This window comes from Neomonachus schauinslandi, chromosome 2 (genome assembly GCF_002201575.2).
Source record: "Neomonachus schauinslandi chromosome 2, ASM220157v2, whole genome shotgun sequence".
Lineage (NCBI taxonomy): Eukaryota > Metazoa > Chordata > Mammalia > Carnivora > Phocidae > Neomonachus > Neomonachus schauinslandi.
Genome location: NC_058404.1, coordinates 143,421,445 through 143,565,623, shown reverse-complemented (window position 1 = coordinate 143,565,623; position 144,179 = coordinate 143,421,445). Strand labels below are relative to the sequence as shown.

General features: G+C 39.8%; 3 protein-coding genes, 2 non-coding genes and 1 pseudogene across 6 annotated transcripts; 2 read left to right on the top strand and 4 right to left on the bottom strand.

Annotated features, from left to right (window-relative positions):
* Window positions 1–14,369: 14,369 nt before the first annotated feature.
* Window positions 14,370–20,761, top strand: ODAPH (odontogenesis associated phosphoprotein). Its single transcript, XM_021702287.1, has 3 exons — window positions 14,370–14,436; window positions 20,424–20,559; window positions 20,704–20,761. The coding sequence occupies exons 1-3, from the start codon at window positions 14,370–14,372 to the stop codon at window positions 20,759–20,761; spliced, it is 261 nt and encodes an 86-aa protein (XP_021557962.1).
* A 3,607-nt stretch (window positions 20,762–24,368) lies between these two features.
* TRNAQ-CUG lies at window positions 24,369–24,441 on the top strand. Its single transcript has one exon. It is a non-coding gene; the product is annotated as a tRNA-Gln (tRNA).
* Window positions 24,442–36,852: 12,411 nt separating this feature from the next.
* CDKL2 (cyclin dependent kinase like 2) lies at window positions 36,853–78,069 on the bottom strand. Its single transcript, XM_021702345.1, has 14 exons — window positions 77,974–78,069; window positions 74,502–74,697; window positions 59,650–59,844; window positions 58,950–59,128; window positions 57,311–57,423; window positions 55,956–56,095; window positions 53,424–53,512; window positions 51,288–51,423; window positions 49,529–49,827; window positions 48,833–48,926; window positions 46,652–46,775; window positions 46,303–46,409; window positions 40,267–40,355; window positions 36,853–38,965 (listed from the first exon to the last, which is right to left on the bottom strand). Exons 2-13 carry the CDS (start codon window positions 74,667–74,669, stop codon window positions 40,290–40,292), a joined length of 1,710 nt encoding a protein of 569 aa, XP_021558020.1. The 5' UTR covers window positions 74,670–74,697; window positions 77,974–78,069; the 3' UTR covers window positions 36,853–38,965; window positions 40,267–40,289.
* On the bottom strand, window positions 75,356–75,462 carry LOC123324129. Its single transcript, XR_006539622.1, has one exon. It is a non-coding gene; the product is annotated as a U6 spliceosomal RNA (small nuclear RNA).
* Window positions 78,070–91,645: 13,576 nt separating the features above from the next.
* On the bottom strand, window positions 91,646–126,443 carry G3BP2 (G3BP stress granule assembly factor 2). Of its 2 annotated transcripts, XM_021702479.2 has the most exons (12): window positions 126,240–126,402; window positions 109,852–109,970; window positions 107,349–107,430; window positions 106,390–106,563; window positions 105,432–105,522; window positions 103,841–103,943; window positions 103,089–103,269; window positions 102,011–102,109; window positions 97,646–97,748; window positions 96,158–96,286; window positions 95,000–95,118; window positions 91,646–94,582 (listed from the first exon to the last, which is right to left on the bottom strand). In XM_021702479.2, exons 2-12 carry the CDS (start codon window positions 109,944–109,946, stop codon window positions 94,310–94,312), a joined length of 1,449 nt encoding a protein of 482 aa, XP_021558154.1. In that variant the 5' UTR covers window positions 109,947–109,970; window positions 126,240–126,402; the 3' UTR covers window positions 91,646–94,309. The 2 variants fall into 2 exon arrangements, with proteins under 2 accessions (XP_021558154.1, XP_021558155.1); XM_021702480.2 differs by lacking the exon at window positions 102,011–102,109 and having other exon boundaries at window positions 126,240–126,443.
* Window positions 117,491–117,897, bottom strand: LOC110591378 (annotated as a pseudogene).
* Window positions 126,444–144,179: the final 17,736 nt, after the last annotated feature.

Below are 144,179 nucleotides of genomic sequence, written 5' to 3'. Positions count from 1 at the left end.
TCCAAGTCTTGAATTACTACCACTTCCTGTGCCACCTGGATATTTCAAAGAACTCTCTCAAACCCCTACCAGCTTAACTATTGAGATGTACAGAAACCACTGTCTGGGTAGGTGTGGTTACAAGATTGTAGTTAGCTTGCCTGTGATTGGTCACCTAGCAGAACCCTAGGGAAAAAAAACAAAAAACAAAAACAATGTCTTCATCCCCTGTTAAGAAACTTCCAATGAAGGGGCGCCTGGGTGGCTCAGTCAGTTAAGCGTCTGTCCTCGGCTCAGGTCATGATCTCCCTGCTAAGCAGAGAGCCTGCTTCTCCGTCTCATTCTCCCTCTGTGCTCGCTCTCTGTCTTTTCAAATAAATAAAATCTTTTTAAAAAAACTTCCAGTCAAGCTTTCCAACTGACTGAACACCTCAGAAAACTGAAACACATGACTTCAAAGTCTTATACCTGAGAAGTGTTGCACACTCTCACAGAGTATTTCACAATTTTCATAAATCCTCATATTTTTGCCTTTTCTTTGTCTTGTTTCAGATATCCAGGTTCTAGAGGAAATACCTGTCTGAGGCAGAAAATTATTATTTTTCAGTAATAATGATAGTTAACATTTACAAGGTGCCAATTTCTATTCAAAGTCCTTAAAGGTAATAACTTATTTAACCTCACAACAACCCTATGAGGTAGGTACTATTATTATTCTCATTTTATAAAAGGCTGAGGGAATTAAACAGAAAAGTTCAGTAACTTGCCCAAGGTCTCACAGTATAATGGTATAATGATACATATTCTCATCATTATACAAAGAGACACATTGTCAACCCTGATCTATAACACCAAGCCCAGAGATTTGGATTCACTAAATGTGAATTACTATTGAACATTCCTAGGACCCACAGGCTAGGCTTCAATCATTCCATTCAGATGCTCTGTTTGGGGCATTTAGAGTCTGAAAGATAAAATGTGACCTCATCCTGTGTCTGAAGCGGGGGGAAAGCCCAGAGTTACTCATCACCACAATCTGGATCTGTCTGATGCCACCACCAAGCATAAACCAGGCAGCCGAGCACTCAGGGTGAAGTCACCTTCCCACACACAGGGGCAAGACATTCAAGCATCCTTGGGTTTCACCTGCTCAGGAGTCTGTCTAGTCACCTGGTTGCCCTCAGTGCTTGGGAAGAATGCATGGAATGATAAATACATTGATCCTCATCTCTGTCAGTGCCTTATCTAACCACTGGAATGGAGACAATTTTCTACTCTGTCTACACCTATAGTTTATAAATAAATACAAGAGAATAAAAGTTAATGGTTCTTTCCTAGCAACACTAGGCTTAAAATAGAATCTTCATTCCGTATGTGCTTTGCTACTATGAGAATGTGTAGGTTATATTTCAGAGTTTTAGCAAACCACATGCAGTCCACTGTATGGCTTCAGGTACAGCTGGACCCAGGGGTTCAAATTGCTGTCCTCATAATCTGATATCTCTCCACTCTCCTTTATCAGGGAGGCCCTCCCTTCAGGTAGGCATAGCTCTTCCCAACTTCAAGTTCAAAGGCAAGGTATGTGTCTCTTTTCCAGTCACTCATAACGAAAGTCCCAGGATTCATTTTTACTGGGCCTGATTGACTTGGCGTCAAATGCCCATCCTGAAACAATTGCTGTGGCCATAGGAATGCTATGTTAGGACTGGCAGGCACAGGTTACAAATAATCCCGGAGCCAGGCGAGTAATGATGTTGGTTCCTCAGAGGGAACTCCAGGTTAGATAATCAGAAGAATTGGGATGATTCTGGCATGGCACTAGAGCTCAGAGCAGAGCATGGGCTCTGAGAGGTGTGGTGATGGGGACGTCACTCCAGAGTGAAGATTTTTGTGTTAGTAAATCTCTTCGTGTGTGTTTGTCTACCAGAATAAAGGGGAATGGTGGAGGAGTATTTTTAGTCCTTATTATGATTGTAGTAGATAAAGCCTGCCCTTAAGTACACAATTTCATTAAATGGGAAGCATACAGAATCATTTTATCATTATATTTGGCCCCGAAGTTAGATCCTCTTCCTGATCTCAGGACAGAATCGTCCTCTAACTCACTGAACACCAGTCATTCCCATTCATTCATTCATATGCTCATGCATTCATGCAGTCTGGAAGAATCTACTAAGTATCTGCCACATGGACAGCACTGGGGTCATCTTCAAATAAATGACACTCTTCTAAGCAGCGTTCCACCCATTCTCTCCCTATGGACTAGTCCTGTGAAGTAGGTGCTTTCAACATTTCTGAGAGAATATGATAAACACTCAAACAGGGTGATTGTTTTAACTTTTTATAATGGGAAGTTGCAAACCCAAGTAGAGAGTATAATGAGCTCAAATGCAGTCGTCATCCAGCTTCAACTATTGTTAAACATGGGTGATCTTGTTCTATTTATATCCCCACTCACTTCCCGTCCTCTTGATTATTTTGAAGCAAATCTCAGACAGCATATAATCGGTAAATATATCAGCATCTATCTCTCTGAAAGGTAAGCATTCTGTTTTTTTTTTCTTTTGGACAAGGCCATGTATCATTATTACACCTAAAACAACCGCTTAATATTAGGAAAAAATGCAGTTCACATTCCCCTAATTGTCTTTTTTTTAGTTTATTTGAAATAGGACTCAAAGTCCAAACATTATAATTGACTTAAATCTTTTAACCTGTTGATTCTCCTCTTCCTTTTTATTTATTTTGCCTTGAAAAACAGTTGTTTTAAAGAGGGGCAAACCAGAAATCAGACTCCTAACTACAGAGAACAAACTGATGGTTACCAGAGGGGAGGTGGGTTAAATGGGTGATGGGGATTAAGGAAGGCACTTGTGATCAGCACCGGGTGTTCTATGGAAGTGATGAATCACAAAATTCTACACCTGAAACTAATATTACACTAGATGTTAACTAACTGGAATTTAAATAAAAACTTGAAAAAGAAAAAAAAAATTGTTTTAACAAATAAGTCTTTTGTCCTATACCACCTGGATGAATTTTAAGGATACTGTCACACAGCTTTCCCATCAATAAATTGACAACCAGGGTCTCAGGGCACACCTAGCCCAGTGATGAAGAATAAGAGTTCTGGAGCTGAACTGCCTGGGTTTCTATCTTGGCTCTACCACTTATTAGCCACAGGACCACCTCTCTGTGCCTCAGTTTTCTCATCTTTAAAATGGGGTTGAGAGGCGCCTGGGTGGCTCAGTCAGTTAAGTGTCTGACTCTTGATTTCAGCTCAGGTCATGGTCTCAGGGTCGTGAGATCAAGCCCCACATCAGGCTCCACGCTGGGCATGGAGTCTGCTTAGGATTCTCTTTCTCCCTCTCCCTCTGCTCCTTCCCACCCTCCCACCCACTCATGCCCTCTCTCTCTCTCTAAAAAATAAAATGGGGGGGGGGCACCTGGGTGGCTCAGTTGGTTAAGCGACTGCCTTCGGCTCAGGTCATGATCCTGGAGTCCCGGGATCGAGTCCCGCATCGGGCTCCCTGCTCGGCAGGGAGTCTGCTTCTCCCTCTGACCCTCCCCCCTCTCATGTGCTCTCTGTCTCTCTCATTCTCTCTGTCTCAAATAAATAAATAAAATCTTTTAAAAAAAATAAAATAAGTAAAATAAAATAAAAAAAATTAAATGGGGGGATAAATTGTTTTGAAGATTCAATGGCTTGATGTATGTGCAATGATTAGAACAGTGATGCTTAGAATACGGCAAATGATAGATGAGGAAATTGAGGGTCCGTGAGGCAGAGTGGTCCTAGCTGTGGCTGCTAATTGGTGGCAGGGCAGGGACTAGAACACAGATTTATCCCACTGCTTTAACACTGTTTCAAACCATTGACGAATAGGCCCTCTCTGCCCTTGATCAGGATGTTACTGCTATTCTGTTGTCAAATCACTAGGATGACTTTAGGAACCTTCTCCAGGCCTCAGTCTCCTACTCTGCAAAAATGGAGGAACTGGAGATGTGCCTGAAACTCCTTTTAGGAGAAATCCCAGCAGAAGACACCCTAGGCAGGCGTGCAGGGCAGCCAGGCAGGCCCCACGGAGCAGCATCTTCAAATCAGTGCCAAGCACAGAAGCTTTCGATTCCCCACAGGAGCATCTGCCCTGCTCCTGACAGAGAACCCTGAGCCACCCCCAGGCCTCCGGGAGATAGTCCTCACAGCTAGGCCCTCAGCCTGACTCCCCCAGCACCCCTCAGGCTGCCTGACACGCATGAGCCCGTGGCACCGCACCCCTAACGGTGGCCTCCTGGATCCCTCACGGGCCGTGTGAGGGGAATGGCTCCCCACACAGCGTTGGCAGTTCCTGCTGCGGGAGACCAGCCTCACTGGGCATAACTGTAGCTTGCCTTTGCTTCTCCCAGTCTGTGCAACAGACAGGGCCTTTAGCCCGACGGGACTGCAAAGATGAGGGAGACCAGGGGCCGCTGGCCCATCCCTCAGGTAGGCATCCTGCTGGGTCCTTGGCAGTGTGAACGGGGTTCCGCAGAGCAGCCCAAAAAGCCACAGATGGACCAGAACAGTCCGGCCTTCTGAACATCGCTGGTCCAAACTGCTGCTGCTGGTGGTGGTGGTTTGTTTTTTTTCCCTCTCAGACTTCCATTTCAATTAATATAGAAGGCTGGTTTATATTGTCTCCGTTTGAACTCTAAAACCAAAAACCATTTTCGTTGTAGCCAAACCCAGTATCTTCAGAGTTTGAGCTCCTTGAAATTCTAAACACATTTTTAAACCACCAAGAAGGAGGGCAAAGGAGACCGCGGTCGGGGGGGTGGGGGGTGGCAAAGCAGGGAGGTCCCCGCTATGAGAGTCTCCCCAAAATAAAGAGGTTCGACCTAAGTTAAAAGACAGGCTGCCCTGAGCCCAGGAGAGGCTGCTCTCCTCATGGGCATCTTGCTGAAGGATACGCGTGAGAAGCAGTGCAATGCTCACAAACCAGCCAGAAATTCCTCAAGTCATCCCACACGTGTCTGGTCAAGGAGCACTTGGCCGTGCCTTTCATTATCCACCAACACTGAGGTTCTTATTTAGAAGCATTTGGCTTCAGGGGCGCCTGGGTGGCTCAGTCATTAAGCATCTGCCTTCGGCTCAGGTCATGATCCCAGGGTCCTGGGATCGAGCCCCACATCGGGCTCCCTGCTCCGCGGGAAGCCTGCTTCTCCCTCTCCCATTCCCCCTGCTTGTGTTCCCTCTCTCGCTGTGTCTCTCTCTGTCAAATAAATAAATAAAATCTTTAAAAAAAAAAAAAAAGAAGAAGCATTTGGCTTCAGTCTCTTCACCTGTACTTGTCCCCTCAACCCTCAGGGCCGCAGGAATACATGTGAACGTGCGAGAGAGAGAGAGAATACGGTGGGTATTCATCAGGGTCCTCTGAAGAAACAGAATAGGATGTGTATGTAGAGAGGGGAAGATTTATTTTGAGGAACCGGCTCAGGTAATTACAGAGGCAAGACCAGAATCTGCAGGCTGGGCGGGCAGGCTGGACCCCTAGGGAAGAGCCCATGTTGCCGCTCAAGTCCCCAGGCCATCTGCTGCAGGACCCCCTCTTGCTCCCGCTCAGGGGAAGTCAGTCTTTTGTGCTATTCAGGCCTCCAGCCGATTGGAAGAGGCCCACTCCCAGTATGCCCGGCAACCTGCTTTACTCAACATCCACCAATTTAAGCGTTAATCTCATCCAAAAAACATCCTCACAGAATCATTATTTGACTAAACATCCAGGCACCACGTCCCGGCCAGGTTGGCAGGTAAAAGTAAGCCTCACAGGGTGCAAGTGGGAAGAAAAAGGAGATTAAACCCCCGCTGAGGTCAGATCCGAAAAGCAGGGCATGGCAGAGAGCTGAGACCCTGGGCAAAGCCACCTTCCTGCCCTCGCACCCCTTTCCCTGAGCAGGACTTACCAGACAACGAGGTGCTCGAACACCTGTACACCAGCAGACCCCCTTGTCCCGCTCCCTCCCAGGCATCTGTCTATGGTTTATTCTGGAACAGTTTACTGAGTGCTCACTATGTGCCAGGCACTGTGGCTCCAAGTGTAATCACGGCTCAGGTCTTCTGTATCCCTAAAAATAGTTAAAATGGTAATCTTTATGTTGTCCATTTTATCATAATTAAAAAAAAAAAAAAAAGACGGAGTCCTTGCCATCAAGGGTCTCAAAGTCCAGAGAGAGAGGACAGACAGAAAGCACAGTTTCAGCATAGGCGTTACCCATGGTGAGAGAAAGCATCCAGAGAACCCAGACCCACATCGGTACAGAAACTGCCCCTCCCTCATCTGCTCATCCTGTCCTTTCCCTCCACTTTGGGCAGAGCTGCTCTGGACATAATTATCTCCTGGCCACCACCACCAGTCGGGCTCCAAGCAGATCCTTCTTACTACCTAAATATGAAAAGCTCACTTCTCCAGTCCTGCAGCTTCGAGGTAGCACTCCACAGACTAATAACTTGGTACCAATTTTTACTGTCCCAATTTTTCTTTATGGAAGAAGCAATATTATAATAACTTTTTAAAACTCACTATAGGGGCGCCTGGGTGGCTCAGTCGTTAAGCGGCTGCCTTCGGCTCAGGTCATGATCCCAGGGTCCTGGGATCGAGCCCCGCATCGGGCTCCCTGCTCGGCGGAGAGCCTGCTTCTCCCTATCCCTCTGTCTGCTGCTCTGCCTACTTGTGCTCTCTCTCTCTGTGTTAAACAAATAAATAAAAATCTTAAAAAAAAAAAAAAACCTCACTATAATCTCACCAGCTGATCATCCCCAATCTCACAGTCAAACGCTCAGACCAAAGGTGTGGTGTTGTCTGGGACTTCAGTGCCACTCATAACCTCCTTCCAATTCACCAGGAAATCCTATCAAGTCTACCTTCAAAATTTGTCCAGAATCTCCGTATTTTGTTCACCTCCACTGCTGCCTCCCCAACCCATGTCACCATCATCTCCTCCCTATACTACTGGTATTTTAAGTTCTCCCCTTGCCCCGCAACAGTCTATTCTCTACAGAGTGGCCAGACTCATCCTTTCAAAATGTACGTAAGATCGTGTCATGCCTCTCCTTACAATCTTCCAATGGCTTCCCATTTCCCTCAGGGTAATGATCTGGCCTCCATTTCTCCTTGACCTCATCCCCTAGTCTGCTCCGGCAATCATGGCCTCCTTGCTGTTGTAGGTTACACACCATGCCTACTTCTGTCTCAGGGCCTTTGCACTGGCTGTACCCTCTGCCTGATACACTCTTCTCCAGATAGCCACATGGATAACTTCCCTAGCTCCCTCAAGCCCTTGGTCAAACATCATCTTCTACTTAAATATGCAACACCGTCCAACATTTCTTACCCTGATTATCTTTTTATTTTTCTATACCATGTATTACAGAATCTTTTAACATTCTAACGTATTCTAACATGTTATATAATTTACTCCTTTTTTTTTTGTTTGTTGTTTATGCTCTGTCTCCATCCTAGTAAAATGTGAACTCAAGTAGGGCAGGTATTTTTGTCTGTTCTGCTCACAGATGTACCCCAAGCCCCTGGAATGGTATCTGGCACATACTGGGCGCCCAAGACATAGTTGTCAAGTGAATGATGAGGGCAAAGTGCACCTCCCAAAGCAACACTCCCCAGTCCCAAATGCCCTGCTTCTCTGGGCTCCAAACCAGGGAGGGGGAAGACATGAGGAACTTCCCTCTAAAAATGTCACAAAGCCTTCTTAGACTAGTGCTCCTTCTGTGACAACACATGTCACTACTGTATATTGGAAATTTTTTATCAGGGCAACCTGAGCCCAGACAGTGGACAGAATGAGACATGCAAGTAATTCCATCTTGGTTGACATGTGGTGGGGACAAGTTCACGTGCCAAGATGCAACTGAACCATACGACCCTTCAGGCACCAACAACTATTTCCTGACAAAAAAAAAAAAAAAGGCATTATAAATATTACTATCTTTGTCGTAGTCTCAGGCATTTAGTAATAGAAAGTTGTTCTTTTATTTTTCACAGGAACATCGATTAGCTTCCGTCTGGTTTGTTGGGGGTTTTTTTTTAAGATTTTATGTATTTATTTGACAGAGAGAGACACAGCGAGAGAGGGAACACAAGCAGGGGGAGCGGGAGAGGGAGAAGCAGGCTTCCCGCGGAGCAGGGAACCTGATGCGGGTTCGATCCCAGGACCCCGGGATCATGACCTGAGCCCAAGGCAGACGCTTAACAACCGAGCCACCCAGGCGCCCCCAAACCTCCGTCTGTTAACAGACATTCTGTTTAAGTGACACATGGGAGATTGACTGTGGGGCGGGAAGGTCATGTGGCACCACAGGAGTAACAGACACAAATGAAGGTAGTAACATCTCCAGTGGCCCAGGCCCCATGACCCCCCACCTCTCCTTCTAGTAACTGTGCCCACCTGCCCTTCCCCAGCCAGCTGACCCACAGGCTGGGCCACCAGAGTTCTTCCCTGGGTTGTTTCTAAGTGGGGCTATCAGGGAAGAGCCTCTTTCCTCACAGACTGTTAAACCAGAAGGATATAAAACAAAAGATGCCATTAAAAGAAGAACATAAATGCACTAATGAGTTAGTGAGTAAACGAATGAATTTTTGAAGCAATGTAAATACACTGAATTAGAAGAAAGAACATGAATTTTGAAGTCGGGAAAGTCCCGGTTCTGAATCTCTACCTTACCACTTAATATTTTTGAGTCTATGAGAAAGAAACGTAACTCCTCTTGAGTCCTACATCACCTCCTCATAAAATTATTGGCAGGGGGAACACCACCTAACACAAACCAGCTACATGGGCCCTTCCCCTTAAGTCAGTGCATTATGGAACCCTGAAATCAGACTCGTGTTCCCAAAACGCAGTGAGCCAATCTCTGAGTCAGCAGGTCTGATCCGCAGAAAGCTTTATTACCAGAAGGGCAGCCCAACGGGAAGGCAGGGAATCAGTCCCAAGTCTGCCGTGCCCTGTTGGGCCTAGGAACAGTTTATGTATGATTAGCAAAGTATGCAGTGGTTAGGGCAGGAACCGAATGGGCCTGGAAACTTCTTGAGGAGGTGGTTGAAACTTCTCCAGGTTACACGCCCCTCCACATCCCGGCACCAACCAGGGGTCCTAGTTCCTTACCTGTTAACCTCATGTCTGATATCGGTTCTGCAAGACGGACGTTATCAACCTGCATCCCTCCCCTGGTCCCTGTAATTTACTTCAGAAAAAAAGGACAAAAATGGGGCGCCTGAGTGGCTCAGTCGTTAAGTGTCTGCCTTCAGCTCAGGTCATGATCCCAGGGCTCTGGGATCGAGCCCCGCATCAGGCTCCCTGCTCAGCGGAGAGCCTGCTTCTCCCTCTGCCTGCCGCTCTGCCTACCTGTGTTCTCTCTCTATCTCTCTGTCAAATAAATAAATAAAATCTTTAAAAAAAAAAAAAAGAGCAGTGACCCAGAGCCCTGAGAGCTTTCCTGATGTTGAGAATATGGACATTAGAATCTCACTGATTAGCCTTCAACTAAATGAAAAAGTGATGATTTGTAGATTTTTTGAAGTATATGACTGCAAAGATTTTTACCAAAATCACCGCGTTTGAAATAAGTTTTCAGAAATATTTCCTTTTTTTAAGGTAAATAAAGGCTTTTTGCAAATTAAGCTAACCTCACAACAGCTTCACTGATTTTACGTGTTGTTGAACACTTGGTTCCACTCAGTATATAGGATCCAAATAAAATATGGCAAGACTTAGTAACTATATACATCACCAATAAAGAAGTAAGTTAGAATTTTGTCATGGGACACCTGGGTGGCTCAGTCGGTTAAGCGTCTGCCTTCGGCTCAGGTCATGATCTCAGGGTCCTGGGGTCGAGCCCCACATGGGGCTCCCTGCTTCTCCCTCTGACCCTCCCCCTGCTCGTGCTCTCTCACTCACTCTCTCTCAAATAAATAAAATCTTTAAAAAAAATCCTGTCAAATAAGAATACTATGAAATTTTTTAAAAATTCTGTTCCTTTTGATCTATCAGCTATTGGGTGCTACCGGAGATCTTAAGGTCCCTAATTTGGTCTTCTGACCCTGTAGTTTTGGTCTTGAAACAACAGGACTGGAGGTTTGGCCCATCCTCCTAGGTCTCCATCAAGGCATTTCTATGTTAGTACTGGCTCGAGAAGCTTGAAAAATTAAACTGGTGAGGAGAGGCAGAGCAGATGCCTTTCAACCCTACTTCAGCTACCTGTGCTTCAGGATGAGAGCAGTCTTACTTGTGTCGAGCAGAGGTTGGGACCCGGCTCCTTGTGAATATACTCATCCCTACTTCTCGAACTCACTTTGACCGAAGGGAGGAAATTGGCTTTGCAGGTTGGCAAGATTTTGAAACTGATTTGATCACCCATGGTGGGCAAAAAGTCTTTCTCTTAATAAATCTGTTTCCATTGTGGTGTTCTTTTTAACTGAAACTTTGTCCTCCTCTGTAGCAGTTTTCTAAAGGCTCAAAGAAATGATCAACCCGCTTCAGATGAGGTTGCGCTATACGTTATTTTTTTTAACAGCAACACTCTTGGCTCTTGGGGCCAGAGATGACTTTGTCGTGGGGCACTGTGACAACAAAAAAATGTCTCTAAACATTGCCCGATGTCCTCCATGAGAGGAGGGAGCAAAATCCCCTCCAGCTGAGAACCACTGACCTATACAGATATTTTCATTCATTCCTTGGAAGAGCAAGACAAGGTTGAGGATTAGAAGCAGAGAGATATGGTTGTGGTTGGGATCTAAGTTAGGGACTGATGGAAGATAGAGTAAAGCCATTGATGAAAATAAATCAGTAATACAATTTTGGATATTCACCTAAGGAATTTGGATTTTGTTTTTTAGGCAACAGAGTATCATGAAAGGATTTTTAGAAAGAGAGTGATATCATCGGATTTTTGTGTAAAGAACATTTTCTTGATCTTAGAATGAGAGAGGATTGAAACGACAGTGGCTATCACAAAACTCTGACATGGTAACCATGTGAAATCCAGCCTCAGAGGTGGAAAGGAAGTGACAGCCCCGCCTGCTGATGGAGCTGACAGGGAGGCTCTCAGGACGCGTCATGCCCACCTCTTCTGTATGCTTTGAGTAGTTCTTTGGTTTCCATATCAACATCACCATGTGTGGCTTCCTTTGCAGGTTACCTTTTCAGGGTATTTTCACTTTATATATCCTGAGTTTGTTTGGTTTTTAGTCTTATTTGCCACAGGCTCTAGCACACACCACACCCTTCTTTGCCTGTTTCCTCTTCACATGGGTTTACGCGTTCAAAGGAACATCAGGGAATCTGATCCGCCAGCTCCAGGGCAGACCTAGCAGGGGAGCTTAGCCCCATTTGCATGAGTATCTTTTAAGTCTCCCAGAAAAATAATAGAACAAATTTAGGGTCTGGTGGTTAGATGCCATGCATTCAGAATTAATATTTTTTCAAAGAGAAGGGGGCAGAGTCAGCAGCCTAGGTCCACCTCTCCATAGCTTGTTCCTGGTGGGCAGGAAATTCATCCAAACAGAAGAATAATCTATAGTGTAGAGCACTACCTGAGACACTGGTTGATTATGTGATAGACAAATCTACCTGTCGGCTCTTCTCTCACTCCACTTCTCTCTCGTTCCTTTTGATATTATCAACAGAACAAAGGTTTTGTTATATACTTGAAAAAAAATTTGTTCCTTTTGAAGCTTCATTACTTTATAAATTTTAGGACAATAGATGCAAACAGGGGGAAAAAACTACACCATTTTGCTTTTGTTATTTATTTTCATGAACATTTAAGTGGAAAGCTCATCAGACATCCAATACAGAAAAGAAAGAGGATCAGAAGAAATAACACAAATCTCCAACAACTAAAAGTTTGGTTAGTGGCGCCTGGGAGGCTCAGTCAGTTAAACGTCTGCCTTCAACTCAGGTCATGATCCCAGGGCCCTGGATCAAGCCCCACATCGGGCTCCCTGCTTCTCCCTCTCCCTCTGCTCCCCAAACCATGTTCATGCTCTCTCTCACTCTGTCTCTCTCTCTCAAATAAAAATATTTTTTAAAATAAATAAAAGTTTGATCAAATAATTTACAATAAATCCATAAAACGGAACACTAGGCAGTAGGTAAAGAGATTACATGGATCTAATTTGATTGGCAAGGCAATGTGTTTCCAATACAGGGGGCAAAGTAGCATATGACATGGGGCTATGAGCAAACGCCAAAAAAGATTTCTTGAGACGTTTTCGGTGCAGACAGGTGGTTTTATTTTAGCACGGGGACAGGACCCAGGGGCAGGAAGAGGTGCACTTTTGCTGTGTGAAGCTGGTGGTTATATGCTTCATGCTCAAGGGGGAGGGAAATTGCAGGGAGTATTAGATCATAGATGTCTTCGTCGAGTTTCTACTTGTAAAACTACTTTCGCAAGATTTCTCTGGAGTTTATCATTCAGCTGGGTATTAGCTATCAGTGAGATGTGCAGACAGTCATGAGACCCTTTAAGAATGTAGCAGCCAGCAATATTTGATCCTTATCAGAACAATGCAGGCTATAGGTCAGCTTTCTGGGCTAAAGGTGAACATTTTTCTGCCTCTGTCCCTCATCAATATATGTAATACTCACTCACGTAAAATTATAGATGTTTCTCTGCTTCATAACCTCCAGTACTTCCTCTCCCTTAAACCTCAAAACCCCTTATTGTTATTCCCTAGTTAATATTTGATGTCCCTGCCAGACCATAAGCTCCATGAGAGCAGAACCCCATCTTTTAGCCCTGGCACCGAGACCAGTGTCTGGGATGTGATGAATGCCTTGAGCTAAGGAACTGAGCTTGTTCTCCATGATCCCTGCTTCCTTTCCAAACTGCTGACGAACGGTCCATCTGTCCTAGAATTTTGCCTAGGATCATTATCAGGCCTGTACGATTTACCACTTTCTAGTTTGTGATTCTTTGCATTCTTACTCATTTTGGTCCTCAGTTTGCATGGTCTCCCCCGTTAGATTGTTAGCCCTTCGGAGCCAGGGACTGGGTTCTGTTTTGCTCTTCCTGCAATGCCCAGGAAAATGTTCTGCTCAAAGTGAGGCCTTTTGAGTGACTGAATGATTGGACAAGTATAACCTCCTAAGAGAACAAATTAAGAATTGGAGTCACTATAATTTAATCACAGCCATAACCTCTCCCTTCCATGGGCCAGGCACTGTGGTTGGAGCTGTAGGTCAATCACTTCTTTTATTCAGCACAACAATCCTCTGAGGGAAATACCCATTTTACAGATGAGGCACCTGCGGCTTCAAGTCTCAGAGACTCACTCTTGGTCACGCACATAGGAAGAAAAGGCATCAAGATTGGAGCCAGTTATGGGGCACCTGGGTGGCTCAGTCATTAAGCGTCTGCCTTCAGCTCAGGTCATGATCCCAGGGTCCTGGGATCGAGCCCCACATCGGACTCCCTGCTTGGCGGGAAGCCTGCTTCTCCCTCTCCCACTCCCCCTGCTTGTGTTCCCTCTCTCGCTGTGTCTCTCTCTGTCAAATAAATAAATAAAATCTTTTAAAAAAAGAAAAAAGAAAAAAGACTTCTTAAAAAAAAAAAAAGATTGGAGCCAATTTTTCCAACTCCAAGATCCATGCTCTTACTCACCTGTGGCCATCCCCTCCCATTCCCTCCAGACAGACAAGAGTTCTTCTCTCAAGAAACAAACCAGGCACAGATGTATCACGTCCATCATAGGGGCAATATGATGAATCAGAAGGAGCCCTGAAAGGACAACTCAGTTAATCTCCCAAATGATTCCTGTTTGTGTAGACAGTGACCATGGCGGCTGCTCGACAAGATAGCTTTCTGACACCGCTGCCCTTGGTTCCTCGACAAAAGCAGAGAAGAGAAGAAACAGCCGTAAGCTCTGATCCGAAGCCTGAGAACAGCGTCTTCAAGCCACCCGGGGCCGGAAGCCTTTGGATAATGTCCTCCCCATCCTGTTCAGCTTTTTTTGAGTAAGTAAACTACACAGAGGGAAGCACTGTTGAGTATTTCCTAGAGAGACACTTTCTCTTGCAGAGGGAGGCCCATAGAGCAAGTAAAGAGAAGACGCTAACGGGAGAGAAGATTTGAGGGGATTAAAAGGATAGTGAGGGCGCGGTTCTCCACAATCTGACTCCAAGGACAGAGGAATGATGTTTGGCTGTCATTGCAAGAAGCTTCTGGTTGATAAATACTGCCTGGAATTTCCTTGCTGATTTCTCACCCTCACACCGCAGGCCCCGATCCCTGTGGTCCACTATGCAGATGCAAATTACCTGAATCAGGCTGCGGGTGACTCACCGACCCCCCCTTTAAAGCAACCTTGGGTCCGGGGCAGAGACTGTGCAGGGTGGAAGTCATGGCTCGCAGACTCTGCTTCTCCTACTGGCTGTTGGTCTGCTGGGTGGTGGTAACTGTGGCAGAAGGTAAGGGTTTTGTGTTTATGATCCTGTGGGTCCCTAATTAATAAGTTGTGCGAAAAGACAAGATTTGGCTCCATGACTATATCCATATCCATAAATTGGAAATCATTTTGTCAGCTTCCATTAGCTTGTGTGATTAAAGGAGAAAGAAGCTAAAATTTATCATCTGAAGACCTTGATCCTACTCTCAGCCCTAACTATGTGACGTTAGACGTACTTAACCTTTCTGGTATCAGTCCCCTTGTATGTGAAGTGACGGATAAGGATAATCATTATGGGGGTTATGAGGACCAAATGAGCTGTCATGCCAGAAAAGCTCTTCAAGCTTAAAACACTATACTAGTTATTACTGTTGTAGAGGTAACAATTTCCACCCTGAATTACAGCAACATCCTTCTTGTTATCCCCAGCAGCACAGTAATTTGCATATGGTGGCTGTTCAGTCTCTGTTAAGTGATTTAATTAATCGCAACTAGTCAGCTGAATCTTGGTGCTACTAAAGTGAGCATAGATTTCTTTCTCTAAGATTATATTAGATTCTATCTCTTCACTGCTCCTATTCTCTTTCCTTTCCCCCATGACAAAAATTCCCAGGTGTCCTGAACTTTAAAATTGGTCTGCAAACCCCTGGGGGAAGGAGAGAAAAGGCTAGGGAGGAGAGGATAACGAGGAAGGAGGGGAAAAAATGCTGGGGGACCTGGGTCTAATGTTGTTTCACAGTTCACCTTAGTTCCAGAACTAGATACTGTTCAGGGAGGCGAGACCCAGGATCAAACCAAGTCCCTGAGGGCTCTGCAGGGGCTCAGCCAAACCCTACTCATCCCCCAACACGTTCTTTGCTCCCCTCCCCCAAGGCTGGGGGTGAGACCACCAGAGATCACCTTGCCCAACCTCTGCCCGAACTCTGGCAATCAGAGGGCGATCACACCGCCCTGTTCCCAAGACCAGACCCCCAACCACCTGCGGAATGTCACATCTAAAAGAGGCTTTGTAAAATAGAACTAGCCACCTGACATCTTTCCAGAAAGTGAAGCACTCTTCAGGAACCTTTGTAAATATACAGCTGAACAAGTTCTAATGGGATTATAGGTTTATTCACATCTAAAAAGCACCAATTAAAAGGTGAGATTTGACTTCTGGATTTGGCTCATGCTTCCCCACCATCCGGCAGACTGGCATGGGAATCCTTCAAATGTAGCTTCGCTCTATCCAAGCAGCCTCGGTGCCAGTTCGCCGCTCACTTACCCGGGCTGCGGCGCCGCCCGGTCGGGCCGTGTGCGGGTGTCCAGACTCGCCCTGTCGTCCTCTCCCTCCTCCACGGCGGCTGTGGCCGCTCCCTCTTGCCGCTCTCACCTGTTCATTGCAATTCGGCTTCGTGTGCTGGCGTTTAAACGTCACGATGGTGTTGCCCTCGCAAAGACTTTCTTAAGCCACATAAACGAAACCTTGCAATCTCTCTCCCTCTCTCTGTGACATCTGGGAATTCTTACAGCCGCTTGTACATCATCCGTGACCCGTACCGCATTCTGCTCTGTATCACAGACCCGTGTATCCGCCGCGTCTGCGCGCTTCTCGAGTGCGGGCCTGGGTCTTTACCTACCATCTCTGCATTTGCCATAGCACCTAGCACAGTAGCCTGCACGCTGGAGGAATGAGATGTGAGCACGGAATTGAAATAGTTCTTTCTCTGTAGAATTAGAGATTTGACCAAAATAGCTAATCATTCTGTGAGTCTACAAAAGGAACTCAGTTGCAGTTATTGTGAGTAAATTCATCATAGGACCTATATTCCTTTCCGGTTCAACGCTGAAAGCCCATGAGAATTTTTCTACGATTCCATGAGCCATATAAAGGAAGAACTGCATACTCGAACATCATGTATAAAGATTACTTCTCTTAAAAATCAGTACTGTTCATTACAAACCATTTATTGTCTGCCCAAATAACCACAGACTACAGGTAATTGTGTTTTTTTTTTAAAGAAAAGGAACTTCTCATCCTTACTTAAAAGAAAAAAAAAAGTATTAGCTATTGGTATGCTATGCATTTCATGTCTAGACTATAATAAACCCACTTAAAATTGATTTCCAAACTTCAAGCAATATTTTGGCTTGATTTTTTATTAAACTCTAAGTTTAAATGTAAGTTATTATTGAAAATTTTCTGGGACTGGAATTAAGTACTCACTGAGCTTCACAAAAATCTACAGAGAGGAACCCTCAACATCTGCCTGCCCATTCATTCAATTTCTTGACTATGTCCTGAGCACCACTCTAAGCCAGGGACTGCTGTGGGTGCTAGGGACAGAGCCGTGACCAACAGAATCAACAGTCTCTGCTCTCATGCAGGTCCTGTTCTAATAACATCTGTAGGCTTTAGTCCTATCAGTAGTGTACAGATTTTATATATAAAGTGTAACAAGATGGGCCCAAGAAAATGGGGCTTGTATTGATAGAATCTTTCCATAACATTCAAGATGAATAATAACACTAGGAAACACCTACTAAATGCACACCGTGAGTCAGACATGTTCTGAGCACTTTACATATCTTATTTCAGATAACACAAAAAGCCAATGAGATAGGGAGTATTATTTTCTTCATTTTATAAATAAGGATAAGGAAACTCAGAAAAGTTGAGGAACCTGTCAATGGTCACAGTTACTAAACGGCAGAGCTCAGGGAGCCCAGTTCTAGAGTCCATGCTTTTAAACACTATGCTCTTCTGCCGCTCAAAGTGTTTTCAATCTGCATGGAAATATTTGACCTACTTTGGTCTGATCAAGGTCGCAGAAGGGTTCTCATCTTTGGCGGCATGTCAGTATGCTACATATTGAAAAGCATTTATTTATAATGATCACATTATCCCTGAGAGGTGGAAAGACGGTAACTTTTGCAATTATAGAAACAGAGATTTCTCCCAATCAATTCAATTCCGCTGCAGGCCCTAGAGATGAGGAGACAGCGGTCTACAGGATGGTCATGTGGATGTTTCAGTGGAGGAGGAATATAACCATGAATAGTAATGACATGACTGATGAGTATTCCAAAAGTGGACCCCCAGGGTGGTATGGAAATATACTGCCAAGGGCCTTAAGCCAGCCTCAGGGTAGGAAAGGCTCCCTGAGGAAATGAGGCATGAAATCTGTGTAGGAGTTAGCCAGGCAAAAAAGACAGGAAATGGCCCTTAGGCTTCTGGAACCAACTTGGTAAAAGCTCAGGACCATTGATGACTTTGCCAAGGTAGTTTTTGTGGAGTAGAGAAAGCACAGTCAGATTCCAGTAGATTAAATGTGGGGGGGAGGCGTGAGAATCGAGCTGGAACTGTGTAGACTTCTCTCTGGAGAGAAATAGGAACCAAGGAAGTTCATTAGCAGATCACTGAAGTTTTCTTTCTGAAATATGAAGCTAGGTAGTCTACTTAGAAAGGTAGAGAGACTTTTGAAGAGAATTCTTCAAATGAATGAAGAAGAATGAGAATTTTGAAGAGGCTTTGAGGAGAATGTCAAAGGTTTAGAAGACAGCGGGAATGGAGCAGAACAAGGAGAAACAAAGAATGGATGAGCAGCGTCAACGCAGCCAGAGTTGGAGACCATGAATGGCATCAACCTCCTTACCCAAATGTGTGGCCTTACCCTGTGACAGTTTCCCAAATCAATCCCTGTGGTTCCCACATTTTACAACACTTGTGCTGGCCAATCAGTGACCTGAAATAGTCATCATGTGTCTAGTTCACCGGAAGAATGTAGTTTTATGTGGTCCTGCCCACATTCTTGGGTTGGTTACTGGGACAAGCTTGTATCTTGATCTGGAGACCTTGGAAATTCCCAGAAGAGAGCGCTGAACACTGCAGGACATCCCAGAATTAGAGAAAAGCTGCCTAGCAGGTTCTAACACCCCATAGTCAGCAGGAGGATTTGGTGAGTAGCCTCAGGTTTAAGAAATGAGATGAGCACAAGGGGTGGGTAGTTGGTTTGTTTTTAACATCTGGAATACAGCCTGAGTAGCAGAGCTCAGGCCTAGCTAAGTCTGATCTGATAACAAAAATGTCAAGATGGAGCTTAAGAATAAAGCTAGTTTCTCCGCTAAGGACTGGATTCTCATCTTACAGAAAGTTTTCATGTTACAAAGGTTCAGAACTGATCTGTGTAGGAGGAAAGAATGAGTGATGTGGGATTTAATCATCTTCTGTGGTTTGAAACGTCTTAATCTAGTTTTAATCATAGGATTTCAATACTCAGTAGCCTGGGTGGGTATGGAAGAAAGGGTCAGTATTTCATTCAGAGTAGACACCCATTCAACTAACTTAAGAAAAGAGTAGAGTAGAGCTGGAGGTAGAGTGATTACTAAAAGGATATCTCCATGAACCTTGAGCACACCCAGGCTTCAGAGGGATCAGAATATATATATATATATATTTTTATATATATATATATGAAAGAGAGACTATGTTACCACATAGTCTCTTGTCTCTCTTTTTCGGGCCTTCCCATGTTATAGCTTCTTTGGAAAGACTGGCTTCTCTACTTACTCAGCATTCAACTGGCCAAAACCTAATACTCCAGTCCCTGCCCTGCACTTTCTACTAACATCTTCCACCAACTGAGTCTCTGTTGAAATTCTCAAATGAGAATCTGATTGGTCACTGGTCAGCCAATGAATGAGCTGAGTGTCTATCAGCAGGCCAATCAGCCATAGCCAAGGATATGTAGGACCGACCTTTCCAGAGGTTGTGGGTAAAACAGAATCTCCAGAAGGAGCTATGAACACAAGCAGGCAATAGGCATATCCTATACAACCAAGAAATCTGGATTAGGTTGTTCCAAAATTAAAGGGAATCTAGCTCTTTTGAAGCACTTCAGTACTCTCAGCTTCCTGTAGGAGTTTGTTTTTTCATCGTTCACACTCAGCAGCCCATTCCAGGCCTGTATTGTAAGCCTCCAAGAAAATGAAGGAATAAGTTTCTGAAGGGAAGCTTACTATTTCACAGCCAAGTCAATTGCATGATATAGAGAAGGGTCTTCTCTCTAGAGAAGACCTTGAGACCTTGACACTTGAGCTTGATCCAAATTTCTTCTCAGAAACGAATTTCATCCTGGTTCTCAGTGCTTGTTCCCCTTCCTCTTTAGGGAATGATTTCACTGCTAGGTCCAGTGAAGCGCACCTTTGGGATTAACAGCCCTCAGGAAGGGCGGTATATTTTTATTTTCTTAACATTAACTCTTTTTCTCTACTGAATTTTCTTTATTCAGTTATAATTTATGAACAATAACATAGACAAATCTTAAAGGTACAGACTGATCACATTTTACATATACACATATATGTATGTTATATACGTACACATGTGTAAATATAAATATGTGTGTGTGCATGTGAGTGTGTGTGTGTGTACCTCCGTATCCATGTGACAACCCTCTGGATCAAGATCTAAAGAATTCTACTTTTTCCACAAAATAAAACCTACCCTAACTGTAAATTAGTTACTTTTTCTGCAATTTTTTTAACCGTAGATCAGTTTTTTCCTTGAACTTACATAAGTGGGATCTTACAGTCTATACTCTTCTGTGTCTAACTCCTTCTGCTCAGCGGAACACCCATGGATGCCCCCGTGTTGTTGTAGTATCTCTTTCTTCTCGTGGCTTCCTTTTCATTGTGTATACACAATTTGGTTAACCATTCTCCTACTGATGGACACTTGCCCTGTTTCCAAGTTTAAGCTAATATGAATCGGGCTGCTATGAACATTCCTGAAGTAGTCTTTTGTAGATATATGCACCCGTTTCTCTTGGATACATTCCCCAGTGTGGGACTGCTGGGTCATGAGGTGTGTCATGTTTCATTCTGTTGGACCTTGGCGGTTTTTTCAAACACACTTTGAGACTTCTCTAGTTCTCTCTCCTAGTCTTTCTGCCCTGCTACCACCTAAAGGATTTCCCTTCTGCTTCTGTGATCAGGCCTGTTTCCTGACTTGCATGTTTCTCTCCGCAGGACAGAAAGAGGGAGTCACCCCTCCTGGAGGCTCACAAGATAATGGAGGTCCTACAGACTGCCAGATCTTTACGCTCAGCCCTCCACCCCCCAGGAGGAATCCAGTGACAAGGACCCAGCTCGTCACAAGGACACCCAAGTGTCCCTTTCATTTTTTTCCATGGCAAGGGCCTAGAGTCCACTTTCGGTTTCCACACAGACCTTTCCTTCCTCAGAAGTGCAACCACCGGTTTCTGTTTCGTCCATTTTTTTGGCCACACGGTCGCCTTACTCCTCATTATAAATATTTTCTCAGGGGAAGACTCTGGAGAGGAAGCTCATCTGAGGAAAGCAGATAGAAAAGAGATGCCCCAAATATGCTGAAGCAAAAGAAGCCAGTGCCTCAGAGAAGACTATAAACAGATTTCTGCTTTCTTCTTCCAAACTAAAACAACTGGACTTGAAGTACCTTAAACACCACAGACTAGAAATTGTTCTTCTTGTCAGCAGGGAAGATATCGGTTTAGAGGTTATTCAGGTTTGCAAAATGGGAGCAATAACTGCATTACCCTTATCCCCAACTTTTTAAGATCACAGGATATTGATGCAAATAAAATCCTAAAATGGGTAGTTCCAAAAATTCCTCTACATACTGAGATGCCAGAAGAATCAGCTGTCTTCTAAATTCAAGTGAAAAGCATTTAAATAAATTGATATAAACCAATGAAGACAATAATGACACCCTTTTTACTCACTGTAAATGCGCCCTGCTCTGTAAGTTTTCCAAAGTAAACTTTAAAGGAAATTGTAGAAAACTGATAGTTTTATTTTATTCTCTATTTGGCAATGGTGTAGCTGGTGGTTATTCATTTACTGTTTCACTGAGGTGTAACTGACATTACATTATATTAGTTTCAGATGTGCAATGTGATGATTCCACATTTGTATATATTGCAAAATAATCACAATAAGTCCAGGTGGCAACCATTACCATACATAGTTACAATTTTTTTTCATGTGAGAACTTTCTAGATCCACTCAGTTTTCTTTTTTCTAAGATTTTATTTTATTTTTTGACAGAGAGAGACAGCGAGAGAGGGAACACAAGCAGGGGGAGTGGGAAAGGGAGAAGCAGGCTTCCCGCCGAGCGGGGAGCCCGATGCGGGGCTCGATCCCAGGACCCCGGGATCATGACCTGGGCCGAAGGCAGACGCTTAACGACTGAGCCACCCAGGTGCCCCTCCACTCAGTTTTCTAACAACAACAACAACAAAAGAATTATAAACATTAAAGCAAAACAAACTTACAGGGAGTCTGAGAGAATACCTTGAAGATATCATAAACCAAACTACCTACCTTAAAAAACTATTTTTAACGTAATATCTAAAGTTACTTTAATGGTGACTTTTTAAGCAACCCCCTCCTCTCTCACTGTTTCTCCCATTATCATCATATGGATACTAGCTTAGATTACATAGTTCCCCTAAAACTCTCGACACGGGTCTAGGCCCAACAGTCTGATTAGAAGTTTACATGGATGTTCTGGTAAGTCTAGAGCTCCACAGACGTAAGTTCACTCAGCTATAAGAACCCGAGGGTGCAACAGAAAGAAGAAATCCCACTGACTGCATTCGTTGGCTATCACTGTAGCCATTCCGTAAAATGCTGCCTCCTGCTCGTGCCACTCCCCTTGCCTGTAACACAGAAACGGGGCTTTTGCGTATGGGGTCAGTGGTTACAGCTGTCCCTCCCAGGTGCAAAAGTTGCTGCGGTGCAGGTACTTCGACAAAGGGAAAAAGGGGACACAAAGGCGTGAGGGCGCTGGGAGTGTTGCCTGGGGAATGGAGGGACCGAGAAAACCACCATGCTGTTTTGCTATATGAAAAGATAAAAAGGAAGAAAACAAATTATTTCCTTCACTCACTTCATAGCAAACTTGCTTATAAGGACAGATATTTGCTGCAAAATTACAGGCTTAAATAAAACCTGTATTTGAAATCCTTGCTAAAAAACTCGTATTTTGTAATGTATTTGCTCTCTCATTTGCTTTCTTTCTGATTAGTGGGGCATAACCAGAAAAGGACCAATCTAGGGGCGCCTGGGTGGCTCAGTCGGTTGAGCATCCAACTCTTGATTTCGGCTCAGGTCATGATTTCGGGGTTGTGGAGCCCCAGGTCAGGCTCCACACTCAGCATGGAGTCTGCTTAAGATTCTTTCCCTCAGGGGCGCCTGGGTGGCTCAGTTGGTTGGGCGACTGCCTTCGGCTCAGGTCATGATCCTGGAGCCCCGGGATCGAGTCCCGCATCGGGCTCCCTGCTCGGCGAGGAGCCTGCTTCTCCCTCTAACCCTCCACCCTCTCATGTACTCTATCTCTCTCATTCTCGCTCTCTCAAATAAATAAATAAATCTTTAAAAAAAAAAGATTCTTTCCCTCTCCCTCTGCCCCTCCCCCCACTCATGTGCAGGTGTGCTCGTTCTCTCAAATAAATAAATAAAATCTTTAAAAAAGAGAGGGAGGGGGGAGAGAAAGAAAGAAGGAAGGAAGGAAGGATGAAAAGGGCCAACCTTGGGCAAACTTGAAGACAGGGAAAGGTTCGTGTTTGAATCTCACCTCCCTTTCTGGACCCCCTCTATTCCAGCATGCTCCCCGCCTCCACCGCTCGCTGCTCACCTAGGTACTCCATGTGCTCACAGGGCCACCAGCTGCCCAAATGAATTTGCTTGGATGGGGCTTTCTCTCCCCAGACATTAGAACTTCTGCAATCCAAGACTCAACTGCTCTGAAATCTAGTCCATGAAGACCTCACTGGTTGATAATATAAACCTCAGGAAACCAAGACAAACTGAAGCTTAGCAGCTTCAGTCCTTCACTCACTGCATCTGTTACAGAAAGCAGGCTGCTCCTGTAGGGTTTTGTAACAAGGACTGTTTTCAAAATAAGTCTGGGTGTAATTGCATCATTCCTCACCCTTGAACATGCATAGAGTTGCCTATATGAGAAGTAGCCTATACCTGTAATTAAAAACACATGCCTTCATGACTTTAAAAAAAATGCATCCTTCTGCCTAATAAATTGTTCTTTAAAAATACAGTGATGGGGCGCCTGGGTGGCTCAGTTGGTTAAGCATCTGCCTTCAGCTCAGGTCATGATCCCAGGGTCCTGGAATAGAGTCCCTGCTTCAGGCTCCCTGCTCAGTAGGGAGTCTGCTTCTCCCACCCTCACTGACCGTCCCCCCATGCTCTTTCTCTCAAATAAATTAAAAAATCTTAAAAAAATATATATAGTGATGCCGGGGCATGGGCTCTGACCTCCACAGGGAGTATGCTTAGGATTTTCTCTTCCTCTCCCTCTGCCCCTCCTCCCACTCCCCCACTCCTTCCCCACCCCCAACAAATAAATAAATCTTTAAAAAAAAGTGATGCCTAGCAGGTGTATTGACTCAGGGGGAGAATACTCTCCATCACTAATACTTCAAAGTGAATTTATTTATCAGATATGTTCCTCTTCGGGGCGCCTGGGTGGCTCAGTCGGTTAAGCATCTGCCTTCGGCTCAGGTCATGATCCTGGAGTCCTGGGATCGAGTCCCACTTTGGGCTCCCTGTTCAGTGGGGAGCCTGCTTCCCCACCCCCTCTGCTGCTCCCCTTGCTCATGCTTGCTTGCTCTCTCTGTCAAATAAATATATAAAATCTTTAAAAAATATATATGTTCCTCTTAGAATATAGGTGGTATTTGCTGCTTTTGAAGCAGTGGAAGGGTGTGATAACTGTTGCATGCATCTTTGCTTTGTGGTGTGAACAGCTATGCAAGTCTAAAGTTCCAATTATGCTAAAGAGGCATAACCTGAACCTAATCATCAGACAAACCCAGACTGAGGAACATTTACAAAACACCTGCTGTGTAATTGTTAAAAATGTAGATGTCATGGTAGACAAAGTTTAAAGGAGATTCAAGAGATATGAGGGGCACCTGGCTGGCTCAGTTGGCAGAGCATGTGACTCTGGATCTCAAGGTAGTGAGTTCGAGCCCCATGTTGGGTGTAGAGGTTACTTACCTAAAATAAATAAACAAACAAGATTAAAGAGACAAGATAATTATTTAATTATCTTTAATTAAACTTTAATTATTTAATTATTTAATTATCTTTAATTAAACATGTGGTCCTAGAAGTGGGAAGGAGAGGAGAGATTGCCAGAAATTATTGGGACAACTGGCACAATTTTAATGTGGACCATGTGTTAGGTAATAGCCTTTGTCAGTGTTAAATTTTCTGAATTTGACAATTATGTAAGAGAACATTCTTACATAAAAACATGAAGTATTTGAAGGTAAAGGAGTATGATTTCTGCAACTAAATCTCAAATTATTCAGGAGGCAGCCAAACCAGGAGAGGAAGAACACGCAGGCTGCATGGGGTTCGCTACTGAATGACTGGTTTGTGGCACATTAAAACGCTGGGGTTTGCTAAGCTCCTGATTAACAATGGAAAATTTTCTGTTCTCTTTCAGAGAGCTGACTTATTTTATAAATGTTACCTTTTGGCATCCGGAAACTCACTCGAGGAGGCGTGTTAGTTTGCCGGCACCGCTATCACGAAATGCCACCGCCTGGGAGGCTTAAGCAGCGTGAATTTACTTTCTCACCGTTCTGGAGGCTGGAAGGCCGGAATCAAGGTGCCAAGAGGATAGGCTTCCTCTGAGGCCTCTCTCCTCGGCTTGCAGATGGCTGCCCTCTGCTGTCTCTTCACATGGTCTTTCCTCCGGGCATGTGTGCCTCGTGTCTTTCCCGTGTACGCAAATTTTCTCTCATTTTTTTTTTTAAGATTTTATTTGTCAGAGAGAACAAATAAGCAGGGAAAGTGGCAGAGGCAGAGGGAGAAGCAGACTCCCCGCCAAGCGGGGAGCCCAATGTGGGGCTCGATCCCAGGACCCTGGGATCATGACCTGAGCCGAAGGCAGACGCTTAACCGACTGAGTGACCCAGGTGTCCCCAAATTTTCTCTTCTTAATAAGGATACCAATCAGATTGGATTGGGGCCCACTCTAAAGTCCTCATTTTAACTTAAATCACCTCTCTAAAGGCCCTATCTCCAGAGTCACAGTCTGAGGTACTGGGGGTTAGCACTTCAACATATGAATGTCAGGGGATAAATTCAGCCCCTACAGGAGGTATCCAATTTTGATAACAGTTAACTACTAAACTCCCAGAACAGCTGCATGATCTAGAGAAAGCTGGCTTTGATTCTAAAGAGTATTACAATGCTCAAGCCCTTTTAGACATAAAGAAAAAAAGAGAGAGAGAGAATCAGCACTTTCCTGTTTTAAGCACAGAGCATATATTTGACTTATTTTTATGATAAAATGTAAGTAAATATCAGGTTCCTACTAGAACCTCCAACCTTGTTCTAAACAGCAGAGAGACGAAGGAACCCAGGACGGGAGGTCTGTTGCAAGAGGAGACACAGCTGAAGCAATGTACTGGGGCCGTAAGTTGTATAGACCTCAGCAAGTCCTAGGGTCAGCCAAGTAAATCCGCCGAGTCATCGTGAAAGAGCTCTAAACTGGAAGCACAAAGTCCATCCACAGTAGAATGGCTGGATAAATTGTTATTGTATCGTATACCGCACAGCAAGGCAAAACCATGGATTACGGCTTCACACAACAACATAAATGAATCTCACAAGTTCATGTTGAGTGAAAGAAGTCAAAGGTAAGAGGGAGCCTGCTGGGAGCTGGAAATATTCCAGGTCTGTACATTTATGAAGATTCATCAAGCTCTATGCTTAAGGATTATGTATCTTACTATAGGTAAGTTATCAATTAAAAATCTTTAGTGCTGTAGTGTAAAGGAAATCTGTAAATATATGCTAATTATAATTGTAGAGTTATCAAACAAGCACGCAAATATTCTATTGACTGGTAGTTGGCAAGGTTATATAAAATAATACTTAACTGATAAGTCAGACAAAGACAAATACTGGGGCGCCTGGGTGACTCAATCGGTTAAGCGTCTGCCTTCGGCTCAGGTCATGATCCCAGGGTCCTGGGATCGAATCCCACATCGGGCTCCCTGATCAGTGGGGAGCCTGCTTCTCCCTCTCCCTCTGCTGCTCCCCCTACTTGTGCTCTTCCTCTCTCTCTCTCTGTCAAATACATAAATAAAAATCTTCAAAAAAAAGACAAATACTGTATAATATCACTTATATGTGGAATCTAAAAAAGCTAAACTCTGAGACATGGAGAGTAGAGTGGTGGTTACCAGGGGCTGAGGGTAACCTGGGAAATGGGGAAATACTGGTCAAACTTACAGTCATAAGATTAACACGTTCTGAGCATCTAACATGCAGTATGGTGTTTATAGTTAATAATACTGTATTATAGACTTGAAAGTCGCTAAGAGAGTAGATCTTAAATAATCTCATCACGAAAACCGAACTGGTAATTATGTGACAGGATGGAGATGTTAACAAACACGACAGTGGGAATCATACCGCAATATGTAAGTATGTCAAATCACCATGTTGTACACCTTAAACTTACACAGTGATAGATGTCAATTGTTTCTCAATAAATTGGGGGGGAGCAATATTTCACTGGAACATCAGCTCATAACAGTAAGCAGAAGACTGCATAGTATGTACCAATAAGCGTTTGTCTTTCCCAGCTAAGGCAAATTTAAACCAGAGTAGTTTGAATAGCCTCAAATATAACCCTATACTTCATACAGTTGGTGAGCCAAACAACGACACAAAGAGATTAATACACATTCCAAACAGAAAATATCTCTCACAATTTCAACATTGGAAATGTACAACAAGTGGGGCGCCTGGGTGGCTCAGTCGTTAAGCGTCTGCTTTCGGCTCAGGTTGTGATCCCAGGGTCCTGGGATCGAGCCCCGCATCCGGCTCCCTGCTCCGCGGGAAGCCTGCTTCTCCCTCTCCCACTCCCCCTGCTTGTGTTCTCACTCTTGCTGTCTCTCTCCATCAAATAAATAAAAATCTAAAAAAAAAAAGGAAATGTACGATAAGCATTATTACTATGACAGTAGCAGTTCAATGATTTGTACAGAAGGAACCATAACAAAGTGTTAGATCTGAAACCCCCTGACACAGATGTCAGGTCCTTACAGTGACCTACATGACCTGGCCTCCCCCCTCCCCATCCCCAGGCTCTCTCGCTCTGACCTCATCTCCTACTATTCTCTTCCTTTCTCACTCCACTCAGACACACTGCATTCCTCGCCGATCCTCAAACAAACCAAACACACTCCCTCCTCAGGGTTCTACCCTTGCTGGTGCCTCCTTCGGCAATGCCCCAGATATCCGCATTCTCCACCGGGGTCCTTCCCTCACTTCTTTCAGGACATTCATAAAATACCACTTCTCCTTTCCCTGGCAACCCAATCTAAATATGCAGGCACAGATGCTCTTCCTCACCCAGTTCCCAGCTGTGTTTCTATCCCTAGCATGTATCACATTCAATTACTCTAAATGTATTCCTAGTTATCTTTTTATTATGTCTTTCATATCAGGAAATAAGTTCCTTAAAGGCAGTGATTTGTACCTATTGCGTTCACTCCTTTATGTCCAGGACTTAAAACAATACCTGCATATAGTAGGGACGCAATAAATATTTGTTAATGAACTTTTAAACTTCCTGATATTCAACCCCTAATTGCTTCCAAATCAGTTTCCACATATCAGGAGAAACCTCAGGATTTTAAAATCTCCAGAAAAAAGGAATTTCTATTGAGGAGCAGAAAATAAGGCACATACATTCCTCTCAAAAAAAAAAAAAATTACTGCCACCCATGCATATCTTTGACCTTCTTTTAGGAATTTTAACATGAATATTCCTCTGTTTCACTGCATATAACATTTCTCTCTTTTGGTAGTTTGTTCGAGAACAGGTCGGAATGGCAACCAGAGATAGAGAATCCACCAATTTAATTGCTCACTCATTTTGTAATTTTTTTCAGGCTTTTACTAGCAACATCTATATCTTAAAAAAAAAAAAATCTGAGTCCAGTCCTCTTTGTAAAGTTTTCCTCCATGCTAAGGCAAGACATATAGGTTTCCTGGGAGGGCTAATTATCTGAGATGTCTCTTCAAACTGTTATTCTTTAAATCTCTGTTCACCAGGCAAGAGAAACTGATTTTCTGGCAACAAAATTAATAACACATCTTCGTTCATGTTCTAAACAGAAGGCTTATTACATGTTCTGTACATAGTAAATTCTTTAATTTCTTTAGAAAGGTCTTTTAGAAGCGAGGGGGTGGGGGGATGGGTGAGCCCGGTGATGGGTATTAAGGAGGGCACGTTCTGCATGGAGCACCGGGGGTTACACGCAAACAATGAATCATGGAACACTACATCAAAAACTAATGATGTAATGTATGGGGATTAACATAACATAATAAAATAAAAAATAATAAAATTATTATCATAAAAAAAATTTCCTTCACTTGCCAACCTTCATTCAGAATAGAGGTAGAGTTCATACAGTAATTATAATAAAATTGTGTTCAAAATGTGTTTGAAAGTTCTGCTCCCATATTGGCAAAGTATTTCTTGTTTTCTATAGTTCCTTTTCAGTTTTGCTTGGTGATACTTTTCTCAAATCATCATGTTGAGAAGTACATTAAGGGCTTAAATTTTAGAGACAAAATGGATCGCTTATTTCCCCTCAACAACATGCTCGACACTATTTCAAATTCCGAGTTCTAGTGGACTGACGGCCGACGTACACATACCAGCCCGCGGACACCAAGGTCGCGAGTGTCTGGGCTGTACCAGGCAAACGCCCCAGGCCGCACGCCAACAGAAACACCAGTGTCAGCGCAGACCTTCAAACTTCCATTCATCGTGAGCATCGGCTTACATTCTGCTGCTTGTACAGAAACCGCACGCGAGAATCATGCTTCCAGTGACTCACAAAATGTCCCGAGCCCTCTTTGGATTAGCACTCTTGGAAGGGGCCGGATCGGAACCTCCTGCAGCTCTGCTTTTGCTCTTCTGCTCACATTTCATCACCGTGAGGCAAACTTCCTTTCATAATTCTCCAACTGCTTTTTCTTTTACTCGGGATTTTCGGTGAAGTCCACAAGCTTCCCCACCCAAGCCGGACTCCCGCCAGCCTAGCCCTCCTCCAGCCACTGCTTCTGCCTTCTGACCTCTGAGTCACTAGCCACCTGACCTCAAGGCAGAGCGGACGCAATCTCAGAGACCAGGGCCATCTGCGCAGGTCTCTTCTGCTCCCCTGGTGCTTCTTAAACCCCTGGGACGGGATCCACCGCAGTGTTTAACTATCAATGTCCACTAGAGGGCGCCACTCCGCGGGTTGTACGCGGTGATGGACCATGGATCACAGTTCTCCCTTGCCACCCCTTCGGTTCAAATAGATTAAGAACTCATCAACACTGAGCCCTTAAAATGGAAAAAGACCATGGGCAAAAGGAGCGGATCATACCCCTCAGGTAAAGTTCAGCTCTGGTTTTAGTACTTTGGCCCTTGTGGAGGATATGGCTTACAGGGAGTGCTGAGTACAGTGAGTGGGGCTTTACTGCCACCTCCTGGATCATGGCGTGGCAGCACTGGGCTACCCGGGGCAGAGCCAAAGGAGTGGGCTGTCATCTTAGTGACAAGGATTTAAAGCCAACTGTAGCAACCCCCAAGCTCAGAATTTTCACAATTCTTAAATAATTCCTGTCCGCCCAAACAGAACTGACTTCTCCTTCAACCTCTACCCGAGAAGGGAGAAGTGCTTATCTCTTACCGATTTATTTTTTCTCAGAACCCAACAAAAGAATGAGAACATGACCACCTTATTTAAAAAGACAAGTGTATTTAAAAATACTTTCTGGGGCGCCTGGGTGCTCAGTTGGTTGAGCGACTGCCTTCGGCTCAGGTCATGATCCTGGAGTCCCGGGATCGAGTCCCGGATCGGGCTCCCTGCTCAGCAGGGAGTCTGCTTCTCCCTCTGACCCTCCCCCCTCTCATGTGCTCTCTCTCATTCTCTCTCTCAAATAAATAAATAAAATCTTTAAAAAAAATAAATAAAAATAAAAAAATAAAAATACTTTCTGCTGGCTAGCACTGTGGAAGACAAGCATGGCGGTTCCTCAAAAAATTAAAAAGAGAACTACCCTAAGACTCAGTAATTGCACTACTGGATATTTACCCAAAAAATACAAAAACACTAATTCAAAGGGATACATGCACCCCAATGTTTATTGCAAGCATTATTTACAATAGCCAAATTATGGAAGCAACTTAAATGTCCATCAATAAATGAATAGATAAAGAAGATATGGTGTATATATACATAATGGAATATTATTCAGCCATAAAAAGAATGAAATCTTGCCGGGGTGCCTGGGTGACTCAGTCGATGGGCGTCTACCTCCGGCTCAGGTCATGGTCCCAAGCTCCTGGGATCCAGCCCCGTATTGGGCTCCCTGCTTGGTGAGCCTGCTTCTCCCTCTCCCTCTGCTGCTCCCCCCGCTTGTGTGCTCTCTCTCTCTGTCTGTCAAATAAATAAATAAAATCTTTAAAAAAAGAATGAAATCTTGCCGTTTGCAACAACATGGATGGATCTAGAGAGTAGCATTAGCTAAGCGAAATAAGCCAGTCAGAGAAAGACAAATACCATACGCTTTCACTCATATGTGGAATTTAAAAAAAACAAAACAAATGAACGGGGGGGAGAAACAAACCAAAAACCAGACCCTAAAATAGAGAACCAACAGAGGATTGCTAGAAGGGAAGGGGGGGGGTGGATGAAATAGATAAAGGGGATTAAGAGTGCACTTACCTTGATGAGCACTGAGTAATACATAGAAGTGTTGAATCACTATATTGTACACCTGAAATGAATATAACACTGTATGGTAACTACATGGAATTAAAATAACATTTAAAAAATAAACAAATACATTCTGCTGGCTGGGTTGCATTTCCCAGTACAAAATAATTTTGATCTAAAATATAGCTTGAGGGGCATCTGGGTGGCTCAGTCCATTGAGCATCTGACTTGATTTCGGCTTAGGTCATGATCTCGGGGTCCTGGGGATCAAGTCCTGTGTCGGGCTCCCCATTCAGCTCAGAGTCTGCTTGCCCCTGTCCTTCTGCTCCTACCCCTGCTCTCTCTCTCTCAAATAAATAAATATAAAATAGAGCTTGAGCCAAATTATATTATCTAAATCTGGTGCTTGCCTTTGTTTTCAGTAGATAGGAAAAACATTTTTAAAGGAAAATCTCCAAAACTCAAGCTATAATCTACCTTCTTTTAAAGACCTTTAATATCTTTTATTTACAGGAGGAACCCAAATGACTGATAAATATACAAAAAGAAAAAATACATAAAAATACATGTAACTGGGGCGCCTGGGTGGCTCAGTCGGTTAGGCGTCTGCCTTCAGCTCAGGTCATGAACCCAGGGTCCTGGGATCGAGCCCGCATCGGGCTCCCGGCTCAGTGGAGAGTCTGCTTCTCCCTCTGCCCCTCCCCCTGCTTGTGCGCTTGCTTTCTCACTCTCTGTCAAATAAATAAATAAAATCTTAAAAAAAAAAATACATGTAACTTCAGTAGTAAACAAGAAAATGTAAACTAAAGCAAGATAATTTTCACCCATCAGACTGGTCAAAATGGAATTATTAGTAATATCTAATATGGTCTGGGTGTGGGGAAATAGATTTTCTTACACACTATGGGTATAAATATACACTGGTACAGCATTTTTGGAATACAGTTGGGCAGAATCAGTCAAAATCTAAAGTGAAGCATACCTGGGGCACCTGGGTGGCTCAATGGGTTAAGCGTCTGACTCTTGGTTTTGGCTCAGGTCCTGATCTCCGGTCATGAGATCGAGCCCTTTGTTGGGCTCCGTGCGTAGCAGGAGTCTGCTTGGATATTCTCTTCCTCTGCCCCTTCCCCTACTTGTGCTCTCTCTCTAAAATAAATAAATAAATCTTCAAAAAATAAAAATAAAGCATGCCTGGGTGGTTCAGTCAGTTGAGCATGTACCTTTGGCTCAGGTCGTGATCTAGGGGTCCTGGGATGGAGCCCCACGTTGGGCTCCCTGCTCAGTGGGGAGTCTGCTTCTCCCTCTACCCTTCCTCCCTGGTCGTGATCTCTCTCCCTCCCACACTCAAATAAATGAATAAAATCTTTAAAAATAATTTAAATAATTAAAATAAAATGAAGCATAACTTTTGCCACTTCAACTGTCCATCTCTGGTGAGCATTGTGATTTTTTTCTCCAGCATCCTTTCCACATATATTTCCCTAGCTTTGTAGAAGCCAGGTGGTACCACAGGTAAACTTCATTGGCCTAAACCAATCAGCACCATCCTGTTTCCTTTTGCTCCCATTATTAATTCCAACAAAGGAATTTAACAAAGGCCCAAGCCAATAAGTACATACCATTCCCTTGGCTACAGTGCTTGATTCACAGTGAGCAATATCCAAATTCAGCTTAGGATGAAGTGAAGTTTTGTCTGATGGCTAGAGAAACACACGTCCTCCTCCATAAGTGAATGAAGAAGCACGTGGCTCCAGGAGTCAAATCTCCCAAACTGTATATTATCTAAACAAAAATTTAAAAATTCATTCCAGATCTAAAGAATCATACTCCTGTATTTAACAAACACATATGTCTCTACCATTTATTGAGTGACACTGCGCACGTTCCTTAAACCTTCTAGGCCAAGTACCTTGCCTATAAAATATGATTTACATTCTTTCCTTTGTAGGATTATTATTACTACTGTCACAAAGAAATCACTGTGTTAGGGGCACCTGGATGGCTCAGACAGAAAAGCATGTGACTCCTGATCTTGGGGTTGTGAGTTTGAGCCCTATGTTGAGTGTAGAGATTACTTAAAGAAGGGGTGGGAGGAGAGGAGAGAGGAGGAGGAGGAGGAAGGAGAAGAAATCAATGTGTGAGATGGTGTGGAACTGAAATAGATAAACAACTTATGATTCCCAATCTTTAGAGACACAGACAATTTAGTGGGGGTGGTGACACTGGATTATTGTTCTTGCCCATGTGACTTCAGAATCAGGGCCTGACTCTTCTGGAGGGTCTAGGAACAACTTAATTAACAGCTTTTCTACTAAAAAATATATATAGTGGGGGCAGGAGGAGGACAGATAGTAGGTATACATGTAAGCAAAAGGAATGATGATCCAAGGTAGAGGCTAAAAACACGTTGGGGAGGGAAGTGGCCAATTAGAACACTATTGTCATGGGGTGGAGGGAGAGTTTTCAATTCTAGCAGCTACATTAATAGAGATCATTTTCTAGATCTAGAGACATGGAGATAGCCAAATGGAAATTAACTGACAAAAAAACCTATGCTCTTGACTGATAGGAGATCCTCCCATGAACTAGGGACAGAAAAACATGCTGAATTAAGATATTTTTGTTTCATTTCCCTTATTCTTTCTTATTTTAATTTATGTTAACCAATAATACATTTTCTAAACTTTTGCTAGAACCTTCCTCACTTCTACAGGAGATGATCCTGCATGCCAAAGTAGAACATAAAGGATTGAATGAGACTATGCAATGGCGGGAAAATAAAATTTCACTGAAAGCAAAAGAAAATGACATTTTGTGGATGGGCTGGTAGGGAAAATTTTCTCAGTGTTTATACATTCAACATTAGATATCCACAAACATCGATAAACACAAAGCTCTAAATCACAAGTTACTTACAAGTGTTGGGGCGCCTGGGTGGCTCAGTCGTTAAGCGCCTGCCTTCAGCTCAGGTCATGATCCCGGGGTCCTGGGATCGAGCCCCGCATCGGGTTCCCTGCTCAGCCGGAAGCCTGCTTCTCCCTCTCCCACTCCCCCTGCCTGTGCTCCTCTCTCACTGTGTCTCTCTCTGTCAAATAAATAGATAAAATCTAAAAAAAAAAAAAAAAAAACAAGTGCTGACAAGTGATGTCAAGGTTTGTGGTAAGATGCTTCTCCAAAGGACATGTTAAGAAACAAAATGTAGGGGTGCCTGGGTGGCTCAGTCAGTTAAGCGACTGCCTTCGGCTCAGGTCATGATCCCAGGGTCCTGGGATCGAGCCCCGCGTCGGGCTCCCTGCTCCGCGGGGAGCCTGCTTCTCTCTCTCCCTCTGCCTGCCTCTCTGCCTACTTGTGCTCTCTCTCTATCTCTCTGTCAAATAAATAAAAATAAAATCTAAAAAAAAAAAAAGAAACAAAATGTATGTTAATTACAGTTTCAATTTTTCTCATGTCTGAAGCTATCAAGAGGAAAAATAAGGCCCTCAAAAAGCAGTGAATGAAAAACATAATTTTTCATTCACATAGAGGAGTGTTAAAAGTCCATTACTAATGTAAAAACACAACACAAAACAATAAAGAAAAATCCATTTAGTCCAATTAATGAGGACCAGCCTTAAAGCCTTAGGAGCAGTGACCCTGCTGTTTCTAATTCCCTGCCAGTGGTTCATTTATATTGAGGAGGGCTTAGAAAACAAGTCAATCACATTTTTCAGTCTAGTCTGATTCAGAGTTCACTACAGATTGAGACTTCTACTGTCGCACAACTCAGACAAAAGAACCAATAATGAGCAGCGCCGGGGTGGCTCAGTCGTTAAGCGTCTGTCTTCAGCTCAGGTCGTGGTCCCGGGGTCCTGGGACCGAGTCCCGCATTGGGCTCCCTGCTCCGAGGGAAGCCTGCTTCTCCCTCTCCCAGTCCCCCTGCTCATGTTCCCTCTCTCACTGTGTGTCTCTGTCAAATAAATAAAATCTTTAAAAAAAAAAAAAAAAGAAAGAACCAATAATGAGAGAGTCACATAAGGAAACCCATCTTCTTTGTTTCCATTTCAATAGGAAGTCAGCTATTCCAAACAAGCAAGGGATTCTCAATCAGGAGACCCAAGTTCTAAGCCTCAGTCTGTCACAACTTTGACCAGGTAGTCTTTACAAGACATGTTTCTTTATGACCAGGCTGCTTGTATCATGTGCTGTACAGGAAAATTAACTCAGCAACACCCCCAAAACAAATAATCTGATTAAAATGAGAAGACATTGGGCGCCTGGGTGGCTCAGTTGGTTAAGCGACTGCCTTCGGCTCAGGTCATGATCCTGGAGTCCCGGGATGGAGTCCCACATCGGGCTCCCTGCTCGGCAGGGAGCCTGCTTCTCCCTCTGACCCTCCCCCCTCTCATGCGCTCTCTCTCTCTCATTCTCTCTCTCAAATAAATAAATAAAATCTTTAAAAAAATTAAAAAAAAAAATGAGAAGACATGAACAGACATTTCTCCAAAGAAGACATCCAGATGGCCAACAGACACATGAAAAGATACTCAACATCACTCATCATCAGGGAAATGCAAATCAAAACTACAATAAGATATCACCTCAAACATATCGGCAAGGATATGGAGAAGGAACCCTCATGCACCGTTGGTGGGAATGCAAACTGATGTAGCCACTGTGGAAAACAGTATGAAGTTTCCTCAGAAAATTAAAACCAGAACTACCGTGTGATCCAGTAATTCCACTACTGGATAGTGGAATACAAATATACTAATTGTATTGAATACAATACAAAGAATACAAAAATGCTAATTCAAAAAGATACATGCGCCCCTTTGTTTATAGCAGCATTATTTACAATAGCCAAATTATGGAAGCAGCACAAGTGTCCATCTATAGATGAATGGGTAAAGAAGTGGTATATATATATACAAATGGAATATTATTCAGCCATTAAAAAGAATGAAATCTTGCCATTTGCAACAACATGGATGGATCTAGAGAGTAGCATTAGCTAAGAGAAATAAGCCAGTCAGAGACAAATACCATATGATTTCACTCATGTGGAATTTAAGAAACAAAACAAACAAAGGGGGAAAAAAGACAAGCCAAAACCCCCCCCTTTTTTTTTAAAGATTTTTTATTTATTTATTTGAGAGAGCGAGAATGAGAGAGAGAGAGAGAGCATATGAGAGGGAGGAGGGTCAGAGGGAGAAGCAGACTCCCCACTAAGCAGGGAGCCCGATATGGGGCTCGATCCCAGGATCCCGAGATCATGACCTGAGCCGAAAGCAGACGCTTAACCGAATGAGCCACCCTGGTGCCTCAAAACAGACCCTTAAATAGAGAGCAAATAGAGGGTTACCAGAGGGGAGGTAGGTGGGGGGATGGGAGAAATAGGTGACGGGGATTAAGAGTACACTTACCATGTACTGAGTAATGTATAGAATTGTTGAATCACTATATTGTACGCCTGAAACTAACATAACACTATGTTAACTATACTGGAATTAAAATTAAAAACTTAATTTAAAAAAAGACAACTTGCCACCCCTGTATCCAGAGTTTCCAAAAAAGAATTAACAGATTATTTTAAATTTATTTGTTGAATTCCATACAATGTTGTATACATTATTTGTATGCTCTTAAATAAATGCAAATAAAACCATCTGTGGAGCTCAGTAAGATATAATATTTATTAATTGTAAAACATACATCCACACAGCAAGCCCATTTCTCTCCACCAGGACATACACATATTTCCTATTAGGTTTAATTGCATCCTTGTAAGGAGAGCAAAGTAATCTTAAACTGAAAGAATTATTTTTGGTTCAGTATCTATAGCTCCAGTTTGCAAAATCTTCTTTTTCAAGTAGTTCTGCCAAGGTTCTAACCACATATGATCCTCCAGTCTCAGCTTGCACTTACAGTAAATTATATTTAGTTCCTTAATTCTAAAGTTCACAAACTGTTTTCATAGACAAAAGATACCAAAAGCAAATATAGAAATGAAAAGGTAATTGATCTTAGATCCTCAGACATTGAGGTGATATGGTCATACTGATCTTTAAATAAAAATAACATCAAAATAAGCTGGAAAGCCACTTGGCTTTTAAGTATTGTCTGCTTCCCACACTGTACAGTCTGTTGGCAATACTTTTTAAAGTAAAAATAAAACAATATCTCAATGTGAAGCCTATTCATGCCTACACATTAATTTTGTCTAGCATGTTAGTCATACCAATCTAGTCAAACACCTGGTCAGAGGTTAAAAATAGAGCTTCAAAATCAAGACCGAATTTTAATTGAACCACCTATAGACTTCTACTTTGGAATCCCTCAATTTGCCTCCTCCTGAATGTCCTGCTCTTCTGAGGACCAAGTATCTAAAGTCAGAATTTCAATATTAAGCTCCGCAGAGTAATAGAGAAAAATGCTAGTTAAATTCTTGGGCTAAGTACCAATCAGTGCCTTTTGGAAAAAAAACAACACATTGTTAAGGCAAAAATCCCACACAAATTCTGGTCCCCTTAACACCCATTCTCTAAAACAATAAATGCCAAGTATGACCAGCACACTAGAAATCAAAAACCTAGAGCCAAACTGGCTTAAGCTTCCCACCTGAAAGTCGTGGACTGGGGCACGAGAAAAGATGTGTGGACTGTAGGTAGACAGTTTTGCCTGTTGATGAAGAACTTTCGGGAAGGCCTAAGTGTTTGAGGAAACGAGAAGACGGGAACACCTCTGGGTGCTGTCTGCTATCACCTTCAAACTATCAGCAGACAGGAGTGAAGTCCATAACAGAGGACATTTCCTTCCCAAAGCCTCTTCAGGGTGGAGTTCAACAGTAATTGGCCAAGAGAAAAGTAATCAGTCCAAGTCGGTCGGTAAGCCAGCTTCCCATCTCCTAATTCTGTATGTATATACTTCCTTTCTCAATGACAAGCATAGTCCTCAACTCGAAAGATTACCTACAAAATTCTCCTTTACCATTCTTATTTCAATCCTGTTCCTGCATGCAGGAACACTGGCACCAGAATCTTACAATAAAGAGGACTATCTAAGGTCGGAGTCACACTAAATCATTAGACATAAAAGGTTTCTTTGAGAAATTTGCATTAGTGTGGTTCTTAGAAAATCAGCAGAGAGGTCAGATTCCCATAATATAATGATCAAACATCAACAATAATCACAGAAACCAAAGACATACGTCTATCTATAGAGAGCAATTACATATCTCCTTAAAGCCTAGAAACAAGCAAGCTTTTTAAATGTATATTTATAGTTAAATTAGGGTAAAGGAAACATTTTCTCTTACTGATCCTAATTTTTTCATTTCTTCAACAGATCCTAGTTGTTATCACCTCCTCCACCAAACCCATTCCTAAATAAATGTACACGTTTATACAGATAACATAGAAAGTTCATATAACATGACCATTATAATGTTTCTTTGTCCCTTTTTAAACTCATTTTTAATCTTGGGTAATTTTAAATGCACAATCTACTAATAGTAAATATACATTCATGTAACAAGAACCATATCACTATTCTTCCATCGGATATATCTTGAAATAGCAACAGTGGACTTGAAAGGTGACAGGATATCAGTCGGGGAGGGGCTTCCTGGGAAACACTTGGAAGTCTTTGTCTTTTTTCTTCTGCAAGGCCTTTCTCAGAAAATGCAGGCAGTTCCGAAGTAAAGGACAAACCCACGAATCTCTCTTTGTAGGATATCAGCACTTTTGTGGCAAGACGATGTCATCTCAAGGGCTAAAGCAGCATCTAAAATCACAGGGGGACATATGCCCAAATGGTCTACATAAAATCTTCCTAGAAATGGATTTCTATCTCACTTGCTTCCTCACATTGAATATATTTGTAATATTGTAAGTATTACACAGTCTAAGAAAACTTCAGACCATATATATCAAAAACAAGATTTTAAAGGCAATCTTTAGGACAATTATCAACCGAAACTGTCATGTATAGCATACCATCTCCTTGTATGTAAATAATGACTAGTTTTGACAACATAGATCCAAGTTTCATAGGGGCTACAGTTTATAGAGTATGTGTAATGAGTGCATTGCAAAGACTTCTCCCAGGGCCTGGGAAGGGACCCATACCAGCGAGGAACTGAAACTAAAGACTTGTTCACTTCACAGTAAATTCACATATGATGTCACAGACGTTCCAAAGGCTTTGTGGAGGTTAACAGATTAATTCCAACAACACATTTATGAGAATGTGGGATTTTATTATCATCACATTTTACAGAGTTAATAAGATACTAAACATTGGATGACTTGTCACATAGTAAATTACCACTCAAAAGGTCCGATTTTTGTTTTTCGGTTTTTTAGTACTAAACAGTTATACTTAAAAGGAAGGCAATCCTGTTACCATTTAAAATTGACATTTAATTTTTCAAATCACTGTTGGTGTCTAGTCACTTAAGTTATTAATTTATTCTGTTTTCTTTAAAAAAACATGTGTGACATGTGTTTATCCTGTGAGTAGGTCCACAGTGGGGTGGGAAAGTGTTCCAGTGGGCCCTGTTTTCACTGTGGTGACACATGGTAAAGCCTGGAGCTTGCGGGGCCCTTTTTACTGTGGTGTTGGAGCAGGACAGTGATAAAGTCCATTAGAAGCAAAAAATAAAAATAAATAAAAGGAAGGCAATCATCTAGTATAGTGCTGATCCTTCTTTATTGGGAAAAAGATTACCAAGCAATCATTTTGTCTTTCTTGCTTTAAAAGCCCAAAGGGACAAATGACTGATAATGGAGATAAGTATATATCCTTCCACAGCACTTGTCACTGTAAATTCACATTACTGTAGCCAATAAAATATAGGAGATTAGTTTAAGAGCAAGAGATGCAAGCTCTATGAAAAGGGATTTCATCCCAGAGACAAATGCCACTTCTGGTTTTTTTTAAGTGGCACATCTCTTTCTCTATCAGGAGTTCTCATGGAATCAATCACTGGAGAATGCTTTAGCTGCAGAATTTGAACTTCAGCAAGCTATAAAATATTTCCCATGGAGGGTTACTTTGCTTTAAGTATGAGAAACCAGACATACCCAGTTCAGAACCAAAATGACTCTCAGTGCTGGTGTTCCATTCGACGCAAATCAGCCTCCGAATCATCTGACAGGGGAGATCCTGATATCTATAAGTTAATAATCAAGCATTACAGATTCTCAATAATTATGAAAGTCCCAATCCTCCCCAAATCCAAATTCTTGTTGTTCAAATATCAGATGTTTAGAATTAACTACTCATAGCTCAAGTTGTTGGCACAGAAGAGGATAATGAAGTAAAGAGATGTTATTCTTTGACCTCTTTGTTGATACATATGTTACAAGATACTTCTGACGTGCAGAGGTAGTACAAACCTGCTGCAACCCATCTCTCCTACTTACCGAACAAATAAAACCCTTTAAGAAAAATATAAAAAACAACTGAAGATTAAGGAGAGGAGTCAAAAGTTGGCAATGTGGTCCTTCACATGGGGGTCAGTTTCCAATTTTGTCTGTTTTTCACTCCTATGCCTTTGCCCAAAAAGCAGGCCCTAGTCTCAGAGTAATGAAGAAGTACAAGAGGCCAAAAGTCTGAAAGAAACTCCCTTGTTATCCCAGAGAAACCAGGAAAAAGGGTCCCTGCAAGCCAGGAAGTATGGGGGGAGAGGGATGGTCCTGGAGGGAAGAGAATTAGAGGAGGGGACCCTCTAATTCTGTGTATAGACCCACAGGAGTCTCAGCCCAGTTCCTGAAGCATGCATGCATGGGATAGCCCCACCAGCACAGCAAAGGCTTGGGAGGACTGAACTGAGATTTGAATTACCTTCACAAGTCTCTAGCTAACCCCGGAGGCACATAAGCACAGGACAGATGCAAACTAGGATATCAAAGACTTAGAGAACTGAGGTTTGAAACACTTCTCACAGGAGATAAGGCAGAATTTATAGGGTGAACAAAACTTGAATGACTGCCTGCTAAAACAAAAATTTCAATATTCTCCAGAAGATTATAAATGATTAGAACAGGACCCAGAGACTACACAACATAACATTCACGGTTTCCAAGATACAATCAAAATTATTGGCCATAAAAAGATCCAGCGGGGCACCAGGGTAGCTCAGTCGGTTAAGCATCTGCCCTCGGCTCAGGTCATGATCCCAGGGCTCGGGGATCAAGCCACTCGTCGGGCTCCCTGCTAAGCCAGGAGTCTGCTTCTTTCTCTCCCTCTGCCTGCTGCTCCCCCTGCTTGTGCTCTCTCTCTCTCTCTGTGTAAAATAAATAAATAAAATCTTAAAAAAAAAAAAAAAAAGATCCAGGAATGTGTGATCAATTCTCAAGGGGAAAGGCAATCAACAGATATCAATCCTGAAATGGCCCGGATGTTGGGACTTTATAAACTTAGATAAGTTATATAGATAGATAGGGAGAGAGAGAGAGAGAGACTTTAAAGAAGTAATATAACTATGTTACATGAGGTACAGGAAAACAAACTTGAAATGAATGAAGAAACAGGAATTCCTAGCAGAGAAATACAAGCCCAAAAAAAGAACCAAGTAGACTTTTAGGACTTAAAAATACAGTATCTGAAATTTTAAAACCTCTCTGGACGGGCTTAAATAGCAGAATGAAAATGACAAAGTGAAGAGTCAAAGAACTTGAAGATAAATCAATAGAAACTACCCAATCTGAACAGCAGAGATTAAAAAAAAAAAAAAAGATGAAGGAAAACAGAGTCTCAGGAACCTGTAGAAAATACCAAAAGGTCTCATATCTATGTCATTGGACTCTCAGAAAAAAAAGAGACAGAAAGATTATGGCACAAAAAAAATTTGAAGAAATAATGACCAAAAACTTCCCAAATTTGGTAAAAGAGGTAAGTTTATAAATCAAGAAGCTCAGCAAATGCCAAACAGTATACATTCAACGAAAACTATGCTTAGATGCATCATATCCAAGCTAATGAACACAAAAAGATAAAGATAAAATCTTGAAAACAGCTATACAAAAATGAAACATTACATACAGGCGAAAAATTCAAATGCCTAAAAATGTCCCACCAGAAATCAGAGAGATCATAAGATAAAGGAATGATGTCTCGTAGTCCTGGAAGAAAAATTTTTAAAAAGCAACCTACCAACTCAAATTCTTTATCCATTGAAAATATATTTAAGGAATGAAGGCAAAATAAAGTTATTATCAAATGAAGTAAAACTAAAAGAGTTTGTCACTCATCAAACCTGCTCTGGAAGGAATGCTAAAGAAAGTTTTTCAAGCTGAAGAAAAATGATACCAGAAAACAAAACTGTAATCTTTAAGAAAGAAGGTAAGAACAACAGAAACGGTAAGTGGTTAGGTAAATACAGAAGACTACTTTTCTCCCTTAATTGCTTAAAATATTTATGACTGTTTACAGCAAAATGTATGACCTAGTATAGTTTTCAATGTATGTAAATAAGAGACATATAATTCTAACATAAAGTCCAGGTTGAAGTAAAAGGAAATATGTTTGCAAGTTTTCTACATTTTATAAGTGGTACAATATTTACCCTAAGTACACTGTGAAAGATTAGTTATGTACATTGCAAAACCTAAAACAATCACTAAAAAAATCATACCAAGAAATATCCCCAAAAAGCCAATACTAAAAATATTCAAATACAAAAGGAGACTGGAAAGGGAAAACAAGGGAACAAACAAAAAAACAAATAATATAAAGAGCTAGATCTTATATCTATATAAGATATATATTATATATATTGTATCTATATAATATATAGACCTAGATCCAGATATATCAGTAATCACATTAAATGTTAATGGCCTAAGTATTCACTAGCAGGCAGAATTCTGAAGCTATCCCCCTAAGATTCCTGCCCCTGCTTAGTCAATCAAACTAATTTAGCTCCTGCTATGAAGCAGCTTTGCACAAGGAATTAATGTTACTAATAAGCTGACCCTCAGATAGAAAGATTATCCTGGCAGGTCCAGGATAGGCCTGGCAAACCAATCACGGGCACTCTTAAAAGCAGAAGAGTAAGTCAGAGATGAGACAGAAGGGGAGGCAAGAGAGGATCAAAGAGTCAGAAGGACTTGACCACTATTGCTAGCTTTGTAGTGGGAGAAGTAGGCCCCAAGGCAAGGAATGTGGGTAGTCTCTAGAAGCTGACAACAACCCCCAAGGGTCAGCCAGCAAAGAAACAGGGACCTCAGTCCCACAACCTCATGGAACTAAATTCTGCCAACAATCTGAGTGGGCCTGGAAATAGATTCTCCCCTAGAGCCTCCAGAAAGAAATGCAGCCCTGCAGACATCTTGATTTCGACCTGTGAGACCCAAGGAGAGAAGCAGCTATGCCCGGGCTTCTGACCCACGGAAACTGTGAGATAGGTAGTATTTTAAGTTGGTAGCAGTATATTAGCAGCAAGAGAACACCAATACACATTTCAATTAAAAGAACTGAACTGACAGAATGGATACAAAAGAAAGACCCTACTTATAGGAAACACTGTAAAATTTAAAAACAGACTGTATGAAAGTAAAAAGATATACCATGGAAACAAATAAGTATAAGTAGGCTGGAGTGGCTATCTTAATCTCAGATAAAATTAACTTCATGGCACAGAGCACTACAAGAGATAAAGTGAGACATTTCATAATGATAAAAGGAACAGTGTATCAGGAAGACAAAAACAATTATAAGTGTATATGTACCTAATAATAGAGATTTAAAATACATGAAACAAAAATAAACAGATATAAGAGAAAAATAAGTAATTCCACAGTCAGTAAAAGATTTTGACAGCACTCTTTCAGAAACTGATAGGACCAAACAAACAAAAAAATCATTAAGGACACAGAAGATCTGAAGAACACTATTACCACCTTAATCTAATTTCACATTTATAGTAGGGTATGTCTGACAACTGAAGAATATATACATTATTTTCAAGGGAACAGGTTCATTCACCAAGATAGGCCATATGCTGGGCCATAAAACATATCTCAGTGAATCAAAAACAATCAAAATCATACACAGTATATTCCCTGACCACACGGAATTAAATTACAAATCAATAATAATAAAATACTAGGGAAACCTCAAATATCTAACTATAAGACAACACATTTCTAAATAATTCCTGGGTTAAACAAGAAATTACAAGGGAACTAAGAAAATGTTTGGACTGAGTATAATGAAAATACAACATATCAAAATTTGTGGGATGAAGCTTCACCACTGCTAAGAGAAAAAAACATGTAGCTACGTGCATAGAAAAGTACATAACGGGTGTAAGTGTGTAGGAAGTGGGCGAGTGGAGACAGATTCCATGGATTATGCCATACTTTACTTACAAAGATCTATCTTACAGATGTTCCACAAGTCTATAAAAATAGACTTTTATAAATATGAAAATGTTTGTGTTAGGCACAGAAACAAAATTTGGTTCAACGTATTGATCCATACCATGAAAAGCGCAAGGCAAGTCACAGCTTCTGCCAGAAAGCCTCTTGCTTTCAGTCTCCTGTTGTTTCTCTTCCCATTCAGATCTTCCACACACACACATTCATCTTATTTTGGTATTAATTTGTGTTTTTCACTACACTTACTTTCTCCTTTAGTGTATTTTAAATACAACTGGGAAATGAACAAGTAAACTAAGAATAAAAATGCAGAACCAGTTTATAAGAGGATTAGTTCAAAGGAACAAATAAAAATTTGAAGTATGAAGGCCGCCAAAGCTTTTCTTCCATTTCATGAAACTACATTTGGTTATGTACCTCTGAAAAGTGGTTTTGAACAATAGTACACTCACAGAGAGCAAGTGAAAATTCTGCACCTTTAAAATCCACATTAAGTTTAGAAGTATAAAAGGAATTTATTGAAACTCTGTAGTTCCTAAAAGTAAAATGTGTGATGGTAATTAATCTTCACACAAAGGAATTTGTTTAGTTTTGATTATGTTGCTGCAGAAATTGTTAGCAGAAGATAAGGCAAAGTAATAGCAGTCAATAAACCTGTTTCTCAGTATCGCTGGGTAACTGTCTCTGTAATTTGTTCCCCTCAACAATATTATTCCCCTTGTTTGTAGAGCTCTACAAAATTATTTAAAGAGTAGTGGTAGAAAAAAACATCCACATAGAGACAGAGGCAACATACAGGTGCTTTCTAGGGAACAGAAATGCTTCAATAATGAGGATGCAGAATTAAATTCCAAAACAAAAGTTGTCCAGCATCAAGGAGAGGTGAGAAATCTGTAAGTGCAATGATACATATCCAAAGTTTATAACTAGTTATGGTTGGCTCAGGAAATTTAAAAGTCTGCCTGTTTTCTTAATGTGAAAATGAGTGATATGACTGTTGTTGAAGCAGCAGAAACATAAGTATTCTGAAGAATTAAGAGAAATTACAGAAAAATAATTATATATGGAAGAACCAGTCTTTAACATGCGTGGAGTGGATTGTCTTGGGGGAAAATGTCAAATAGATGATACATTTTAAAAGAATAAAAACAATTCAAGGAATGAAATATGGGTTATAACATTGGGGTTAATGCAGTGAAATACTATAAATTACCACAAAAGTTATATAAAAGCCATAGTTAAGCTTTATACACACACACACATACACACACACATGCATTTTTAATCTATAAAATAGTGATTACTGTAAGCTAATCTATATATAGAAAATGTCTATATAAATATACATGTAATAAAGGTACTGAGGGCAATGAACAGTAAGAAAAAATTTAACAAACAAAATGGTATAGATCCTACCAATAAATGTGCCCAATCCTTAAAAGCAAACTTTCCCTAAGCTAGTTTAATAAGGAATTATGAGACCCAAGTTCTATCCAACCAAGAGAGGATTTCTGGGGCACCTGGGTGGCTCAGTCTGTTAAGCGACTGCCTTCAGCTCAGGTCATAATCCTGGAGTCCCGGGATCGAGTCCTGCATCAGGCTCCCTGCTCAGCGGGGAGTCTGCTTCTCCCTCTGACCCTCCTCCCTCTCGTGCTCTCTGTCTCTCATTCTCTCTCTCGCAAATAAATAAATAAAATCTTTAAAAAAAAAAAAAAAAAGAGAGGATTTCTGTACCTGATGTAATGCGATACTGGGCGTGTGCAAGTCAATAGTGGCCAGAGAAGGAATTCGAGATTCTGAAAGATTTTTGTTCTCTTTCCTTATTAACCTGGAATTTCGAGCTAAATAAAAATAACCATAAACACAGTGAAAAAATTAGACATTTTTTTAGCTTTTCCACATTCTGAATCTGTCCCTCAGTGTGTACTCAGTGTACACATTTACTTACATACATCTGTACATATTTACATAAATATGTAAAGTTACTCTAATTTTTATATTTAGTATTTTGTTAGTTTATTTAACATACATTTTCAATAATGTATACAAAAAGGCTGAAAAAGTAAAAGCATTATAAACATACCTATGCCTTCCAAGGCTCTTAGTTCAGGGAGATGATTATAGTTTAGTTCAGGCAAACGGACATCTGTCTTAGAGTATTCCCTTCTTTTCTTATTTGCCTGAAGTAGGCTCTTTTCACTAGTGACCTAATATCAGAATGATTAACACAAGTGAATTAGCTTCCAGGTAAGCTTGGCTTGCCCCTTTTGTAACTAATATATTGATATCCTAAACTTTAGGAATTTAAGAATAACACAAAACTTCAGAAGTCCTGCAATGAGCTTTTGAGTTTCTTTAATTGGATGTTTCTTCTTGTTCTCTGAATAGAGTAAGTGTTAAGGCTCTTGGTTCAAATCAGTTATAAAATAATTAGTTCAAAAGAACTATCTGTAAGTACAAAAAAAATAATGAATTCAAACTACTAGATTTACATATTCAAAGAGTGACAAATAAAATATATAAGAGATGCTTATAATAATACATTATTCACATCTCAGAATTAGAGCATGAGGCAGGGGAGAGGGCTATTGGTCTTCAACCCAGATGTTGAAGAAAGTTTAGGCTTAACTCTGCCTCCATTAATTTTCATCAAGAAGAGACTCAAGTGTGTCTTCTCCCCACTAATCTCTACCTCCTCTCTTGACTGCCTCTTAAAAATAAGGATAAACAGAAATAAGATCTACAATTAACAGACAGCCTTGATTATGCAATGCCTGAAAGAAAGCCGACATCAATTCCAGCAACGTGGTATTGAGCCAGCTACTCTGAAAAGCCTTGCTGATCAAAGTAATCTGCCAAAGCAGACCAAGAATGTAAAACACAAAAATATCTACAGAGAAATCAGTAGGGTGTGGAAGAAAAGGGAAGTACTATGGTTATAGAAATTGTGGGCCAAGAATAATAAAAAAAACAAATGCAATGCCCAAATCATGAGAGATATGAAAAGAAGGCTATATTTTTCAGACTGAGGATAATGAGAAGGGTAGAGGAGGGAAATCTGGGAGAAAAATACTCCTTTGGGAACACATCCACACCTCCCATTCCCTGGCAGAAGAATTAATTCACCACATTCCTTAAACATCTTCTATGTGCTAGACACTGTATTAGGTATAGGGTAGAGCTGTAAGGAAGGAAACAAACAAAACACATATTTCTGCCTCGGAAACTTACATTTAGTTGGGAGAGACAGACAATATATAAATAAGTGAATATAGAGGCTGTTAGGTGTATGCAATGGGAAAAAATTAAGCAAGGAGAGAGGATAGAGAGTAATGGGAGACAAAATGAGTTCAAATATTAGGGAGGACCTCACAATAGGCTTCATGTAAGCCAAGGAGGAGAAAAAGCAAATTCTTTGGATTATTGGGGGAAAGAATGTTCTAAAGCAGAGGAAATAACAAGTGCAAAAGCCCAAATGTAGGAGCATGTCTGGTCACGTTCGATGAATACAAGGAAATCAGTGGGTTGGAATGGATTGATCAAGAATGAGAGTAGCCGGAATGGAATAAAGGGATGAGGAAGTCAATCAGGGATTTCCAGGCCCTGTCAAGGACTTTGGTCTTTATTCAGAGATGACAAGACAATGGAGGGTTTTGAGTGGAAGAATAATGATGATTTAAGTTAACTTTAAAAAGAAGCATTCTGGCAGCTATGTTGAGCATAATAACACTCCTCTGAATCTTCAGAAGACCTCTGAACCTTGTACATGATTCCACTATTATAATCTGTCACTGTTTGAATATGTTGATCCTAAACTAGACCATGAGCTCCTTGAAGAGAAGGATTTGATTTATCGATCTCCAGTGTCTCATATATAATACATAATAAATTTTTGTAAATGAATAAATAGAATACTTTCACCAAAAATCTGGCATGAGTGAGGTACAATTTATCTTGTCACCTACTCTACAAAAGAACCTATCACCAAGTATTAAGAAAATGTAGTATTACCAAAAAAATTAAAGCAGATGTCATTTAAATAATATCTTATATTTAAACTTCTAGACTTGCAAAACTTACTTAAACTTTAAGATTTTCACATTTCTGATTATGACAGGTTGGGATGATATACATATAATTAAGGTTCCACTTTATGATATGTCTCCAAATAAAAGACTCAGTTCTTCGCTATTATATTTAAAATGAGTGGAAGTCTAGAAATGACTAATGCTTGCTCTTCTACCACTGGGAATAGTTCACTTACTGATGAGGTCACATTAATATTATAAATGCCTGATGGAGAATGTTTATTTGGTTTAACAAATGGAATACAATACTTCTTGGTTTTCTCATCCACTCTGTAACAACAACAAAAAATTTAAGTTAGAACCAGCGGTAATTATTTTTCAAGCACAAAACCAAAACCAAATGACACAAAACCAAGCGACCTGCAGTTTAATCAGCATTTACTGCCTGTTCTTAAATACACAATGAATATAGATCTGGTGAAACATTCTGTCCTTTGCCGCTACCCTCATGCCTCCCACCTAGCTCCCAATTCCAACCAAATAAATTACTTTCCTTCCAGCAAAATTTCCAAAATAAGCTTCTTTGGACCACCAAACTCCCACAGCCATACCATGTAGCAGCAGACACTTAAAACCAATTACTGCTTTTATTATGATAACCTCCTTTCACATTTTTAGACTAAATAGTTGTAAAGCTTCTTCACCTTAAACAGTACACAATCCTTCTTTCTTAATACTCAGGTGAGTTTTTTTTAATCAAATGCTAGTAATTTTCATCACGTAGGCCAAAAGGCTTTTGAAACAGAATCCTGACAAGAAAGAAGAGCACCCAGAAGCCTGAAACTAACATAATATGGCTGAATTGACAAACACTTGCAATTTGCAAACATACCCTTTAAACAACTCTTTGTTCTTATTTTCCTAATTCATACCTGTAACTCGGAACTCCTGCGATAGTCACCATTCCAGAATTAATACCGGGAGCCACCCCAGCAAGGCTGTGCGCAAGGCGAGGGATTGCCACGCCCGGACTTCTAGAGTGGTCCACACTGCCATCGCTGCAATCTCGGAGGTTGGTAGGAGGCACCGTTCTGAGGTGGCTCATCCCATTGTCAGGGAGACAGCTCGTATTTGAAGCTCGACTGACTTTTTCAACCTTTTCTCCATCCATTTTTGACCCTTTTATTTTAAATACTTTAGAATCCTTAATTTTGGGATCAGCATTGGTATCCTGACCATTAATAAAAATGTTAATAACAGTATGTCAAATATACTGCAATAAACAAAATATATTGCCTTTGCTAAAAAAAAAGTTAAGAACATTAATGATCTGAGGAGAATGAAAAATCATCTCTTCCTATAAAGAATTTGTCAACCAAAGCAAAATTCCATAAATACCACCTTACTGTGCTCCTGTTTTCTTTATTCTATCTATAGAATTAAAATTAAACCCAGGATTCTTGGTCAGACATGTATTTTGAATAAAAATGCAGGGGCGCCTGGTTGGCTCAGTCGTTGGGCATCTGCCTTCGGCTCAGGTCATGATTCCAGGGCCCTGGGATCGAGCCCCGCATCGGGCTCCCTGCTCCACGTGAAGCCTGCTTCTCCCTCTCCCGCTCCCCCTGCTTGTGTTCTCTCTCTCTTGCTGTGTCTCTCTCTGTCAAATAAATAAATAAAATCTTTAAAAAAATTTTAAAAATAAAAAATAATAAAAAATAATGCAATTCACGGGGCACCTGGCTGACTCAGCCAGTAGAGCATGCAACTCTTGATTTCAGGATTGTAAGTTCGAGCCCCACGGTGGGTGCAGAGATTACTTAAAAATAAAAAGTCTCTAAAAGAAAAAGAAATGCAATTCACACTAGCATCAGATTAATATGATACATACATATAGCAAATTTATATATATATTTCAGTAGAAAAAAATGTGAAAGAGGAACGAAGTACGCCCACTTTTGTTCTTATATATCTAAAGTACAAATTGAAATATAAAATTGATAACTCCTTCTTCTTTCAGTTCACTTGAGAAACTGGGAGTGGGTTGGCAGTGGACTTGAATTACCTCACCAAGAACAGATTCTGGATAACCTACCTGCAAAAGTAAACTTCAAATAATTTGAATATCAATTTTAAAATGCTCTATACAAAATTTTTAAAGTGATCTTTTTCTCTCCTATCACTTAAGGAAAAAAATGGTTTGTGTCCATGTGTTTACATGTAGCACAAGTATCTAAATGTTCTTAGATGAATATAATTTCCTGACAAGACCTATTGCACAGTCTGATACACAGTAGGCACTCAATACATGATATGTTAAGACAGTTTTTGAAAAGGGAATGTCTAAAAAGAAGATAACATTTTTACAACTAATCTAAAAGTTAACGTGTTCACCACTCAGAAAACCTTTCTTCATCTTCATTTTTTAACTCCAAAAATTTAAGGATAAACTAAATCTAAAACTGAATATACACTGAAGCACCTGGGAGGCTCAGTTGGTTAAGCGTCTGCCTTCGGCTCAGGTCATGATCCCGGGGTCCTGTGTCGGGCTCCCTGCTCAGCAGGGAGTCTGCTTCTCTCCCTGCCCCTTCCAACCCCCGCCCCTTGTGCTCTCTCTCTCTCTCTCTCTCTCAAATAAATAAATAAATAATCTTAAAAAAAAAACCTTAATACACATTAAGACATGGTCATTACCTGTACCACAAGTGTTTTTCTCTCTTCACATAAGGAATCATCTTTTTCCTTTTCCTTCTTTCTGTTTTGGGATTTTTTAGATAAAGAAATATTTCTGGCATCTTTCTGTACTTTCAATTGTAATTCCTGAGAAAATCTACATAAAAATACATTTGTCAATTCAATAAAATTGCATAAAACAGATAAATCTAGAAAAAAATTCATTTTCAAGGTATTTATTTTTAAAAATTGAGTATTAAGGGACACCTGGGTGACTCAGACAGTTAAGCATCTGTCTTCAGCTCAGGTCATGATCCTGGAGTCCCAGCCCCACATCTGGCTCCCTACTCAGCGGGGAGTCTGCTTCTCCCTGTCCCTCTGCCCCTCCCCCTGCTCCTTCTCTCTCTCTCTCTCTCTCACTCACCCTCTCTCTCAAATAAATAAATAAAATCTTTTTTAAAATTGAATATTAAACTAGAGTATGGGGGCACCTAGGTGGTTCAGTTGGTTAAGCGGCTGATCTTTGGCTCAGGTCATGACCCCAAGGTCCTGCGTTCAAGCCCAGCATTGGGCTCCCTGCTCAGCAGGGAGTCTGCTTCTCCCTTTCCCTCTGCCCCTCCCCCCTGCTCCTACACTCTCTCCCTCAAATAAATTAAATCTTTAAAAATAAAAAAAAGAAAAGGAATTGTGTGAGTATTTGAAATACAAACTATACTAGCCACTTTATTCATGGAATATTTTTATTTAAAGACTGACAGAAAACTACTACAGTTATTCAGACTTGGGGTATTCCGCAGACTTTTTTTTTTTTAATGAAGAAGGGAAAGCAACAGGTAATATTTGTGTTAATGATAAAATTCAAATTTTTATGCAAAATTAGAATTCTGTTAAACTTGTGTCCACTACTGTGACCTTAACAGATTCCCAATACTTAAAAAGACTTTTCTGATGACAGAGAATGTGGCTTTTTGATACCATATAATGAAACATGTTATCATTTTAAAGATCTACATTATTTAACAAAACAATATTTTCCAAATGACTCATAATGATGTTACAAAAGCATGCATGGGTAAAAGATCTATTCAAAGTGCAAGTTAGAGGGGCGCCTGGGTGGCTCCGTCGTTTAGCGTCTGCCTTCGGCTCAGGTCATGATCCCGGGGCCCTGGGCCCGAGCCCCGCCTCGGGCTCCCTGCTCGGCAGGAAGCCAGCTTCTCCCTCTCCCACTCCCCCTGCTTGTGTTCCCTCTCTCGCTGTGTCTCTAATCTGTCAAATAAATAAATAAAATCTTTAAAAAAAAAAAAGTGCAAGTTAGACAAATGGATTTTAATGTAACAGGGTAAGAAAAGTTCACTGATATGTTTCAGATTCCACAACGCAACCAGCCTTTAAGAAACTACCACTGTCAAGTTTTGGTATAGTATCACAGTTTTGGGTATGGCATCGATAAAGAATACTCACAATTATCTAAAAGGGCTATTAAAATACTCTTCCATTTTGCAACTATATATCTGTGTGAGGCCAAAGTTTCTTCATACATCTCAACCGAAAGAACATATCACAACTAACTGAATGCAAATGCAAATATGAGAGCCGGGGTAGCTTTTATTAAGCTAAAGATTAAATCGAGTTGCCAAAATATAAAGCACTGTCATTGCCCCTCATCTCACTATCTTTGGTTTTGTCAGCTGCACGGATGCCAGCAGCTGGGGCAGCACAGGAGCCCACGCCGGCAGCTCTGGCGCACCCAGGTTGGGCCCAGCAAGGTCCCAGCACAGCAGTGGCAACAGCGTCGTGGGACTGGCTGTGGTGTGAGGTCAGGGGCAACGGGAGACGGCACCTTTGCAAATGCATCAGTACCCAAGATGATGGCATCTCACAGCTGGCAGCAACATACTAATCAGTGACCTGAGGGGTAGATGTCTCCAGTGGGACACAGAAAGAAAAGCACGAAGTGACTGCTTCACGAAAACCAAGATCCCTAATTTAGTGAATTCAGGGGGCCACTTCTAGGCACTGCATAATTGCTAAGGGTGAATAGAGGTAGGGTTGTAAATATTTGAGATCCTATAAAAGCAGGTGGGTAGAGAAATAAGAGAATACCCTTACTTTAACTCTAGGATGGGGTGCCCCAGAAAACATGAGTCGGTACCATACCTCTCAGCAAATCCATCCATATGAAAGAAATCATGATGGAGGAGCTCAGCACAGAAGGGTCTTTTGTCTGGGTCAATATGTAAGCATTTCTGGAAAACCAAGGAATATACACAGCTCATATCAATGAAAAACTGCCTACATTTAGATTTCTAAATATAGAAAAATAGAAAATTGGGGTGCCTGGGTGGCTCAGTTGGTTAAGCATCTGCCTTCAGCTCAGGTCATGATCCCAGGGTCCTGGGATTGAGTCCTGCATCGGACTCCCTGCTTAGCGGGGAGCCTGCTCCTCCCTCTGCCCCTCCCCCCTCCCCCCTGCTCATGCTCTCTCTTTCTCTCTGTCTCTCAAATAAATAAATAAAATCTTTGAAAGAAAAACAGAAAATTGCTCTTTATGGTCAATGAATTTTAAAAGCACATAATAAATGATAAAGAATAAAGAACAAATCTAGACCATGACCACCAATGGTTGCTAATATCACAAAAAGAAAGACCACCAGATGTAGTCTTGCCAAAAATCAACCTGATTCAGATCAAGCTCTAGTTCTATTATGAGTTTATAAGAAATACAGGACAGGGAGGAACATAAAAGCTATACTATGTGGAAAATTCTAAGGGTCAAACCACCTATTTTCTTTATCAAATAAATGGCAAGGTTTAAACAAAAAAGAAAGAGATGAATATGAGCTTGTAAATTAAGATATATCAACCAATTGTGATCTACAGATGTCATGTAGATCCTAATTCAAACTATAAAAAGAAATTATGAGAAAATCAATGAAACTTTGAGCATTGGCTAGAAGTTTTATAATATTAGGGAATTATTGTAAATTTTTAAAATTTAAAGCCCTTGCAGAATGGAAGGGAAAGGGCCTATTCTGTGTATATTACTGTGCCGGATAATTTACATTATTTTATTTTAATGCAGGTCTTGTTCTGATTTATTGGAACCACTCAATGCCAATAAAAATAGAAGGAACTCAATAAATCGCTTTAAGTGAACAAGAAAAGTTCTACAAATAATTAAGGTATTTATAAGTGAAATAGTATCTGGGATTTGGTTCAAAATACTACAGAAAACAAAGTTGAGGAGGGTGAAGATAGGTAAAAGATTGTCAAAAGGTTGTTAATTGCTGTAGCTAGATGATAAGTACACAAGGGTTCATTATACTACTATATTCTTTCTTTTCTATATTTGAAATTTTCCATTATAAAATGTTTAAAAGTTATATAATTCTGTTATAAGGGACATAAATTGGATAATAGTTTTACCTTAATTCCCTTTAAATCTCTATAGACATCATAAAGCTGGTCTCAATAAAAAATATTTGAATCTGTTAGAAGATTATGTAGAAAAGTAGACATATATTCTTCTAAGAACTTGTTATAATTTTTTATAAGCTTACTAAACTTTTTTTAACAACTCGTTTAAAAATTTTAAAAAGCAAAAAACATCTTGCGAAAATGTCATATGATCCTCGTGTTTCAGATATACTGTACTTATTTTATCAATACTTCAAGAGAGTCCAAATTAATAAGAATTTTTTTTATTTTATTATGTTATGTTATTCACCATACATCATTAGTTTTTGATGTAGTGTTCCATGATTACAATTCCAAAGGTCCAGTAAGAATTTCCCTAATATCTTCCTCAAAGACAAGGCAAAGGTGATGATCTTTTATTTGTTAAGTTCACTTAGTGAAGCCAGTGGCTAAGCAACAGCCTCTTTAACAAGATAGTACAGGTCAAGATCTTATGCCCTATATTTTAATATTTTGCTACTTCTTTTCCTTTCTTTTTCTTTCCTTATCCCACTTGTCTTCTCTTTTCCACTTGCATAGGCTTACATCTTAAGTGTTAAACATATTGTTGTGAGGATGTTTTCACACTTAAAACATGCCAGATAACAACAGTAAATGGTTTCTTAACACAAGTAAATTTTTCAGGCCTTTCTCTCTGAAGATCCCCCTGCCAAATTATTTAAACTCTTTCTTTATGTACAAAAATTAAAATCAGGGGCGCCTGGGTGGCTCAGTCAATTAAGCCTTCGGCTCAGGTCATGATCACAGGGTCCTGGGATCAGAGTCTTACATCAGGCTCCCAGGGAGCCTGCTTTTCCCTCTCCCTCTGCCACTACCCCTGCTTGTGCTCTCTCTCAAATAAATAAAATCTTTAAAAAAAAATTAAAATAAACAGAAGGGTGTCTGGCTGGCTCAGTCAGTGGAGCATGCAACTCTCGATCTGCAGGTTGTGAGTTTAAGCTCCAAGTTGGGCTTAGAGCCCACCGGCCAAAAAAAAAGGCGGCAGGGGTGGGGGGCCTCCTGGCTGGTTCAGTCGGTAGAGCATCGACTCTTGATCTCAGGGTCATGAGTTTGAGCCCCATGTCAGGGGTAGAGTTTACTTAAAATTAATTAATTTAATTTAATTAAATCAATATTGAAATTGTTGACCTAAAAGATCAGCTAGACAAGAATAAGAGAAAACCAAGTCTCTATAATATAAATTCACTATAAGAAAGTAAACAGTATGATTACCTTTGCTAAATCTATCACAACTTCAGAGAGCTTGGGATAGCGTCTTTCAAGAGGTTCTGTTTCCTTGATTTCCGGCAACCTTACTCCAGCAAACACAGGATTTTTATAAAACAGCTCCTGATGTCTTGGAATTAGATTACCTGGAAGTGAGAATAGCACATATCTCTGTCATTATACATCATGATAGAAAGAGCAAAGAAATGGGTAAAGTGGATTGGACAAAAGAGTGGAATACTACTTATGGACTCGGGGCTCTCTCAGCATGCAAAATCAACCAAAACAGTGTTCTTATGGTGGTGGCACCCGGCAATCTTCATAGTGGTGTTAATGCAAGTTAACTCAAGAAAATTAACATTCTTATCTCAACCTACTCATTTAGAAAATTCACAAGCCACTATATATAGAACTGAAATCATAAGGGAGCACAGATAAAGGACAAGTAAAGAACATTTTATAATTTTTTAGATATAAGTACCAACACTTCATTTCTAACAACAAAGCTTAAAGTGCTGTCCAAAACAATGAAAATATCATTAGTCATATGATCCGAATCTAATCTAGATAAATCAGTTCCACCCTTTAAGAATTTAATTTTAAAATTAAGATTAAATTGTTTTAATTTTTTTTAATTAAAATTGTTTTAAAAATTCTTAAATCTACTGATTTTGTACCTGTGTCTAAGGTCTGATTTGAGCACTTTTATCTTTTTCTTCAATTTTAGTACCTACTCTAGTGTAAAATATGAAAATTCTGCTGTAAGAACCTATTGAATTGTTTATTGAATTTCTACCCTGGAAACTTAAAATCCAATAGTTAAATAAATCAAGTATTTTCCCATTATTTCCATTTTCCAAGTCCCATCTATGAACATGAAGTTGATATTTCAACAAATGTAAGAAGACTTTGATAGTCTAGCTTTAAAATTCTGTCCAAAGCACTAAGATTAAACTACCTAGGAAGTCTCTGTGTCTCTCAGTTTGAAGGAGAGGATGAGGGTAATAGTCATATTACAGCAAACGCTTGCTAGCCCCAGGAAAATAAATCATCATTTGCATCCTCTACATGTGATTTACTGAGTGCAAAAGTACAGAAAAAATTTACAGTCTTTGCTCTTTTCTTTGTGGGGAGTGAGACAGGAGGGTGGATGAGAGCACGAATAAGACCATACGTCAGACAGGCCAAAGCCAGACTGAGAATGAACTAATATAGACAGATAGATGAGATTTTCCTATCTGCTCCCTGCTGCCACTTAAAACACATACCATCTTTAACATACCGACAACTTGTAAAACCAAGACGAGCAAAAACATAAGGGAAAAACCTCTAAAATTTAAAATGCAGATGTATAATCTTACCTAAACACATCATAATATGATATAGCTGATCAATATCAGAATCTCCAGGAAAAAGGGGTTCCCCCATGAGCATTTCAGTCACCAGACAACCAATGGCCCACACATCAACAGCCCTGGAATAGAAGAAATGTGGTATAAAATCTGGCATCCTACTATGTTTATTGTCACTGAGTCTGTTCTGCATATTACTACTTGGTATTTTGGGTACTGAGAACAGTAGTAGTAGCAAGCTTTAAATTACCCATAAAAATACATTTCCCTATAAACTTCAAGTACTAATTCCCAATTTTACCCAAGTCAAATTTTCAGGAACTTCAATTATGTGACATAAGTGGGAAAAGGCTTCTGAAAAGTCAAAATCTTTATTATGTGTACTTTATTCTGGAAATAAGCCTTCTGGGTTTCCATTCAGAGCCTATTTGTTCTTTGTTTACACGTAACTCTAACAAGGTTGATCAGTCTATCCCACCATACACTGAAAACAGCATCCCAGAGGTTGTCGGTGACACATTCAGTAACAAGAAGGAGAACTGATAGTAACAGGGGAAAAAAATAGAAGAACCGTCTTAAAAATCAGTCACAAGAATTTAATGGGCTGGTGTCCTTAGCATAGGGATAACTACCTTGAAATTTCTCTCTTTTTTTTAAGATTTTATTTATTTATTTCACAGAGAGAGAGAGAGAGAGAGCACAAGCAGGGGGAGCAGCAGGCAGAGGGAGAGGGAGGAGACTCTCCGCTGAGCAGAAAGCCCAACGACAAGGGGCTCGATCCCAGGACCCCGGGATCACGACCTGAGCTGAAGGCAGATGCTTCACCGACTGAGCCACCCAGGCACCCCTACCTTGAAATTTCTTAAGGTCAGAGCTGAATTATAAAATGGTACAGGGGCGCCTGAGTGACGCAGTAAGTTAGGCGTCCAACTCTTTGTTTCGGCTCAGGTCATGATCTCAGGGTCGTGAGATCCAGCCCTGCATTAGACTCCATGCTCTGCACAGAGCCTGCTTAAGACTCTCCCTCTGCCCCTGCCCCCTCTCTGAAGTAAATAATTTTTCAAAAAAATAAAATAAAATGGTACAAAACTTACAGTATAACAATAAAATGAGAACTGAGAGTAATCAAGAAAATATTAAATGATGTGTGCACTGAAAACACAGAAAATACAGAAAACATTTTAGAAAGATTTCTACCCAAAGCAGTAGAAGTTACCATCCCTTCTACTCTGAAGAATTCGTTCATGCAGATAATTCATGTTTTAAAAACACTTCACTCAATTATGTTTCCACCCCAATTTGCCCGCTCCACCTTGCCTCATTCCTACAGTGTCAGACTTATCCAACGTTCCCTCTCTTTACAAGTGATAAACATACCTATTTCCGACCCATCGTAAAACACAGACCACTTACTCACCTTGATTTCCCTACCTTTAAAATAAGTATGCTTTCCCCAACTCACTGCACAAAAAAAAACCTTTAAAGGAGAAGCACCAAAAAGAACAAGTCACCTTATAAAGCTCCCTAAATGCAAAACTTCCTTTCAGTGTTAGAGGGATCTTTTATTATATTAGAAACATTCCATTTTATCAAGAAAAAAGTATTAAATCTGCCCTCCCTGCCCTCCACTCCCTTGTTGATATCTTACTTGCCATACTTGACATCACCAACCAATAGTTCTGGAGCTCTGTACCATCGGGTTGCCACATAATCAGTATAAACTTCCCCAGGGGCTGCCAATGTTCGCGCAAATCCAAAATCACACAACTTGACAACGCCAGACTGGGAGACTAATATATTCTCTGGCTTTATATCTCTGTGTATGATCTAAGAAAAAAAAACAATATGACACATATGGGCACATCAAGTTAGGCAAATTATTTTTTGAGCACCTGCCATGTGCAGGGTACTGTTTTTGTCCCTATGATGAATACAAATAAAAGCATATAAAATTGTTCCTGGCTTTAAAGTAACTGGGACCTGGCTAGGCAAGAAAGGACACTTATGCTTGAAATTTCACTTAAACAATCAAAGATATTGGATGAAATATATATTACTAAACACCAAATCAATTGTTCTATTAATGACTACTCTCAAGACTAACGGAGTAAGGCTATCACTGAACACTAGAGTGGTCATGGAAAATTTTTATGAAAGGAGTGCCTTCTAATATAGGTCTCTAATACTACGTGCGACCTGGATAAATATAGAAATGGAAGGACAATCCGAGTGAAGGAGAGTAAAAGAGCGAAGCCTGGTCCAAACTTCAGGCTAGGCAAGTGTCTCATTAAGTATGGTCTCTGGTAAGTTAATCATTGGCAAAATAATTATTTAAACTAAATACTTACATTGTGACTGTGACAAAATCCAATTCCATTAATAATCTGAAACAAATACTTTTGAACCAGTTGGTAGTCTAATCCATTGGGAAAGAGCTCCAAGTCATCAAGAATTGTATGGTCAACAAATTCAAAGACTAGGTACCATCGTTTTTTTTTCTTACACACTTCCAACAGATTCACCAGATTTTCATGCCTCAGTTGCTGTTGTAAAAAAAAATGCAAAATCATTTTTACAACATTGAATTATTTAGCAATCAGTCACAATCTAAAATCTTAGCATAAGAAAAACATATAAATAAAATTCATGAACAGTATAAATTGTTAAAAGAATATTCTTGTTTTTCAATTATAGTCAAAAGACCATACTGCCCTATTCTCCTCTCAAAGAACACAATAAAACCAATGAGAAAAAAAAATGTAGCTCCATCTTTGATGAAACTAAGCAGGATCTATGACCCTACCCACAACAAATGAGGTGGGACTGCCAAATGTAGTCAAGGTCAAAACAGAAGTTTAGGAAGCTACCAAGAGATGGCCTGTGGCTAAAAAGCTGGGAGAGCAGAGTAATCCAAAATTGGTGACATACCCTGAAAAGGAAAAAAAAAAACAAAAAACTCCTTCTTTGATAAAATAGGAACAAGATTCATGGGCTGTCAGTGAAAGCAACCCTGGAACTGAATGGTACCAAGGAACAGCAGGGAAGTGAGGCCTGAATAATCACACAGAAACTCCTCCGCTGGAAGCAATCTCTTGGTGAGGCCAAATGGAAGGCAAAATAACTCATTATGAACAAACCAGCAAATGCAAGGATAACAGAAGTCAATCCCACAAATCAGGCTTGCATTGTAAGGAACATTGTGAACCATGTTGGATTCCTGCTAGCCTGGAACAAGATCACAGTTTCTCCCCCAAATGAACCTTCTACAGATAGCTAGTCCAGGAAGGGCTTACTTTGTTACAAGATAAGAAACAATCAAAAAGAAATCAATCCAGGATCTATTCAAAGATACTATAAGAAAAGAGGAAGAAAGGGGAAGGAACAGAAATGGTGGATGAATACTCATCAGATAATGTCGCCACCATTAAAGGGAAAGAAACTACTAGAACACAGCCCTGAAAACCTTCAACGAAATAATGATCCAGGAAATTTATACCCAACAAAATTGTCATTCATATAAAAGATGACAATGAAAATTCTGAATATAAACAGTGAATCCATTAGTGAGGGACTAAGTCTTAGACAAATGTGGGCATCATGGTCACAAAACTGAAAGTGAATATTTAAAACCTAACAAGGCACAAATGATATTACTAACAAATTTTGAAGAAAGAAGAAAAGATGCAAACAAGAGTGTATGTGTGCTGATTTCCTTGTCAATGGGTCAAAATTATATTTTCAAACTGCAATTTTAAATTACAAGGCCTAATTATAGGTTTCATGGTAAACACTAAGATAAATGTTTTTGAAAATCAGATGAGTGGCAGAGAAAAGGAAATAGAAACATAATAATTACAAAGGATTAAGTATATACATAATTCTATAGTTATAAAAGTAACAAATAGGAAAAAAATAGGAAAAAGTAAAAAAAATACTAACAAATAATTACAAAAGGTAATTTCCAAATTATCAAAGGAAACATATCCAATATTTTAAACATAATTCAGATTATATAGAAAAATATTTTTAAAGGTGTACTAAAACAGCATATTATAAATGATAACCAATATTTACATACTCCTTACTATGTTCCAGACACCATTCAAGCACAAAAACCCTATGAAATAGATACCATCATTATTCTATTTTATAGATGAGGAAACTAAAGCACACAGAAGTTAAGTAACCGATCCAAGGTCACAAAGCAATAACTGCTAGAGGTAGGATTAGAACCCAGTCACTGTGACCTCTGTCTTTTCCTGAAAACATTTCATTTTTGTTTAGTTCCTCCTCCATGTCTAGAATGTCTGTGATATAAGCACACCCAGACCTGCAGCTGACTTGAATGCAAAATATTTAGATTTCTTATTCTTAACCACTAAGCCATACTGACATTTTTTTTAAGATTTTATTGATTTATTTGAGAGAAAGAGAGCAGGAGGAGGGAGAGGGAGAAACAGACTCCTCGCTGAACAGGGAGCCTGATGTGGGGCTTGATCCTGGGACTCCGGGATCATGACCTGAGCTGAAGGCAGACGCTTAACCGACTGAGCCACCCAGGCACTCCCATACTGACTCTTAAAGTGAAAACTAAGACTGCACTTATCTGTTACATCATAACTATAAATGGGCTAAACTCACCTATTAAAATAAAAGATTCCAGATTGAATCACAAAGCACTTTCCAAATATATCACTGGTTAAGGGAATTAAGAGGTATCCATACAATGAAATAAACCACAGCAATTAAAAGAAAAAGGTAGAGGCAGGTGGGTGTTACCTTTTCAAAAATCAAGGTAAGTAGATAAATAAAATATGTATCAGTGTGTGAAAAGAGAAACTGAAGCACATTAAAATTTATGTGAGCTTATTTGATCAAACGTCAATTTGCACAAGGCATCATCAAACTGAGAGAGGTTAAGAGTACTCTAGTGGTAGAAGCTAAAGGAAAGGATTTTATAGAGCAGACGTGGAAGCAAAGTGAGGAAATTATTTGGTTGGCTGTCCTGTATGTGGTTGCATTACTGGGAAAAGCCTAGTTTCCTGTTTGTGAGTGGTTGTTTTTAAGTTCCAGTATCTGAACTGGAGCAGACTCACAAGTGGAAACCTTTGCAGGAACCAATGCCAAGGCAGGAAAACCTGAACTGCAATTGACAAATTACTGGAGGCTCAGCGTGGACAAATCTAAAAGTTAAAAACTCCAGAAGAACCCAATCACAGAGGGGCCCCCACAACATTGTGAGATTTATCTCCAGGAGCTTAGCCAGATTCCCACAGTCAATTTTGGAGAAAACTCTCCTCCTTCCACAGGAGGAAGAGAAAGGAACCATTCTGAAATATGCCAGAGCTGTGTTCTTAACAAGGCCTGCCCTCAGCAAAAACTAGTTAAGCAGAGTCTAAGCAGCTGTGGTATTATCAGAGCCTAACTGGCCTGAGGAAGGGAAATACTCAACTTCATCCTACTCTAGCCATCCTGTCCCACCTAAGGAAGGGAGAAAAAACTGAGAAACACTTGCAAAGTTCACTGTCCAAAACTATAGGCAGACTAAAAGACTGAGACCTACCATAAGACTATAAAGCTCTTTGCCTCCCCCTTACCTCACCTCCACATTACTAAAGCCTATTTAGAGCAGTTCCTTCTACCCAGGACATCATGCCCAGCTATCAAGAAAATATTACAAGAGGGACGCCTGGGTGGCTCAGTCGGTTAAGTGTCTGCCTTCAGCTCAGGTCATGATCCCAGGGTCCTGGGATGGAGCCCCTCATCGGGCTCCCTGCTCAGCGGGGAGTCTGCTCCTCCCTCTGCCTGCCACTCCCCCTACTTGTGTTCACTCTCTCTCTCTGACAAATAAATAAATTTTTTAAAAAGAATAAAAAAAAGAAAATATTACAAGATATGCCAAAAGGCAAAAAACAAGAGACAGAACAAGTATCAAAACCAGACATGGCAGGGATGCAGGAATTTAAAGCAACTGTGATTGATCTGCTAAGGGCTGTAATGGGTAAAGCTGACAGCATGCAATAACGGATGGGCAATGGAAGCAGAAAGATGAAAATCCTAAGAGCCAAAAAGAAACGCTGGAGAGGGGCGCCTGGGTGGCTCAGTCGTTAAGCGTCTGCCTTCGGCTCAGGTCATGATCCCAGGGTCCTGGGATCAAGCCCCACATCGGACTCCCTGCTTGGCGGGAAGCCTGCTTCTCCCTCTCCCACTCCCCCTGCTTGTGTTCCCTCTCTCGCTGTGTCTCTATCTTCAAATAAATAAATAAAATCTTAAAAAAAAAAAAAAAAAGAAACGCTGGAGATAAAAAACACTAACAAAATGAAGAATGTCTTTGATGGGTTTATTTGTAGACTAGACACACCTGAGGAAATAATCTCTAAGCTAGAAATGTCAATAGAATTCTCAAAAAACAAAAATAAAAGAGAACAGGGACAAGAAAAGAAAAATACCCAAAGACTGTAAGACAACTATAAAAGGCATAACATACATGTAATGGGAATACCAGAAGAAGAAGAAAGAGAGAAAGGAACAAAGAAAATATTTGAGGGGCGCCTCGGTGGCTCAGTCGTTAAGCGTCTGCCTTCGGCTCAGGTCATGATCCCAGGGTCCTGGGATCGAGCCCCACATCGGGCTCCCTGCTCCACGGGAAGCCTGCTTCTCCCTCTCCCACTCCCCCTGCTTGTGTTCCCTCTCTCGCTGTGTCTCTCTGTGTCAAATAAATAAAATCTTAAAAAAAAAAAAGAAAATATTTGAAACAATAATGATTGACAATTCCTCAAAATTGATATCAGATACTAGACCACAGATCCAGGAAGCTCAGAGAACACCAAGCAGGATAAATTCCAGGGAAAAAACAAACAAAAAACCTACACATAGGCATATCATTTTCAAAATATAGAAAATAAAATGATGAAAAAAATCCTGAAAGAAGCCAGAGGACAGAAACATCTTACCTACCCAGAAACAAAATAAGAATTACATCCACCTTCTCCTCAGAAACCACACAAGCAAGGAGAGTAGAGAGAAATATTTAAAGTTTTGAGAGAAAAAACCACCAACTTAGATTTCTGTATCCTGCAAAATAATACTTCAAAAGTAAAGGAAAGGGGCGCCTGGGTGGCTCAGTCGTTAAGCGTCTGCCTTCGGCTCAGGTCATGGTCCCAGGGTCCTGGGATCGAGTCCCACATCGGGCTCCCTGCTCCGCGGGAAGCCTGCTTCTCCCTCTCCCACTCCCCCTGCTTGTATTCCCTCTCTTGCTGTGTCTCTCTCTGTCAAATAAATAAATAAAATCTTAAAAAAAAAAAAAAAGTAAAGGAAAAATAGAGTTTTGAGACAAACGGAAATTGGGGAAATGTGTTGCCAGTGGACCTACCTTGCAAGAAATGTTAAAAGAAATTCTTTAGAGAGAAGGAAAATAATATAGGCCAAAAAATCTGGTCTACATAAGGGAAGGAAGAGCATCAAAGGAGTAAGTGAAAGTAATATAAAAACTTTATTTTCCTTATTCTTTTTTTTTTTTTTTTTAAGATTTTATTTATTTATTTGACAGAGAGAGAGAGAGCGAGAGCAGGAACACAAGCAGGGGGAGTGGGAGAGGGAGAAGCAGGCTTCCCACAGAGCAGGGAGCCCGATGCAGGGCTGGATCCCAGGACCCTGGGATCATGACCTGAGCTGAAGGCAGACGCTTAACGACTGAGCCACCCAGGCGCCCTATTTTTCTTATTCTTAATTGATATAACAGATAAGTTTGTTCAAAATAATAAGAGCAATAATGTATTTGATCATATATGCTTATGAATATATCTTAGGTATATATATGCTTAGGTATGCTTAAATATAAGTAAGATGTGTGGCAGCAATGATACAAGAGACAGGATGAAGGAATTAGGATTACTTTATTATTAAACATTACTCATACACACGGGAAGTGGTATAGTGTGTATCTGAAAGTGGATTTGGATTAGTTGCAAATGTATGTTGCAAATTGTAGGGCAACCACTAAAAAAAAAAAAATTTTAAAAGAACTCTAACTGATAAGCTAAGAAAGGAGGAAAAAAATGGAATCATATTAAATACTCAATTACAACCACAAAAGGCAGAAAAAGAGTGGAAGACAAAAACAGAAACAAAGAACAAGGGCAACAAATTGAAAATAGTAACAAATATGGTAGATATTAACCCAACTATATCACAAAATAGTCACTTTGAATATCAATGATCCAAATGTACCAATTAAAAGAAGCAGATTGTCAGAATGTGGATCAAAACAAACTTACTATATGTTATCTATAAGAAATATACATTAAGTATAAAAATACATATAAATTAAAAGTAAATTGATAGAGGGGCACCTGGCTGGTTCAGTCAGTAGAGCATGCAACTCTTGATCTCAGGGTTATGAGTTCGAGCCCCATGTTGGGTGTAGACATAACTTAAAAACAAAATCTTTAAGATAAATAAATAAGGTAAATTAAATGGATGAAGAAAATATACCACACTAATCAAAAGAAAGCAGGAGCAGTTATTCCAGACTAAACCAACCTGCAAAGTAAGAAAAGTTATCAAAGATAAAGCGGGCATTACATAATTAAAAGGTATCAATTCTCCAAGGAGACATAATAATTCTTAACATGTATGTGCCTAACAACAGAGCATCAAACTATATGAGGTAAAAACTATATGAGGATAGAACTGCAGGGAGAAATAAACAAATCCACTATCATAGTTGGAAATGTCCACCATTCCTCTCAGAAATAGATAGATCCAACAGGTAGAAAATCAGTAAGGACACAGAGTTAAATTCAACAACACCATCAACCAACTTGATATAGCTGACATCTATAGACTACCCAACAGCAGAATTCACATTTTTCTCAAGTTCAAATGCAACATTCACCAAGATAGACCACATTATAGGCCTATAGAAAAGCTGGACAAAATTATAAAACCACTATTCTAAGGGACAAGAGAGATAAGATAATAAAGAATATCTAGATAAGATCTTGAAGATGGAGACCCAGGAAGTGAGCCAAGCAATTAGAGCTATTTTTTTTAAACCCTAGAAACAGGGGAGCCTGGGTGGCTCAGTTGGTTGGCCGGCTGCCTTCGGCTCAGGTCGTGATCCTGGGGTCCTGGGATCGAGCCCCACGTCCAGCTCCCTGCTCAGCGGAGAGCCTGCTTCTCCCTCTCCCTCTGCCTGCCACTCTGCCTACTTGTGCTCTCTCTCTCTCTGTCAAATAAATAAATAAAATCTTGGGCGCCTGGGTGGCTCAGTTGGTTGGCCGGCTGCCTTCGGCTCAGGTCATGATCCTGGAGTCACAGGATCGAGTCCCGCATCGGGCTCCCTGCTTGGCAGGGAGTCTGCTTCTCCCTCTGACCCTCCCCCCTCTCATGCTCTCTCTCTCTCATTCTCTCTCTCAAATAAATAAATAAAATCTTTAATAAATAAATAAATAAATAAAATCTTTTAAAAATAAATAAATAAACAAACCCTGGAAACATACCAATTCAGAGAGAAGATTAAGAGTCTGAGTGGCACTTTTGACAGTCTTGTGGCCTAATGTAATAGTGATTGGTGTCTGGGGACCATCAAGGTAGAAAGAAGGGGTACAGCCTGATGAGACACTTTCACTTTGGGTTGGCCCTAAAAGTCCACAAACTATGGTAAGGGTGAATAATAAATAGGCATTCTCATGGACTACAATTCAAATTCAAATAATCTTAATTCCTCAAATTGGATTAAGATGATGGCACAATGTTAGGTTTCCTTGTGTACCCTCAAGAGTGCCCTCAAGAGGGGTGCCTGGGTGCTCAGTCGGTTAAGCGTCTGCCTTCAGCTCAGGTCATGATCCCAGGGTCCTGGGATCCAGCCCCACATCGGGCTCCCTGCTCGGCAGGAAGCCTTCTTCTCCCTTTCCCACTTCCCCTGCTTGTGTTCCCTCTCTCTGTGTCTCTATCAAATAAATAAATACAATATTAAAAAAAAAAAGTGCCCTCAAGAGCCTCATAGAAGCAAATACAACTCCTCTCAGGGGAAAGATATCATCCAGAGACTCAAGCTATGTATACAATTTTTAAAAATTAATACAGGTGGGCGCCTGGGTGGCTCAGTTGGTTAAGCGACTGCCTTCGGCTCAGGTCATGGTCCCAGGGTCCTGGGATCGAGTCCCGCATCGGGCTCCCTGCTCAGCAGGGAGTCTGCTTCTCCCTCTGACCCTCCCCCCTCTCATGCTCTCTCTCTATCTCATTCTCTCTCAAATAAATAAATAAAATCTTAAAAAAAAATTAATACAGGCATATCAAAAAGTTAACTTAATAAAAAACCAAACAATAGAAATAAACATATGGGAGATCCAGATAATAGGTACTAGATAAAGACTTTAGAAAAGCCTAGGGGCGCCTGGGTGGCTCAGTCGTTAAGCATATGCCTTCGGCTCAGATCATGATCCCAGGGTCCTGGGATCCAGCCCCGCATCGGGCTCCCTGCTCAGCGGGAAGCCTGCTTCTCCCTCTCCCACTCCCCCTGCTTGTGTTCCCTCTCTCACTGTGTCTCTATCTGTCAGATAAATAAATAAAATCTTAAAAAAAAAAAAAAAGAAAAGCCTAATTTAAGTAGTCAAGAAAGAACAATAGTTTTGGCAGCAAAATGGAAACTATAAAAAAAAAAAATCCAATGGAAATACCAGAATTGGAAAATATATCTTTAATTAAGAAATCAATGCTTAATTACAAAAGTTGATTGGAAATTGTTGAAACCTAGCTACTGAATTGGAGGATAGGTCAGAAGAAAGTATCTAGAATGAAGCAGAGACAAATGAAAGGTTGAAAAACACAGTATAAGAGACATATGGGGAAGGTCTAATATATGAAACTGAATTTTTTTTTTAAGATTTTATTTATTTATTTGAGAGAGAATGAGATAGAGAGCATGAGAGGGGGGAGGGTCAGAGGGAGAAGCAGACTCCCTGCTGAGCAGGGAGCCCGATGCGGGACTCGATCCCGGGACTCCAGGATCATGACCTGAGCTGAAAGCAGTCGCTCAACCAACTGAGCCACCCAGGCGCCCCTGAAACTGAATTCTTAAATGGAGAAGAGAGAATAAGACAGTAGCAATACATGAAACAATAATAGCTAGGAATTTTCTAAAAGTGACAAATGAGATTATTTTACAGATGGAAGAGACATAAATTCAAAGTAAATAAATATAAAGAAACCCACATCGAGGCACATTATTGTAAAATTGCTGAAAATCAAAGTCAAAGAGAAAACCTTAATACATCCAAAAGAAAAAAAGACATACTAAGAAATATCTGACATTTCAATAGAAGCAATGAAAACCAGAGGAACAGTGGAATGATACCTTGAACACACTGAATGTAATGAACTGCCAACTTAGAATTCTATATCCTTTGGAAATAGTCTTTTAAGCAGAAAGTAAAATAAAGACTTTTTTTCAGACAAACAAAAGTGGACAGCATTTCTTACCAGTGGATCCGCTTTAAAGAAAATAAAGGATATGTTTTAAATACAAGGGAAATGACCCTAGATGGAAGCTCAGAAGTATAAGAATGATTGATGAGTAATGGGAAGGGTAAATATTAGATATGTCCTAATAAATACTGACTGAACATTTGGGAAGGGATTTAACTATATGTAGAATTAAAATACATAGCAGGGATATCACATATATCTGTAGTGATTCACTAGAATGAATATGACTGTGAGATACTGGCACAAACTTAGACAAACAGACCAATGGAACAGAATAAAGAGTAGAAAAGTCACCCATACATATAAGGAAATATGGCAAATGAGGAATTCAGAGCACTGGAGAAAAAATGGTATTTTCAGTAAATGTTTCTGGGACAACCAGACATCAATAAAGGAAAAATAAGACTTGACTGTGCCATACACCATAATTAAGATCAATTCTAGGTGTATTGAAATATAAATATGAAAACCAAAGCTATTAAGCTTCTAAATGATAATATGGAAGGATACCCTAATCTCTTAAGTAGTAAAAGACTTCTTAAGCAGATATAAATGGCACCAACCATAAAAGAAAATATTAAAAACTTGACTACATTGAAATTGACTACTGTTGAGTAAAAGATGACATTAAGAGAGTGAAAAAAAAGCTTTTTATGAGGATGATAAGTGGTTAGGAATGCTTGTTTATTTGGTAAATGTGGGGGAAAAATCGTGGCAGTGATTAACATACAAGTCAGGATAGTGTTTACCTTAAAGGAGAAGGAAGGGGCTAGAGTGACTGGGATAGTACAAGAAAAGCATTGTTGACACTGTTTGATTTCTTGACCTGGTGGTGGTTCTATGAATGTTTGCTTTCCAATAATTCATTAAGCTATAATTATATTTTTGTGCACTATCTATATATTGGTTATATTTCATAATAAAAAGTCATTTAAAAATACAATACTCAAAATTAACAATTCAGTGATGGAGATTAATCATAATGAGGAGAAAATTAGTGAACTAAATGATGAATCAGAATAAATTATGCAGAACAGTGCATAGAGAGACAAATAGATGAAAAGAAAAACAGGTAAAAGATAATTCAACAAGAAGATTTATGTTAACTGAAGCCCAAAAACAGAAGAAAGGGAATGAGTTGAAATAATATTTGAAGAAATAATAAGTGAGAATTTTCTGGAATTAATGGAAGAAATCATATCATAGATTCATAAAGACTTCAATGAAGCAAGATAAATTAAAAGATACCCAAACTAGACACACTATAGTGAAATTTCAGAAAAACAAGATCAAAGAGAAAATTTTAAGTAGCCAGAAAACAAAACTAACTTATGCTGATTAGAATTAGGATAGTTGTGCAGCACCTGGGTGGCTCAGTCAGTGGAGTATCTGACTCTTGTTTTGGCTTAGGTCATGATTTCTGAGTTGTAGGACTGAGCCCTGCATCAGGCTCCACACTCAGCACAGAGTCTGCTTGAGATTCTCTCCCTCTGTCCCTCCCCCCCCTCAAATAAATAAAATCTTAAAAAAAAACCCAAAAACGTGGGGTGCCTGGGTGCCTCAGTTGGTTAGGTGTTTGCCTTCAGCTCAGGTCATGGTCCCAGGGTTCTGGGATCAAGCCCCGCATCGGGCTCTCCACTCAGTTGGGGGTCTGCTTCTCCCTCTGCCTCTTTCATCTCTCTTGCTTTCACTCTCTCTCAAATAAATAAATAAAATCTTTAAAAAAAAAAAAAAAAAAGAAATACTTGTGACCTGGATAGAGAAGGAAGGAAGTAGTGCCTGGAGGAGACATAAGGGAAGCTTATGAAGTGATTTTAATGTTCTCTCTCTTGACTTACATGGTGGTAACATGGAGTTGTTTAATTTTTTAAAATACACAGAGATGTATTCTTATGAGATATACACTTTTCTATATGTCCATTTTATGTCAATAAAAAGCTGAATGGAAAAAAAAAGATGCAGAAATAAAAAAATAAGTGTATAAAAGAGCAGCAACTGGACTGACACCTGACTTCCCAGGAGCACAATGGAAGCCAGAGGGCAAAGTAATGTTACCTTCATTTTGTTAGAAGAAAACAACTGCCAACCTAAAATTCCATATATAGCAAAAATATCTTTCAGGGATGACAGCAAAAAAAACACTTTCATGCAAACTAAAAATGAAATGTTTTGTCTACAGTAGATCCTCACAAAAGGAAATCCTAAATAATACACTCCAAGAAGAGAAGAGATCCCAGATAAATGGCCAGGTTTGCAGAAGAAAAGGAAGAACAAAGAAAGTTATAGGTAAATATAAACCTAAATGAACACTGAACAATAATTATGTCTTGTGATGTTTAAAAAATATATGAAAATAAATAAATGAATAAATAAATAAAAATATGTAAGAGTTAATACACAACAATGTTAGCATATAAGATAGAAGGGAATAACCAGAGATAAGTATTGTAAGGATGTGTACTACCTAGAAGAAGAATACAAGTATCAGATAATGTTAGACTTCAACAAATGTCTATGATAACCACTAAAAAGTGAGAAATACGATGTATAATTTTTAAATTATTAGAGGGAAATAAAGAAAGGATAAACGTAATTAATCCAAAGAAAGAAAAGAAAAAGAAAGACAAAAGCAGTAAGACAAATGGCACATATTAAGATGGTAGATTTAGGGTGTCTGGGTGGCTCAGTCATTAAGCATCTGCCTTCAGCTCATGTCATGATCCCGGAAGTCCTGGGATCAAGCCCCACAACGGGCTCCCTACTCAGCGGGGAACTTACTTCTCCCTCTCCAGCTCCCCTCTGCTTGTGTTCCCTCTCTGTCAAATAAATAAATAAAATCTTAAAAAAAAAAAAAAAAGATGATGGATTTATACTGAAATATACCAGAAATTGCATTACGTGTAGACTAAATATTCCAATTAAAAGGCAAAGGTTGTCAAACAAGATGAAAAGCAAAATGTGACCATATGATGTTTACAGAAGACACATTTAAACAAGAATTGAGAAACTTCCAAGTAAAAATGTATAAAAAGACATGCTATGCAAATACTAACCAAAATTAAATAGTGTAGCTTTACTAGTTTCACACAAAACAGACTGTAAGACAAAACATTAATAATTTATTTCATGATGCTAAAACATTTGATTCAACATGTATAATAATTCTAACTTTAATGCACTAATAACATGGCTTTTCTGTTTGTAAGGTTAAACATGAAATGAACTACAATGAAAAACAGACAAACCAATAAACTCAGAGGAAGTTTTTTTTTTAAGAGAGAGAGCACTTAAAAAAAGAACTCTTTTTTTAAGAGAGGGAGCAGGAGAGGGAGAAGCAGGGAGCCCGATGCGGGGCTTGATCCCAGGACCCTGGGATCATGACCTGAGCCGAAGGCAGATGCTTAACGACTGAGCCACCCAGGCGCCCCTCAGAGGAAGATTTTAGCATATTTCTTCTCAGTACTAGATAGAAAAAGCATACAAAAAATCAGTAATAATTTAGAAGATTTAGAAGATTTAAATAACACAGACTTAATGGAATACTTTTCAAGCACACAAGCAATTTTTTTTCATTGACTTATACTCTGAGCCAAAAAAGAAAGTATCAAAAAATTTGAAGGGCGGGGGGGCACCTGGGTGGCTCAGTCAGTTAAGGGTCTGCCTTCAGTGGTTTAGCATCTGCCTCCAACTCAGGTCATGATCCCGGGGTCCTGGGATCAAGCCCCATATCTGGCTCGCTGCTCAGCAAGGAGCCTGCTTCTCCTTCTCCCTCTGCCTGCTGCTCCCCCTGCTTGTGCACATGCTCACTCTCTCTTTTTCTGTCAAATAAATAAAATCTTAAAAATTTTTTTAAAGGGATAAAATGTTACATAGTATATATTCAGATTATAAGGGCCTTGCTTGGCCCCTGGGAACTTGGATTTCATGAGGGTTCCCTTCATCTCCAGACCTGATAAAGTGGATCAATGTACAAAAAGTTAAAAATAGGGGCACCCAGGTGCCGCAGTCAGTTAGGGGCAGCCTTCGGCTCAGGTCATGATCCCAGGGTCCTGGGATGGAGCCCTGTGTCAGGCTCCCTGCTTCTCCCTCTGTGCCTCCCCCTACTCCTGTGTGCTCTCCCTCTCTCTCTCTCAAATAAATAAATAAAATCTTTTTTTAAAAAGTAAAAAATAGAGCTACCTATGACCCAGCAATTGCACTATTGTTTATCCAAATGACACATAATGATCTGAAGGGGCACATGCGCCCCAGTATTTATAGCAACAATGTCCACAATAGTCAAACTATGGAAAGCGCCTAGATGTCCATCGACAGATGAATGGATAAAGAAGATGTGGTGTGTGTGTATATATATATGTATATATACACACACATATATATGCATATATAATGGACTATTACTCAACCATCAAAAAGAATGAAATTTTGCCATTTGCAATGACATGGATGGAACTAGAGGGTATTATGTGAAGCGAAATAAGTCAGAGAAAGAAATATATCATATGATTTCACTCACATGTGTAATTTAAGAAACAGAAGAGATGAACATAGGGGAAGGGAAGGAAAAATAAGACAAAAACAGAGAGAGAGAGAAACCATAAGAGACTCTTAAGTATAGGGAACAAACTGAGGGCTGCTGGAGGGGAGATGGGTGGGGGGAAGGGATAACTGGATGATGGGCATTCAAGAGGGCACTGGATGGAATGAGCACTGGGTGTTGTATGCAACTGATGAATCACTAAATTCTACCTCTGAAACTAATAATATACTATATGTTAATTAAATTGAATTTAAATTTTTTTTTAAAATTAAATTTAAAAAAGAAAAGAAAATAAGATCAAACATTGGTTCTTTCTAAAGATAAATAAAATTGATAAACTTTTGGTGAGACTGATTACAGAGAGAGAGAGATCACATAGCAGGCCTGAGACTTAGAAAGGTCTGCTTGCAAAGTGAGCCCTTGCTTGGCCCCTGGGAACTTGGATTTCATGAGGGTTCCCTTCATTTCCAGAACTGATCAAGTGGCTCAATGTACAAAAAAAATTGTTTATGCTGAATATCTGCATTCCTTCTGGGATTCTGGAATTTTGGTAGAGCCAGGCAGAGGGTGTCTACATGAACATCACCCAATAAAAACCCTGGATGCTGAATCTCCTGAATCTCCTTGGTAGACAGTATTTCATGCGTGTTGTCACAGCTTGCTTTTGGAAAAAACAAGTGCATCCTGTGTGACTCCACTGGAAGAGGATTCTTGGAAACCTGTGACAGGTTTCCTCTGGAATTCACCCCATGTACCTTTTCCTTTGCTGATTTTGCTTTATATCCTTTTACTGTAATAAATCATAGCCATGAGTACAACTATATGCTGAGTGCTCTGAGTCCTCTTATTGAATCATGGAACATGGAGTGTCTTTAGGACTCCCAACACAGATGACAGATAGATATAGATAGATAGATAGATAGATAGATAGATAGATAGATAGATAGATAGATACAGAAAGAAGCAACAAATACTTTCAAAATCATGTTTATATTCATAGGATAAATGAATATGCATATATAATTATTTTATTTGTTTATTGTCAAAAAAGAAATTTATGTCTTAAATCTTGGCATGGAAATTAATATAAAAACAGTAATTTTTTTCTAAAAATATAATCTTGGTCAAGAAACAACTTATTTTTTTAACTCAATATTAGTATTTACTCACCTTTAGTAACTTGATTTCTCGCATAGCAATTTTTTTAACCATTTTGTCATCATCACTTTCTAAGAACTTCTTGATGGCCACAATTCTTCCACTATCTTTATTCCTACACTTCATCACCATTCCATAGCTCCCTTCTCCAACCAATCCTAGGTTCTCATATTTTTCCATTTTAATTCAAAACCGGTAGGAATTCTTGCTGGGGAAACCAAAACACAGAGTTAATAATGTTGAGTATATTAATTTCTTCCACCTTCCCAGTAAATTAATTCTTCCACACTTGTTTTCCATATTAGAGCAGTTGCTGTGTTAATGGCTGTTCTGTTCTGACTCACAATTTCTTACTGTTCCTGCATCTAAGCTATGTTTTCAAATTATTTCATTTAGACAAGACATTTCATAATAGACAATAATTAAAGCCATTAAATTTAAATTATTAAATGTCATGTTAATGAAATTCAATATATATATTTTTTTGTAGTTTTTAATTTTATTATATTATGTTAGTCACCATACAATACATCATTAGTTTTTGATGTAGTGATCCATGATCCATTGTTTTCGTATAACACCCAGTGCTCCATGCAGTACGTGCCCTCCTTAATACCCATCACCGGGCTAACCAATCCCCCCCTCCCCCCTCCCCTCTAAAACCCTGTTTGTTTCTCAGAGTCCATAGTCTCTCATGGTTCATCTCTCCCTCCAATTCCCCCCCCATTTTTCCCTTCCTTCTCCTAATGTCCTCCATGTTATTCCTTATGTTCCACACATAAGTGAAACCATATGATAATTGACTTTCTCTGCTTGACTTATTTCGCTTAGCATGATCTCCTCCAGTCCCATCCACGTTGATGTAAAAAAATATGGAACGCTTCACGAATTTGCATGTCATCCTTGCGCAGGGGCCATGCTAATCTTCTCTGTATCGTTCCAATTTTAGTATATGTGCTGCCGAAGCGAGCACAAATTCAATATATTTTTAATTCAGATAAAGCAATACTTGAACTATCATGCAAAACAATTACAGCTTATTTTAGAAAAACGCAACTCCTTTTCACTCAGAGGTGAAAAAGCACAAGTGAGTTTTGTTTTGTTTTGTTTTTTAAGATTTTACCGTTCAGTAATCTCCTCACCTAAGTGAGACTCAGACTCACAGCCCTGAGATCAAGAGTCACTCACCCTACCAACTGAGCCAGCCAGGCGCCTCAATGAGTTTGGTTTTAGTGAAGATCAAATTTATTTTTTTTACATCAGGTTTAAAAAAGCAAAGTTGAGGGGCACGTAGGTGGCTCAGTCAGTTAAGCGACTGACTCTTGGTTTCAGCTCAGGTCAAGATCTCATGGGTGGTGGGATGGAGCCCCAAGTCAGGCTCAGTCTCAGGCTGGGGGTGGTGGAGGAGGGGGGTCTGCTTAAGGATGCTCTCCCTCTGCCCCTCCCCCCACTCATGCACTATCTCTTTCTCTCTCTCTCTCAAATAAATAAATCTTTAAAAAAAGCAAAGTTGAAAATCTTTATGCACTTTCTACTCAGTTGGAAAAAATATTTGTTCACAAAATCATCACCAAGTTAACACTAAGAAACTTTGATAAACTATTTTTCTTTACTTTTCTCTGTAGTAATTAAATTCCCATATTGAAAGTACAAAATAACAACACTGACATCACAGTATATAAGCAAATTGTTTAAAAATTAAATTCTAATAGTAACAAATACAATATTTCAAAAGTCCTTTTTATGATTACTCACTGTAAGTATGATCATTTGAATTTTGTGTTTAGAATTCTTTTACATCTCATTATATGACATTTTTTGGATAATGGCAATTCTAATAATGACTGATGAAGGATCAGTGATCATTCCACTACATATTTTGGTATAGAAAAAAACTTTTTCAGTTCAAATACAAATAGATTCTAACTCACAAGTCTTGATTGTCATGAAATATAAAAGCTAATAACTCCAAAGTTAAATTTATTTTTTAAATCTGATTTTGCAATTAAATTCCAGAAACAAAGAATAAAAAATATTTCTCCTAATCCCAATATGATTCTAAAAGTTTTGGGAGAAAAAAAACAATCTTTGAGTAACTATATATTCAAATGATGATTTATAGTTCATTTTTTTAACCTAACAATACAAAAATACTCATTCATAAAACGTGGAAAGAAAAAAAAAAACTCTCACCTATCTCATTAATTGTGTCCTTATGGCAATCTAAAACTAATTTACCCAGATTGTGAATTGTGATGTTTTATTTGCTTCCATATTAGTACACTGATAACAAAGACAAAACAAATACCCTCTTTGTTCTAGCAAACTGTGATAACCCAGTGTGTATACATTTTCATCAGTTTACCCTAATAATTTAGGGTTTAATATATATACATAATAAGGCATAGATATACATGGAAAACCAGAAGACTGACCTGAAGGGGGAAAAGATGAAAGTAAATTCCAGTCAACACCAACTCCAATTATTTCATATTTTACCTCTAGCTTTGATAGTAGGTTCTATAAACTGTTTACAGAGCAGTGTCCATAACACTAACTTTCCACATATTTGACATATTAACTTCCATTTAATATCTACTATTTTTAAATAAAATGTCTGTTTGAAAAAAATTCTCAGTGTAATTCTCTCTCCTTTACTGAATTTTTTTCCTTCCATTAAGACAGCATGCTTTATTAAGATCTAGACTTTAGGTTTCTCATGCCAAGAACAAATATAGCTGGACTTTATAACCTGGATCATTTTCAAACATTTTGCAATTGGTGTCCTCAATATTTGAAAATGCAAAGTGAACAAAATTAAGATTACCTTAAGCATGTCTAAGATGTTCTGAAGCATATCACAAGCTAAGATTAAGCAAGTTGGCTACTCCAAGTTTATTCTGGAAACCAACCACACATGTAGTCACAGCACATTGAACACACCTGCTTTTTCAAGTGGCACTGCCCACAAATACCTTAGAAGTCTCACAGCTTGGGGAGTGCCTGGGTGGCTCAGTCGTTAAGCGTCTGCCTTCGGCTCAGGTCATGATCCCGGGGTCCTGGGATCGAGCCCCGCCTCGGGCTCCCTGCTCAGCGGGAAGCCTGCTTCTCCCTCTCCCATTCCCCCTGCTTGTGTTCCCTCTCTCGCTGTATCTCTCTCTGTCAAATAAATAAAATCTTTAAAAAAAAAAAAAAGAAGAAGTCTCACTGTTTAAAAAGCTTCTCGTTTCCTGAAACAGTTACTCATAAACTACAATTTTTCACGTCTTCTACTCCTGGTGTGTAAGGGTAATACAAACTGAAAGGATGCCTGGCCAATTGGCAATGCGGTATTCCTGGAAATGTGCCATGTAAGCATACGGTTCTAATACCAACAATCAGATAATAAAAATAATGCTAACTTTTTATTTTGTTAAAGACAGATTGAAATCTATCACAAATCAGAGAACGAGATAATAGAAGCTTTTAAAAGTATTATACTTACTGTTTCTTTAAAATCCTTTCACATGGAAAGACCCAAGGTTTTCAACTTGGAAACAAATTTGAGATGAAATGCATCTCGCTCGCAGGTCTAAAAGATGCTGATTAGCAAACTAGCAATTCCGGAGCTGGTCTGATTTCTTCTGTAGACACAGTCACCGGACCGGGGCGAATCAGGCAGGGAGGCAGATTGGCCTCGGCCTGCCGCAGGCTCACACTCAGGGGGTCCGCGGGCCGCATGCTGCCGTCGTCAAGGCAACGACCTCACTCTGCCCCAACCATAGGCACAGTCTCCCGAGAGGGATACAGCGCAGGTCAGAATGCGTCCACGGCAGGCACCAACACGCCTGTTAAGGCCAAGGCCTGTAAAGAAATTAGTTGGGTGGGAGGGCACCGTCTCCCAGCTCTCAAGGTGCCCAGTCCCTGGAGTCTGTGAACCTGCTTGGCTCCGGCATAACCCTGGGCGAAGGCGTTGGCCACCGAGCTGCAAGGGGGCGGGTTCCCACCCGTCCGGCCCCGCCCTGAGTGCGCCAAGCCTCCCGCGTTCTGATTGGCTGGGCCCTGTCGTCACGAGCTACGATTGGCTCAGCGCCAACCACCCTGCCCCTTCACCTAGGGCTTGGCCTAGGTTCTGTTCACTGATGCGCAGACACCAGCACCCACTTTATACTTCAATTTTCAAGTAGAGCGGCACCTTTCTGCCTTTGCCGGGAGACCTTTCCTCGCAACTGAGAGCAAGAGGCGATTCCGGCGCTCACGGAGAGAATAAAAGGGTGGTGGTTTTGTGGGATTGGGAGAAAACAGAAGGGGGAAAACAGGCACAGAGGGCGATGAAGCATTCCTCGCAGCTTCCCTGCGGGGGCGGTGAGCAAGACCCGCCCCTGGCGCCCCCACCCGGGAAGGTTCCCCCTGACCGCGATTCGATGCTTCCTTTCCAGTCGGGGCAGTGGGGCCAGGCTGGGCCAGGTAGGTGATGAGGGTGACAGCCTAGGAAGTGATGATTAGTAGGTGAGGCAAGGTGAAAGCAAGTAGGTGACAACACAGGTGACATTAGGAGGGACCTCGAGGAGGACAGCCTGGGCACTGAAAGCGAGGGACACACTTTAAGTGGAGATAATGGAAGAGGGAGAAAGAACATGAATGAAATAAGAGAAGGGCTAGGCCATCAGAGGAACTAGAAGAGATGTGCGATACCGGCCTGTGGCAGCCAAATAGGGTGCAGTTGGGGGTGAGATGTTAAAGGTACAGACCATGGCTTAAGGCTAGATCCATGACCAGGCAAGACTGGTAGGTCAGAATGACGCAAAGGCTTGAGTCACATAAGAAACAGCGTTTTCCTCATCTTCAAGTAGTTTGGGGTTTAAGCCATACCCCTCCAGTGAAAGGCCTTAAGCACTCAAGTTATTTTCACATTGTATCACGAAGAGTATGGGAGCCTGGCTGGCTCAGTCCGGGGAGCATGCGACTCTTGATCTCGGGGTCCTGAGTTTGAGCCCCTCGTTGAGTGTAGAGATTATATAAATCTTTATAAAAAGAAATCATGAAGACTAAACGTTTTATAATCGTATTTGGGCTCTAGAACACCTTGATCCAATTAGGAGAATGTCCTGGAACAGCAGATATTTATAACTATAGTCAATATTAAGGTATTAATTCTTTCTTGTATACTAAGAAATAAATATTCTGATTTATAAATTATCTTTTGTAAGCTTGGTTAGCATGAATTAATCTTCCAGTGCTTGATCACCTTGGTCAAGCTGCTTAAAATCTAGTTCCTGAACCTGTAATCATGAGGAGCAGACCTAGGACCTGGGCATGGAAAGAATATAATTCTTTGGCCAATCCAAGATGTCCTCATGTAGAAATTAGCTCTATCCCTGGATGTGACCAAGTAGGAGGGAGCCATGCCCTGTTTTGTTACCTCTATAGGCTATAACAGAATCTGATGAATTTTTTATATGAATTCAGGAGACCCCCTTTTATAAAGTGGCAAATCCATGTTTGTTAGGACTGAAGTTTGAGAACAAGAATACAAAAATATCGGGGCACCTGGGTGGCTCAGTCGTTAAGCAGGGAGCCTTCGGCTCAGGTCATGATCCCAGGGTCCTGGGATCGAGCCCCGCATCAGGCTCCCTGCTCAGCGGGAAGCCTGCTTCCCCTCTCACACTCCCCTTGCTTGTGTTCCCTCTCTTGCTGTCTGTCAAATAAATAAATAAATAAAATCTTTAAAAAAAAATACAAGAATATTTTACTTTTCCAACCTTACAAATATATTCAACAATATGAACATTTAAAGGCCCCTCCAGACAAGAGGCCCTGAAGCTTAAATAACCTGTTTATATCCCACAGGGAACCAAAAGGATAAAGACTAAAAAACTAGATTCGGTGAATAGGATGCTTTCTTTCAAAAAGAACTGAGTTTGAAAGCCAACTGTGAAGGAGACATAGGGTATTCAACAATTATACATCCTGGGTAAAGCTACCTACAGGTTTGCTGAAGAGGAGGTAGCATTAGGTAGAAGCAGGATTGGGTTATTGCTTATTTTTCGTTTTCAACTGGGAACTCTTTGTAGGGAAAAAGAATGGAGAGAAGCTTTAAAGAGGCAAGAAAAGGAATAATGAAAAGCCTAGGACAGGTAGTGAAGGTGGTAAAGTATGAGAAGGTCTTAGCCTTGAAGAGGCTTAAAGAAAAAAGGAAAAACTGAGAAAAGTGTAGGACGGACACAGTGGCTGGTCTAGATCTTCTCAGTAAAAGAACTTCATTTTTGCTGAAAAAGATAATGGTGAGATTGAGGCTCAAGGATTTGAGAGCAGAAATACCTTGAAATAGTTACAAAGAAGTCATTTTGATATGAAAAGAATATAAAATAGTAAGATGTGCCCACTTGAGCCTGGACACCATGAATTTGCAGTGAAACCAACGGACTCTATTTTATAGGACTTGGCATCCCCAGGGGCAAGAATGGAGAAAACAAATGGCACACAAGCTAACTCTTAGAGAATTGGTACAGCAAGAAGAATAAACAAAGGAGTTAAGAAATCAAGTATGATGGAGGGGCACCTAGCTGGCTCAGTCAGAAAAGCATGTGACTCTTGATCATGAGTTCAAGCCCCACACTGGGTGTATAGCTTACTTAAAAAAAAAAAAAGAAAGAAAAGAAATCAAGTAGGATGGAGAAAGCACCATTGAAATGGCTTGCCCTGGGTTCCAGCTAGATAGGAAGACAAATTTTGACAGAATTTAGCTAATAAATTGAAAATGCAGAGGCACTGAAGGAGTGGAGTTCACATAGGCATGAAGTTTAATGGGAGTGAAATAGGAGAAAAAGTGACTGTTTAAGACCTTGGAATTGGCACAAGATGATGACAATGATGGGTTCTAAAGGGTGGAATGTTTGGCTGTTCCTTTGGGTAGCTGAAGATTACTGAAGAATGTCATTGGAATTGAGTTCAATTCCATGAGGTCACAGTATGAAAAGTGATGAACTTTTTATGAAAAATCATAACATGAACTACTCAAGTGGGAAAATACAGGGAGAGGTTGAGAGGGACAGTTTAATCACTAAAAAAAGTGAAAATATTGTAAAAATCTAAAGAAAACAATGTGGGTGTGCATGAGATTGGCAACAAGAGAGGAGAAGTGGAGATATGGCAAAGAAACAAAAGATAAAAGAGACTAAGGACCATATGACCTAGCAATTCCATTCCTAGGTATATACCCAAGAAAAATGAAAATATATGTTCACATAAAACTTTAAACAAATGTTTATAGCAGCAATGATATTCATAATAGCCAAAAAGTGAAACTCAAATGTCCATCAACTGATGAATGGATAAACTATGGTATATCCATACAATGGAATATAAAAAGAATGAAGTATTGCTACATGCTACAACATGGATGAATCTTGAAAACATTATGCTAAGTGAAAGAAGTCTGACACGAAAAGCCATGTGTTGATTCCATTTATGTAGTGTCCAGCATAGGCAAATCCATAGAAACAGAAAGATTAGTAGTTACCAGGGACTGAGGGAGAGATGGGAATGGATTTGGATTTGGATGGGTATGGATTTCCTTCTAGGGTGGTGAAAATGTTCTGGAATTAGATAGTGGTCATGGTTATACAATCTTGTGAATATACTAAAAACCACTGATCTGTATTAAAAGTGTGGATTTTATGTATGTAAATTATCTCAATACAAAATAGACTACAGGACAAGAAATATATGGCCTTCCCAGAAATCTTTTTCAATAAATTTACATATTTTAGCTTAGAGTAGCCCAATTGTCTTCCTCACTTTAGTGATCATCCCTATTAAATGACTCTTGGCAATGATCATTCTCTACACATCTTGACATCCAAAAACTATGTGCTTGGGTCAGTTTCTTGCCAAACAAACAAACAAACAAAAAATACCTCTCACTTAGGTCCCATGAGATACTGAATTATCATAGGTTTTTGGCATCACTTCAAATGAGTCACCAAGTGAACAGAAGGGTCATAAAACTTCAGACTACAGAAAGTAGTCTTTATTTTCAGTATATTATAGAGCGTGGAGCTATGTATGAATACATCTCATTCTATGAAGAAAATGGACTGACTTATTTTGAAATCCTGGTTCTTTGATGGAAGGACACTTGCCATAGAAGAGAGAATTCTGTTCTCAACCTAGTAGTTGATTCAATGACCTCATTACTACATATAAAAGTGATTAAGATGACAATTAGTTTTGAACACCTAAAGTACAATATACCACTTACTTTGCCAAATTCAACATATATCTATACTATAACAGTGTGAACCTGGAAATCCATTCCTCAAATGTTAAGAACACACATTGTTTGCACTGGTAACATGCCTCTTACAAAAACTCCCCCTTGACGTTCCATCTCCCTCTAACCTCTACCCCATTCCTCTAATCTTTATAACAAAACTTGGGAAAAACTATTTCAGTGATATGATAAGGATGAAAGCCTAAGAGAATCAGAAGTAAACGAATAGACTTTTTCTGTAAAGTCACTATGGCCTATATCTTGCCAAGGCCATCTGTAGCAGAGATTACTAACTACTCACAATAAGCTGGTTCCTTTTTCCTGTATGTATGGCTTGTTTATTTTCTGCAATCTCCATTGAGATTGGGGTCATGTGACTTAAGTCAAGCCAATGGAACAGGAGGTATCTACCATTCCCAGTCCTGGCCCATAAAAATCTCCACACAAGATCCTCCATATTCCTTTTCTCTTTCACCTGGCTATAACAAAGATGACTACAGCATGATCTTGGAGCCACACATTAAAGCTGGTAGAGCCTTCATTCATCTGTGTTCCTAAATGACCAAGCGGGGGAGGGCCAGACCACTGGCCTCTTCACTTCCACTCTCCTATTTTTTTTTTCAAGATTTTATTTATTTATTTGACACAGCGAAAGAGGCAACACAAGCAGGGGGAGTGGGAGAGGGAGAAGCAGGCTTCCCGCCCAGCGGGGAGCCCGATGCGGGGCTCAAACCCAGGACCCTGGGATCATGACCCGAGCCGAAGGCAGACGCTTAATGACTGAGCCACCCAGGCGCCCCAACTCTCCTATTTTTTATAGGTAAAAAACAATTGTTGGTGCCATTAGACACTTTGGGGTCTATTTACTATAGCAGATAGCCCAGCTTAATTAATTCACTACCTTATTTGACCTCAGCAGCATTTGACACAACTGTCTATTCTTTCCTTTTGAGATAAACTCTTGAAACTTAGCTTTCCATGACACCAGTACTTGCTATATTTTGTCTCCCTCAGTTTCCTTTGCAGGCTTCTCCGGTACTAGAACCCTGAATTTTTTTTTTTAAGATTTTATTTATTTGACAGAGCACAAGCAGGGGGAGCGGCAGAGGGAGAGGGAGAAGCAGGCTCCCCAGGGAAGAGGGAACCTGACGTGGGGCTCGATCCCAGGACCCCGGGATCATGACCCGAGCTGAAGGCAGATGCCCAACTGACTGAGCCACCCAGGTGCCCCTAAAACCCTGAATTTTAAGAGTATTTGAGGGCTCAGTCCTCACTCAGCCTCTTCTCTTCTGTACACTTACTCCCTAGGTGATCTCATCTCATCCACCAGCTGCAAAGACCTATACTGGCCACTCATAGCACTGAGCTCTCCTCAGAGAACTCCAAAATCAAACCACCTGACATTTCTTCCTGGCTATTCAATTGGCATATGAAACTTAACATTGCTAAAAGAGAACTGTTGATTTTTCCCTCCACAATCTACTCCTGCTCCTTCAATATCTCAATAGAGTACAGCTTTCCACCCAAGTTCCATAAAAATCCCAGGGATCATCCTTAAACATTCTTTCCCTCACATTCAGAATCTAATCCATAATTAAGTCTTCTAGGTTCTATCTCCACAATATATCTTACTAGCTGACCATTTATCACCATCTTCACAACTGCAACCCTAATCTAAGCTACCATGTCCATCACCTGATATCCCTTCCTAACAGTCTCCACACTAATTCAGATCACATCACCTCCCTGGTCAGATCCTTACAAGCCCCATACAAGGATAAAATCCAAACTACAAGGCCACCCACAATTTAGCTCTTATCTCTTGATATCTGCTGTTATGGCCCCACTGACCTTATTGCCCACGTACACACCAAGCTTCCAAACACAGAGCCTGTGCATTTGCTCTTCATTCTATTTGGAATGTCGCCTACCAGTTCTTATCAAGACTGCCTTCTCTTTATTTTGGACCTCAAATGTACCTCTTCAGAGAGGCCTTTCATCACCACCCTCAGTAACGATTACGCAACAGCCCATTTCCTGTCACTATTACATTCTTCACTACTTCTGCCCTCTGTTAGCCATGTGATCTTGGAAAAGTAGCTAACCCCTGTGCCTGAATTAACTCTTTTGTAAAATAAACAGTACTCTTCCTCACAGGATTACTGTTCGGACTAAATGAGTTGTACTGTGCCCAGAGCTTATCAGGACTGAAATTACTTCTTTCCATGTTTGTTGCCACCCTCCCTCAAAAGATACAAGTTTCCAGAGGGTAGGCTATATACCTGCTGTATTGCTAACCAGCACCTAGGATGATTTCTGGCACATACTAAGATTCTAATAAATATTCACAGACTGCTGTGTAAATCCTTCTCACTTCTGTCACACATTTGTTACTTGAGTGCCTGCTTTAAAACATCACTCTAAGTCACTTCTGGTAAGTCATCATGCTACAGCTCTCATGTCTGTTTTCTAAGTCGCTATCCTTATCACCAATATGCAAGAATTTTTTACCTCTACAACCTTTAGTTCACCTTCTTTCCTTTAAAGATTTTATTTGCGAGAGAGAGTGAGCAAGCAAGAGAGAGAGAAAGCACTAGCCAGGGGAGGGGCAGAGAAGCAGACTCCCCACTGAGCAGGGAGCCCAATGTGGGACTGGATCCCAGGACTCTGGGATCATGACCTGAGCTGAAGGCAGACCGATGCTTAACCGACTGAGCCACCCAGGAGCCCAGTTCACCTCTTTAAAAACAAAAACACAGCACCTGGGTGGCTCAGTTGGTTAAGCGACTGCCTTCGGCTCAGGTCATGATCCTGGAGTCCCGGGATCGAGTCCCGCATCGGGCTCCCTGCTCAGCAGGGAGTCCACTTCTCCCTGACCCTCCTCCCTTTCATGCTCTCTCTCGCAAATAAAATCTTAAAAAACAAAACAAAAACAAAACAAAACAAAAAACAAAAAAAATTAAACTTAATAGGGTATTCGGTTTTAAAAAATATATGTAAAATGATGGGCCCTCAGACATTATTCTTTTTTTTTTTTTTTAAGATTTTATTTATTTATCTGAGAGAGAGAGAGAATGAGAGACAGAGAGCATGAGAGGGAGGAGGGTCAGAGGAAGCAGACTCCCCGCCGAGCAGGGAGCCCGACATGGGACTCGATCCCGGGACTCCAGGATCATGACCCGAGCCGAAGGCAGTTGCTCAACCAACTGAGCCACCCAGGCGCCCCGACATTATTCTTTTTTATCAGCTCAGAGATGTGGAGTACTTGACAGCTATTTGATTTCTCAATGACTTTTTTTCAAAGTCTACCCCTAATGTAGGGCTTGAACTCAAGATCCAGAGTTCAAGAGTCACGTGCTCTACCGACTAAGCCAGTCAGGCACCCCTGCAGCGATGTGACTTCTGTCCAATTCTCTACTCTGCCTCATTACTTAATGCTGTGCTTCCTGAATGTAGTTCCTGATTAAGGGAGCCTTAATTTTAGGATCCAACTAAAGCTGGAGGCTGTGATTTTACAATTTGCTAAAATAACCCCAGGATAAAAAAGCATTGTATTCAAAGTTTAAATTTCTGGTATTTCAAACTTTTTTTTTTTAAAGATTTTATTTATTTGACAGAGAGAGAGAATACAAGCAGGCGGAGCAGCAGGCAGAGGGAGAGGGAGAAGCGAGTCCCCCATGGAGCGGGGAGCCTGATGTGGGGCTCGATCCCAGGACCCTGGGATCATGACCTGAGCTAAAGGCAGACGCTTAACCGACTGAGCCACCCAAGCGCCCCTCAAACTCATTTTCTAAAATAAATCATCCTTTAAAGCAGATTGACCCTTTTGGCTAATGCAGTATTTCAAATTATGTCATACTAGTATGACTGCAATATCCTTTCTGAGCTTCAGTCTACTTGGCTGTAAAATAATGACTAACTTGCCTAAATACTAAACCAGATGTAAAGCTACCAGAAGTGTGACTCAATTTACCTTTAAATATTATAGAAAACTCATTTTAGAAATAAAAATGGGGGGGGCCTGGGTGGCTCAGTCGTTAAGCATCTGCCTTCGGCTCAGGTCATGATCCCAGGGTCCTGGGATCGAGCCCCACATCGGGCTCCCTGCTCGGCGGGAGACCTGCTTCTCCCTCTCCCACTCCCCCTGCTTGTGTTCACCGTCTGTCAAATAAATAAATAAAATCTTTAAAAATAAATGAAAATAATAAAAATGGGTGTAAAGATATTTTACTGGTTGCACTATTTTAAAGTGGAAACGTCTGCTTTTCATTGATAGCTGTATGCTATCCAGAACTTGTCATTGTCAATTCCTTTATCAAAACACCTCCTAAATTCAGGTGCCAAAAAATGAGCTACATCTATTTCCTTCCCTCTGATGTTAAGTCTTAAATTACAATAGCTTTTTAGTTTTCCTGCTTCCATTCTTGTCCTCCTAGCGTATTTTTTTTAAGATTTTAATTATTTGAAAGAGACAGAGTGACAGCACAAGTGGGGAGGAGAGGGAGAAGCAGGCTCCCCGCTGAGCAGGGAGCCCCATGCAGGACTCAATCCCAGGACCCTGAGCTCATGACCTGAGCCAAAGGCAGAGACACTCAACCGACTGAGCCACCCAGGCGCCCCTCATACCATGTATTCTTGACATGGCATTATTCTATCATTCCCGTGCTTAATATTTTTTAATGGCTTCCAGCAGGAATTAGAAAAATAATCAAATAAATTCCTTACCCTGGTTGAAGTGATCTAATCCCCTTATGTCTCCTACACTACCTCTTAACCATTCTGACAACTTTTTTTTTTTTTTTAAAGATTTTTTATTTATTTGAGAGAGAGAATGAGAGACAGCACGAGAGGGGAGAGGGTCAGAGGGAGAAGCAGACCCCCCGCTGAGCAGGGAGCCCGATGTGGGACTCGATCCCGGGACTCCAGGATCATGACCTGAGCCGAAGGCAGTCGCTTAACCAACTGAGCCACCCAGGCGCCCCTCTGACAACTCTTGACCCCACTTCACCAATCCCAGCGTCTTCCTACCTTCCCTGCTTTTCCAATTTTACAGGCTTTAAATTAGCTGGTCCCTCTGGCTGGAGTGCCAGAATGGGTGGTCAGGGAACACCATCCTAAAGTCAGTGGCTACGTTATCTTAATGCTTTGCATAGCATTTACAACTACACTTTATCATTATTAATAAGCTCAGGGAGATCCATGCTTCTCTTATTCACTCCCATTAACTTCAAAATCAAGAACAGTGTCTGGCACGCAAAGGTGGCTCAATCTACACTTTATCAAGTGTTAAATGGTTTGTCATTAACAGTGTCTAACAGTATATAGGAAAACACATACACCCATGCTAAAGTATTTACAGGGACCATCTACAGATTAGACTATGGGAGTTCATTCTTTTGGATTATCTGTATTTTCTATAATGTGCACAGCATGTTTTTAATTGCAGTTAAGTATACATAAAATTGACCATTTCATATACTGAAATAAGGCACAAGCCAAAATTTTACACAATCCTAGACAGCCTGATCTTTTCAGGTCCAGTTTAACATCAAAATCCAAGAGGGTTTCACTAGCACTCCTGCCTCCTCACCCAGAAAGCCTGTTTTCCCTTGTGTTTCACAAAGCATTTTATTTCTCCAATTATGCAAGTGAGAAACTTAAAATTCTTCTGATACCATCCTTTCCCTCACCAAGCCCTGGCCATTTTACCCAAGTCTTTCAAATTCTTTAGATTTCTAACACCAATACTCTAGCAGCACACTTCAGTACAACCTAGTACCACCACTCGAGTATCACAGCTCTTAACTGAGATACTGGCAGTATCCATTCACCTGATTTACTCATCACAGAACTCCTTCAATTTGTTTACTATGTAGCTAGAGACATTTCAAAATAGAATTACGTGGGGGCGAGGGGCGCCTGGGTGGCTCAGTCGTTAAGCATCCACCTTCAGCTCAGGTCATGATCCCAGCGTCCTGGGATCGAGCCCCACATCGGCCTCCCTGCTCCGCGGGAAGTCTGCTTCTCCCTCTCCCACTCCCCCTGCTTGTGTTCCCTCTCTCACTGTGTCTGTCAAATAAATCTTTAAAAAAAAAAATAGAATTACCTGCCCCCACTTGTTAAAATTTTCAACTTCCCATTGCTCTTGAGATTAAGACCAACCTCAAGGCCAGCAAGGCCATTTATGGTCTGCCCCCTAGCCACCTTCTTAAATATGCATCCACATACTTCTTACAGCCTGAAAAATGGATAGGAGGGAGACAGAGAAAATTGAGAACAGATGAGACTTCAGATATTTCTAGGTTCAAGAGGTCAGAAAAGTGGGATGTTCATTATTAGAGAGCCAGGTATGCATAAATCACTTAAGAGAAAATACATTGTTTTGGACTTCTGAACTTTGAATTAGAATTTCTAGGACTTCAAAGAGGTCCATGGCAGAAAGGATTTAAAAAAAAAAAAGTGTTTGGGGGCGCCTGGGTGGCTCAGTTGGTTAAGCGACTGCTTTCGGCTCAGGTCATGATCCTGGAGTCCCGGGATCGAGTCCCGCATCGGGCTCCCTGCTCGGCAGGGAGTCTGCTTCTCCCTCTGACCCTCCCCCCTCTTATGTGCTCTCTCTCTCTCATTCTCTCTGTCTCAAATAAATAAATAAAAATCTTTAAAAAAAAAAAAAAAGTGTTTGGGGGGCACCCGGATGGCTCAGTTGGTTAAGCGTCGAACTCTTGATTTCGGGTCAGGTCATGATCTCAGGGTCATGGAATCAGGCTCCGAGCTCTGCAGGCAATCTGCTTCCTCCTCCCCCTCTGTCCCTCCCTCCACTACTGCTACTACTGCTCTCTCCCAAATAAATAATCTTAAAAAACAAACAAAAACAAAAACGTATTTGGAACACAGGATAGGACGACAGCAAAAATGCAATGGAGTCAAAAATAGTAACAGGTTAACACTTGCAGACGACCCACTACATTGTTTGAGGTGCTTTATAAGATTAAGTCACTGAGAATCCTCACAATCACCCACCTTACAAATGAGTAAACAGAAGCGCCAAACAAGATCAACCACTGAATGGCAGAGCTACCACCACTGAAGCCCAGGCTGTCTCCAAAGGCCTCCTTCTTGACCATTTTACTATATGGAAGCTACTGAATGGACAGTATGTTGAAGCTAAAGTTGTGCCTGGACTAAATGACGCCACCCAGACAAAGTTTACCAGGAAAGAGACTGAGGACAGAAGGGATTGGGGGTGGGGGTGGTTGTCGTGCCTGGAGTTTTGAGGTGGTAAGATCAAGTACAGAAAACAAGAGCAGTTAAAAGAATACTAAGTCACAAAAGTGAAAGAAAGGATTTGAATAGGCAGCCAGCTTTATCAAACTCTTAGAAGGAAAAAAAAAAAAAAAAAGAATCTCCGAGATCAAGGCCAAAGAGATCAATTAATTTGGCAACAGAAGCATAGTAATCTGTCTGTGAATGTTTAATTCTGAATCTGCATTTAGAGCATTTTCACCGGTATTTGGTAATGCTAAAAACACTTTCCTATTCTGAAGCATGTTAAGCATAAAATGTGCATATATACATAAACAGATTCAAAGATTTTAGTCTCTGTCAAAAAAAAAAAAAAAACACAACAACCCAGAAACTTCATTACTTAGGAATTATTTGGCTTAATAACATAAATTATTTTAAACAATTACTCTGTATGAACCTACTGAAACCTATCACAAAGGAAAATTTTGTTCATGATGTAATATTGTTCATTTATCCAGTCATTTTAAATAATTTAGAACTCTGGCATCAAACTAACCAAAATAGTCTACTACTAAATAATTAGAAAATCTTACGGAACACAGAATAAAAAGGGAAAAAAAGGGTCTCTGTTCTTCTGTAGTTAAAATATAAATTATGATGAGCAAGTTGTCCTAATTTAAAGGAAAAATATGAACATCTACCCACTAAATTTTCTTTCACTTGCCACAGACTACATCATATCGTAACTGAAATGGAGCATCTTGTGTGGCTGAAATCATCAAATATTTTGTTTCACATAAGTTTCCTGGACCAAATGATAATTTGCTGCTTCAAATTTGGTTGTTTTCAATATAGTGTAGCATATATATTTTATCCCTTCTAAAAAAATGTTTTTACCTAGTCATAAAGTTAGATCAAAGTTATTACATTATAATTAAAATTGAAAGTGAATTTCCTATACATTTACAAAAATCTTAAGTCTTACTTCCTTGAGAGTATGGAAATAATGATTATTCTGGTTTCTCTCCAGTACAAACTTGTGAAGACTGATTGAAGTAATCTTCATAAACAGTGTTATGAATACATCATCAGGAAAAAATGATTTATAACCATCCCCTTTAATAAAAGAAAAGTCTCAAGTTCTAAAATTATATATGCATTAGGACCTCATTTTGCATTTGAAATACATACTTGTGAATGTGACTATTTTTCCTTTAATATTCTATTAGAGCTTGACAAATTTGTTCCAATTTCTGAATTTGGTCATGCCTGTAACTTCAGAAAAACTCAATCTTCCCATCCTCTTTTCCTTTCCTTCTGAGATAGGAGGTAGCAATCCCCTGGAAAACTCAAGTTTTGGTTTTTCATTAAATAAACATTTAGTATAAGTAGTTTAATTTCGATCATTCTCACCTTCCTTAAACTTATTCCCTTATGCGATTCTTTAACTTGTATTCAAGTTAGCTAAGTGAACTGGGATACATCTATAACCATGTTCAAGTTGTACTTAAATGTTTTTACTTTTTTAGACATCAAATTTCACAAACAAGCAGCAGTTGGTTTTAGAACAATTCCTTATTTTTACTTAGGTTGTATGAAATTCAGTTAGGAGAAAATACTTCGGAACACAAACCTACAGATTAAATTAGGGACATAGATAAACGCTGCAGACATCAGTAGTTTATTGTTTGTTTAGTCCAAACACATTCAAAATGGAAACTCAAAGAATACTTTTCCACCTGAAACAATTAAACTAGGTTCTACTAGCATATAATGCTTAACACATTACAGCAATAAAGATGGTAATCCATTGTCTTCTATACCTACTAAAGCCAAGATGGTAAAGCCAATTTGGTTGCAATAGTGTCATAAGGATAGAATATTACCATCAAAAAAAAAAAAAAAAAAAAAATCAGCAAATAACAGTAATGGTCAATGAATATTTTTACTCTGGTTCACTGAAAAGGGGACAAAATGTTAAAAGTCCACAGTACTGCAGGTGAACAATCACCATGTAAACTTCTCCATGTGATGTTTTAATGTTTTATTCATGGTATGTAAAGACTGAAGCTGAATGGCTCTTTAATTTTCTATTACACTTAACATTTGTCATTACTTTTGGTGCAGAACACAGTTTTCATGGGTGGCAGGGCAATATCTTAGATTGGAAATTATATATATATTTAAAATGGGAAGGAAAGAAATAAAAGAGTAGAGGAAAAATATGCTATAAAAAACAACAAAACAAAACACTGACAATAAACCACTTATTTAAAAGTAGTTTGAATAAAGGCTTCAAAACTCAAAAGTAATTTTCTGGTAAGAACTTCAAGTACTATACATCAGAAAGTGTAAAAGTGTTCAAACAGGAAAAAATCTTTAAGCCCCCCAAAATGGAAACTATGAGAAATCTGTGTCCCCAAAATATATGCAATAGTGCAAGACTTTTCCCCAAACATGGAAGACCTCATTCAAGGGGGAAAAAGGACAAATTTAATTTCACTTATATTGCCCAGTACACGAAAAACAAAATATGTGCATCATTTGCTAGTTTACTAAATAGCAAACAGTTTCATAATTCAGATCCAGTTTGCTACTATGTCAAGTGCATTTTTTTGTTTTTACTAAGAATGGAGAAGTCTTCCATGCTAACAAGCAGCTTTAAGTGGTCACACTTAATTTACCTCACTCCTAGCCTGAAACATCAGAAACTGTTATGTACCGAATGCTCCAAGCATAAAATTGGATATCCTTTGCCATCCTTGCGGTTTACTGGAACTTGCTATAAAGACAGACAATAATCCAGCAGCTACAAACTTTGCTCACAGAATTGTTTAGAGATTTATGTAAAAATAAAAGATGTCGTCCCAGACTTAAATTCAGAGCCACTCGGGTGCTGACATCAGTTCAAGAATTGTGCAAAATGAATGACAGTTCCCTGCCCCCCAAATAGAAAATGCAAACACTTAGGAGCTGCTGTTCTTCTCTCTGAAAATTGCAGTATCCTCACTTCAGGTTTACTTGCCGTTTATGGAATCTGACTGCTTTAAAAAGGTCATAAAAAATGTACATCAAGTTGACTGACTTTTCCAAGCACCTCTCAAGTGATACGCTTCAACGTTCACATTCATGCTAAGAGAAAAGTCAACAAGAGACTTACTCAAATAACTGACTTTCCTCCTCCTTCCCTCTCCCTCCCGAACACACAAGACTCCCTCCCACAGAGAACACAAAGTTGTTAACTGAAGAACAAAGTAAATAATATGCTAGTCAATTTTACTGATTTTAAAGATACTGCAATTTTTATACACTTCAATGATTTTTCAACATTTTGCAGCTGTTTGGCTTTGCAGCACAGCAATTCATACACTATACTGTACAAAATTACCAGCAAGACTGGAATGATGTATTAATAGAAGGCACCATCATGCTTATTACATTACCAGAGAACAAAAATACAGTAAAGACAATTTTCACTGTACACAGCTTAAAGAAAGGAAAAAGGGAGGAGGAGTGTGTTGAGCAGCCAGCCATCCCTGTACTGAAGAGGGGCAGGTAGAAAAATCTTAGATATGGAGCTACTAAATCTGGTCTAATATTCAAGACCATAGCATTTGAAGTTCTGATTTTTGTTATTTAGTTCATAACTAAATGATTCCCTTCTGGAATATACTTGTAGTCTTGTTAAGGTTTATGTGTACACACGCTGGTCACAGCAAGCAGATAAAATGCCCTCATCATTTCACAAACTATTCTCTACTGGAAAAAAAGATGAAAGTTTTTTTCCCCTGTTGCCTCCTGTTGCAGATGTCAATGTTAATGAGTTCAGAGTACCCATTAGTGCATTCTGATGAGTGCATAACAAGTTTCTGTTGGGTTGTATTTTGGGGGGGAGCCAAGAAAAAAGGCAAGATTCTCCAATTGCACAAATTGCACTATTTGTGTTTCCAACATTAATAGGCAGAAACAGTAACACTTAAACAAAATGTGCAGCAGAGGATTTTTTTTTTTTTTTTTTGACTCAAAGGACCTGAATTCAGTTGGGCATGTCCTTTTAAGTTCATTTTGTTGTAGATAGTTTAAGATATGGTCATTTCTCAGTCCTTAATTCTCCAAGTCTAGATTTATAAATTAACAATGTGAATCCTGTTGTGAAATTGGGGAAATAATGTCCACCTCAATTTAACTGATAACCAAAAGATGCTTTTCACATCAAAGAAATGATCAAAAAGGCTGTGTCACATTCCAAAGCCAAAAAAAATTAACAAGAATGCAAACACGATGAATAATGTACCACTGCCAAGACTTTGCCAACAGTGGAGCTTCAGCGACGCTGTCCTGTGAAGCGGCCTTCCATCTGCCCGGTTCCTCTTCCAGAGCCCAGTTTCTGTGCCATGCCACCTCTCGGAGGAGGTCCTCTTCCATCCCGGTCACGCATCATTCCACCACCCACAATGCCACGTGGACCACCAGGACCTCGATCATTGCGCCTAATATCCCTGCGATCATCGCCACCACCTCTGGTTTCTCGCTCTCTTGCAGCTCTTGTTTTTTTCTCTTCCACATTTAAACGTACTTCACCTCGGAACATAATTGGCTTTAAAAGGAGAGAAAAAGATTTACACAGGCAGGTTAGAGAGTAACTGCCATGTATTCCTTTACTTACCTAAGTAAGAAAATCCTGACAAAAAACCTCCAGGAAATTTTTAATATACAATCTGTTCGAACCTTCTTCACCAGAGCAAATAATGCAATTTAAAATAATCCACACCTCAAACTGGACTGTCATAAGTAATTAATTGTGTGGTAAAAAAATAATAATAATAATAAATAATCCACACCTCAAACTTTAAACTACTAACACATCTTTATTCTTTGCATAAATACCATTTCTGATAAACTATTTTAGCTTCACCATTAAGAAAACACCTTCCATGGCTTTAAAATGCACCTAATCAGTATTACATACGGAATAATAAAGTCTTGAACTATGTATACCCTTTCAGTCACTTACTTTTGCAATTAAGATTCTCTGAACTGGTTCAGAGTCATCAAAAACCACAAAACCAAAGTTTGGAAGCTTTCCCCCAACACCCTTGGTATTGATGCGAAGTTCCACAACGTTTCCAAAACCTGTGAAAATATATATTATTACACACCAAGGGTTAAGTATTTTTTTCCACATTTTTAAATTTTTATTATGTTAATCCCCATACATCATTAGTTTTTGATGTAGTGTTCCATGATTCATTGTTTGCATATAACACCCAGTGCTCCATTCAATACGTGCCCTCTTTAATACCCATCACCAGGCTAACCCATCCCCCCACCCCCTCCCCTCTAGAACCCTCAGTTTGTTTCTCAGAGTCCATAGTCTCTCATGCATGGTTTGTCTCCCCCTCCGATTTCCCCCCCTTCATTTTTCCCTTCCTGCTATCTTCTTCTTTTTTAACATATAATGCATTATTTGTTTCAGAGGTACAGGTCTGTGATTCAACAGCCTTACACAATTCACAGCGATAACCATAGCACATACCCTCCCCAATGTCTATCACCTAGCCACCCCATACCTCCCACCCCCCACCACTCCAGCAACCCTCAGTTTGTTTCCTGCGGTTAAGATTTCCTCATATCAGTGAGGTCATATGATACATATTTTAACAGAATACTTTGTAGCTTTAATTGTTGAGGAGAAATAACCTTAATCTACTTGAACCAATTCAAAACAAATGTTACAAGCTGCTACATCCAGTGACAACCAAGGTACATTCACTCATACAAGTCATTCACACAAAGATGCCAATAGCCTGGCCGCTTGGTTTGTTACCCTTCTGAATCAGTCCTCTCCAAAGGAAAGTTGTATGAAAGGTTTTACAAAAACAATGATATTTTCTATTTCTGACTTATATTTTCCAAAAGAATCCCATCCCCAAATTTAAGGCTGAATCAGCTCTTTCTTTTACCCTCTCCAACTAGGCCAGTCAACACTAAGTACAGTCATGGGGAAACATCTAATAGAACCTTCTACTCCCTTCTGATCAATTAAAGTGATTGGTACCTGGAGACCTACAGTTTATAGAGAAAAGTTTTTCTAAAAAGTTCTAACTCCATTATGAGAAAAGCTCTACTCCCCCCTGCTTAATTTTCCAATAAAGCAAAATAAACTACTCACTCATGAAGAACTCTTTCAGTTCATTTTCATCAATATCATGTGGCAAGTTACCAACAAAAAGTTGATGACTGTCTGGATAGCGAATTATTCTACGGTTGTCAGATTCGTTCTGTTCAATATCTCCTCGGCCTGAGAAAAGGAATAGGACAGATATTAAAGTTTATAATGTCACATAATAACTAAGCTCAAAGCAATGAATGTACAATAGATATTCTTGTTTTAGTTTAATAAGAGAGTGAACTCCTTGAACAGAGGTGGAAGTGCCTATTATTAGTAGGTTAGTTAAAAAACAACATGACACAAAGTGTAAAGTGAGGGTATTGACTAGACCGCTAAAGTACCTTCTTCTAGATCTACTGGTCTGATTATATGAAAGTCCAACATTAGTACAAATGTTCCTCCTTAACCAAACTCTTGCCATCACCCAGGAACCAAACAAATTTCAGATACTGTTTACTATTTTGAAGTTTGCAAATTAATCTTTGGTTGTATGAAATTATAGCCAAATCAGTAAATTTAATAGTAATAATATCTTATTTAGGTAGCCTGTACTGATCCTCCCAATAACACAAAGAACACAGTGAGGCATATTAAGGAAGGCATCACATAAGAAAAGTTTGTGTAATAACTAAATGGCATAAGAGAAGCTCATATTTTAAGGGTCTCCGTGAAGACCATAAACTCAAGCAGTAGCAAAGCTAGGACAAACCCCAGTTCCCATGACTTCTGGTTTAGTAACACATCACTTTATTTTACTTTTGTGGGAAAAATTATGTATGCTATTAATAGATACTATCTCCCATCTCCTCCCAAAAGCAATCTAAACATACTTATAGAATTCAAATAGAGGTGCTACATATATTAGCTAACAATGGAAACAAGTCAAAAATCATGGCAACTTACTTAATACCTAAGACAATCAAAATAAGAAGAATCAGGGTGTGCTTACTGTTTATCTGTGAAGAGATAAGAGTGCTAAGTAAGAGAGTAGGTTATTGGCAGCTCGGTTTTGAATTCTTAGAACCAGTGACAATAACCAAATAAAATCTGTCTCAAAAATTTTACACCTTCAAAATACATGTCTCCATCGCATGGCATCTAATCCTCCCCTACAAGTCAGTTGTTCTGCCCCAGACTGTACTTTAGCAAGTTACTTAAACCTTTAAGAAATTTTGTATTGAAAGGAACTGTATATAAAGCACATTATAGTATTTTTTTTTTTAAAGATTTTATTTATTTGAGAGAGAGAGAATGAGAGAGAGCGAGTACATGAGAGGGGGGAGGGTCAGAGGGAGAAGCAGACTCCCTGCTGAGCAGGGGGCCCGATGCGGGACTCGATCCAGGGACTCCAGGATCATGACCTGAGCCGAAGGCAGTCGCTTAACCAACTGAGCCACCCAGGCGCCCTCACATTATAGTATTTTAAGTTCAGTCTTTTCCAACTTTCCAAGTACTAAATGCGAAAGGCCACAGAGGCGGCTGACTCACCTGGTCTTGGTCCTCTAGGAGGGAAACCAGGTCGTTCTCTAGGTCGTTGTTCACGCACACGAGGTGGCTGAGACTGAACTTCTGGTTTAGCTTCAACTCTTGGCTAAAATACAAGGGAAAAAACACATTATAAAGAAACTCATTCCATAGGAGACAAAACAACTAAAGCAACTACCAGCAAGTCACCAGCACACAAAATGGTAATTTTAAGTTTAGAATATTTTTAACATAGTGTCCTATGTATGTGAAGAATAAATTTTTATAAAGATATTCTGTACCAATCTAGGACTGTAGGGTAGGTTTGTTTTCCCATTCAAGGATACATAACTCAAAATAAGCTGCTTTTTACAACCACATTTTTTCAATAAATTTCCACACTGAGACAGCATTAAAGGTACTGCTACAAAAGTCACAAAAATGCAAGATGAGCCACTCCATGTAAATGCATATGCAAAATAGCCATCTTTATTTTAGACAAAATTATGACACATACTTTCTAATTATCTAGCTGCCCTTCAAATGTAAGTGCTTAGCCAGTATCTTCTAAACCCCGCCACATAAATAAATCTTAGAACAATGGACAGTTCAAAATATACAATTCAGCTTACTCTAGCAACTAAAAAATCCTACCTTTAAGTTAAAATTAAACAAACAAGACAGAAACATGTATAAAACACCTCAGAATCAAGGAGTCCTTTAGCTCCCTATTGTTCTTCCTTATGGAAAAGGTAGGCAACTATTTAAGGACTGACCCCAACAATTTTCTTTAACTGCACCTTGGGGCAGAGGCAGGGGCAGGCAAGGAGTAAGAGGACATTTTAAGAGGACTTCCAAAAATTTCTGCCAACTGCTGAATTACACACATATAATTAACTATTTTACAACAAAATAACATCTGCATCTTCTTTTACCTTTTCCTCAATACAGTAGCATTTTCAGTATTCCCATACTCTTCGGCCATCTATTGCCCAAATATTTATGGTCCAAGGAAGAGACAAAATACACCTTCAAAGAATGCTGAAAACACTCAGCAGGATATGAACAAAATGTTCTCAAAGTCAGAAAACTAGTGATTTCAGCCTGTCTTCATGTCTGATCATCTCTGAGGACCTCAGTCCAGCCAGTGTCTCAAACTCTTTCGTCATTTATATGACTGGAATATCATAACTTACAAGGACAAATTTTGATATGAAGAGTTATGTTTCTTCCAAAAATGACAATTTAGTTTAAAGGATTTCACCCACTGTAATCAAAAGGCATATTAATTCCTATCCTAGCAGTTTTTAACAGATGTCTCTTTCCAAGTTGTTTTTCCATGAAGATTTCCCATTTCCCTCAAGATCAAGTTGCTTCCCATGTTCTAAAACTTTGCTAGTTAAAAAAATAATTTTTTTAACTCTCTCCAGTTTTCTCAATTACTTATATGTATTTATTCCTCTAAGGACTGTATCTTATCTTAATTCATTTCTGTAACACCCAAAAACCAAGCACAGTGATGTTAGGCATAGATGTTCAGTAACTCTTGGTTCATTTAAAATTAAATTACATTTTTAGTTCTTTAACATGGTCTGTGCCTGACAAGGGATCCTATGTTATAACCCTGGGAACATTGCTATTTGGAGTTTAACACTATATGGTACTTTGACCCGAAATGTGATGCCTAAAAAGGACATTTACAAATTTCACTACACTAAGGGGGCCTAAAAGCACCAACTTACTTCAGTATGAACATAAAACAGAATTAAAGAATAGATGTACCCTAACAAAGTTTGATGAGGCTAGTGTGTTTAGGAAATTAATAAAAATAGCAAATGTATGTAGCTTTTAATCTAAAAATTTCAGAAAAACCTTAGACACATTGAATCCAAAGGATATCAAAGAAATTAAGAGGTGTCCTCACTGACCTAATTTAAATTTTTTTCAAAACTGATTACCAAAACAAAAATAACGGCAAGTAGCAAAACAGAAAAATTCATTATCCTTTAAGGATTTAAAATTAAAAACAAACAAGTAATTTCCAATGTCTTTCAAATAATTCATACAGTGATTTAGCAACCTGACTTTCAGAAGGTATTTGAGGATGCTAATGCAAAAAAAAAGAGAACAAGATCTAACAATATTCCTTTCAATAACTGATTAATTTATGTCAACTAAGCCAGCTGTGCATTTATAGTTCTTCAGGCTCAATTTCATGATTAGAACTATTTACTCCAACAAAATAAAATGTCTAACATCTCACATACTACACTTTAGAGCCCTAAAAATTAATCCCATGCAACCACAAAGTGTGCTCAGACGACAAATTCCACAAAAGAAGGTCAAACAGAATATGAAATAAAAATGGAACCATCAAATCAAACCAATGACAGCAGGTAAAACCACAGTAAGTTCTTTAACTGAACATAAGCTACTTAGATAATCTAGTCAATTTCCAGACAAAACCTTTTCACCAAGAAATTAACTTACCTACTTCTAAGTTAATTCCTACCAATACACTAAATTAAATTTAATTCTCCTTTTATTAAACTATGCTAAAAGTGTTAAGGCAATGGATATACTACACCAAAGTAATTAAATTGAAGGATTTATTAAATCAAATGGAAAAATCATGAATCCATTCTAAATATAGCGTAAAAAGATCAGAAAGGTTTTTTGTTTTGTTTTTTTTTAAAGTTTTATTTATTTAAGTGAGCTCTACACCCAGTGTTGGGCTGGAACTCACAACCCCAAGATCAAGAGTTGGATGCTCTACCGACCGAGCCAGTCAGGCGCCCCAGAAACTTAAGGCTGTACATGTTTAAATATGTCTTAATAAGGGTATGGGTTAGAAAATACAATCTAATCTCCTACAATTAAAAAAGAAAAATAACCTCACAACTAAAAAAAAAAAATTTTCCCCTGCGCAAAAGGATAGGATTTAATGTAATTCAGACATGCCTTAAATATAGTACTCTTCTTTGATGTAAATGGAGATACATTCCCCTCCAAAGGGATAAAGAAACCTATAGGTTTAAATGAGTCACAAAGGGACTCTGGTGTCTAACTGCATGAATTCAAAGCCAAGCCATATGCTATTTATACAGCTGTCTGATCTTAGGTTGAGGTACTCTAGGCCTCAATTTACTCATCTGTGAAACAGAAATAGTAACAGTAACCACCCTTACAGGGTGACTGTGAGGATTAGATGAGAATGAATATAAAGTACTTTGCACAATGCCTGGCACATACTAAAGGCATAATAAGCATTAGCTATTTTAACTTTTAACTAGCAGTAAGAATAAAATATAGCCAACACTCAGAAGATGAAGTAACAATCCAAAGGACTCCAAATGCAAATCTGATAAATCAAGCATTTCAAAAGAAAATTCAGACGTCACTCATCAGGTCTTCAGAAGGGTTGAAAAGCACAACCAATACCTGACAAATTAATTTTCTTCACTAGAACAGAATTCTGGTTTGGATCTGACATTATTCAACATTTCCTGAACGTTAGCTGAAAAAACAGGTATCCTGAGGCTATGTATTCTATTATGTAGCTGACTACATGTACCAACACCATAAAGACTGTCTTAATGATTACTACTTTTTTGAAACCTCAAAGTTTCACTGTTTAGAGCATATAAGAGGCATATACAAAAATAATTGTATATGCACTAACCATTTTAAATGTAAATTTTTTAGTGGAATAAAGTTTGATTCAAAATGTAGAAAAAAGAATTGAATACCTTTTAACTGCACTATAAATTTAGTTATATTTTTAGTTAATTCTAAACTATATCTAATAAACCATTAGGTAGCCAGTGTCTTATTTTCAATGTTTTTGAAAGCTCTGAAATGGGTAAGATGACAAACAGATGAAAAGCAGAATACTGGAATGATCAGTTAAGTGAACACTACAGTCATAAGTTGGTACAGGCTTCAATTAAACAGAGTGAACCACTTACAGACTGAGAGCTTAGGCAGTGTATTTTTAGAAGCTGTTTTGTTTTTTTGTTTTTAAAAAAAACAGTGATTTTTATAATGCCATATTACTTTGTGCCTTTCCTTAAAATATTTTTGCTAAATAAATTTTAAAACTTTAAAAGGAACATTTTTTTGTTATTTTAAGAAGCCTTTTAAATGACTCTATCTATCCATCTATCTATCAATCAAACCAACTTAATGTGTATTTCACACCCAAACCCCAAATACCACCTATGCAGATGATAGAGATTTGGCATTTAAAGTGGGTGCACTGACATTTAATACAATTTTTTTGTATATTTAATCCATAATTTCTGATTGACTCATTTAAAGAAGTATAAAAAAGATAAGCAATTGGCAATGTAACAAGGATACAATCCAATGTGTTCACAGATTGGTTACCTGTGAGACTGGTGCTTTAACATGGGGTGGAATTCCAGAGGAAGAAACAGTACCACTAGGAGGCAGGTTTTTACTGGTCACTGAAGCCCAGGAGAAAGCCTGCAGGAAATGCAACAAACCTAGACTACTAATCATGGAAAACCACCAACATTCCTATAGGGAAACTTCCAAATATATATTTTCTTTTCATTTCTAAACTATTGTTCTATATTGGAGGACTCCTCAAAAGAAAGGCACACACACACATGCCAGTCTATGTGCCAGCTTTCAAAATCTCATTATGCAAGATTATTTGTTTCGACTGAACTACTAAATAAATCCACAAGCAAGTTCCTCTTTGCTCTAAGGAGATGAGCAATGGCAAACAAAACCGCTAACTACACATGCTAGAAAAAAAAAGAACCTAATAGAACCAATTTCTTTCCCCTTTTGGGGGAAGATAAGGTGTGTGATGGTGTTGAGGGGAAGGATAGGAAAGAAGAGAGTACTCACTGGAAACTTTAACAGACATTCACAAATTGAACAAGGAATCTCCTCTCACTACTCATATATACTTCAACCTTCTACTTTACAGAAAGATAAAAGATGTTTTAGGTAGGCTTAAATGATACACTATGGGTGTCACTTATCTTTCCAAGATAGTTTAATTGGTGTATAAGGAAATCGCTCCCATTTTAACCAGAAATAACGGTATCTCTTCTTTTAATAGGCCAACTTGTTTAAGTTGGGGAATTTCATGACTCCAGTTGCATCCGTGCATAGAGGACTTATACAGAATGGAAGAGCAACTCTCAGCTTTATACATGGACTCAAATAATTTCATGTAAGAGACTAAACACTGCATACAGACAAGGATTAATCCTAAATTTCACTCTTAGGGGTATTTGGGGAGGAGGGGGAGTGTGAATACAAAGAAATTTCCTCAGGATTGCAAAAACCCCACAGCTTTCATTTCCATAAAAAAGCATAGTTTACTATATTAAACCATTTAACATAATAGAACAAAGGTCATGCTTCATCAATGGCACCAAATGTGGAAGTGTGCTTTTACAGGCCTAAAGAGTTCCTCTGATCTAACCTTTGGTGGTTCCTGTGGCAGAGAAACAGGTTCAGCGGGAGGAGGAGAAGTAGACTTCTCCTCTAACTCCTCTAAGTTCTTCTCCTCCACTTGCGGCTTTAGTTCTTCAGTCTTTGTTTCAGATTCTGGCTCAGGTTCAGGTTCATGAGAGGATTCTTCCAAAGGCTCCTCTATGCCATTACTATAATAAAATATTTTGTTCATTTTTCAGTATGAGTGAAATGATCAGTTCTAATAAAACAAAATGTAGTATTTCTCTAATCTAATGGGCATAACTAGTAATAAGTTGTTTTGAAGCAGAAGTCCAATAAGAACTAGAAGGCAGTAGGAGTAACAGTCTTAAGCAGCATTTCTTTAACCCCATCATTTTTAAATGGAATACTAAATTACTAAAAATGTTTACTTCAATACTACCTATAAACAAACCACATATTTATAAAAATAAAATAAAATGCTCTCTGTGTTGTCCCAACTATTCTGCATTATCAGTAAGTAAACACTGTTTTGGGCAAAACCATGTTCAATTTTTTATGTAAATAAAACAACTCCAAATTTCTTGCGCATATATATATAATATATAAAAATATATATATTTTATATATATATTTGAGCACTATACATAGTGCTCCAATACTGGCCTGACAGGTACCTTTATCAAAAATTTACTTCTAACAGTAATCCTAGGAACAAAAACCACCTAGCAACTACATTATAGCTTAGACCAAATCTGGCCTTGCAAACACTATTCTTACGCCACAGGGTGAGCTTCATAGTAACCACTATCAGCATTTTCTTGCACAGGTTCTGGAGATGGTTGCCTTTCTTCTTGTTCCTCTTCTACCTCATCTTCTGATTCTGACAATACAGAACACACATTTCTTTTTTAAGAGACTCAACAAACAATTTCATATGCATATTTTAAATGTTTAAGGAAGTGAAAGGATAGTTTTAAAAATTGACCTTTATCGGGCGCCTGGGTGGCTCAGTTGGTTGAGGGACTGCCTTCGGCTCAGATCATGATCCTGGAGTCCCGGGATGGAGTCCCACATTGGGCTCCCTGCTCAGCAGGGAGTCTGCTTCTCCCTCTGACCCTCCCCCCTCTCATGTGCTGTCTCTCTCTCATTCTCTCTCAAATATATAAAATCTTTTAAATAAATAAATAAAAATTGACCTTTATCTTACAAAGGCAATCAAATGCAGTATTCCCTGTTCTCTTAACAACTGAAAAGCAAGCAAGATGAAGTTTGGTATTTTTATTTTTTAAAGATTTTACTTATTTGGGGGCGCCTGGGTGGCTCAGTTGGTTAAGCGACTGCCTTCGGCTCAGGTCATAATCCTGGAGTCCCGGGATCGAGTCCCGCATCGGGCTCCCTGCTCAGTGGGGAGTCTGCTTCTCCCTCTGACCCTCCCCCCTCTCATGCTCTCTGTCTCTCATTCTCTCTCTTGCAAATAAATAAAATCTTTAAAAAAAAAAAAAAAAAAGATTTTACTTCTTTGTCAGAGAGAGAAAGAGAGAATGCGAGAGAGTAAACACAAGCAGCGAGAGAGTAAACACAAGCAGCGAGAGAGTAAACACAAGCAGCGAGAGTGGCAGGCAGAGAGGCAGGCTTCCCGCTGAGCAAGGAGCTCGATGCAGGACTTGAACCCAGGACCCCAGGATCATGACCTGAGCTGAAGGCAGACGCTTAAACAACTGAGCCACCCAGGAGTCCCTTTATTTATTTATTTAAGTAGGCTCTACACCCAGTGTGGAGCCCAATGTGGAGCCCAACGCAGGGCTCAAACTCATGACCATGAGATCAAGACCTAAGCCAAGATCAAGAGCCTGACACTTAACTGACTGAGCCATGCAGGTGTCCCTATTTTAAAAAATGATCTAGTAGTAAGAAAAGGAAAGGATAGGAAATAAATTATTTTAAGCTGTAACTCAGTTTCCCATGTCACATCTATTCAATAGTACAATAATGAAAACTAATATAATAAATGAAAGATCAATAATTATGATACAGCCAAAAAATTGACAGCCAACAGAGATATATTAAATAGGAAAGAGCAAGCTTTGAACCAGCATAATTCCATTTTTATAAAAATACCTAAGGATGGGATACAACAAAATTCTATAATAGGCACCAAACTCTTGGTTATATATAGAGGATGAGACTGAAATTTGTTTTACTTTCTATGTCTGATTTTTATATAATATCATACAAACACACCTATTTCTTTTTAACAAAAAGGAGAAAAAGGGGTTTGACTCAGTTACAATAGAGGCAAATTTCTTTAAGTTTCGTACTTTTCATGTCCTTAAAGAATACTGATAGAAGCCTTCTATCTTAACCTCACCTTCATCAAGCTCTGGTTCAGAATCACCAAATACTTCATCTTCATAACGAAACATATCATTGTGAACATAAAACTTATTTGGAACAGATCCCTACAGGAAAACAAAATCCAAATATTCCATTAAATACTCATAAATGTGGCACTGCATAAAAAGAACAAATTACATGGCATATGCAATATCTATTTTAACACTACAGAAATATGTAGACTCAGTATAATTTTCTAAAATTAAACATGCTATATATATTAAGTACACTATAGAAGGTCATTCAAATATTGGAACTCAAGAAATGGGTACTCAACAGAAGAGAACCAAGACTAATTAACAAATGAAACTGCCATTTTAACATATAACTTACTAAATAAGATACTTTTTATATTACTTTTGTAATCTTAGTAAACCTATTGATACATTCCTATCAGTAGACTTTAACTTCTAAATAGGCAGTGAAAAAAATAAAACAAAAAAGACAGGCAAAGTGCATACACAAACAAAGCTCAAATTACAGTTGACCCTTGAACAACACAAGTTTGAACTGCATGAGTCCACTTACACATGACTTTTTTCAATACGTTACAGAACTGTAAATGTATTCTCTTATGTAATACCATTTTCCTTTCTCTAGCTTACTTTATTGTATGAATACAATATAGAATTACAGAATACATATAAGCTATAAAATGTGTTAATCGACTATTTATACTATCAGTATGGCTTTTGGTCAACGATAGGCTATTAGTAGAGTTAAGTTTTTGAAAAGTCAAAAGCTGTATGTGGATTTTCAACTGCCCTGGAGGTCAGTGCTCCAAATCCCTATGTTGCTCAAGAGTCAAATGTTTATCAACGGGTTCAATACCAAGTTCTCAAGTTTAGCTACATACAAACCTGTAAGAAGAAACTCTGGACACTTCACGCAACAAATAACAATCAAATAAAATCATACAAATGAAAACTTACTTCAGGAGCCAGAACAAAGGTTTGCATAAACTTCCTCTCTGGCTGTCCACTATTAGATAGCAAACCCATAACCTGGACAACTACTCCATCACTCAAGGTTGCATGAGCATCCACATGACGAATTTTAGTATGACATTCACTGAAGTTCAGAGATAATACTTTGTGGTGTATATCCTTTAATAGAAGAAAGGAAGGAAGAAATACAAACTGTTGTGATACTTCACTACTTAATACTATAGAGCTTCACTGATTTCCTCCTAACTCTAAAATATTAACTACATAATCTTTCTGCCTCATTTGAATCCCTTCCACCATGATATGCATTACTGCCAGGTTGATGTTCCTAAGCCACCATTTTCAACATGTCACAGCTCAATACAAGAGATCACTATGGCTATCTCATATTAAGCAATAATACGGGCTTTATATAGCGCTCTCCCAGTATTCTGTATTAAGTTTTTAATCATTCATACAAAGGGTGTTGACTACTCCTTGACCTCACAGCTGATTTTACTTTACTCGGTTTGTTGGTGCCATTTCTTCTGCTTTTAATTTCCTCTTGTACACTAAGGCCAAATTCTGTAATTCAGCATCTAACTAAAGTCCCATATCCTATATAATGTCATAAAGTACATATACTTCTGTGCACTCCTATAACATAAGGTTTAGCCCATGTTTGTATAAACTTAATATATTGTTCTCAACTGTTTCATGTATAAAATACATCAAGGATAGATAATTTCCTATCTTCTTTGTATCCAATCCAGTGTAGCACCCTTATAAATGGATATTTGTAAGAACTGAAAGCTCATTTAACAACTACTGTAACATAAATTTCTAGTTACAAGTAATGATCACATTCAGGAAGAAACCCATTCGCACAAAAAGGCTATTTTCAACTATCTTAACACAAAAAAAAAGGGAAAAAAATCTAAAATGTGTATGAAATTGATACTTACATTTTGGCCATAAACAGCTTCCTGGGGCTTTCCACTAGCATCTACTCCACCATGAACATAGGAAGAATTCCTGCCATAAAACCTATAAAGTCAATGATATTTGATTAACATTCAATTGTCAAGAAAAGCCTAAGAAGCAGGAGAGTTCTGGTATAAAACAGACCTAGCTTGCATGTCTGGCTTTGTCACTCAATAGCTGTATAATTCTGATGAAGTTACTTATGGTCCTTAAGTTCAGTTTCCTTGGTTATCAAACACAATTAACAGTAACTAATCCACAGGGCTGTTGTAAGGATTAAATGAGTAACGACAGGATTCAGGCCTGGCACACTGAAAATACACTCAATTACTTGCAATTCTCATCTAATTCCTATCATATCTATTTTTTGAAGTGGAAGAATGAGATATTCAAAATACATTCTAAATACTGATGCTGGGGTAACTGACCCAGTTTTTCCCTTTAGATACAAAACTCAGTTATATCTAGATTTGTTTGGGAATCAGTTGCTGTTTAACATTCTACTCAAAGTTCCAAATGATTACTAATTCCAAAAGCTTAGATTAAAGCAGTTTAGTTAGATTTACAATCATTGAAATAATTCAGAGACCAAATAAGAAAATCTACATTACTTCAGTATCTGATATCTCCTTAATATTTTATACTGCTCTTAAGTACATGATTAATTAGTATTTCTCTGGCATTACCTAAAGCAATTAGAATTAATATCTTTCTAAATTAAGGTTATCAAACATGCAAAATTAATATTTTCATAAAGAGAACTCAGCTCCTATTGTTAACGAAACATTTAAGACTTCATCTATGCCAAGCAATGCTCTCAGTGCATTACATATATTAATTTATTTACCCCTCCTCTAACAACCCCATGAAATAAGCACTATTATATAAATGAGCAAACTGAGGTTCAGAAGAAATTAACTCTCCTAAGGCCACACACTAATCAAGTGGGGTAGCTAAGACATAAACCCAGACAGTCTAGTTCCACAGTCCATGTTTTTAACTACTACCTGTATTTTTAAGTTTACACTATTTTCTCGCATGTACCACTGGCAAACATGTAAACTTCTACCATTTTTCTGGAGGACAACTTGGCTGTTAAGTGTAGGAAAAGCCTTAGAAAAAATTACACCTTTAACAATTCTGCTTCTAGGAACTTAAGAAAATAACTAGAAAAGTGCACAAAGATGCATGTATAAGGATACTGATCACAGTTTGTTAACAAGTGAAAAATTACAAACTGATTTTCATTAATAGGTAAATTGGTTATATAAGCTAAGTATAAAACAGAAGTTTATGGGGGTTTTTTTTTGAAATGATGGTGGAGAGCCTTATTGTCACTATAAAAAAAAACAAAAACCCACAAAAACATGCTAATACCTACATTAAAAAAGACTAAATTTCAGACAAGGAAAGGCCCTATTAATTCCATTCTCCCCTCCCCACCCCAAACTCCTTTACATACACTGTCAGCAAGAATATCTTTTATTTCTCTAATTAGAAAAATGTACAGGTATTCACTTTTTTTTTTTTTTTGAGGAGGGGTATTTGTTATAGAAAAATGTCTTACGGAATAATACAAGACATATTGCAAAATCTAACTTTAGAATGCCCCGCATACTTATAAAGAGGACCTAGCTAAAAGAAAATAAGTCCTTTTAACAGCTTTTCCCATATAAAGTGGCAATGATTTATCCCTTAACTCACGTGGCTGGTGTGTTCTACAACAAAAACTTGCAAAACCTAATCCTTATAAAAGGATCATTTATCTTTCACCTGCTAAAAAACACAGGAAGAACAAAAATTATAAATACTACTCACAATACAAATCAATTTCATTTCAACCTCTGGAAAAAATAAGCTAACAGATGTCCAACTCCTGCCAAAATAGTGAACAAGGCTACTACTGCTGTTTTACCAAGAAATACTATTTTGCAGATCAATGAGAAGAAATTTTCACAAGTATAATCACTTAAATGATTCATTTTCTAACACTGCTATAAGGAACTTAAAAAAAAGTCAACTAATGACTATGATTTCAAAGTGCAGACTAGAACCCATTAGTTGGTCAAGCCCAAGCTTTATTTAAATGAAATACAAAATACTGAAGGATATAATTGTGTACACAGATATGAATGTGTTATATAATGGGATATAATGTGAAGACTTTTTTTGTTTTTTTTTTTTTTACCGTGGATTTCATTTTTTTTTTTCTTAAAACAGGACTTGAACTCACAGCCCTGTGATCAAGGCCTGAGCTGAGATCAAGAGCCAGACACTTAACTGACTGAGCCACCCAGGCACCCCTGTGGATCTCATTTTTTTAAAAACTTGAAAAAATGATTTTAGCCATTAGACAATTAAAATATTGGTTATGGTTTGCAAAGAAACAACCAGAACATGAAGCAAGAAAGACAAAATACTATGTAGTCCTATTCAAGAAAACAAAACTAAACAAAAATACTAAATAATCCATTTAGAATTTACCTGTGTAAATATTCTGGAGCTTTATTCAGCAAAGTATAATATTGCCTCACAAACTCCCGCCCTACAAGCAGCGGACTGGGCTTCTCCATAACCATTTCTTTGCTGCACAATGTCAAATGCTAAGGGAGCAAACACAAGAACAATTAACTATTAAAAAGTCATCTTTGTAAGCTTCCAGGAAGTAAATTTTCTCAGCCATACAAAAAGGAATAAAGAAAATTAATACATTTATTGAAAACCAATTAACAACAACAAAATAATAAATTCTCAACAACTACTGGTAACTTCCAACATCTGCAGTTCTTCTTCGTCTCTATTCCTCAGTGCCTCCCCACCCACCCCCACACAGTTCTTTTTCTTATTCCCCAGAAAGTAGCGTGCTGCCTCACAGTATGAACACCATAACCAAGTCTTTTCCATTCACAGTACCTCTTTCCTCTGGGGACTATAATCTAGGTCCGTGGATTCCAATGGTTGATTTTTTGAAAACTAGGCAGAAAGCACAAGTCAGGACCAGAAGATTAGACTTATTATGGGAAAGTACTGACTAGTATCTTCTTTGCATTCGCTCTCCTTAGAATTATTTCACTGCTTCAAAATGATAATTACCATTAAAAACCAGCAATAACCTGAGTACTCAGAGAATAGTATTTTTTTACATTTGTTATATGTAAAAAAATTCTTTCCATTAATTAAGTAATAAGCATCTAACTGCATTGCTAGGTGCTCTTTAATAAAGGGGACAGCCCAGTGGGTGAACAAGATTAAGACTTTACCCTCAAGAAGCTTATAATCTGGTGGAATTTAAGAAACAAAACAAACAAGCAAAAGGAAAAAAAAATAAGAGACAAATCAAGAAACAGACCCTTAACTCCAGAGAACAAACTATCGTTACCAGGGGGGAGGTGGGCGGGGGGGTGGCTTAAATAGGTGATCAATATGATGTATGGAAGTGCTAAATCAGTATGCTGTACACCTGAAACTAATACAATACTGTATATTTTAATTCCAGTTAATATTTAAATATATTTAACTGGAATTAAAATAAAAACTTAAAAGTTTATAATCTGTCATGGATTATAAACAAGCACATAGGAAACAGAAGGGGTTAGGCACTATAATAAAGTACTGCTAAGCTGAAATCTCAAAGATAAATCAAGAGAAACAAATACACAGGGCAGGGGGAGGGGTCTATGCTGACAGGGAGGGGGATTAAAAATGAGAAAAACAAATACAAAATACAAATAGAAACACAATCATTTAAAGTAAATGACTTATATACGGTTATAGCCCCCATCAGTCAAAATTATAACATTAGGAATTGGAGAACAGGGAGAAAAAAAAGAGGAAGTTAAATATTACTTGTTTAAATATATATTTATAATCAAATACCCTTTCCTATTACACTTTAAAGTACTGAAAAAAGGGCACCTGGGTGGCTCAGTCATTAAGCATCTGCCTTCAGCTCAGGTCATGATCCCAGGGTCCTGGGATCCAGCCCCACATCGGGCTCCCTGCTCTGCGGGAAGCCTGCTTCTCCCTCTCCCACTCCCCCTGCTTGTGTTCCCTCTCTCACTGTGTCTCTGTTAAATAAATAAAATCTTTTAAATAAATAAAGTACTAAAAAAAAAACAAACCCCCACAGCATCTGTATTTACTGGGCAAACTGGGATACAGTTTAAATTCCTGCTTAACAAATGAATCTCTCTTTCTTTTTGGCGGGGGGGGGGGGGGGGGGGGGGGGGGGGGGGAGGGGGGAGGAGAGAGAGAATCCTAAACAGGCTCCACGCCCAGTGCAGAGGACAAAGGGCTCAATCTCACAACTCTGAGATCATAACCTGGGCCAAAACCTAGAGTCACACTTAACCGACTGAGTCACCCAGGTGCCCCTAGGTTTCCTTTAAACAAAAAATTTTAGGGCGCCTGGGTGGCTCAGTTGGTTAAGTGACTGCCTTCGGCTCAGGTCATGATCCTGGAGTCCCAGGATCGAGTCCTGCATCCGGCTCCCTGCTCAGCAGGGGGTCTGCTTCTCCCTCTGACCCTCCCCCTTCTCATGTGCTTTCTCTCTCTCATTCTCTCAAGTAAATAAAATCTTTAAAAAAAAAATTTATAGCGAAAGATAAGCTGCCATAATCATTACAATTGTGACAGTATTTTTAAATAAAAATCAGGAGGGGCACCTGGGTGGCTCAGCTGATCGTCTGACTTCAGCTGAGGTTATGATCTCAGGGTCCCGGAATCGAGTGGGGCTCCACACTCAGCGGGGAGTCCGCTTGTCCCTCTCCCTCTGCCCCCACCCCCACTCGTGCTCTTTCTCTCTCTCTCCCTCTCTCATATAAATAAATAAAATCTTTATAAATAAATAAACCATGGCAGAGCCTACAGTCAAGACTAGCTCTATACAACCCCAGTGACTCCCAATTCAACTTTTACATAAGGCTCTATTAGGTTTTCTCTGCTTTTACAACTGTCCTGAAACAGTATACAAAACCCACAAATCTGTTTAAAATTTTCAATAACGCCTCACCTGCTTTCAAAAATGGTTAATTCACTGCTTCCAGTGGCAGGGTCTGGGGATGAGGCAGTGGAAAGAAGCCTTTGAAGCAGTTCAAGGAGATGGAAGAGGAAGATAAAGCTTTCCAACAGAAACAAAACGACAAGAAGCTGGAGGAGCTAAAGTGAAGGTTATAGGGAAGGGTCCCCGGGCCACAGGCAGAATTGAGAAATCTGGCAAAAAGTAAGCAGTTACTTGTGTCTCCATTAGGAGATGGTAACCCTTACTTACACTGCTGTTTAAAACACCTGGATTCTCTGCCATTAACATCTGCTGCTACCTATAGCTAGAATGAGTGTGTCTAGGAGCCTGTTGTACATTCAAGAATAAACTTCGGGAAAGAAAAAAAAAAAGAAAAAAAACCCCAAACAGTGGGACTCATCTTCTCTTTACTCCCTCTTACTCAGCCATTGCTGCCTTAACTCTAAGGTCAGAGTAAACCCGGCCTAGAATCCTGCCAGTCTGCTCTTCAGTCTTTGTTCTACCTCGAATTCTATACCACCTACAATTATACCAACTCTTTAAAAAAAAAAAAAAAAAGAAAGAAAAATTTAATTCACAAAGTAGAGTCAGATAGTGTCATTTCAGGTGTCATTAGTTTCCCCCCAAACTTAAAAACTTCCAATAAGGACTAACAAATCCTAATGCATAAACGAATTCTCATTTGCTACATTTATTTTATTTTTTATTTTTTTAAGATTTTACTTATTTATTTGACAGAGAGAGACAGTGAGAGAGGGAACACAAGAGTGAGAAAGGGAGAAGCAGGCTTACCACTGAGCAGGGAGCCCAACGCGACTCGATCCCAGGACCCCGAGATCATGACTTGAGTCGAAGGCAGACGCTTAACGACTGAGCCACCCAGGTGCCCCCCATTTGCTACATTTAAAGTAACAAAGCAGGTGCCTGGGTGGCTCAGTCATTGGGCATCGATGCCTTTGGCTCGGGTCATGATCTCAGGGTCCTGGGATCAAGCCCCACATCGGGCTCCCTGCTCCGCGGGAAGCCTGCTTCTCCCCCCCTCCCCCCCCGCTTGTGTCTCTCTCTGTCAAATAAATAAAATCTTTAAAAAATAAATAAATAAATAAAATAAAGTAACAAAGCTAAGCAACATAGTATTTTTATTTTGAATGATGGGGCAGTGTGAAGAACAGTAGACTTATCTAATAAAATTTTATAAAATAACTAAAATGTGAAAATTAATACATACTTAAATACTGTAACTGATGCTAAAATAATACTAAGATGTGGGAAGATGCTCACTTACCCTCTAAATAAAATAGCTATGTACAAAATAGTTTTGTTCAAATGATGAATAATAGAAATGCTATTAGGGACTGTTTATGGATTTGGAGATTCCCATGTTTTTCTTCTTTCTCTTCCATATTTCCAGATTTTCTACAATGACACTCTTGTCATTTATCCCAAATCTTTCATCACATTTATAAAGGATATATTTACCTACCATTTTTGTCACATACATGTAACAGTAAAGTTAAAAAAAAGTACTGAATACATATATCAATATCAAAGAAAGGTCAAAATATACTAAAGAGTTATTGTAACAAAGTTTGAGAGGCTTTCAAATGCCCGCCATCTATATATACAATCACGAAAGTATCGTGGTCACATCATCAATACAGATCAGATAGACAGGCAAGGTAAACACACAGTGAAGGCAACTTCAAGAGATTATTATTCAATAAATTGAATTATTCAGGGGAGGTAACTTGAAAAGTGAACCTCAAATGGTGGATGAGGTAAGACAATGCTAATCTGTTAAAAGCCTAAACAAAGAGCTATACAGAGGCTAGGCAGAGTCCATCTTTAGCTGTAGGGAGGCTTCCCTCCACAGGGAATGATAAAACAAAAAGAAGTTACCTGTAGAATGGTGCTACAATTTATACTTAAATATAACTTACAAAGCAGTTACTTCTTCACTATTAACTCTGATTTAAAGTGAGTCAGAATTTAGTGGGCTAGGGGCGCCTGGGTGCGCAGATAGTTAAGCGTCTGCCTTGGGCTCAGGTCATGATCTGTATCCTGGGATTGAGCCCCCAGAGTTGGTCCTGTCTTAGTGGGTAATCTGCTTCTCCCCTCCCTTTGCCCCACCCTCTGCTCATGTTCTCTCTGCCTGTCTCAAATGAATAAATAAAAAAAATCTTAAAAAAAAGAATTTAGTGGGGGCGCCTGGGTGGCTCAGTCGGTTGGGCGGCTGCCTTCGGCTCAGGTCATGATCCTGGAGTCCCGGGATCGAGTCCCGCATCGGGCTCCCTGCTCGGCAGGGAGTCTGCTTCTCCCTCTGACCCTCCCCCCTCTCATGTGCTCTCTGTCTCTCTCATTAAAAAAAAAAAAAAAAAAAAAAAAAAGAATTTAGTGGGCTAAAATATAATTGGTGGAAATTAACCATATCAACCAGAAGATAAAGATATTAGGGACAAAAGGGAAAAAAGTAACCTCACTGACTTACTATTTTTTAATGACACACTAATTTATTTGTTCTACACAAACAACTGCCATCTTGCCCATCTTCCCATTTTCTCCCCTAGAGTAGGAAAATTAACAGTGCAATACATAAGGAATGCATCAAAGAAGCATTAGAATTTAATTATAAATGAACCACCAACAGGTAGTTTGGGTAGCTGTAGGAAGTTAAGACTTGGAAAATTGAGTAATACACAGTTTGCATTTATAATTCATGCACAGCCAATGTATACAAAAATCTGGTCAAGAGGAAAAACAAAAGAGCCAAATTATACCTTCAGAATAAATGTGATTACAAGAACAATTATGCTGTTTTTATTATTCACAGCGAAGTACCCAACTCTTAGGTAAGCAATTTCTGGGATTTGGATCCTTCCATTTCTTTTTTTAATTCCTTTTTTTCTTTTTTTAAGATTTTATTTATTTGAGAGAGAGAGCACGAGAGGAGGGAGACGCAGAGGGAAAAGCAGGCTCCCTGCTCAGCAGGGAGCCAGACACCGGCTCCATTCCTGGGACTCCAATCCCAGGACTCTGGGATCACGACCTGAGCAGATAGGCAGATGCCTAACTGAGCCACCCAGGCACCCCTAAAAAAAATTTTTTTTTTTTGAGAGAGCGAGAGAGAGCACAAGAGGGGGGAGGGGCAGAGGGAGAAGCAGGCTCCCAGCTGAGCAAGGAGTCCAAAGCCCGATGTGGGGCTCGATCCCAGGATTCTGGGATCATGACCTGAGCTGAGGGCAGACGCGTAACCGACTGAGTCACCCAGGTGCCCCCCCATTTCTTTTTCAAAAATTATTTTAAAAAACCACACAGAACATGGGACAAAGATTTTAACTAAGACCATGAAAAAGTTATGGCCTTTTTGGATCTTAATTTTCTAATTTACAAATTGAGATGTGATCTCTGGTCAAACCTACAAGACTATAGATTCAACAAAGACAGCCAAGATTAAAGGATACTTATGTACAAAAAGAATCTTCAGTTGGTTGTTAGCTCTAGCACCTTCAAAGATACGAACAATCATCTAACGTCTTCTTAATTAAGGTAAAATTACATGTATTAAACCCCACTTTTCCCATGAACACTTGAAAATGTGGAGATTTCTGTCACACTGGGATGCATACTGTAAAATTTATTTTCCTTATTAATTAAAAACAATCGGTCCTTTTAATTCATCCAGATACCAACATGATTATATCTAGTTTCCCTCACTATTGAGAGCCTCAACTACTTCAGAAATCTTATCCCACTTAAAATCCCCATATATTGTGTATCTTCATCAATAAATATCCTTTTATTCATTCTTGTTTCTTAAAATGATTCCTCTCCATTTGCCTAGACTAATTCCTGAAATATAGCTACTCCAGCTCTCATGGGATATTGCTATCAATTGCCACTATCTTTTCTGAATTCCTTAATATCATTGAGAGGGAAGTGGAGGAGAAAAAGGAAAGTAACACATATACACAAGAAAGAAAAGAAAGTCACACTGGGCTTCATCCTACAATATACTTCGATTTCTTCAATTTCAAAATACTTAAAAAAAAAAAAGTTATCAACTAAAGGAATTTTTGGTTCCTTCCTTGACTAAAACTTCAGGTTTTAGTTAAGTACTTAGGTTTTTTGCTTACTTTCTGGTTAAAAGTAAGTTTGGTGAATCACTAACTAGTACAATGGAGCTGCTCACAAAGCATACAATCTCAGGCTACAACATAAATGTAATGTCTAAAATGAGCTGACAATTCTACTCTGTAAAAGTTAAATACTGATTGAACAGTAAATGGAAATTACAGGAAGGTAGATTTAGGTTCAACATAATACAAGATTAACCAGAATAGAGCTACTTCATAAATAGCCAGTCACTGTAAGTATTTATTTCAGAGACTGACAACAATTTAGCAGGAATATAGTAAAATAATCTATGTCTAACAACATTAGATTAGGTTGTCCCAACATTAGGATTCTAAAAGTCTATTAAACAAGAACTAAGACCTTTGATTCCTACTCCAATACTCATTCCATACCTTCCCATCCCTAATGACTGAAATCCTATGCATTTTTTGGGAATAGATATTGTACCCCTGAAAATCTTTCCTGATTCTTCTATAAACTATTATCTTTCCTCTGAATTCTCAAAGTACTTTGAGTTTTTATCATGGCACTTTATTAATCATATTGTTCCCTAAATTACTAACTGCATTAGTCTTCCTCAACTCTCCTCTCAAATCTGAGAGGATTTGAGGATCTGAGCTCTCCCTTAAATATAATTCTCTGGAAAGTCACAATGTTTTTTTTAATTGATGGCACTACTTTATTTCCACCTTAAAAGACCAACTGCAGGGCGCCTGGGTGGCTCAGCTGGTTAAGCAAATGCCTTGGCTCAGGTCATGTTCCCAGGGTCCTGGGCCCTGGGATCGAGCCCCACCATCTGGCTCCTTGCTCAGCAGGGAGCCTGCTTCTCTGCCTGCTTGTGCTGTCAAATAAATAAAAAAATAAAATTCTTAAAAAAAAAAAAAAAAAAAAAAAAGGCCAACTGCAACCAAATGAAGTGAACATAACCTCTAGAATTTATTGTCTTCCTAATATAACAAAGTATGAAGCTTAGAACTGGATCACTTGGCCCTTTCTCTTATGTCCTCCCCGTTCAAAATGCTTGCATCTCTTAATAGCCATCATTCTCTTATATCTGCAATCGGGCTCAACACATTCAAGCCCTCAGCACACTCTTCTTTGTAGTTTTAGCCTTTTTACGGAAAATTTTAGTCTGCCCACCACAGCCACGCTGCTTCTTGTCATAATGCTGCTTTCCCTGGGCATAAAGAGAATCTTTGCCTTTCTTGTACTGTGTAACTTTGTGGGGTTGGTGCTTGCCACACGTCTTGCAAAGTCCGGCGGGTTTTAGGAACGTTCACGTTTGTGAGAGCACTATCAGCACAGAAAGCTGCAGAGTCACAATTCTTAAAAATCCAATGACCTCTGCTCAGTCTTCCACTTGTCTGCACTAGCATTGCTGATAACCTCCTCCTAATGCTTCTAGGTTTCTACGGATAAGGCAACTTCCCTTCTCATCAAAATGCAGAAGTTCTCAAAGTTCTGTCTTCTAACCTGGCAATTTCAGAGTCTAATGGCTTTAGCTCTCATATCTACCTAAATGTAAATCTAGTCTACCATGAACTCAATTTTTACATTTTAACCCCATGCTGAATAACCACACATGCCCTCATAGGTTACCAATATATGCATCCCTCAAAATGTTTTCCTTATTTCTGTTAATGATGCCACCATCCTCCTGGCTAGAATGCTCAGTCCTAAGTGACTTTCCTTCTTTAAGCTTCAAACTGTGAAATCCTGCCGACTCAAAAGTCTCTCGGAATTTGTCCCATTCTTTCCACTCCCACTGAATTTACACTCTACATCTTCCTCAAATCTTCCAAGCTTCTTTATCATGTGCAGCATACATTAAATACAGTAAAATCCAAACACCTGAATTTAATTTGAAGTATAAGGCACTCCACAGAAATCCAGTCTGACATTCATGGTCCTGGCAAACTTTGCAAATTTATCTCCCATTATACTTTTCACCTCTGTAACAAATTCTGTGTTCGAAGAACACTATGCCACTCACCATCATTCCCTGAACCTGCGATTTTCATTCTTTAGGCGACTGTCTTATTTCATTCAACCTAAGAGGGTGAATAGGTGGGAAAACACAAATTCTTCCAACATTTAATGAATGTCTACTATACATGTATCAAAAACTATGCAAGGAAAAACAATGGTGAACATGAAGGACTTGATCTGCTGCTCCACTGACTAAAGTCCAGTGGGAAACAAAATTCCTAAACACAATTATGTTAGAAATCCTACAGCCCTATCACAAAGAATATACCATTTGAAAACTGGAACAGGCATAGAAATTAGACATGCAGAAAATGAGAAGTTAGTATCTCAAGCTAAAGCTAAAAGAGAAAATTTTAGGGGATGACCATCTCCTCAAAACCTCATGCCACCAAATTCTTCCCCTATTCACTCTTCAAAAACCTGCTCAAGATCTCATTCCAGGGGCACCTGGGTGGCTCAGTCGTTAAGCGTCTGCCTTCAGCTCAGGTCATGATTCCAGGGTCCTGGGATCCAGCCCCGCATCAGGCTCCCTGCTTGGCAGGAGGCCTGCTTCTCCCTCTCCCACTCCCCCTGCTTGTGTTCCCTCTCTCACTGTCTCTCTGTCAAATAAATAAAATCTTAAAAAAAAAGATCTCGGGGCGCCTGGGTGGCTCAGTTGGTTAAGCGACTGCCTTCGGCTCAGGTCATGATCCTGGAGTCCTGGGACCGAGCCCCGCATCGGGCTCCCTGCTCGGCAGGGAGTCTGCTTCTCCCTCTCCCACTCCCGGTTTGTGTTCCCTCTCTCGCTGTGTCTTTCTCTGTCAAATAAATAAATAAAATCTTTAAAAAAAAAAAAAGATCTCATTCCAATTCTACCTCTGGCTTTCCTATCTAGGGTCCATCAGGCAGGATTAACCATTTCTTCCTCTTAGTATCATAGATCTCTTTATTAATGCACTTAATCCTAATAATACATGTACACGAGCACAGGCACATCCCTCTCCTATTGGGAAGACCTCTACGCTAATGCTAAGCATAAGCCTGGCAGCGTTATGCTTCCTGCAAGGTGCTCAAGAGACATAATCTTTGCAGCATCCACCACTGCTGTGCATATAACAGGATTAAAAAATCTGTTGAATGATTCTGATACTAAAGCCCTAAGAGAAGCAACAACTAAAATACAAAGATATTTCAACAGTTAATAAATAAAACTATGGAAGAATGTTAATGAATAGCTTAAACACATTAAGCACACAATTGCAAGATATCTTTAAAGTCAATCACTGGCGCGCCTGGGTGGCTCGGATAGTTACACGTCTGCCCTCGGCTCAGGTCATGATCTCCGGGTCCTGGGATCGAGCCCCACATTGGGCTCCCAGCTCAGCTGGGAGTCTGCTTCTCCCTCTCCCCTGTTTGTGCTCTCACTCTCTCAAATGAATAAATAAAATCTTAAAAAGTTAATCATCTACACTCCTGTGCTTATTTATACGTAAATGTATATTCGTACACAGTCATCTACAAGAATACGTACTACTCCTGTAATATGAAGTTAGAGACTTTTGAGGTTAAAGGTCCAAACAAATCAAATATAGCAGTTTTGGCACAAATAATTTTAAGAACTTTTAGAACTTTAAAATCAGAACTTAAAGCTCTAATTTTAGAACTTTAGGAAATTTTAGAAATTCCACCCCCAAAATTAGCATTACAACAGACCCACACAATACAGTCAATTTCTTTTCAAAGGTACCAAGGTAATTTTATCTTTCCAACAAAATGATTTGGGGACAACCTGACATCCACACATTAAAAACAAAAGGAAGTCTGACTCATACTTGGGACCCATGTACAAAAATTACGTTGAAATGGACCACAGACATAAATGTAAAACCTAAAACTCTAGGCTTCTAGAAGAAAACTTTCGTAAACTTATGTTAAGATTTTAATAAGACACAAAAAAAATTAAAAAAAAACCCTACAAATTGGACCTCCACAAAATGTAAAACCCTTCACTTCACTTAAAGTCACCATTTAGAAAATGAAGACAAGCCACAGTCTGAAAAAAGGATCTGTAGAATAATATATGATAAAGGACTTGTATTCAGGGGGAAAAAAAAAAATAATAAGTTAAAAAAAAAAAAAAGCATTACTGAAAGCTAAAGAAGTTGGTATTACATGATTCTACTGATAGGGCATTCTGTAAAATGCAAAACTATAGGGTTAAAACAGATCAGAGGCTGGAGGCAGAAATGAATATAAAGGAATAGGAGAGAACTTGATCGTGGTGGTGGTTTCATGACTGTATGTCTGTCTAAAGTCATTAAACTGCGCATAAAGAGTGGCCTCTACTGTTGGTAAATTATTCCTCAAATCTTAAATTTAGCAATACAATTATGCTTCATTATGTCAATCATTTCATGAACATTTATGGAGAATCCCTTAACGCAACGTAAGGGTAACCATGGTACCCTGAAATTGAGAATATCCAGTTCAAAAAAAGGCAATTTATTCAATGTCGACACCTTTCACCTATAAAATTAACAAAAATGAAAATTATTGGTAATATCCAGTATTGCTGAATGTGGGGAAATGGGCTCTTCCACAGTGATGGTGAAAATATAAACTGTTACAACCTTCTGAAGATGTAGTTTGGCAGTTTTAATAAAATTAATTAAAATTGAATGCATATAACCAGTAATTCCACTTCTAAGATACATTACAAAGAAATACACATACAACTGCACAGAGATGAATATTCAAAGTTGTTCATTGCTACAAAAGAAAATCAAGCAGTCTAAATGTCCATCAACAGGAAAATGGAAAGCTATAAAATACCAAATTATTCACTCATTTAAAATAGGGGGAAATAAGATTAAAGTTATAAATGTGGACAAGAACTACTGTCCACAAAAGTAATAATCAAATTGTAAAATAATTTACAAAGCCCATCTTTGGAAAAAGCATGATTAAAAAACACATACACACACACTCATGGGTGGGGGGTGCAGGCGGGGGGGGGATACAAGCTATATACCAATTCTTAACACCACCGGTAAGACATTAAATCCTATTTTAAAATTTTCATTTAATTTCTGATGACCTAACAGATACATGTTACTGGTTAGAAAACATAGCTCTAGGGGTATCTGGCTGGCTCAGTCGGTAGAGCAAGCAACTCTTAATCTGGGAGTTGTGAGTGTGAGCCTACACAGGTGTAGAGATTACTAAAAGAATTAAACTTAAAAAAGAAAAGAAAACATGTCTCTAGAATAAAGGCCAAGAGTGTGAGAATTCATTCACCACTACTACTAAAACAAGCAATCCCTGACATTATGCCTACATTAATGACAATTCATGGTTGAAGTTTAAGTGTGCTTAAATATTACCAACTAATTGAAGATAGGATTGAGGAGGCTGAGATGGGGAAAACAGACTAATACCATGCTGGAATTAAAATTGAGCAGTTACATACAGAATGAGTAATAAAGAAAAACTTACTGAAAAAAAAAAGAAAAAAAAACTTATTGCCTAGGATCCTAAGGTGCACTCTCCAAGGCTTGCAAAAGCTGATTTAAAAAACACTTGATACGCTCACTTGATATAATACTACTTTTTGGTAACCTGATATTAACGGTCTTAGAAACAAAAATATAATAAATTGAACGCTGACTATAATATAAAGCACCAATTCATATAGTCATTAAAATACTGTCAAAGACAGTAAAACCATCGAAGAAAATACTGCACACTGTATAAAATTTACAAATAAAGTATGATTTCAATAATGTAAAGGCTATGCATGCACTTGGGCAAGAAAATGAAATTAATTTTTTAGATCTACTCTAGCAAAATAGTTTTCAGAGCAGATTACAATAGAAAAGACATGGTAATACAAGCAAAAAAATGTATTCCATCAGTTCTCTTTAATCTCAGGGATCTCTGAAATGGCATCTCCATTCTCATTAAAGGAACTTCTCCATACAGTGATAAAATGGCTAGATCTACATAAATCATAAAATCTATTACTGTTAACTTCAAACACCTGGCTGCAACCACAATATATAAGCCTCGAAATGCACAGTCAAAAATTCACTCTTTGAGGAGCCTGGAGTGTCCTGACCACCGTTTATAAAGAGGGATAACTGCAGCATCTTTGGTCAAGTATGGGGGGGGGGGCGCGCAGGAAACGGGACTAGACTTCTACTCACTGCAAACTACTGACATGAAATTTCATGTCACATTTGGATGGCCATTTCAATGCTTGGAAAAAACAGCCAAAACGAAAATTGCTAAGAAGCTTAGACACTATGTCATCTTATTAAAAAAAAAAAAAATCAGGAAACCAAAAGAAAATTACAAAAAATTTTCAATCTACAAAAATACTGTTTCAGCACTGTAAAGTTACATGTACTGTATCTTGATTTCTATAAAAAGAATAAGATCTCTAGTAACAGGATGCAGTTCTTTACAAGAAAGAAACTATGTTACCAAAGGCTATGTCTATGCTAGGACACAGCTTATCTCTCGCATTGTATACTTAACTCCTTTTCCCCTCTAGAGCCCCTTACTCAGAGCTGGGGTCACACTAGTCAGGCCCAGGACCTTTCTCACTGAGCCATGGACTATTCCCAATCTCAACACCTAACCACATATTAAAACTGGAACTTTCTGAAACTCCAGACGTCTTTACCAATCCAAACAGCAAAGAACCTTTTTAAGATTTTTTTATTTTTAAGTAATCCCTACACCCAACATGGGGCTGGAATTCACAACTGTGAGATCAGGAGTACCATGTTCTACCGACTGAGCCAGCCAGTCGCCCCCAACAATGAAGTACCAGTGGTAGAAATAAATAAAAGTAAGCCTTTTCTTTTCTCAGACCCCAAAGTGAAGGAGGCAAATTTTGAAGTTCAGAAACTCTTAAAATTGACCAAGCATTAGGAAAAGGACAGCTGTGTCATGAAAATAAAAGCATATATTTATGTTAACCTTTAAAGTTTAACAAGTAACCTACAGGTTCCTTTATCTCCTTGAAATAGACAGGATATTTAACTTCATTTAGAGAAAAGGAAACTGATGGTTAGAGAGCCTAAAGAAAGCAGTTTACAAGGTCCCTCAGTTATAGTTAGGAGAGAGGATTTGAAATCAGGTCTCCTGTCTCTAGTGATATTTTCATTACACCTGGTTAAAGAACAACTACTTTAGAAGAACAGGTATGGACACAAGAACATAAAAATCTTTTGAAGTCCAACTGCTAGCTTATTTGATACTGTTGGGAGGAGCGAAAAAAGAGATGGCAGTAACATAATACAAAAAAAAAAATCCAAGAGTCATCCCAAAATATCTACAATGATGTACCAAAATAAGGTAAACTATCTAGAATTTAAAAGATATGAATAAACAGGATATGAATAGCCGTCAAGAAACTGATTCTATTGCTTCTGAAGCCAGTCCAGAGTTCTGGGTTAAGAACCAATTTGTCCTAGCAGCTCTTAAACAAGCATCTATCAATATAGAGTAACTAAGTCATGTTTGTCAAATTCTACTGAAATTAAATTCAGAAGCAACCCTTAAGTTTGTACCTATCAAACCCAGCCTTGAAAAGGGGTCATTCTCCACTTCTGTATCAATTCAGCGTAAAATGTGGAAGTCTTAAAGTAACCTAAGAGAGAATTAATGTTCAATCCTGATAATGGGTAATCAATAGCAATAATTTTGCAGGATATGAAAGCTGGTAAGAATCTAAACACACCATTAGTATTTACAGATTTTCAGCAACTGATATAGAATTTTTTATTTTTGATCTCTCATAAGTAAAATATGGATAGAGTATTTCCTGCTACCAACAGTACCAATATTACTGAAACTCAAGAATCAAACTACTAGGAGCACTGCATCAAAAACTAATGATGTAATTAATGTATGGTGATTAACATAACATAAAAAAAAGAACTAAAAAAAAGAAACTACTAATAAACACTAAATTAGAATATCAAATTATTTAAAGACTTTTTTCCGGTGGGGGGGAATTAAAAAAAAAAATAAAGACTTTTTTCCTTCTCTTTTCTTTTACTTCTGATCCCCACAAATATTTTGGTTCTACTCAGACTTGTTCACCACTAATATTTCAACCCCAAATATTTAAAAAACCTGAACCATAACTCTTAATAAGCAATCCATTGGAGGTCCTTATCCTCCCAATTCCTTGATAGCCTTTCAGAATTAAACAGCCTCTAGAGACTAAATCATAACACAGGAATACACAGGACTAATTCCCCAAATTTAAGAAAACAGGAAGGTAGTATCACCAAGAAACTACACATGATCCAGTTCTAAGAAGTTCAAACTAATCATACCGTGTATCTTTTAAAACCAGGAATTTTGGACATCAAAAGGACCACTGGATACTAACAGGGCCAAGTGTTTACTCAGAAACTTTGTTCACATGCCTAAGGCTATATTAACTGCCAAATATGGAGCTAGACAAGGAATTCCCATCTTCTTTCCCTCTAACATACGGGGCTGCCTAACTGCAGTTGAGGGTTCACGGATCCAGGTACGGGCAATCCTAACACTTAGAGGACTAGCACAGTGTGTGGAGCCTTGAACCTAAAAACAGTATTTTAACCCAAGTTGAAATCTTAACTTGGGGGGAGCGGGGTCAACTTTGCTATCATTGCAGCTTTGGTGCACGAGTTTTGTTGTTGTTTTTTTAAAGCAAAAGCACCTACCCTCAAAAAAAAATCTGTTAAGAAATTAGGTGTGCCTTGGGGGGAAAAATTCATCTATGCGGAAAACTGTAAATGCAAATCTATATTCACTCCAAATCGGCACAGAGCCATCTTAAGAAATCTGCTTTTAAAGACGCAGATAAAATTCGATCAGATACGGCTAACAAAAATCAACACAATCTAGGGAAGCTTATATTCTTCCCGCACCCCCCCCCCCAAAAGTGGGGGAATAGGAAGAAACCCATTTCCCAAAGCACTGAAACATCTTTTCTATTCCTGGGTCAATACAGGATTGTCTGCGTAAAAAGAGCAAGAAAAGGTGTACGTTATATACAGCCCGGGTTTCTGAACACGTTAGGGATAAACCCGAAGGGGGGTCAAAGACCGAGGAACACTAGGTGCTGGGTAAGCAAAGCGGCGGCTGCCTTCAAACCCGGATTCTGTTTCGATGCACAGAAATGGTGCCCGGAGGCCGCTACTTTCGCATCTGCGTCGCTTCTGCCTCCGCCGACACAGCCTCTTTTCCCCTCCCCCACGGGCGGGGCGGCGACGGCCTCCCGGCTCCCTTAGAACCGGGGAATAAGAGACGCAAACCCCTCGGAGACAAGGCTGGTGGGCACCCCACCCTAAAACATCCTCTCCAGAAAGCCTACTCCTCCACGTCTCGTATTGGCCTCCACCAGCGCGCCTCTGGGAGCTGCTGCGTCCCTGTTCCCAGCTCGCCACCCCATCTCCAACAAATCCGGGCCCCACCTGTGCCCTCCGGGCCCTCCATCCGCACAACGCGCGCCGGTCACCTCCCTTCCCACGCGGTCTCCCACCCCTCACCTGAGAGGAAAGGTTTGGCTTCTTTCACGCACACACGGCAGCGCAGGCAGCCGGCAAGAACAATGTCTCTCTCTGCCGCGACACCTCCGACACTACGGCTCACGCACAGGACGGTTGCCTCGAGCCGCGGCGCGCGAAGGGAATGTCCCCTTCCGACCACCACACCGACCTCCCTTCTCGGCCCCCGTACACACCTCCAACCAACAGCGGCGGCGGGTACGTCGCGCGGAGGTCAACAGGAGAGTCGCCGAGGACCGGCTGCAGCGGATTCTTCTCGCTCGCCGCCCCCTCCCTCCGACAAACCTCAAGCCTCGGAAGCCGGAGAGCCGCGAGCTCGTTTCCCTTACAACCACCTCTTCCCGGGCGCCAGGCGCTACGGCGAGCGACAAGGAACACGGACGTCCCGCCCCCTTTGCCACCGCCCCCTCTTATTGTTTTACCCCTGCCGAAAGGGCTGGGGAACCCCCCAGCACGGCTTCAGCCAATCACGCATCTCCTTCGCGAGCTGGACCCAACCTTCTCGCGTTTCTCTGCGGAGCACGCGCAGAACGCCGCCGCGCTCACGTACTCCCGCGCCCAGAAAGCCGGGGAAGCGGAACCGGCCTCAAGCCGCGGCGAGAGTCCGCTGATTTGACGTCACAAGGTGGCTGCTTTTTTACTGCTCTACGACTCTGGCCTCGCCGCCCTTCGAGATTGCGCCCGAACAGGAACCGGTTGGCTGCAGCGCTGTCTTTTGCGGCGTCTTTTGGAGAGCGATATTTCTGGTCCCTTTTGATTATTAATGTTGGAAGGAATTTTCTCTTTGAACTAGGTGTCTGCAGGTTGCTGCTCTAGACCATAAAATGCAGCCAGTGGTTTCAGCTGTTTGCACCCCAAACTCAACCTATATTGTTTATTAACCCATCCTAGGAAACGGAGGTATTAAACTCCACCGAGAAGGTCAAATTCACCCTAACCGTTCAAAGCAATATATGTTACGGAATCTACTAGGTGCTAGGCCCTGGGATGTAGAAAAATATGATGCGGCCTGCAAAGAGGGGGAAAGAATCTCTTTCTTTGTGTGCCTGTTGTGTATTTAGGTGTTGCTAAATACACACTAAGCGTTTTACATACTAAGGCCACTAAAAGGCTGAAATCCCAGGAGATATCAGGATTACAGCCCTGTCCTAGATCTAGGCCCAGACTTGGCCCCAGGGCATAGCTGGGAAAACACTAGACACTGACTCTCATGACCTTGATTCATGGAAAAAGCCAAATCTTACAGTCAAGGAAGCCACTTTGCACCTTAGTTCTGGCAATGTTTCTCAAAAGGATATCAAGACAGCAGAGGCATTTTTGGAAGGACGGGCTGAGAAAATGATGAAAGAAATGAAAGGGCAATTAGAAAAGGAAAGAACATATTTATTATATGCCCATGTACCAAACATAATGTGGGAATAGACATTTCATCAGTTTTAAGAGCAATTTTAAGGTATTTCCCACATGTGAAACCTGAGGTTTACAGAGGCACTGGCAACATCTGAACCTTCAAAAACTACACTGTTTTTACCTTAGTTTGCTTAATCATTTTGTTACATGAAAAATATTTGAGAAGACCATAACTTTTATGAAATGAACTTTGACTTTTTTTTTTCCTTTGAAGCATAACATATTACATGAAGATTGCCCTTTAAATCTAATACTTCCGTACCAGGCACTCTTCAAATTACTTTATGTAATTGTTTAAGCATAACAATAACCCTATAGAGTAGTTACTATTTTATGCCCATTTTACAAATGAGGAAGCTGAAGTTTAGAGAGATCAAATAACTTGCCAAGGTCAGACAGCTACTGTTGGGTGAAGCTAGGAATTAAACACTAGCAGTCTGCGATCACACTCCATGCCCTTAGAACCACAAGTTGTAGAATACTCTCACTGTATTAATTGTCAGGATTTACCTCCTCTACTACTGATTGACATTTTGATTGTTTCCAGTTTGGGGTTCTTATTCACAACCACTGTTATTCTTCCCGAAATGGATCCTAGTGCATAGATACAAAAGTTTCTCTAGAGCAATGGTTCTCAGAAATTAACCTACATCAGAATCACCTGGAGTGCTTGTTAAAACACAGATTGCCAAGCCCCACTCCCAGGGTTTCTGATTCATCAAGTCTGTGTTGAGGCCTGAGAATTTACGTTTCTAACAAGTTCCCAGGTGATGAATCTATTGCTCCTCTCCTAACCACACTTTAAAAACCACTGACTGGGGCGCCTGGCTGGCTCAGTCAGTGAAGCATACAACTCTTGATGTCGGGGTTGTCAGTTCAAGCCCCACGTTGGGTGTAGAGATTACTTAAAAATCTTAAAAAAAAAAAAACAAAAAAAACCGGGCACCTGGGTGGCTCAGTCGTTAAGCGGCTGCCTTCGGCTCAGGTCATGGTCCCAGGGTCCTGGGATTGAGCCCCGCATCGGGCTCCCTGCTCCGCGGGAAGCCTGCGTCTCCCTCTCCCACTGCCCCTGCTTGTGTTCCCTCTCTGGCTGTCTTTCTCTCTGTCAAATAAATAAAATCTTTAAAAAAAAAAAAAAGTCGGACACTTAACTAACTGAGCCAACCAGGTAGCTCTATCCATACTCTTATATAAAATAATATACTAGTTACTTCATTCAATACTTTCCGACTGAACTGAATGCCACCATAGGTCTTCTCTGAGCACTGAATCAAGAGGAAACCCTTCACTCTCCACCTCTCACCCTGTTCTATTTCTGTTCCTAGCACTTCTCACTGCCTGACATGTATCATTTGGTGGGTTTTTAAAAATTGTTGGCCTCCCCAATAAACTCTAGTTTCATAAGGGTTCAAATTTAGTCTGTTTTGTTCATAGATGTATCTCTGCCACAAAGGAGACATTCAAAAATAATTAATGAATAAACGTGTGTATATGTGTGAGATATATATATATAAAGATAGATGGAGAGAAATGGGGTCATAATTAAACAGTGTTTTGCAGGATACTACTTTTTTCTTTTTCTTTTTTTTTTTTTTTAAAGATTTTATTTATTTATTTGACAGAGAGAGACACAGTGAGGGCAGAATCACAAGCAGGGGGGGAGGGAGAGGGAGAAACAGGCGTCCCGCGGAGCAGGGAGTCCGATGTGGGGCTTGATCCCAGGACCCTGGGACCATGACCTGAGCCAAAGGCAGACGCTTAATGACTGAGCCACCCAGGCGCCCCTACTTTTTTCTTAACAATATAATTTGGGCATCCTTTTATGTTAGTACATAGGTCTGCTTAATGTTTTTTTTCCCAATGGTTACATAGATGAGGAATAACTTTTTAAGCTTAGAGGCAGGAGAATCAATTATAAAGAAAATTATGAGGATATAACCAAAATAAATATAAGCTATGTACTTGTACACTGCTGTCATAAATTTGAGTCAAAGGACTAATAAAATTTGATAAGAAATCAATATGAAAACCTAATCAAGGGGCACCTGGGTGGCTCAGTTGGTTAAACATCTGCCTTTGGCTCAAGTCATGATCCGGGAGTCTGTGGATTGAGCCCTGCATCAGGCTCCTTGCTCAGCAAGGCATCTGCTTCTCCCTCTCCCTCTGCTCCTCCCCAGCTCGTGCTCTCTCACTTGCTCACTCTCTCAAATAAATAAATAAAATCTTAAAAAAAAAAACAACCTTGGGGCGCCTGGGTGGCTCAGTTGGTTGAGCGACTGCCTTCGGCTCAGGTCATGATCCTGGAGTCCCGGGATCGAGTCCCGCATCGGGCTCCCTGCTAGGCGGGGAACCTGCTTCTCCCTCTGACCCTCCCCCCTCTCATGTGCTCGCTCTCTCATTCTCTCTCTCTCAAATAAATTAAAAAAAAAAAAACCTAATCAGAAAACATGCAAAGGAAGTCCAATTCATAGAAAAAAGTGCATAGCATTAAACACATATGAAGAGCTGTCAAAATGAAACAAGGGCAAACCATAAATAAATGTAAATATTTGTAAATGAAAACATCCAATATTCAAAACCAAGCCCCTTTGTACATTTCTGTTGGAAGTAAATGTTAATTCATCCTTTAAAAAGTAATTTGGCAAGATATATCAAAAACTTTAAAATGTTTGCACTTTTTAAGCCAATAACTCCACTTCTAGGTATATAGCCCTCTTAGGATATGCACCAATAAGTTCGCTATGGGGATGCCTGGCTGGCTCAGTTGGTGGAGTATGTGACTCTTCATCTCACGGTTGTGAGTTCAAGCCCCACATTGGGTATAGAGATTAGTTAAAAATAAAATCTTAAAAAAAAAAATAAGTTCATTGTGATGTTATTTATTTATCACCATTTAAAAACTGGAGGCATCTTAAAAATAAAAAATAAATTAAAAAAATTAAAACTGGAGGCATCTTAAATATCCAAAAATCATAGTCTGTAGTCTAGAAAACAAGAATGGAAGTGACTAATGAGTAGAAATTTCTAGTCTCTATCACAGTTTAACATGTCTGGCAAGAGTAAACTACTCTAAATGTTTTATTTTTTTTATATTAAAGATTTTATTTATTTATTTGTCAGAGAGAAGGATAGAGAAGAAGCAGGGGCTGCAGCAGGCAGAGAGAGAGAGGGAGAAGCAGATTTCCTGCTGAGCAGGGAACCCAACGTGGGACTGGATCCCAGGACCCAGAAATCATGACCTGAGCTGAAAGCAGGTTCTTAACCGACTGAGCCACCCAGGCACCCCAACCTAACCGGATCTTAAAACGCATTATCACCATTTTGCTGAGGAAGTAGGTATGTAAGAGATGACTTTTCATGCATGTTTCAAGGCCCCCGTAGGACTCCAAAATATGAAGACTAGGCACTGGGGGTCAAATCCAAATCCTGAAAGGATACTTGTTTTTCTTGCAAAGTATCTTTACTCATCACAATTTTAGCATTCCAACACTTACATGACATTTAACCTTTTGAGACAGGCATAACAAATGTCTTGGGCTAGCAACCAATTCAGTTAGTAAGGATTAGGATGCCAGCAGCATAGTCTGGGCTTTGGGGCCAGGCTGCCTGGATTTCCATCCTAGCTTCACTTCAACACTTGTTAGGTATATTACCTAGGTATTTTACTTCAGGTAGGATGCTTAACTTTTCTGTGCTTCAGAGTTTCTCATCTGTAAAATGGGAACAATAATATTTATCTTATTAGAGTACTGTGAAGATTAGACGTAAAACATCTACAACCATGTCTGGCCCATGGGTAAATGCTCAATAAACATAAGCACTGAGTGTTTGGTGCTTTAAAAAGCATAGGCACCGGGGCGCCTGGGTGGCTCAGTTGGTTAAGCGACTGCCTTTGGCTCAGGTCATGATCCTGGAGTCCCGGGATCGAGTCCCGCATCAGGCTCCCTGCTCGGCAGGGAGTCTGCTTCTCCCTCTGACCCTCCTCCCTCTCCTGCTCTCTGTCTCTCATTCTCTCTCTCTCAAATAAATAAATAAAATCTTTAAAAAATAAAAAATAAAAAAAATAAAAAATAAAAAGCATAGGCACCAATTGCTTTCAACTGATTCCTTCTTCCACGAATGCTCATTGATTTGCTTGGAAGTAAAACTTACATTTGTATAGCATTTCACAGTTTTCAAAACACTTTCAAACACAATTCATTTCAGTTTCACAAGCAATTCACCAAGTAGGCAAGCTGCGCAAGGCTAAAAGTGGCCAATTTAGAAAGAGACCCCGGAATCTCCCGGGGTTCCTGCCACTATACCACATTCCACTCTTAAATGATGAACCTCCGCAGCCTTGGAGCAAGGCTTCCTGATGGAAAACAAATTACTTGGGAATTTCAGGGCTCTCTTGGTGCAGCTGGCTCCTTTGCAAAGCTTTCTGATGCAAAGAGAAACCCGCTCCCAGGAGTAGGATGAATCCATTCCTTTTAGAACAGAATAGAAGAAAGGCTATTATAGCCTGAAGAAAGAATCAAACGTTAATTTCCCCTGAAATCTTTCCATCCATTATCCTTGTAAGCCTGGGACAGGTTAGGGTCTAAAGAAATGTTCTTCTCCATTTGATCATTGTGTCAAAATACGTCACCCATCCAGAAAGGTGAGTAGAACATTTGAGTGACCTACCCATTTGCTAAGTATAAAATGTAACAATATGACTGCCTGCAGTAGGTGGTAGGTGTTAGCTACCTAACTGGTTTTGATCATACTATTAAAGTCTTCAAGCAGAGGAGATTCTTTTTTTTTTTTTTTTAAGATTTTATTTATTTATTTGAGACAGAGCGAATGAGAGACAGAGAGCATGAGAGGGAGGAGGGTCAGAGGGAGAAGCAGACTCCCTGCCGAGCAGGGAGCCTGATGCGGGACTCAATCCCGGGACTCCAGGATCATGACCTGAGCCGAAGGCAGTCGCTTAACCAACTGAGCCACCCAGGCGCCCAAGCCTGGAAGATTCTAAATGCTACCAGCTTGGGAGAAAAAAGGCTGCAGACTTGAAGGAGCTCACTTCGTCAGAATTTAGAGATGAAAATCTCATCAAAAATCACGCCAAAGTTGATTTCAGTCGGAAGAGCGTGTGACTCTTGATCTCTAGGTGGTGAGTTCGAGCCTCACGTTGGGTGTAGAGATTCCAAAATAAATAAATAAATAAACTTAAAAAAAAAAAAATCAACCCAAAGAATTAGGTTACAGGATTACAAAAGTAACCCATCTGATTAATGGTTTGTAAATTCTAACAGATTCTATCCAATGCTCATGAAGTTATGATGACAGCTAAAATCACCTCAGGCTGAGTGATCTAAAAGACACAGTAATCCTGGGAAGTACAACTAAACATAATGTAAATAAAGGAAGAGTCATCTGCCCTGAGTTGCCTGAAGTCCAAAAAGTGATGACTTTGGAAGGAGGCAAAATTTCACCAGTATTTATCTTGCACTGTCCAGGGTAGATTATATTTGGCAGACACGAATATTCTAGTCATTACTGGGTTACACGGTGTGTTTACTTTTTCAAGCCTTATAGTCTGGATATGAGATGCCTTGAGGTCATCCAGTTCTCCCCTCTTAATGCTCACCAAGCACTCTGACCCAGAGGAGGGGCCCTGCTCAGCAGATAATCTATTCATTGAAAAGGCATATCCCCCTTTGTGAAATAGTATTCTGGTGGGTTATTAATCAGTCTCTAATGGATTAACTCAGTGTCAACCAGTGTACCTGAGCCAGATTTCCTTGTTGTGGGAGAGGAGGGAAGCTGAGGGGCAATCCTCCACTTAAATATAGGAGTGGGGAAAAAAGGGATGAAATCCCATTTTCTTCACTAACTAGTTTTTGTTGTTTGTTTGTTTGTTTAAGTAATCTCTCCATCCAATGTGGGGCTCGAACTCACCACCTGGAGATCAAGAGTTACATGCTCTTCGATCAAGCCACAGAAGCACCCCTTCACTAATCGGTGTTTTGATACTGGTCAGGTTAGTTCACTTTTTCGACCTTTAGTTTCTTCAGGGATAAACAGCCAGTGTTAGGGTTGTTGGCAGGATTAATCATAGTGTTTAGCACAGTTTCTACCATAGATGGTATATAGGTCTGAGTCCTATTATAAAACTGAGGCAGACCTTCAATATTGGGGGACCTCAGCACGGCGGGGTCATAAAATCATAAACAGACATTAGCCTAGGTCTACCCTCCATCCCTCCACTCTCCATTCTCCTCTTGGGTCAAATATGTGATTTGGTAGTACAGAGAAACCATTCCATGAGTCTTTGTCTTAAAAAGACAGTCAAATTCAGGAGCAGGAAAAGCATACAGTACCTTTAAAAGCAAATTTATTTTCACCAAGTCTCTTTTAGCAACTAGGCTATAAAACTGTTCCAGGTAGTGGGCAACCTGGCTGGCTCACTCGGTGGAGCATGTGACTCTTGATCTCAGGGTTATTAAATTCAAGCCCACACACTGGGTGTAGAGATGGAAGGAAGGAAGGAAGGAAGGAAGGAAGGAAGGAAGGAAGGAAGGAAGGACGGAAGGAAGGAAGGAAGGAAGGAAGGAAGGAAGGAAGGAAGGAAGGAAGGAAGGACGGACGGACGGAAGGAAGGAAGGAAGGAAGGAAGGAAGGAACAAAACTATTCCAGGTAGTAAAAAACCCAACTGTATGCAAACTACAAGGCGTTCATCATACAGACCAAAAACTTAAAAGACAGGAAAGAAGTTGTGAAATTTCTTCTGATTGGAAAAAGATCATCATAAAAAATTATACCCTTGATACTCACTGAAAGCATTTTGGCTTTCTTCTACATTGCCCAGTTGAGAGCAAAACACGGAGTGTCAGCAACAGGCCTTATTTTCCACCCACGGGTTTCCAGGTGTAACCATTTCCTTGCAGGTTCTAGGCTAGCTAACCTCTGGATTCTGGCCCCATGGCAGCAGAATACTTCTCTAGGCTTTACCTCAGCAGGAGGCATATATGAGGTTTATGACGAAGGCAAGAATCCTCCTCAGAATCAAGATTTGTCCTATCCTTCTGGTCAGACCAGATGCCTGGCTTTTAAAAATATCTCTACCTCTCTTATTCCGGATTGCCACTCTGACCTATGCCTTGTTGACTCACACTCTCTGGGTGAGCCGGGCCGTGGAAGAACATTCCTGGCTCCTACAAGCTGGCTCAAAACAGCAGCTCCCAGTTACATTCCCACATCTAGTTGGGCTTCAAGGATCACAGACCTGATCTCTAACACCAGAGCCATGGCCCCAAATTACCCAAGTTCTTGTGGTGACTTGAAAAGGGAAAGACAACTGAAAGTTAGTGACCAAAGACCTTTTGCACACAAGAAAGTAGTCCCAGATAAAGTGTGTTCACAGGGGCAATAATGTTGGAAGCAGAGGTTTTTTCTCTAAGCAACCAAGAACTGTAGAAAACCCAAGGAACTTTCAGCCCGTTAAGTAAAAGAATTATAAAAGAGTTTGGGGCTTTTCTATAAGCAGAGTTAGGAAAAGATTTAAAAAAAAAAGCGCTCCTAAGAATTGTTAGAGTTTCAGATCTACTTATTTCCTTTATGATTTTCCTTAATGTATTTCCTTATATGTTGTTCTAAACCAGTTTTTAACCTGAGGTCTATGCACATTTTCAGGGGATGGAGATAGAGGATGTTCATGAAACCATGCACATTTTGTACCTATGTGTGTATAGTTGACCCTTGAACAACATGGGGGTTGGGGTGCTTACTTGCGTGCAGTCAAAAATCTGCATATAACGTTTGACTCCCTGAAAACTTAACTACTAATAGCCTACTGTTGACTGGAAGCCTCACTAGTAACATCAACAGTAGATTAATACATATGTTGTATGTTATATGAATTCTATACTATATTCTTAAAATAAAGTAAGCCAGAGAAAAGAAAATGTTATTTAAAAATCATTAAGGAAGAAGAAATACCTTTATAGTACTTTACTGTATTTATTGAAAAAAATCTGAATATAAGTGGATCTATGCAGTTTAAACCCTGTTGTTCAAGGGTCAATTGTATATGTCTTTTTTTTTTTTTTTTCTGAAAAAGTCTGTATTTCATTGTCTTCTAAATGCATCTATGTCCTAAAGGGTTAAAAACCCACGATCTGGGGGTGCCTGGGTGGCTCAGTCGGTTAGGCTCTGCCTTCGGCTCAGGTCATGATCCCAGGGTCGGGGAATCGAGCCCCGCGTCAGGCTCCCTGCTCAGCGGAGAACCTGCTTCTCCTTCTCCCTTTGCCTGCCACTCTGCCTACTTGTGCTCTCTCTCTATCTCTCTGTCAAATGAATAAATAAAAATCTTAAAAAAAAAAAAAAACCTGTGATCTGAACCACATTCTTCTTCAATGTATATCAAGGTAAGTTGGTTTATTAAGATGAAGGCTTTAGGGGCACCTGGCTGGTTCAGTTAGAGCACGCAACTCTTGATCTTGAGGTTGTGAATTTAAGCCTCACACTGGGGGTAGAGTTTACTTAAAAAAAAAAAAAATGAAGGCTTTATAGTATAAAGAATGCTATGTTCTTCTCTTTTTTTTAAAGGTTTTATTTATTTATTTATTTATTGGAAGCACTCAGGCATGTGCTTGAGCGGGGGGAGGGGCAGAGGGAGAGTGGGAGCATCTCAAGCAGAGTCTGTTTGAGATGCTCCCACTCTCCCTCTCTCTTCTTGCCCCTCTCCCTCTCTCTAATTAATTAATATCTTTTTAAAATAATTTTTTTTTTTTTTAGATTTTATTTATTTATTTGACAGAGAGACACACAGCGAGAGAGGGAACACAAGCAGGGTCAGAGGGAGAGGGAGAAGCAGGCTTCCCGCTGAAGCAGGGAGCCCAATGCAGGACTCGATCCCAGGACCCTGGGATCATGACCTGAGCCAAAGGCAGATGCTTAATGACTGAGCCACCCAGGTGACCCAAAATAAAATTTTTTTTTATTTAAATGGTTTCTATTTAATAGTAGACAAAATAAGGATAATGTGCTTTTCACAAAGCTGCATGTTTTCCATGAAGGATTATTTAACTAAACCTAAAGTTTAGAAATGAGGTAATATTATGATTTCTGAAAGAAAACTAAAAGAAGGGTCACATAATTAATCATTTTTATTAATAACTTGCTTTCAAGGAGTGTGTATGCTGATGGGAGGGATGCATACCAAGAAGAATTTTAATGTCACTGTAACAGAATAAGGTTTAAGAGAGAGATCGGCTCCGGGCGCTGTGAGAACAGAGAAGGGGCAGTTAAGTCAAACCAGAGGTTCGAATTCACGCAGGAGGTGACACCTAAGCGGGGTCTGGAAGGTGAAGCGAGAAGGAGCCACGGAAGAAAGTGCAAGGGCTTACAACCACTGTCCCAGGCAGAAGAACAGCAAGAGCAAAGGTGATGGGACCTGTGTCGGGAAGTACAACTGTTTGCTCTAACTACAACATCGAGTTCAAGGTGGGGCATGACGTCTCAGAAGGCAGGCGTGGGGAGTAAATGGCATTTCACAAAAAATTTTCTTCAAGTTTTCCCACTGTATATAAATCCTAGAAAAGTAATTTGTGCAAACACTTCCATCACAGAACGCTTATTTCTGTGAGGAGCAAAGACAAGACATACATCTTGGAAAAGCTGGGCTTAATTTCCGTGAACTAACTCCACCTTTCCTCTCTATTTTTCTCTGCGAACTGAGAAAATGTACAGTTTTTAAGCATTTAAAAGCAGTACTTTTTTCTCGCCTTGGAACTGTCAGGGGTCTGATGACCTTTCTTGTACAATGTGGGATCTTAAGGGAATCACAGAGGAAGCTGGAGCAACGCTTAAGTCATAGAAACCTGCAGAAGTAATTGGTTTCTGCCTGACTGTTTGCTTGGGGATACATTTTTCAAACAAATCATTTTTAGGGATTTCTGACTAAACATCAGGACTAAAAACATCATTGCTAATTTTATGGGCACAAGGGAGTAGTTATCTAGTGAAAGAAGCACATTTATTGGTTATTATGTTTGTTGGGTGTATTTTATTTTTTTTATTTTTTTAAAGATTTTATTTATTTATTTGACAGAGATAGAAGAGCACAAGCAGAGGGAGTGGCAGAGGGAGAGGGAGAAGCAGGCTCTGCACTGAGCAGGGAACCCGATGCGGGACTCGATCCCAGGACCCTGGGATCATGACCTGAGCTGAAGGCAGACGCTTAACGACTGAGCCACCCAGGTGCCCCCAAATAAATAAATAAATCTTAAAAAAAAAAAGAGAGATCAGGTAAGTATTAGGATTTGGATCAATGGAGAGAATGGCGTTGGGCAGTCCAGATAATGGGACATGAAGAACAAAAAGAAGAGCCATAAAGGCACAAAGTATCAGGGAAAATGGAGGGACTTTGAGAAGTTTCTGGAGAGCAGAGATTGCAACCTGAGAGCCTGCAGGCCAGATCCAGCTCACAATTGTTCTGGTTAGCCCTCACAGTGTTTAAAAGGTTTCTGAATTGATGCTTCATATTTAAAATTGGGAGATTTCATATCAAAATCCAGATGGCCAGCTTTTCTTGAAAAAGATGATGATTTGACAGCACTGGACACACACTCCACATGTGAACAGTGGGAAGATCAGTAGCTACTGCTCCCTCAGGATAGGGCACCCTCTCTTCAGTTTTGGGCAGCCTTTACCACCACCTGCTTCATCTCTTCATTTACTGGCCTGCTTCTCCAGGTATTCAATAATTATCTAGTTAATGAATCAATTAGAATAGGAGGGAGAGATGGGGCGCCGGGGTGGCTCAGTCAGTTAAGCGTCTGACTTCAGCTCAGGTCATGATCCCGAGGTCCTGGGATCGAGTCCCACATGGGACTCCCTGCTCACAGGGGAGCCTGCTTCTCCCTCTGCCTGCTGTTCCCCTCTGCTTGTGCTCTCTCTCTCTCTCTCTCTCTCTGACAAATAAATAGATAAAATCTTAAAAAAAAAAAGAATGGGAGGGAGAGAGAAAGAAGAGGAAGAGAAGGAAAGAGAGTCCCCCTGTTAATACCAAAGAGTTATATCAAATGCTCACACTGTATACCTTAAACTTACAGAATATTATATATCACTTATATATCAATAAATCTGGGGGGAGAAAAAGAAAAAAATAATAATACTAAAGAGAGTAACTGTAGAAGACCTCACCAAATAGCACACCAATTTAAGTGTGGACTATGGCATGGGGTGAAAGTCACCTGAAGGCATTTTCCTACGCAGGAATATGATCAAGGTGAGTGCTTGAAAATATTTTACGTGCAACTTTAGCTAGCACATATGTCAAAGGAGTGCTTGCCTGACTTTATGGAACACTAGTAAAATTAGGCCCTCCGACTTTACATATGATACACAGTTGAAAATAAATAATGAAAAGAATGCTAATAAAATTAATGATTTAAAAAAAATCTACTTCTGAGGTAAGTATACATTTATATCTCACCAAGTTCCAGGATTTAAGATGAGAGGAAGAGCTGAAGTGTGAGGTGCCACATCCAGAAACAACAGTTGGGGGGATTTTCAGTAATTTTGAGGATGAAGTAAAAAAGGCATGAAGGAAATTGTGGCAGGAGGACACAGAAGAAGGGATAACAATCAAGACCTAATGAATGTCCAGGAGAATGGCCCTATGGCTCAAGGCCCAGTTCCCAGAAGACTCTGTCAGTGAAGGTGGGGGACATCGACTGGTGGGACTGGGAAAAAAATAAAACAAAACAGGATATGATTGTCTGGGAAGGGACCTGTTAAAACTAATCAACACTTCAGGGCCTCAGCAAAACAGGCCTCATACCTACAGAAGCACGACATTCTTGGGAAGGCAAGACAAACATCATTGAGGTCCTCAGGACGGAAGGCTATGTGACTGCAGGCCCCAGCAGGCCCGCCAATCAGACTCAATTCTAAGTTTGCCAAATTGTGATCCTTCAGTTCCTGCCCTGATGTTTCCTGAACTGGGCAGGTCTGAGTGTGGAGGGGATGGATACAGGTGTGCAGCCCCTAGAGTTCAAGATGGGAGCGGGGCTAAGAAGTCCCGGGCATCCCCAGAAATTAGCTAGAAACATGCATCAGGAGCTCGGGAAAGAAGGCTGGCAATTGAGAATTGGGGGGAATGCTGAGAAATCAGTGCTAAGGGAGAAGCACATCACCCTCAAAGCATTCACATTTAAGGGATATAGGGATGGGAAGGAACCACCAGAAGAGTCAAAGATTCACACAGAAAAACCTGAATAGAACAGAATCATTTAATATCACAAGCTAAGGGAGCAAGGAGTTTAAAAGAAGGGGCTGTTAAGAGACTCTTAATCATAGGAAACAAACTGAGGGTTGCTGGAGGGGAGGGGGTGGGGGGATGGGGTAACTGGGTGATGGGCATTAAGGACGGCATGTGATGTAATGAGCACTGGGTGTTGTATAAGACTGATGAATCACTGACCTCCACCTCTGAAACTAAATACATTATATGTTAATTAATTGAATTTAAATAAATTTTTAAAACTTTTTAAAAAAATAAAAGGGAGGCTGGTAACAGGCATTTACTGAAGAAAGGACACACAGGACAGAGACTGAATTAATGTCCAGGATCTGGTTGGTAACCTTCAGAAGAAGAGTTTTCATGGAAAGGGGTGGAACCCGGCTTGCAAGAGGTTAAGAATAGGAAATTAGTGGGTGCCAACCAATCCGTTGGTATTTATGGCAGTAAAGTTGGAGGTGTGTTTGTCTTGGCTGTGGATTTGCTAGGCTATGACAAGCGCACACTGAACTCCTGCCAGGCCACCCCCTTTCATGTCTGAAAAGAAATAAGAAATCACCCAGATCATCTATGCTTACTTAGTCCTGTACTTGTTATATTTCTTCTTTTTCAAAATGGAAGCCAACAGCTCTCCAATTCCATCCATGGTTGCCAACAGTCCCTCACGGTCTGGGCCGTGTTGAAAGAAGGACCACGGGGCTCATTCCTCTGGGAACATGGAGGGGTCAAGGAGCAGTAGACTGACTACACAGGAGGGGATATGTTCTTTCCTTTGCTGCGCATTTGTGTTTTTACTTCCACACAAGTGCCCAGTGGCCTTGGCAAAACAAAAACAAAAACATTTCAACCTGTAAATGATGCAGGCGCAACAGGCAATTGCCAACCTTCTAGCAGTTGTTCCCGGTCATTGGGGTCGTCACGGAAAAAAGACTAAATCAAGAGTGCAGACACCAGTGGGCAGCCTGCTAATTTTATAATTATAATCCTTTTATACAGTTCCCTGTTCACATGCACACAAGGTCAACAAAATTAAATTCACAGCATTTTCCACAGGGTAGGTGTTCAAATATACTTGTTTTTAAGCAGCCAGAAAATGGTCATTGCTAATAAAAACGATTTAAAGGAAAAGGAACTTCCTTGAAAAGTACAAACCCTTATATTCGGACTTTATTTCACATCCTCTTTAAAAAGACAAGTGATTTGGGCTTTCTTATACATGGCACCGAAAACAGAAGCCTTAGAGAAAATAATATAAGAAAATTTAAATTATGAAATAAATGTATTTTGCTGAAATATTTATGGATGAAATATGATGCCTGGGATTTGCCTCAAAATGATAAATAATTTAGGGGATGTGGGTAAGGATATATATATATATATATAATATATAATATATAAGATTAGCCTTAAATCGATAATTATTTAAACTTGGCAATGAATATGTAGAGATTTAATACAGCATTCTCTCCACTTTCATTTGTTTGACATTTTCCACAATATAATGTTTTTAAAAAGTACTGTACTTTTGTAAATTAGATAATATCTTGCAAACAAAATTGAAAGGCAAGCAATAAACTAGGGGGAAATATGCAAAATGCTACCCTGTAAGGGTTTATATCCTCAAGGGAGAAACAGTTCTTACAAATGAATTAGAAAGACTAATAACAAATAGAAAAAAATGCCAGGAATGGGTAGTTCACAAAAGAAGAAATACAAAAAGCTAATAATCATATGAAAACATATCCAACTCACTAATTACGGGAGAGAGAATAATGGTCCCCCCAAGGATGTCCATGTCCTAATCCGCAGACCTGTGAATGTTACTTTACATAGCAAAAAGAGACTTTGCAGATGTTGATCACGGATTCTGGGATGGGGAGATGATCCTGGATTATCCTGAGAGGCCCAAAGTAATCACATGGGTCCTCCTGAGAGGGAGGCAAGAGGACCAACTTTAGAGAGAAGGCGACCTGAGGAAAGAAGCAGAATCTGTGAAGGAGATTCAATGAGGCCAAGCTGCCGGCTTTGAAGATGTAGGAGGGACCATGAGCCAGGAAGTGCAGGTGGCCTCTGGAAGCTGGCAAAGGCAAGGAAACCGATTCTCCCCGAGAGCCTCCAGAAAGAAGCAGCCCTGCTGACACCTTGTCTTTAGCCCAGTCACTGTGCCTGGAGGAAAACACACAACACTGCCTTCTGATCTCACTTCAAATTCCTGCCTACTGACTCCCAGGGGCCCTACCTCCACCACCACTGCAATTGGGCACAATTTCTTGTCAATTTCCCCTCCTAGGTAACTATGTCACAGCTTTTCTGCTCTCCTCAAGTTTGTAGACAACTTCTCCCCACTTGGCCTCCCAAGGCATTCCTGTTGTCTGTGCAGTTGCTGGAGGGAGGGACTTCATCACGTGCCCACAACCCAGTTGAGCAATCAGGGCTCTTTCCTGTTCTCCTGCCCTACACCCTGCACTCCTCTGTCCCTCCTGTTGCTTTCCATATACCATGCTCCTTTCAAAAGCCAAGCATCCCTCCCACCTACCCAAGAATATCACTCCGGCAATTGTCCATCATCACGTTTTTCCCTCTGTACTGGATCGTTCCCATCAACAGAGAAACACGCTTTAAAGTAGGCCCGCTGAACAGCAGTAACAAACTTCCCCTACCATGTTCCCTTCTAGCCACATCCCCATTTCTCTGTTTTCCTCAGAGTAAAGACTCTGCTATCTCTAATTCCTCTTCTATCCTTTTTGAACCCACTCCAATTGGTTGTTAATTCATCCTGGGCAAAGAGCTGCACGGTGGGAATCATTATATCCATTTCCAGAAGAGGAAATGGAGTCTCAGAGATGTGGGGCAGATTGTTCAAAACCACACACCAGCACCCAGCTGATTATGATGGCAGGGCCCTTCTTAGTCAACGCTTCGGTCTGGCTCGACAACTTTCTTATTTTCTCCTGTACATTGGACCATGCAGCCAGCCTCCTGTAACACTGGCTTATAAATGCCGATAAAGCATTTATAAGATGTAATTCCAATTACTTTATGGACTGTAACATAATATATAATATTTCAGATTTTATGTCTGTGTCATGGCTTACATGGAGATGTTTTCTCTTGTAGTTACTGCTTTTAGGAGAGATTGCATGAATATTTCCTTAAGCTATGAGGCTACATTACTATGATCTATACTGTATCATTTTATTCGTAAGTTTATTATTTTAACTAATACATGCTCCATATGGAAATGTAGGAAATGGGAAGCAAAAATAGATGAGCCACAATCACATGACCAAGTACAAATACTGTTAGCACTTTTTTTTTAAATTAACATATAATGTATTATTTGTTTCAGCACATTTCTTTCTTTCCAAGTTTTCATGTGTTTTTTTTCTAGTTACAGTCATAACAAATATAGAAAAGCAATCTTGCATTATCTACTAAACTATGCAAAGAAATCAACATAAATAAAAACATGTACACTTAAGGATGGGGACTGTTTAATTCCGCATAGACAAAAACAGGAAATAAATGTTCAAGAGAAGAATAGTTACATAATTTGTTTCCTCCTCCCCAGAGTCAAAATAATACTAGAACTTTATTGCATTGTTGTAAGAATTAAATTAGATAATGTGTGGAAAGCATAGAGTATATAAATAAAAGGAACTGCTCAGAGAGCATGTTACTTTTACCTTGGCTTATCTCCTCAACCCTGTGTTCTCTAATTTAGCCATTTCCAGCTCAGGTCAAAGTGCTCTAACCTGGCCCCACAATTCCAGATTTTCCATTCTAAGGCTCCAATGAGATGAGGTTATTCTGTCAGCCAAATAGATACCAAGGAAACTTAGTCCTCTGTGTCCTATTTCTCACAAAGATGACTTCTGCTGCATTGTTTTGTAGGTGTTCAATATGTCTCTCTGATGGACCTAAATCCATCTCTTAGCCACAAATTACCAACTGTAAGAAATTATCTTTGAGTTTGGCCTACACCCCTGGTTTGGCCTATACCCCTGGTTTGTCCCTTGGCCTACACCCCTGGTTTGTCCCTTTCTCTTTTGATGACTACTTTGTCAGAGTTTTCATTCACTTCTCCCTTGAGACAGCAAGCACTCGGTCTTTTTAATCCTGTATTTAGTTTTCTTGTCCACTTTTAGCATCTCACAAATCAGGCATAAAATAAAACTCCCAGCAAATTAAATAGTGTTGGTACAGTAAGTATTTTTGGAATGAGATTGTCTTTCCCCTTTTTTTTTTTAAGGTAATCTCTACACCCAATGTGAAGCTCGAACTCATGACCCTACAATCAAGAGTCCAGTACTCTACTGTCAGCCAGGAGCCCCAAGATTATTTCTTTTTATTGTCCAAAAAAATGTGCCTAAAATATACTATTAGAGGGGCACTTGGGTGGCTCAGTTGTTAAGCATCTGCCTTCAGCTCGAG

What these genes read in the sequence shown, in the direction of transcription:
- ODAPH (XM_021702287.1), top strand. Translation starts at nt 14,370, where the DNA reads ATGGCTCGCAGACTCTGCTTCTCCTACTGGCTGTTGGTCTGCTGGGTG. An exon ending in GGTGGTAACTGTGGCAGAAG is followed by an intron (nt 14,437 to 20,423) that starts GTAAGGGTTTTG and finishes TTCTCTCCGCAG; the next exon opens with GACAGAAAGAGGGAGTCACC. An exon ending in CAGCTCGTCACAAGGACACC is followed by an intron (nt 20,560 to 20,703) that starts CAAGTGTCCCTT and finishes TACTCCTCATTA; the next exon opens with TAAATATTTTCTCAGGGGAA.
- CDKL2 (XM_021702345.1), bottom strand. Translation starts at nt 74,669, where the DNA reads ATGGAAAAATATGAGAACCTAGGATTGGTTGGAGAAGGGAGCTATGGA. An exon ending in TTGTGATAGATTTAGCAAAG is followed by an intron (nt 53,513 to 55,955) that starts GTAATCATACTG and finishes TTGGTTTTCCAG; the next exon opens with AAATGCTTACATATTGACCC. An exon ending in ATGGATGGATTTGCTGAGAG is followed by an intron (nt 51,424 to 53,423) that starts GTATGGTACCGA and finishes ATTTTTATGTAG; the next exon opens with ATTTTCTCAGGAATTACAAT.
- G3BP2 (XM_021702479.2), bottom strand. Translation starts at nt 109,946, where the DNA reads ATGGTTATGGAGAAGCCCAGTCCGCTGCTTGTAGGGCGGGAGTTTGTG. An exon ending in TGAACCAGAGCTTGATGAAG is followed by an intron (nt 103,944 to 105,431) that starts GTGAGGTTAAGA and finishes CTGTATTGTCAG; the next exon opens with AATCAGAAGATGAGGTAGAA. An exon ending in TCCTAGAGGACCAAGACCAG is followed by an intron (nt 96,287 to 97,645) that starts GTGAGTCAGCCG and finishes TCCTTTTCTCAG; the next exon opens with GCCGAGGAGATATTGAACAG.